The sequence below is a fragment of the Plectropomus leopardus genome, chromosome 10 (genome assembly GCF_026936395.1).
Source record: "Plectropomus leopardus strain MGB_pleo_1.0 chromosome 10, ASM2693639v1, whole genome shotgun sequence".
In the NCBI taxonomy this organism is placed as follows: domain Eukaryota; kingdom Metazoa; phylum Chordata; class Actinopteri; order Perciformes; family Serranidae; genus Plectropomus; species Plectropomus leopardus.
The window spans coordinates 35,805,710-35,949,888 of NC_142185.1; the positions used below are offsets into that span (position 1 = coordinate 35,805,710).

Sequence of the window (144,179 nt, forward strand, 5' to 3'; positions counted from 1 at the left end):
GACAATTCGTCCTTTAAACAAAAATACGGTTTATTTTTCCAACTCTAGTCAATCAATTTTTTGATGACAGCATTTGCAAATTTTTCTGTGTTTGCAACTGATAATATTTTTAAAAATCACAATTCATAATTAAAGTTAAGGTGCAATAGAAAAGCATTAAAATAGAGCTCATTCGTCTACAAAGAGGACCCCCTCTGCAGCCCTCATTGTGCCCAGATCCTAAAAACGCCCCTGCATGTAGAGAAAAAGTGATGTGTGTGTGCAGGTCGGTGTCACCTCCTCATAATCCTCCCTGTCCACACGGCAGTGCTGCTCTACTATCGGTGGGCGGAGTCTGCAGGGAGGGGGCCTGCCCGCCGCTTTTAATACAGATGCGCTCCTCCGTGCGCCCTGCGTTCAGCGGCAGAGCGGCGGAGAGACACGGACCGGACTGCACCATGACTGCACCCAGCAACACCTACGATGTCATAGTGGTCGGCGGAGGAATATCAGGTAGGTGGAACATCAGTAAAACTTTATCTTTGTGCGCGCACGGATGGAGACAGAGCGGATTATAAATCCACCTCCTGCTGGCTGCGCGTCGTGTGCGGTGACCAGACAACTGTTGCACAAAATCTGCTCGTGTGTTTGCGGCAAACAAGTGGAGCCGCCGCCGTCCGGAGCTCCATATCACAAACAGAGACTTTTATTTTGGCACAATGCGTGTTTTTTTTTCTCCTTGACATCCATTTTTTCTCCGTCTCTTCCGCGAGGCTTCCTCTCCGCCTGTGCACCGCTGTCTCACCGCAGCAGCCTGTTAAGTAACAGCTAATCAGCCACAGCATACTTTGTATTGCATAAGAGGAGGGCGGGGGCGAGGAGGAGGAGGGGGGTCTCAGAAATTAGTCCTCGTCTGTCAGACTGACATGACATCAACTTGTTTGATTTAAACATCTTTAAAGCTTCATACTTGTTTTTATTTGAGCCAATCAGAGGCCGGGGTGTGATGCTGGGGATGGGTCCAGCAGCGTGCACGTGAATTGCATCTGTTTGAGCATCATTTGTTTTACTATCAGCATCTGATTTGTGTGATGTGAGCTGCTGCTGATGCACTTTGCCTCCCACTTCCTGCAGCACATGTTCATTTCCAGCTCATTATGAGGATGTCTGCATTCTCCTTAAAAACATCAGTGTTTGCGCATCAGAGGAAAACAAGAAAGTCCATGCCCAAAAAAGACTCGTGTGTCCTGCAGCTTCATTTCAAAGTACACTGTTCTGATAAGAAGCGCTTGATTTCCTGTGCAGAAGGGGTGTGTGTATTTCCTGGAATGAGAATATCCCCAAGCAAAAATGTTGTAGTTTGTTGGTCACTGTTGCATTAACCCCTTGAAACCCGAGCAAACTGGCTTGATGTCTTTCCAAATCACAGTGAAAAGGCAATGGGCGTTTAACAAGACATTATTCAAAATGAGCAAATGATTTGTTTTAAACAAAGAAAAAAATGACATGAAAATTAGCACAAAAAAGGTAAAGAATGTTAAATACAAAAGGTGGCCTGAAATCTAGCAAAGCAGAAATAATTTAAACAGCAAGAAAATGATTCAAAATTTTGCATAAAAGAAATAAAAACAATGGGAAAATTACCCAAAAATTAGCAAAAAATGGATAACGAATTCAAAAACTACAACAAGAAAAATACCTGAAAATTGGCAATAAAATAAAGACAACAAGAAAATGACTTAAAAAATGACAAAAAAGAAAAGGATACTAAAAAAAACAATTTTCTTGTCATCTTTCTTGCTGTTTGGGGAGCATCTCATGCCACGTCGCGTACTGCCTTTTTTTTTAAGTATTTAAATGAAACCAAACAAGCTTTCTCTTTTTTCAGAGGTTTTAAGGATTGTGAAGGATCGGTCCAAGAAGGCCGATGTCATCACAGATTCATCTCATGAGTCCAATAAATACAAAAAAGAAATGAATTAGATTGTTCCCATTGTTCAGATTTCATTGTCATACAGCTCAGGAGATAAATATCATTTGCATTCTTCAATTAATTTCCAGTTTCATGCTTTTGTTTTCCCTGGGCTGCGTTTTGTCTCCGTCTGTCTCATGCCTGTCTCTGACTCATAAAAAAGGGACATGAGAGCTGGATTCCTTGTTGATAAAAACAATCTGTTATTCTGCAGCTGGAACATAATAATTAGTTTAAGTGTTGGAGACGCAGAAATATCTGTGTGCAGGATTAGAGTTGCAGAATCACTAAATCTTGTTGTTTCTGCAGTTACGCACAATTTAAAGTTGACGGTTGTGCAGATGAGCCGTCCTTTTGTTTTAGGGTCAAAGTGCAGCTTGAGGTCTTCAGGAAGCATTGTGTGTGATTTTGTGGCTTTTAGCGGTGAGGAACTCAGATTTCTTCCAGCTGAAACTTCTCCTGGTTACTTCAGTGTTGATTGTTCAGGAGGTTTTTACTGGGAGCCGAATTATCCACAGAGATCTCGTCCTCTCCAAAACAAACACACCAGCTGAATTAAACCTATAAAACACTGAATAAAGCAGTTTCATCGTAGAAATCAGTGTTTTTTATATGCTGTTTGGCATGTTGCAGATTGTTTAAGGTCAGAAGAGCATTTATGATACGATCTGATACGACTCTCTGTTTGTTATTGAAATGACCCCCCCCCCCCCCCCCCCCCAGCTAAGACTCTAATATCCTAAAATCCTCAAAAGGTCTTAAAGTCTGAGAATGATCCTCAAATCTGAGAAATATCCTAAAATCCTAGAAATTTGGTGAAATCCTAGAAATCCTGTTCCTGTCTAGATCCAGTGTTTGGTTTGTCCTTTCAGGGCTACCGTAAAAACAAGGCAATCTCTGTAGACAAGGACCTGCTCCTTACCTAGATACAAACAGCTGACTATACACTAAAGAAACCAGACTTTCTATATTTTATTCAATTTCTGAGAAAATATTTCCCTAAATCCGACACACTGGACCTCAAATCTGTTGTGTTGAACTGATGAAAGTGACTGAGCCTCTGCCGTCCTCTCGGTTCCTCCTGCTGGACCGCAGTCCTCTTTCAGTCACACCGACGGGTCCACTGACTGCTTGCCTGTCTGCACGTCGGTCCGTCTCACAGACTGTGGAGAATTTAGGTCAGTGTCAGTTCACATCCCAGTCAAACAGGCAAAACAAATGCAACAGAAACAAGTTAATTTGATCAAATTGGCGCTCAGCCCCCCGCTGGCTTCCTGCGGCCGGCCTCCCTTCCCTTGTGTCACATTAGGATCTTGTAATTACACCGTTTGTTTATACCGCTGCCCTTTACTGGCTGGCAATGAGCTCCACATATAACAATCACTGTCCAATCAAAGGACAGATGAAAGACGGGGGGAGGCAGAGCTCCGTCCTCCCCTCGCTGCTGTCTGGATCGCCCTCTCTCCTGAGATGTGTGTTTCTCCGTTCAAATGCAATTGTCATTTTGCTGCCTGCCAGCCGCCCACCGGCAGGAGCGCGGCCCTCGAGGGGCAGCCAGCACTTTCTGAGAAAACATTAAGCACTTGTGACAGGCTGTTATCAAACCAGCGGCAGAGAGAGGATGCAGAGGAAGACGGGGGAGGAGGAAGGGGGAGGAGAGAACAGGGAGGGAGCGGAAAACAGAAATAATGGGGAAGAGAAAGGAGGAAACCACTTGTGACTGTTTGGGCCCAGCAGCTGCGAATGTGGGAAATCAAACTGGGAAACTGAGAAATGAGGAAGGAGACGGAAGGATGAGCATCTGAGAGCTGACGGCAGAAACACAAACGTGTCTGCGGGGAGAGAAAAGAGGGAACTAGGGAAAGTAGAGCCCCTGACAGAGGTCCTAGCTTAGACCCTGATGTCCTAAAATCCTAGAAAATGTTCTGAAATCATAGAAAATGTCCAAAAAAACCCTAGAAATGTTCTGAAACCACAGTAATGTCCTAAAATCTGTGAAACAACCTAAAATCCTAGAAATGTCCTAAAATCCTGGAATTGTCCTGAAATCCAAGAAACATCCTAAAATCCCAGAAACGCCTGAAATCCCTGAAACATGTACGGGGCCTCATGTCATTTTGCTGAAGTGGCCCCTGAGCAAAGCCAGCTGCGTATCAGTAGATGATTTAGAGAACTTGGCTGCACCTGCTGGACTGCAGGTCTATAAACTCTGCTGGATTCCTGGTCTGCACAGACCTTCAGCAGGAGAAGTCGGCCATAAAGTTAAACGACTATAAAATTACAACATGCTTAATAGAGATCACGGGTCAGTTCTCCTGAGGACGTTTTCTATGTCTGCAGAGCCAAATTACATTTGTGAACTAAATCTATTACAAGAAGACGAGGTTTGTTTTCGACTCGGGGAAGGACAAACGGTTTAAACGCTCAGCGTTTGTGTGCACCTGCTCTGTTATACTCGCATGGATAGACTCACTCTGTAAGATGTTTATACGCTGCGTTTGCTCGTATAAGTTGCCTGAAAGGTGATTTTATTTCCAATCATATTCTTCTACTGCCGGCCTGCAGTGCAGCAAGTTGCCAGATTATCAGGACAAGTATCAATAAATATCTTTCTGTCAGTATTCATAAAAAAAACCAACCTTTTATTGCAGAAAACGCACAAACGTAGGCCTCACACCAAAGTGCTTAAGACCTGCATGTATACACATAAAGACACAACAGTGCATACATGAGTTAAACAAGATTGATATAGAACATGTTTTAAATTTCGTTTTTGCAGACATTACAGAGTTATGCATCAGCAATAGGTGACGCCGCAGCGTCTGCATTAAGGAAAAAAAGAGAAAATGCCAACAAAAATGCTGCTAACCCAGTAACACACACACAGCCAACTGCATTTTTAAGGTTGTTTTAAAACCATCAATAAGGTCAGAAGGATCTGATTCACGCGCCGTTCTCATCCTGAGCTTGTAAAATATCGCCACTTTGATGGTACTTCTGACGTGAGTTTGTGACGCCTAAAGGCGTGTGCATGAAACACGACTCAGCAGAACCTGTCGAGGTGATATTACATGCAGGCGGACTGTTTGTGCCTGCTGCAGCAGCAGGTTAAAACGCTGTCTGCAGTTATGTAATAAAGGGAGTGCGAGGGCGTGTGTAGGTCATGGGGGGGGGATACATGAGCGACCACAGCAGAGACCCCGCCTCCTGTAGAAAACTTTTGTGCGATTTTTAGATCTTATGAATCTTACACAGATTCATTGATGTCGGTAGCTAACGGAGACAGGAGACGGCTCGGAGGCCGCAGGCCTTCATTCAAACACAAATCAACTGAATGCAGATGCCACCATAGCACGTTTCACAACACAAACACACCATGTGGGACAATGAAATGCAGCATAAGATGCAGATGGATTGTAAAAACTGGGACCAGATCTGGATTCCCATCCTTGGTATTTAAGGAAGACTGCTGTTTGTTCCCATCAGTCGTCCTATCGTCTAATGGGACGACTTCCTGAAACCTGGTAGTCTGATCACTGAAACTACTGCACCCATAATGTTGCAAATAAACAAGTAATTGCACAGAAAAACTATAAGTACACACAGACACAGGAAGTTGTTGCAGTGCAAGAGCAGGCGTGTGTGTGTGTGTGTGTGTGTGTGTGTGTGTGTGTGTGTGTGTGTGGGTTTGTGTGTGTGTGTGTGTGTGTGTGTGTGTGTGTGTGTGTGTGTGTGTGTGTGTGTGTGTGAGAGAGAGAGAGATAAAACTGCTGCTTTTTGGAGATTTTATGCTTATCAGCGCCGGGACAAAGTTCAGTTCATATTGTGACGAACAGTAAAGGAGCTTCGAGGCGCCGCCTGCACTGCTGCTGCGCTCTGCTCCTTTCTTTGTGTTTGTGCATAAAAAGACGGATTCACACACAGTATATAAAGTCACGTTTGACTGGAGTGATGTGTGTACGTATGTAGGTGCTTTGTAAGTGCTTTTTAATTAAATTATTTTTATTAATTATTTTTTTAATTAAATTAATTATAAGTGTGCGTGTAGGCTGCTCTTCTTTTGGATGTTTCTTTTTTAAGATGGGTCTGTTGGAATAGTGGTTTGGTTTAGCTTAAACTTGTGAGCAGATGTTTCTGGCTCTTTTTTCTTTTTTCTTTTTTTTACCAAAAAGATGAGGTGAATCTGCTTTGTGTGTGTGTGTGTGTGTGTGTGTGTGTGTGTGTGTGTGTGTGTGTGTGTGTGTGTGTGTCTCTACAAAAACTGAATTATTTCATTTCTTTTGTGTTTTTGTTTTTGTCTTTTCTTGTAACTTTGTTTTTTTTTGTGTGTTAATTTCTTGCTAATTGTTGGGTCACGTCTTATAGTTGCTCACTGCCTCCTCCCCATGTTTTTGCCAGAAATTAAACCAGTTTGCTTGTGTTTTAAAGGGTTAATCATGTAGTAAACTGTGTTTTTGTGCATGTGCATGTCCATGTCGTAGTGCCAGTTTGTTCTGTTGCTCTTGTTATAAACAGAGCTGTTATGTAGAGATGTGGCTGAGAGCCAGACTGCAGCTCTGCAGACAGACAATAGAGCCAACACACACAAACACACAGATGTGATGTGTGTGAGAGGCGTCTCTCCTGTATCCTGGGTCATAACTTCTCTCTTTAGGTCTTTGTTCACTTTTTCTTTGTGTGTGAAAGTTGCAGAGTCTGCAGGGCACTTCTGTTATGAGGTGACACTGTGCTCTTTGCTCAGTCTCACTGCAGCTCTTCAGGACGTTAAGGTGCACCTGCTGAGTCTGCACCGTGAACCGTCGGCGCTTTCAGTTAAGCTGAACTCGTGTCATAAAACAGCTTCTCCGTCTAATTACTATCAACACGTCTGCAATCGTGGAACTCCACTTTCTCCGTCCAGCTGTGCAAACACCAGGAGCTGTTGGCGGAGCTGTGGGATATGATGGTTAGACGGGCGGCTCTGTAATTGTCTGCGTGCCTGAGCCTCCGTGTTTGCCTGGTGTGCAGCAGGTAAAGAAGCCATGAGAACTGTGCAGCTGTAATCTCAGCTGTGTTAATCTCATCAATGATGACACTGATTGTGGAAAAAAAGAACATGTAGCTGATGGATGTTTGCTCAACACAAAGTCCTCGTCTCTCTGTGGGAAATGTTCACATTTTCCTTTCAGGCTGAGTGATTTTTCGGCTGTTATCTCAGTGCACGGCCTCTGAGAGCCGTATGTAATATTTGCATGAAGGTGGTTTAATGCAGCTGATGGTGGTGACACCCTTCAGAGTTCATGCAGTCCTGAGATTAACAGTTTACGTAGGGCTGGTTTATATGGCTTAAAAAATAGTATTGCAATATTTTAAGGCTGTACCTTGATACACGATATGTATCTTAATATTTTAAAATCTTTAGACTAATAAAAATAAAAAAATATTTAATGAACTGCAGTTACAGTAAGGTTAAATAAAGCAGCAACTGGCATAATTTAATTGAATAAAATACTGTTATAATAAAGTTCAATAAAGTACTGTTATAATGACGTTAATAAAAGTGGGAAGTGTCATAGTGAAGTTCAGTAAAGTACTGTCATTATAAAGTTAATATTCTGTGAAAAACTCAAATTGTTCCACGTGGTTCTGCTTTGCGTCGCCACACAGAGGAAACAGTTTCTCATGTTTCTCTGCAGCCTGCACTCTGTCACATCCGTCTGTCTGCATTTCAAGCTGTCGTGTAATTGTCGTCAGTATTGCTCCTCAGTTTGTTGCCCGAAAACAGCCAATCAGTGTCTCCGTGCCGAGAACACGAGACAGGCAAAATGTGATTGCTGCGTGTCTCGTAAATGTCTCCCCCCCTCGGATCAATACGGAGCCTTTCAGGGCTCTGATTCAAGTGGCTCACTTGTCACTCAGCTGGTATTGAATTTTTTTGTTTGTGTTCCTGTGAAAAGAACATTAAGCTACACACACACACACACACACACACACACACACACACAGATGTTTTCAAAGACCATAAAATGTCACACACTGGCAGTATTTAGCATCTTGGCATGTTTTATTTAACACTTTCCCGTCACGGTGAGCAAAATGTGACTCCTCTCAGAGGAACACGCTCACAAAAATCCAGTTTTCATTTAAAGATTCAGGCCTCAGAAGGCAGCGAAGGTTGTGAATTTGGGTAAGAAATAATATCCAAGGAGAAAAAAAAGCAAAAATTGGGGGAAGTTTTATAACAAACATCTCTCAGTGGAATCGCAGACATCTCGCAGCTGCATTTTCTCCAAAAATTGTAAAAATATTGCTCCGTTTTGCTCAAATCTGTAATGGAGACCTGCCTACTGTCACATCAGATAAACCTTTGCACTTCTGTAAAACTGAAGGTTTAACAACCATAAATCGATTCATTTATTTGAACTAAAATTAAAATCCTTTCAAACAACAACACAAACAACAACACACGTGACACGTTAAAACCAAAAAACAATATAACGTTATGTCCCAAGGACTTTTTTTTTTTTTTTTTTAAGTCTGGCATAATTAGGGACTTTTGTGCAGCAGTGAGTCAACTCTCTTTGGCCTCCGACTATATATACAGTTTATATATCGATATATACATAATCACGAGTGGTGTATATGGAGGATGGCAGCCAAAGGTTTTCCTCAATACTAAAATCAATAGAACAGATAATTGTATTGATAAATATTTGTGCTTGGATGCCTTTGTGTTTGTGTCTGAGATTTTTGTGACTATATTTGTATTGAAATTGAATTATTGTCAAAGATAGCACAGATTTAGTCCACACACACACACACACACACACACATTACAGTTTGTTCCTGCCAAGTGGCTCCATCTTAACAATTACTGTTGTCAAGGAAACCGTGTCTGCCCCTATCTCTTTTTCCAGCACAGAGGGCAGAAGATGAAAAGGTGTGTGTGTGTGTGTGTGTGTGTGTGTGTGTGTGTGTGTGTGTGTGTGTGTGTGTGTGTGTGTGTGTGTGTGTGTTTGTGTTTGTGTTTGTGTGTGTGTGTTAGTGTGTGCACTGCATAGCATTGGGAATCTATAAAAAAAAGCGTCCAGAAACTCACTCCTGACTGTCGAGCACTTTCAGGTCAAACACATAAATGAATAAGTGTTTCTGAAACTTTAATTCAAGACTACAAGCTATAAAAAAATAAACACAGTCAGTATTATTTTCTTTTCCTGTCAAACATCTCAGAGAGAGACTAGACAATTAGGTCAACCGGAGCCCCAAGGTGCTGCTGTGGTGGAGAGGAGGGGTGCAGCGGTGGGGGAGCAGGAGAAATAAAGAAACAGTTAACTGATAAGAAATAGGAGCAGCGAGATGGAAGGAAAGATGCGACTGTACTAAAATCAGAGAGACAAATTCTCCTACATTACAGCACTGAACACTTTTGCATTGCCAAATTCTGACATTAACAATTCTGCAGTGTCAGTTCTCTTATATTATTGCACCAGATAACTTTGCACGGTCGAATTGTTCTACATTGCTGCACCAAACAATGTTGCACTTCCAAATTATCCTTCATTATTGCAGAAAACAGATTTATTCTGCCATAGTCTCTTATATTATTTCACCAAACAAATAAGATGTGCCAACTTCTACATTATTGCGCCACACAATTTTTGATCTGACAACTAATCGTACATAATTGCACCAAACAATTTTTCAACACCAAATTCTCCTGTTTTGCAACACACAATTTTGCATCACCAATTCTCCTACATTATTGCACCAAACAGTTTTGCTGTGCCTTTACGCATCCAGTTTGTTCTTGTTCTTTGTGTGTTTTTAGTTTCAGATATTGTACATTATGCAGCAGTCTTATATCAAGCAATTAGCAACAAGGAATACCTTAAAAAAGTACAGCTGCTGAAATAGAAATATGTATTTTTTAAGGTCCAACATGTACAAATATGCAATAACTTAACTCCACCTGAGAGAAACATATGTGTATTATGTGTATTATTTATCAAGTAATAATAATCTTACTTGCAGAAAGGTTTGTAAAAATGAAAGCAGTTAAAATTCATCAAACACACTTCTACGGAAATGAAAAAGAGATGGACAGATATAAACAGACACACAAAAGCTGGATTATTAGCAGCTCAGTGAACTTGATGTTTAATGAGCACAAAGCCTCAACTCGCTCTCCGCTTCCTGCTTGTTGCCATACAATTGTCACATTTTGTGTTTTGCTGAAATTTACTCTCATTCTGTGTGCACACACTTTATGCTGGTCATGCAACAAGTCAATATTCAATATAACTGCACAAATTGGCACCAGGCTTTGTGTCTCGTTCACACTGTGTGACCTATAGATGTGCAGCCCAATCAACCTCCCCTATCATATCTCCTCCCTGCTCTCGTCTGATCTCTCCTTAAATGCATATGCACAAACGAGGGAGATGCACACCAGCTGCGCCTCAGATGACAAGAAGACACGCTTCAAGGCGGCCATATCTGTTTCATAAATATCAAGCATGTCTTTAGGTGCAAAACGCCCCCAACAACACAGGAGATCTGGCCCAGAGTGAGGAGAGCAGGAGGGGAAATCTCTCTTTGATTCTCCATGGTTTCCACCAAACACTGGCTGACCTTTTTCCTCCGTTTGTAATCCCTTCAGGCACATGTCACTGCTGGGAGTGAGATGGAAACATTTAAGATGAATGAAATGTATCATTTAATGTTCCTGATTATCTGATAACAGGGTGCAGCAAAGTCCACTTGAAGACGCAGACGCCTCCGCTGCACCTGGCAAATGTTAGTGTGGACGGCTGGACGTGTGCAGTTTTCTTTCAGCGGCTTGACAGTGTAACTACGGAGACACGCAGGACTGCACATGTTTAGCCCGTGTTTTTTCTCTCTACATTGACAAACTTCAACATTATTTCACCAAACAATGTTGCCTTGCTAAATTCTCCTACGTTATTTTGCCAAAACAATTTTAACTGCCAAATTCTCCTACGTCATTGCAGCGAACGCGTTTGCATGGCTTAATTCTCCTACATTATTTCACATAACAGTGTTGCATTGCTAAATGCTCCTGCATTAGTCCACCAAACAATTTTGTGCTGCCAAAATCTTCTACATTATTGCAAATAATGCACCAAATTCTTCTACATTATTGCACCAAACAGTTTTGCATTGCTAATTTCTCCTACATTTGTTCGCCAAACAGTTTCCTACTACCAAATTCTCCTACATTATATCATATTATAAGAATTTTGCACTGCTAAATTTGCCTAGATTATTGCAATAAACATTTTTTGCTGCCAAATTCTCCTACATTATTGCACCAAACATGTCTGTGTTTATGTGGTTTCTCTTTCAGCTGCTTGGCAGTGCAGCTGACACGCAGGACTTCAGGTGTCTGCTCAGTGTTTTGCTCGCTGTATATGGAAACACAGATAAAGCATTGGCTTTGACAGTTTGTTTCTCACCAGTGCTTTTTTTTATTTCCATTACAAAAAATCCTGGAGTCCAAGCGCACTATCACATTTTTCTTTCTTTTTCTTTTGGTCTGTCTGTTTCCCTGCCGCATGAGCTGAATTTCAATCCGCCGCTGAGTCTCTCCTCTCAGCTAAAGTTCAGTTCAGGAACAGTCTTAGCATGTTGATTTTTCCAGCCGTGCGGCTCATTCCTCCTCTTCACTTCATGGTGGGGGGATGGAGATAAACAAAAAGGGGAACGCTCAGCCTGAATCCTTTGAAGCGATGAAAGCTTCATGCTGATCTATTAGTCGTATTTACACAAGGCTTTTTTCTATAGGGAAAATTATGTCTCCATTAGGACAAACAAGCTCTCTGATCAAAGCGATATCTCAGCAGGATGCTACTGTTTGCAGTGATTGCTGTAGGCATAAACAAGAGATGCGGACAGACACTCTTTGTTTTCCAAGACAGAGACTGACCTTTTGGGCTGAGCGCAGGTAATAACATCAATTTAACGGGCTGAGATTTGTGAGCCTCCTCTGGTCAGGGCTAATGCTTTCTCCAAAGCCTGGCAGGGTGGGCGTGTTTGTCGGGGAGGGAGGACTGAAGTTGGGTAATTCGGGACAAACTCTGTTTAAACTCACGTAAAGCTCACTCGCTTCAGAGCTTGGCAGGATTTGGAAGGAGAGAGTAAGATGGGACAGTAAGACGGGAGATTTAGGAAAACATTTGCACAGATGTGGGAGCCTGCTGAGAGAGGAGCTCTGAGCTGTTGATGCACACTGGCCAGAAATATATGGACATCCACAAACTTTTGTGAACTTTTGACTCGGGGCTGTTTTTCATGGTTTTAAAGGAGGGCTTTTATCATATAATTGTGTTTTGATAACATTATTATGATAACAGTGTGCAGAAAACTGAGTATATAAATTAAACTCAGTTTTGTTTTGCAGAAGTTTACGTGCCTGCACAGAGCACCAAACTCAGCTCTATCCAACATCTTTGGATGAAAAGTGTAATGCAATGTGCTGTTTGGGGACAGACAGTGTTAGGTGACTCAGAGTTGTGACACTTTTATTGCTTGGATTGGCTTAAACTCGTTCTGTTAATGATTATCAACTGTTTCAGCAAATATCTGATTCTTTGATTAAAGACATTTATGAGGATAAAACCATAAAGTGGAGAGTCACGTACATTTCTCAAATCTATTTCCTAACACAGCGACCCATTTGCCAGAATAAATGTTGTCACTGTACATTTCTGCAAATATCAAATATCTTAAAATTGTATGCTGTTATGTAACAGATACATTAATACTTAACCCTTTTTTAATGTTTCAACAGTGCTGTGAATAATAAAACAACCCTTGGTTAGGGTTAGGCTCGGGTTAGTGGGTTAGGGTTAAGGAACTGGGAAAAGGAAATGCAGTGACAGTTCACAAAAGTAACCCCATGTTTGGTGGCACAAATTCCATTGGAAACAGAGCGCTGGGTAACGAAAAGACATCAACATTTCCTGGCACAAACACTGCCTGAAATACAGCCATTGTTCACCACAAAAACAGCTGGTGTTGGCACTTATTGATCGGGGAACAGTGGTCTGCAGTTTGGCCGCTGTTGCTTAAAATCTGTAACGTTTGGTTGCATAAATGTTGCTGGAAATGCAGAGAAGGTCACTGAAAAATCCCCATATGTGTTGGCACAGAAATCACTAAAATCTTTGCAATTGATTGTCAAAAATCAACCATGTCTTGCACAGAGTTTCACTGAGGTGACACACCATCCACCATCCCCTCCTGCAGACAAAGCTCATATACTATGTCACTTTAGAAATGTTAATATGATTTTTGTGAAATGTACATTGTAACATCCCAATGCAATGTCATGTGCAACAGCAGGTGGTTTCTAAAGATTACACTGTTGGTACAATCGGCAGTTAAAAACCAGTGAACTCTTGGATTCTGTGTATATTTAGAGTGAATTCAGCTACCATCTCACTTCTGACTTGCTTCTTTTCCTGAGCAAGACCAAAGCTCATGAATATTGCAGTATGAACCCTCTGAAACCTGCATTGACATCAAGTATTTAAATCTTTGGAGACCATGTGGGAAAAGTTGGTAACGCGGCAAGAAATTTGTAGATTTAGAAAAAAATAGAGAGAGAGAGAAAGCTCTGGGAAAATGTTCATTTAATTATATATATTTATTATAGTATATATTTGACTTTATAATTAGCATAATCATGTTTTTAGAATTATGTTATAGAATTAATATTTTTATCGTCAGCACTTTTTCAGGTAATTTAAATTTTTTAAAAAGCATTTTATTTTGTCATTTTTTGTAATTTTCTTGTTTTATTTTTTAATTAATTTTTTTTTTTTTTAAATTTAAAATGCAAATTTATGTACTTTTTTGTGCAATTTTTGCTGTTGCTCATTGCCTTTTTTTCCCTAAAATTAATCATACCAATTTGCTCAGGTTTCAAAGGGTTAGGAGCCATCTGCCATGCCAATCTGTTAAATTAGAAATGAAAGCCATATCATAAACCTAAATGGCTGTTGCGTTTATATTTTAAGCAACATTGCAGATATCATTACAAGAAAAAAGCAAACAGTTCCTCCCACTTGGCAACTCTGTCGGATCTCCGACTGCGCGCCAAGTTTTATCGTCCAACATCAGTGTTTGACCTCAGTTGCGCTTTCGTGGCTGAATGGGATCAAACCGCTGCAGCAGAAAACTTTCCAAGAAAAGTGGAGCCTGTTTGAAGCCCATGCTTTTGAAATTGAAACGTTTAGGTGTCCACATACTTTTGTCCATGTGTTTTATCAGCAGTGAGTGGTATCTTGTAAGTAACCACTCATCTCTATCTTATAGAAAGCGCTCTTTGTGGGTTTGAAACGTCTGCTGCTCAGTGCCATGGATCCGTATGCTGCACGTTAAGCCTCTGCATGTGTGTGTGCATGCCTAAGTGCATTTACGTTATGTCTTATTGAATTACAGTTATGGCAGGGATCGCTGGAGGTCAGTGTGTGAAAAGCTGTTTTTCTGTGGTCGGTCAGTCAGGAAGTCAGCCGGCGTATGTGGAAGTCATGCTCTACTCTTTGCTCTGCCCTCTGTTTGCGCTCACATGACCAGCAGGTCAGCTGGTTTGTGAATTGTTGTGGAAGTGTTTCCCTCCCTCTTTCTCTCTGCAAAAATCCTCCCCTCCCCCCCTCCGTGCTCCCATCTTTCCCATGGCTTTCTCAATATTCAGCCAAGTCATTCGAAAGGCAAGTGTTAGGTACTTAATCCTTCACTTAATCCTTTTTCAACAAAGACCTGTTGTACAAGAAAAAAATAACATGCAATATAGAAGAATAAAGGAACAATCCAAACAGACATAAATATAACTGTGTGCTGATTTACAGAAGAAAAACACTTGTTTCTTATTAGTTTTTAAACTCGTCTTTTGTCAGATTTTCTAAATAATCCTCTCTCATCCATCTCTTCTGTGAGAAAGTTACCTAACCAAGAAAGCCTCACAAAAGACCGAGTGAAAGGTTTCTTTACGTAAGGTGTGGCACGGAGCCTTTCTGTCACCGAGCCTGACAGACCGTCTCCGCTCTGCAGCTTTCCTGTGAGAACACCACAATTTCACCCAGAAACAATGTCACATTTTATGTTTCTGCAAAGCACAGATACATTACAGATTTGTACATTATTATGTAGCAGATTCACTGAAACTTCACATTTCTTCACCTTTCAACACAACATATTCTAATAGAACGGTTTGTATCATATCTTATGAAAATGAATGCACAACTGTTCATGTTAAATCCTACAAATTAGCGCCCCAAAAACGACGATACAACCTTAACGCACAGTTAGAGAAGGGAGGTACAGGCATGGAGGTTAGGTTTAGGCAATTATAATTGCTATGGTTAGGTTTCAGGAAAGAAGCTCAGGGTTGGGGGGGTGAAAAGGATATCTGTCATTCTGTATTTGCACTCCTGTTGATCTTGCTCAATAGATTATATGGAGGAAAAAACAAAGAAAAGAAGCACAGTTGTGCATCTTTAAGTTAGTAAAATCATTGTGGTTATGATTAGGAAAGGAAACATGGTGAGGACGTACCTCAAAATAGCTCAGAGTTAACTGAAAGTTCACAAGGTTCCCAACACGTCTCCGTGAGAAAGTGGGTGTGTTACTTTTCGCAGAAAACGCATTAACCATCTGTGTGAATACTGTTCAACAATGCTGTAGTTAAGGTGTGGTTAGGTTTAGACATAAAAACTACTTTGTGATGGTTAAAATACAGCTATTTGTAGTGTCACTATCACTACAGGAAATGCAGTGACAAGGTTCTAAAAAAATATCGATGTTTGGTACCTAAAAAGCTGCTGGAAACACAGCAACGACCTGCAAAAAGACCAACTGCTTTTGTTGTTTATTGCTCTCCAAACAGCGTTGACAGTCAGCCCGTAGCTCATATATCATGCAACTATAGAAACGTTGATATAAGGATGCAGAATGAAACATGCAAAGGTAACATATTCATGGTTTGCAGAAATGTACAATACCAACAATTTCTGAACTGAGGAGTTGATATAAAAGAAAGGAGTGGCACCTCACCAACATTCACACATTTCAAACAGACATCATGATACACCAGCACACGACAGTCATGCATGATCAGTATACAAGTGTGTTCTTGCCTTTGTGTAGTGCAGAAAGTGTATTTCATGCGTCCTCACTGACCTCTCTGTTTCTCTCTGTGTGTCTGCAGGTTTGAGTGCAGCAAAGCTGTTGAAAGCCAACGGGCTGAGCCCTGTAGTCCTGGAGGCCAGGGATCGCGTCGGCGGTCGCACCTTCACTGTGCGGGTAAGACCAGGACAACTAACAGATGCTGCTATGAAAAAGGGACTTTTTGTGCAGCAGAATTCAGTTGTGCTACAAGTTTTATTATTAATAATAACAGTGATCATAATGAAAAACTTACATCACAACCCCTCCTCCTAACATCGCCAAAACACTCCCACCATGCACTGCCTGACTGCCTCTCCTGCTCTCCATAGACAATAAAAAGCATTGAGATGCCGTCCGTCACCAGACTTGATGCAATTGCACCGTAATAGTAATAGTAATAGTATGTACTTTACCTGGTGAGCTCACAGAGGCGCCCCTTTACTTTCAAACTGTTGTTAAACTGCATTTGCATAAAGTATACTAGATTCAACTTAATGCCAATGAGTCCGTCCACAGTGATGCACTCGGCTCAGTAAATTTGGATGAGGCTGTAAAGTGAAGCAATTTTGTTCTAAAATAAAACACGAGTCAGCAGTGGCGTTACCAATTTCGTGTCTCAAATATTTTCAGAAACACATTTTAGTGGATAGTTTAGACAGAATAATAGAAGTTTTATAAACAGGCTGCCATATTATTTCCTGTTTGAAATGGCGAGCAGAGAACCAGAGACAGCCCGTTTATCCAATCAAGTGCATTCTCCAACAGGGTTTGTCACCAGTTTGAACCCCATCAAGCAGGTGGTTGAGTGGAGCAGCACATCCCCAAGCATCCTTGCAGGATCTGGTGGAAATGTATCGTTATACCTTACTGCAACGGCCCGGGTCTGAGTCCAGACTGGGACCTTCGCTTCATCTTGTCCCCTCTCTCCGCTGCCTTTCCTTTCTCTCAGAATAACTCAAAAATGAATAAAAATGCCAGATAATATTATCTTCAAACAAATAATTGAAACTAACATGTATAAACTATAATTTATTTATAAAAATTTTGGGGAGATATTTTGCATGAAACAGTGCATTGCAATTGTTGAGCCTATTTTTAATAAATGCATGCACAAATCCTCTATATATCCTGGAAAAAGAAAAGACATTGGCAATATTGTTCAGTAAATAAAAAAACGTTTTTTTAGTGATGTTGCTTAAATTTCCTGGAAAGTTAAATCAGAGTCCATCAAAACCAGATTTTCAAGATTTATGTGCTGTAAGGTGCTGACATAGTGTAATAAGATAGTTAATCCTATCCTTAGCTGCAGGTTCAATATTTATTTTAGATCTTTTTAACAACAAAAAAAACATTGTTTTGATTCAGCTCGAGGAATATTTGGGTCATCCACAAACTGGAGTCGAGGGAGTCGATCTATTACGATCAACAGCTATGTAGAGTTGGGTGTCATCTGCATAACAGTGAAATCAGTAACGTGAATATCAGTAACTATCCCGTGTGTCAACATATGAAGACTGAAAACAAGTGGACCCAGGACAGAGCCTTGTGGTACTCCATGTGTAATTTTTCTAACGAAAGGCTTTATAATGATATCATGGGATGGACTGAAACTTTCTCAAACCTATCACTGAGACTTTTGTGATAAACAGCATACTTCCCAGTATTATCTGAAACATGAATGCTTTTTCTTATTCGTCTGTTTATGTTTTCTTTTTCTCTTTTTTTCAGAATAAGGAGACAAAGTGGGTCGACCTGGGCGGGGCTTACATCGGCCCAACTCAGAACCGCATCCTCCGATTGGCCAAAGAGTACGGCATTCAGACCTACAAAGTCAACGAGCAGGAGAGCCTGGTGCATTACGTCAATGTGAGTACTATGAACCCAGACCACTATGAACTATAAGGAGTGTGGCGGAGGAAGTTGAGAGAAAATCAAGATTCTCATTTAAAAAAATCGTCCTAAACCACGAATTTGCATTGCTTGATAAAATTGATTTATCGCTCAGTCCTGCCAAGAAAGGAATTTGTCTATCAAATAAATCTCGTAGCTCAAAGCTGTTACACAAACTGAATGATAGTTATTAGAGGAGTCAGCTGAGTTTAATGGCAGCAGCTGGAAGGTGACAGATGAGATGATTCAAACTTCAGCGGCCACTGAAAACGCGTACTGTCTTATATCAGCATTAGACCAAGGTACTGCTCAGAGGAAAAACCACACATTTTGTCCTTCCTGTGTCTCCCCACATGTCTGCCGAGCAGCCAGCACCCCTCTCCTCTGCAGCATTAGTGACTGGAGATGCTAATCTTTGCCGGAGGGATTTCTCTAATGCAGTTTCTCTTTTCTCTGAGTGCTTGAATGGACAGTGAAGGCAAACAAAGAAGGACGGAAGAAGGAGACACTGAGGCCATCTTTGTGCTTTTCAGTCTTTGCTCCATATCTCATTAGTGCGGACGCACCGCTGTCCTTAACACAGTCGTGTTCCTCTACCTGATTTGATTTACCGTCGCTGCCGTGTACCCTGCTCAAACTACCCTTACTGTAAATCACGGTGTGTGTGTGTGTGTGTGTGTGTGTGTGTGTGTGTGTGTGTGTGTGTGTGTGTGTGTGTGTGTGTGTGTGTGTGTGTGTGTGTGTGATAGAGAGAGCTTATCTCAAAATGCACTGTGTTCGTATCATTAAATCATAACTTTGCAGATGGACTTTGACCCGAGGGTGTGGACACAAACACACTTTCACTCCACGTCTCTAATGTCGCCCGCCAGCTTTCATTTACACACACGAGGAAAATTAACAAACGACTCTCAGTGTAATAACAACTACACACAAAATACGACCTCATAAATCACCATCAATTAAAATCTTTGTCGCTCTGTAAAAACAAACTATTTGTTCCAACTTTAACTAGAAAAAATGTGTCCTGCCTTAATTTGAGAAGTTGAATCATCACAAAATTATCTCAACTTTTCTTTTCAAATTTTAAGGCAGGACGGACATTAACTTATTTAACCCTGCGAAAACCTGGAGCAACATAATTTTTCTTGCCACGATTTCTTTTAAAAATATGGAATTAATCAATCGCCGCACTCTATTCATCGAGTTATCAGGGCGCCTAAAGTGATCTTTTTGATTCATAAAAATAATTTTCAGTTAATTTTTTATCAGGAAAAGTTTTCTCAGAATTCTGAGATCATAATCTGGTAAATTCAGGTAATCTCGGGCCGTGTTTGTCTCCTTTGGACACCAGATCATAACTGAGCAGACCTGTGTGATCTGATCACGTTAGGAGACGCATATTTCATAATAACACAGTATGTTTTTGTTTAATATTTCCTCTGTCACTTTAAACATGCTGTGTGGGCTGTCGTATGCTTTAAAGCCCTCTGAGGAACGCTGTGATGTTGGATTTTATAAATTAAATGATCAGACTTGCTATAAGGATGAATCTATGTGAAGCAGGATTTCATAGTGAGCGTCTTCAGCACTGATGCTCTATTGACTTGACCTACTTCAGCAGTGCTGTGAAATGTCACCAGCGTGACATTTGGCTCCGACAGCAGTTAGAGAATAAATCTGTGGTTCAGTGAAGGACTCGGCTGGACGGCTGCGGCGATGTGCAGCGTTGCTGCGTGCGCCGCGCTCGCGCTCCTATGTGAGTGTGTCTCCTTAGCTACTATCTCTGTAAGATCCACTCAAAGACCCAGACTCACGCGCCACTCGTAGCTTCCTGGCTGGTTTCCATGGCAGCGCGCTTCATCAAAAGCTGCTCACCTCTATCAGTGTCAGACACAGTGTGTATCTGTGTGTGTTTGTGCAATCATGCATTTGTGCATGCATGTGTGTGGAGGCGTGAGAGCAGCTCTGTTTCTGGTGTCGCTGATCTCACAGCTGACTCTGCAAAAATCTCCACTCCAACAACGAGGCTGGAGTCATTTTATATTTTGTCTGTTTGGCTTCATGTTAGGCTAACGAGCAGGTCTGTTAGTGCATCACAGGACAAGAGGTTACAGTTATCTGTCTTTTCCTGGCTGGTGGTCTCACAGTGGAGCTGTCAGGGAGCTGGAGACGTCTCTCAGGGGACAGAAACGGTCCTCATCTGCTTGGAGGGAGCTGATTACAGCATGAACCCTTTGAAAGCTGAGCGAATTGGTTTCAAAAACATGGAGAGAAGACGAGTAAATTAACCAGACATGGCCCAAAAATTAGCAAAAAAAAAAAGTTATATAAATATAAATGAAGTAAGTTGAACTTTTTATGTAATTTTAAATATAAAACCATTGTGTGTGTGTGTGTGTGTGTGTGTGTGTGTGTGTGTATATATATATATATAAATTCATCGCATATATCTTTTTTTTTTCTCCAATTTTTGGTGAATTTTCTAACAATATTCCCTTCTTTTTTAAGATTAAATTTTAGGTAATTTTCCTTTAACTTTTTTACTTCTTTATTTTACACATTTCTTGCCAAGCTGGTCATTTCCTTTTCCCCATGTTTTAGAAACAAATCAAACAAATTCACAAAGGCGAAGGCATCTCAACGCAGCACCAGAAAGCAGCTGTCAGTCCAGGTTTCAAAGGGTTAACATTACAGACAGTGTGCCACAGGAATCAGTTAAATGTTATTAACAGTGCAAAGAAAATTGTGCGTCCAAACAGCTTCACCAGAAGCAATGTTGGCATTGTTTTCTTCCACTCACATTACGGTTGCATGTTTAATGTGTTATATTTTTACACCGCAGATATGTTGAAACTTTAGGAGGTTTAACGTTTGGTTAGATTTAAACACAAAAACACTTTGGTATGTTTGGGGTTTGGCTTATTTCCAGACCACACCCACATCAAACCACCTAAAACACTTTAAGATTGAACAGCTTCACCTCTTAAAACCTGTCAGACTCAACTGTGCATCATCTCCACCAATGCAAACTTTTACTGAAGATAAAACATTTCCAAACGTGCTAAAAATGTTGAGCTGGATTCTGGAGAAATTTGCATAAAAATTGACAAATTATTGAGAATACCATATATATTCAAGTGCAAAGAGCCAAAGAGCCATTAAATGCAATAGTTAAACACAGTTTAAAAGATGCGGACATTTCAAACTGTAGAGAAATGAGATTTTCAAGTGGAAAGTTAAGAGTTTTAGAGGTTTAAGTAGAAATACGATGCATGTCAATTATAAATTCAAACTCTCCACTGATTCAGCATCTTCCTATCACTGATATCACATCAAACCATGCCAGAGTAAAATCTTTAAAAGGCCCGAGAAAAGCACTGAAGCAGGCGACTGTAGTTGTATAAAAATAACAGGGGGCACAGATTTACTGTCAGCGCTGTGACTCTGTCTGTGTTTCAAAGTGTAGAAAAACTCCAGCAATCAGCTGATCTGTGAATCTGTTTGTAGCTGATTCAGGGGAGCAAATAATGCACCGTAATAAACTGTATTTCTGCTATTTTACGTCTTAGATTCAGATTTTGATTTTACATATATAATTTTTTACGCTGCCTCGCTGTTGTGTTTAAACGGTATAATCGAAGGGTCGGGGCCAGAGTTGTGTTGCCTTCAGGTCAGAACTGGTGTTAAGAACAGCAGCAAAAACATTTATAAACCAGGACAGCCAACAGGACGGATCATGATGCAGCTGTGATGTTTTAACGGCCTGTTATTCACGTGACCCACTTTACAATTAATTACAAGACAATATTTAATTGTTGTGGTAAATCCACCCAGTGTTTACGTCCAAAAGTGAAGTTCTGCTGCCAGTGCAAACAGTTTGTTTTGGATTTCTGGAAAAATAAAATCATGCACTGACTTCAAAGCAAATGTAACAAGTAATGAGAGCTTTTATAGGAAAGTATTGAAGTCAGAAGGACAATATTTGTCTTTCAGAGGTAGTGGAATCAAAGAGTTAGGTTAAAAATGATAATAATAATAATAATAATACTCAAGTGAAGTACAGATACTTAAAAAACTGTACCAAAGTAAATGTACTTCATTGCTGTCCAAGGCTGAACAAAACTGAAATCACAGACACACACACACACACACACACACAGAAACGATGAAGCGTCCCATAACGGACAGCATCGCTGCTGTGCTCAGAACTGTTGCCGTGTAACAACAGGTCTGTCGCCATGGTGATGCCGTGAGTACAGGAGGAGGAGGTGTGTGGAGAAAACACAGCAGCGTCTGTCTCAGAGGGGACAAACCTGAGACACAGGTGACTGTATGCGGGACAGGGAGTCTTCCTGCAGCTCCATATGCTCTGCTCTGAGTCAGAAACAAACATCTATATGTAGTATTTTTTACTGCATTATCGTGTACTGTGTTGACCTGTAGCTGCGGACTGTGGCTCCGAGGGGCGATATCGTGGTCTGTTTAACGTCTGCTGGATGTGCAGCTTCACTCAATACTATTTCAAGGACTGTATCTCTCTTTAGTAAATTAGGCACAAAAACATAGGGGAATAGGGTCCAGGCTGAAAAATAATCAAGTTACCTTTTAGTTGAACACAATAATAAAGAGATAGAAAGTATTTTCTGTGACTGTTTGAGTTCAAAGATTATATTCGATATGTTTTATATTTTGAAGTTGTGTTTGCTCCACTTTAGAAATATTTTTAAATATATAGAGCCAGCCCTCCAATGAGGATACTGATAAATCTAATCTTTTTTTGTTTTTAGGTGACAGGCAGCATGGGAACAGATAAGAGAACTGTACGACACAATCAATAAAAAAGCTAAGAATTACTGTCGTAAAGAAACTTGCACAACCATCAGCCGTTTCTCTGCGTGACGCGGTGAGCGTGCAAACATCCAGCAGCGACGGGACAATCCCGCGCTCTTTCTCAATCTCTGATAACCAGGGACAGTATTTAATCAAAGTCTGTTTCCCCATCTCTGATACTGATATCTCATTAATAAATCCAGTGCTGAGAGCTGCAGCAGCCTGTAAGGCAGTAGTTTGCTGATAAGGGAAACCAGCGCTGGCCTTTTGGATTACAATCTGCCACAGAAAAGCTGATTAACCACACAGCTCGCCTGAAAGCTAGCCCTAATTACACAATGGCTCGGCACACATGCTGCTTCACGACCGCTCCGGCTGCTGTCCTGTGAAGTAATGCAGACGCTGTCGTATAAGTTACATGAGAGCAAATTTAATCCAGCGTCTTCTCTCGTGTCATTACGTTCAGATTTGTGCAGCGATCGTGAAACTTCTACCTGCTGCGTCTGTTTAGAGCTTATTCATCTGAATATCTCCTCTGCTAATCCAAAGCTACTTACAATCAAAAGACGGTGCAGTGATACTCACAACAGCAACTTTCATGTTTAAAATCTCATGAAGTAAACAAAACTGTTTGATTCAGTCTGTGATGCTGAAGAGGGCGAAATGCAGGAACCAAAGCTTGTAACTAGAGATGATACTGCAGAAAGATAGAGCGCTGTGCAATTTATTTTCATTTTATTTATTTTATTAATATATATATATATATATATATATATATATATATATATATATATATATATATATATATATATATATATATAATATTAATAGGCCTTGTTTGTGGCAACCAAACTGGATATTTCAAACCAAATCATGATATATATATATATATATATTTTTTTTTAAAACTGTGTCAGTATAATGGCATTAAGACTTCGAAACCTGAACATCATGGTTTAATTTTTCTCAAAAACACGAGGAAGGTAACATCAGGTTAAGAAGACATGGCCAAAAAATTATCCAAACAAAAGGTAGAAAAAAAGAGAAATGTAAAAATAACAAACAAAGTGCTGAAAAAAATATACATACAATATTTTTTTCATTAACATAATTTGAAATATAAAATTGCTATAATTATGAATAAAGTTGTTTTTTTTTTATAATTTCTTAATAATCATCCCCTCTTTTTTAACACTCATTTTTAGGTAATTTTCTTGTCATCTTTTACCATTTTTTTTGTTGCCATTTTTGAGACATTTCTTGCAAATTTTCTTTTTTTCCCACATTTTTTAAAAGAAATCAAACCAGTTTGCAGAGGTTTCAAAGGGTTAAAAGGCGTCTGAGCGCAAAGGGTTTCAAAGGGTTAAAATGATCCCATAAGGCCGAGCTCTGGACCTGCAGCGGAGACGCTTCATATCTATCGGGGGCAGCTGAAGTTTAATGGGTTTTGAAACAAATTTACTTGTCAAGCAAAATGTTCTGCTGGAGAGCACGTGCACGTGCACGGTCTCGTCCTCACACACACTCTTCACACACGCAGCTCAGAGGAAAATTACTAGAAAGCAACACGTGTTCTCTAACACACTAACGTGTTCGTAGAAACACGCCTGTGACACAGAGCTCAGCAGGTGATGTGCACGTCAGCGTCGCTGTGAGCGACATCGGTCTCCTCCTCTTTTTTTGCTCTGCGTTTGTAAATCAGTCGTGTGGTTGAGAAATAGAGCAATAGTCCAAACAGACGAGCGGCACATCGAGGACACTCTTATCACGCTGAATGACTCCGAATCTGAATCTGTCGTAAAATGTTGCATCACGCCGAGCGGTTTCTGCACGGCTCTGCGAATGCTCCTCGCTGTCACTGTGACTAAGCACATTACAGGTCAACTAGAGGTCAACAAATGTGAAAAAGTCCTATTTTCACTTTGAAATTTTATTTAATTTCTTTAAAATTTGGGTTTTCCTCAAAATGCTTCCTCAGCAGGGTAAGAAACATCTCTATGACCAAAAAACATTTGAAACAGTTTAGTTTCAGAGTCAGCAGCTCTGGAAGGCCGGATGGTCACACGAGGCGACTGGAAAAAGCCATATTTGGCAAAACTGCAGTGGAAACTCTTTTTAGTCTTTTCTAGGTCACATGACGCTGTGAGGTCACATGACGCTGTAGGAACTGGCTCCTTCATGATGCAGCAGGAGCTACAAGAGCTGTTATTGCATCACATAACTCTGAGAAAGTTTTGAATCCACAATTCCTCTGAAATCGTGGACTACATCTCCCAGAAATCCCTCATACGTGGCCGCTCCCACGTATAAGGGGCTCGCCTTTCCATCATGGCTCCATAACACGCCTACGTGGCCTTAGATTGGAAATTATGACGGCTAGTTTGGTGGCTGCAATAGAAATAAAGCTGCTGATGTTTTGAACATCCATCGCCATGGTTACTGGATGTTATCACCAGAAGTCGCAGAGCATCACTAAGTGGATCTGAGTGATGCTCTGAATCTGTCAGGCAGAGTTTTAAATGTGACATGTGAACACAATGTGAGAAAATGTTATTTTTCTATATTTAGGCAACTGATGATCATAAAAATGTTTTTTAAATGATGATGATGATGATGATGATGATGATTTGTATCCAACAGGGAAAGTCTTACCCGTTCAAAGGCTCCTTCCCTCCCATGTGGAACCCCATCGTCTTGTTGGACTTCAACAACCTGTGGAGGACGATGGACGAGATGGGAAAGGAGGTAAAGAAACAATCGCCCTTGTTTTGATTTTCATTTTACTTGCCACACTTTGTGACATGTCCTCTAAATGTCCTCCTCCTCCTCCTCCTCCTCCTCCTCCTCCTCTTCCTCCTCCTGTTGGTGTGTTTCAGATTCCCAGGGAGGCTCCCTGGAGAGCTCCCCATGCTGAGGAGTGGGACAAGATGTCCATGCAGCAGCTCTTTGAAAAGATCTGCTGGACAAGGTAACAGAGGAAAGAGGGATTTAACAAGATTTACACCATCTGTGCAAACCTTTTTATGTGTCTGAATTTATTTTTTTTTTTTCAAGATAATTTTCACCTTTTTTGCGTTGTTGAAGATGAGAAGATGACATGCAATAAAGGTGGTTATATACAATATATTCCCTAACATTTTGGCCACCATTTTTTAAATACATATATCTAGTCAGTTGTAAGGAAACACAACACTGAGAGTTTAATACTTAGTTCTTGTGTCAACTCTTTAAAAACCTGGGCACATTGGCTTGATTTCTTTCAAAATCATGGGAAAAAGCAACGAGTAACCTAAAAATGAGCAGAAAATCTGTATAAAGTCCAAGAAAATAACCTGAAAATTAGCACACAAAAAAGGACACAAAAAGAGAAAGTAAACAAACAAATAAACAAAAACAAGGATTTGGCCTAAAAAACTTTACAACAGACTTAAAAATTACAATAAATCTGTAAAACAAATTTAAATTCATAATTATGCTAGAAGTATAGTTGTCTGGACATTTTTCCTTAAAATATGGATATATGGTTAAAAACACCAATAAAAAAAACAACACAAAATGTGAATTATTTTTAATATACTACATGCTAATTATTTGTTTTAGCTGCTGACAGTCTGGGATATGTCAGTGTGTGAGTGTAGCTGCTGACAGTCTGGGATATGTCAGTGTGTGAGTGTAGCTGCTGACAGTCTGGGATATGTCAGTGATCAGCAGCTACATTGACTGTGACAGGTCACCTAGTGGAAATAGCATGTATTTCCTCCAAATGCCAAATATGGTCAAAATGACCTCATCAGGTGGAAAATAGTCAAAATGACAAATTCAGAGTCAAAAGCCCAGAATGACACCCAGAAATAATACAAGTCCTGTTTTTCTGCTCTGATGGCTGTGGGATCAAAAATGTCAGTTTGAATGGGTTTCAATGGAGCATTTTTGGACCTGAACAGTCTGAATGTAACTATTTAGTTTCCACAGTGTATTTTAGACTTATTGTAGGAGCTGAGCTGCAAATTCACTGATTACACTCAAATACACAATCTGGACTACATTTAGGACACATGCATCAACACACACACAGTTATCACAAAAATGAAGCATGAACTGCACCAAACAGTCGCTGAGAGCGAAGACATTGACACACGCTCACTGAGCTGTGATTGTTTCCTGTCGGGTTTTTCCAGTACTGTTCGTCGCTTCGCCACTCTGTTCGTCAACGTGAACGTGACCTCTGAACCCCACGAGGTGTCGGCTCTGTGGTTCCTCTGGTACGTGAAGCAGTGCGGAGGAACCATGAGGATCTTCTCCACCACGAACGGAGGACAGGTACGTCTGCACTGACGTGTGTGTGTGTGTGTGTGTGTGTGTGTGTGTGTGTGTGTGTGTGTGTGTGTGTGTGTGTGTGTGTGTGTGTGTGTGTGTGTGTGTGTGTGTGTGTTTGTACATGTGAACCTGCACACGAGGGCAAAGTCCAGCCACACGTCTGAAAGTGCGTCCATATCAAAGATAAATGCTTTTGAATACATCTGAATAACAAAATAATGATTCTAAAGTGCTACGTGCCGAGCGCTCTGGTGTTTGCACTTTGTGGGAAATCTCGGTTAAAAGCAGCCTGTGGGAGCGAGGACGTGCACGCAACGTTCGCCAAGAAGTCACTCAGGACTTGAGCTCACAGAGACGCGTCCACCTCAGTTTGCTGCTGATCAGCTGAGCATAATCATGAGCCTGACAAAAGCTGTTTTCTTGGAGTGCTGTGGGAAACACGCTCTGCTGCCGTACTGTCCAAAGCCCTGTTGCCATGGCCACGGAGGAAGGGGATTGTGTTTAGGTAAACAGAGGATGTTGCGGCCAGCTCTGCTGTCACTCCCCCTCTGCTGGACCTCCCCGTTCAAATACTTGTTTACAGCAGAGGCGGAGAGTAACCGAGTACTTTTAATAATAATAATAAAGTTTATTTATATAGCACTTACCAAAATCAACATCATAAAGTGCTGTACGCTTAAAATCACAAAAAACACACAGGAAACATTTTTACACAACACTAAAGAAAAAATATAAGAACAACACAAAGGAAACTTGTCAAAAATTTAAAATCAGTGCCAAATCAAAACAGTGAATTTCAAGACTTAAGTACAATTTCATGTGCGATATATTAATAAAACAATCTGTTAATGGAGATTATAGGAATGCCTTTCGATAAAAATAAGTTTTTAAAAGTGATTTCAAAGAAGATATAAGATGGAGATTTATTCAAGTATTTGAGCACAGTTTTGAGGTACTTGAGTATTTTCATTTTCTAACACATAATACTTTTACTTCATTTCATTTTAGAGACAAATATTATATTTGTCACTGCATTTATTTGCTCACTTTAGTTACTTTGCAGATGGAGAATATTAAATGCTTAATGATCCCTGAGGGGAAATTGTGGTTCATTACAGTCGCTCTGATGCCAAGTGTTTCTAGGATTTTATAACGTTTCTTAGAGTTCAGGACATTTTTTATGACTTTGGGACATTCTCAGATTTTGGGATGTTACTTGAGTTTTAGGACAGGTCTCAGAGTTTAGGACATTTCTCGGATTTTAAGTCATTTCTAGGTTATTAAGACATTTCTCAGAGTTTAGGACATTTTTAGGAGTTAAGGACATTTCTCGGATTTTAGCACATCTGCCAGATTTCAGGACATTTCTCCAATTTTAGGACATTTCTTGTAGTTGAGGAAATTTTTAGGATTTTAGGACATTAACGTCTTAACCTCTGTCGGGGGTGTGGGGGATCCTCCTCTGGCACTTTTTTTGAGAAACAAGCTCTATTTTGATGCTGTTTTATTCACTCTGACACCTTATGGAGACTAAAAGTACAAAAAAAATCCTCGGTGTGAATCACTTTATTTTTATCGAGTCAGAAAATGGTTTGGGGGGTCACATATACACAAACAGTATTTTGAGCTGATATTCTGTCTGAAGGAAAGACTCGTGTAAGACTGAAAGTATAGCACGTAGTGGCAGATTCGGTATTCTTCATTTTCAGAGTGACTTTCTCTGAAACTGAAAAAATAAACCCTATAATCTGATGAGACGAACACAGACTCAGCTGGTTTCCCTGCCAGGATCGATTTCGGTTCAGCTCTGAGTTTTCCGTCGACTGGCGGGCGAAATCATCCGAGTGCCACAGTGGAATGCACACAGTGTGTTTCTCATCAGGGAGGGCGGAGAGATGTTGACACTAACCATATGGAAAAGGTCACCCTCTATTTAATTTTTGTGTGTCCGAGCTTTGGCAGCGCTTCATCTCTCTCCACCGTTAAACAGCTGCAGGCCCGAGTTTTGCAATCACATTTTTTCCTTTCGGTTTACGAAATTTGTAGTGAAGGATGGAGGGTGGCTCGAGGATAACTGGTATGTAACACCCGGATAACTCGACAGATTTCATCAGCTCGTCTCCTAAATGTAGTTTTTATTACCTCTGCAGAGTCGTACTCGCGGCAGGATCAGACTGGATAGAAGCAATTTTACCCGATGAAATACGAGACTGTCTTCCAAGTCTCCTGTCCTGCTGCATCTGCACGCTGTGGTTGTGGTGATAATGGTGACTGACCCCGCTCTCTCTCCGTCCGCCTCTGCAGGAGAGGAAGTTCTCAGGCGGCTCCAGTCAGATCAGCGAGTGCATGGCCAAAGAGCTGGGAGACCGAGTGAAGCTGCAGTCTCCGGTCTACAGGATCGACCAGAGCGGAGACGTGGTGGCGGTGGAGACGCTGGACAAAAAGACCTACAAAGTAAAGGACCCCATTTTCCCTTTTAAACTTTAATCTTATGATGAAAAAAAAGTCTTCGTCCTCTCAGAAACGTTTCTCCTGCCTGACGCTAATCCTCTTCTGTAGCTGTAGGACACAAACAATATAAAATAACTGCATTACTCTAATTACCAGCTCACACGTGGTCTTAAGCTGCTGGGAAAGACATTTTCTCAACGTATTCAGTAAAAGGCGTCCATGTGCGACTTCCTTAATGTAAATGCAGTTTACGTTTAGGAAAAGAAACATAAAAATATGTACATAAAGTTCACACCGTTATAAAACCTGCCAGTCTCTTGGGGAAAGTCCTTTTATTCGGGACCCGTCCAACACCTCAACCTATCTCCTGATCTGACTGCTGGAGGCGCACGATTAGTGACGTCTTTTAAATCACTTCTTAAAACTCACCTTTACGGACTTGCTTTTATGTAATGGCACCTTTATTTATTTTTTTCTTTTTTCTTTTTAAAAATCTCTTTCTTTATTGATTTTGCTGCTCTTACTTTATCTCTACCCTATCCTTCTTATGTCCTGTTCTTACCATCTCTTCACATTTTGTTCATCCGTCTTATTTATCTTCGTTTTCTGTTTCTGTCATCTTTGTTTTATCCCACTGATGTGATGTTGTCTTGTTATATTACTTCTTATATTATTTTTATTGTCTTTTATTGCATTTTATTCTTGTATTCTTTAGAACTTGTGTTCATTTAGAGCACTTTTAACTTCCTTTTGTGATCTGCTTGTTTTTTACTCCTTTTATTTGCTTTATTCTTATGGACCTTCTTCTGTTGTAGACCTTTCTCTGTTTGGCTGTTTTTATGTTGTTTTTTTCATTCCCTGAGTTCCTGCCTTTGCTTCGTCTGTCAGAGCACTTTGTTTTTAAAGGTGCTATATAAAGAGGGTTTTTTTTGCATTATTATTAATATTATAATTATTATCATCATCATCATTATTATTATTATTATTATTATTATTATTATTACCTCTGTTGTAAATAATTAATCAGTTATAGGGGCATTTTTTTCTGCGGAGTTCATGCAATTTCTGTACACTGCTTAATTATGTATTCTCTAGAGGAAAAAAAACGGATTAAATTTTGTAGTCTGAATCACAGCGTGCAGCTGGCAATATCGTTCTCTGCTGCCATCTTCTGGTTGCTTGGCAACCTGCAGCCATGTGTCGTGATGCAGCTCACACTCTCTTGTCCTCGATGTGTTTGTGTCCCTTTTTCTCTTTTCATGTGTGTCTCTGTCTCAGGCCAAGTACGTGATCGTGGCCACCCCTCCCGGTCTGAACCTGAAGATGCACTTTAACCCCGAGCTGCCGCCGCTGAGGAACCAGCTGATCCACCGCGTCCCCATGGGCTCCGTCATCAAGTGCATGGTCTACTACAAAGAGAACTTCTGGAGGAAAAAGGGTACAAGCAGAGAGGAGGAAAGCTGTGGAGAATATGTCTCATTTCATCTTTTACACTCTCTGTTTTGTGTGTGTGTTCATGTGTGTGTGTGTGTTCGTGTGTGTGTTCGTGTGTGTGTGTGTGTGTGTGTGTGACTCCAGGTTACTGTGGCAGTATGGTGATTGAGGAGGAAGGCGCTCCCATTGGTCTGACGCTGGATGACACAAAGCCTGATGGGAGTGTACCGGCCATCATGGGGTAAATAAAGAGCTCCATCTGTCTCTCTCTAAGTGACAGAGACAATAGTATGATAACTGTGCACTACATGGCCAAAAGTATGTGGACAGATGAACATCCACGTGTCGTTGTTTCATTCTAAAATGTTTCATGGGCATTAAAGAGATACTTAGGTCACAAAGTGTCCAGTTGTTTATCAGTAAGTTTTGTCATCTTATCTTGAATTTGTTACAAAAAGTTTGTTTTTCTTGCACGCTTTCATGGAAAATGGCATAATAATTTATTGATTAATTGGGGATCACGTTTAACCCTTTAAAAATGGACCTCCAGTGTTGTTGTTCGCTAGAGCATTCATTCATTCTGCAGCACATCATCACCTTACGTTACTTTACCTTAAATTCTGTGCACACGTGGTATTTTGCAGGAGTCATCCTATTTATCAGTCTATAATGATCTTTTGGATCGATATTTTTATTTTTTGGTTTTGATTTTTGGTTTGTAAAATCTGAACAGAAAACATGTCCATTTAATACACAATTATTATTTTTTAATGACACAATTTCAATACTTATATAAGCTATTATGGCTTATTGACTTATATAACCTTTTAGATCAGGCTGTACAGATTTTAGGGATATTGAGTATTTGAAGATACTCCTGCAAAATGATATTAAAACATAATTTACAAGCTCTCACACATCTTGTGCATTAAAATTCAAGTCACATTTATCCAGTGTTATGCTCAGTGCTTCACAAACAAATCCGTTTTCACAGCACGCACACATGCAAAATACAAAAATTCAGCGAGGTGAAACTTTTACTGACAGTACTGTTTACACAAAGAAGCCAACAATTCCTGCATTTTATAAATCTAAGTTCTCCTTTGATGGAAAGAAAAGAGAAGAAAATAGACCCGGCTCTGCAGTGCACACACTGTGTATCTGGATTGCCTTTTGATTTGTGCAGTGTCATTTTTTGGGATAATATTTCTTTTTTCTCTCTCCTTCAGATTCATCCTCGCCCGCAAGTGCAGAAAGCTAACGACGCTGACCAAAGAGGAGAGGTGGGAGCTCGGAGGAGACGCAGCAGGTTGATGCACTCTCACAGGCTGCAGGAGACGTTTAATCCAAACTGTCCGCTTTTTTGTGTTTTAGGCTGAAGAAGATCTGTGAGATCTACTCCAGAGTGCTGGGCTCCGAAGAGGCTCTGCATGTGAGTTTGGACACAGACTAAAAACACAAAATCACACAGCTGCAGAGACGAAAACTGCGTCATTAATTCAACCGTTCATGTGTCCTCTCGTGTCCGTCAGCCGGTGCACTACGAGGAGAAGAACTGGTGTGAAGAGGAGTACTCCGGAGGCTGCTACACGGCCTACTTTCCCCCGGGAATCCTCACCCAGTATGGAAGGTAAGTCTCTCACACACACACACACACAGACACACACACACACACACACACACACACACGGATTAAAGTGTGTACATATTGTAACCTGGTTCTCAAAATCTTTACATTACTCCAAATTTATGCTTTTTTTTTTTTTTTGCTTTTTTTATCAAATATTTGTTGTTATCAGGGTGAAAAAACAACACACATTTGCTAAATTTCTTTCTTCTTCTTTCTTTCTGATTTCAACTTTCCCCAAAATTTGCAAGAAATTAGTAAAAAAAAGTACCAGAAAATTACCGAAAATTAAGTTAAATTGTTTTAAAACTTAAAATTAATTTGTAAAATTAATTTTAGATAGATAGATAGATAGGTAGGTAGATAGATAGATAGATAGATAGATAGTTTATTGTTATTGTATTAAAAAATACATTTTGTTTGGTAGTTTCACTCCAGTAGCAGCAATAAAACAGTCTATTAATATACATATTTACACAGAAGTAATAATTATGTAAATATGATAATTGTAAATATAATTTTCTCCAGCTTTTTTCTTTTTTCCCTTGACTTTTTCCCCAAGCTTTCTGAAAAGAAGAGGAAGATTTCTCACCAAGCTGCTCATTGCCTTTTCTTCCTATTTTTTTATATAAAAGAAATCACATATTTTTTTTACAAAGGATTTCAAAGGTTAAAGGTTTTGTCATAAAAGAATTTCATTTATCTTAAAAAGTTGTTTTTATAGCTGCTATTAAATCTGTTAATGATTAAAATACAGAAATAACTTGAGCTTCATAAATCAGCTGATCTATTATTGCATCTGTCCAAAGGGCGGAAAATTCCAACTTTATTTAAATGATTTATTTACACAAAACAGTGTGATTCAATAATAAAATGTATTTGTGGCTGTTTTTTTTTTACGTAGTAGTTTTGGTCTTTGAGATTTCTTGGCAGTAAATTTAGGAAAAGGTCTGTTTTAAACTGTAATATCCAGTTAATTTTCGGTAACCTGTGATGTTTTCTGTGTTTTCGGTGTGCAGGGTGCTGAGGGAGCCGGTCGGCAGGTTGTACTTTGCGGGCACAGAGACGGCCACAGAGTGGAGCGGCTACATGGAGGGAGCAGTGCAGGCCGGAGAGAGAGCAGCCAGAGAGGTCAGAGGTCATCTCAGAAACACATAAACCAGCAGGCGAACTGATATTTAGAACATTTGAGAGCAGAGTCAGACATGTTTGCTTTCACTTTATAACGTCATCAGAAACAGGTGAATATTATTGTATTTGGATATTTCTTCATACTGGGGTCCTTAAATATTTAAACGTTAAATAAAAAGTGAATTCACTGTATAAAATGACCTATAGTGACCTCTGTGATAATCACAGCCTCATGAAACTTAAAAAACTTTTAGAGGATTTTTGGCTTTAGTAGGCACATTAACGACTCTGCAGTCTGCAGAAGCGCTCACCATCCGGAAAAAAATGCAATTCTTACAGAAATCTCCAAATGTTAAAAGTTTTTGGAACTTAGATTTAGAAATCCTTATTGTAAATGCACATGATGCAATAAAATTTGGAGCTCTGCTTCTGATCACTGCAGTTAAAATAAATATTAAAAAAAACATCTGCGACCTATCACTCACACAGTAACCTGTTTCCCCACATAATACACACTCAAAGTAAAACACTGCAAATATAAAACAATAAAAGTTCCAAGATTAAAAAGTAAAGAATTACACTGATGGCTTATTGCACCAATACATAGATAATTACATATTGATATTAAATCACAGCATAGAGTTTTCCGTTGTGCTCCTCAGTTCTTGAGTAACAAAACAGGCTTCAAGTGTAACAAATATCAACCCAAAATTTGCTGCAACAACTCATGAGACACAATCGATCATGTGAATGGCTGTGATATGCACTTCCATCATAAGTCCAAAATATACTCTACATGTTCAAAATGTGAGTACTAACAAAAAAAAAAACAATGTTTATCACAGATCTATGAGTAGAAAAATTTGGTTGGAGAGGTTTAAGTAATATGTTACATTTTTTAAATATACCTATGTATAATTTGCATTCTTGCCAAAAAGTTAGACTGATACCACTTTCATATTTGATCTGAGGTTACAACCAGCAGCCTCTGAAATAACAAATATTCCCGTGTGCTGCAATATAACTTAATATATGTCAAAGTCTGTGCATACAGCATTGGTTATCCTTCCTGTATCTGTGGCGCCGCTGAAGCTGCACACAGACACAGAGGTAATCAACGCTCCTGCTCACAAATGAACTCCCTCTGCTTCCTCCAGCACTGGTTTAGTTTCATGCAGATTTTTTGTGGGAGTCTGCAGATGTGTTGCAGGGAAATATCACTAAATTCAATGCTGGAATATAAAAATCTTGATGTGAGTGTCCTGACTGCTGTGTTCTGCTGCAGGTCCTGTGTGCAATGAATAAAATCCCCCCGAGTCAGATCTGGCAGACGGAGCCCGAGTCGATGGTGAGGAAACTCCTTCCGAATATTCACCCTTTGAAACGTGGATCAACATAACTTCTCTTGTGCTGCATTCACACACATTTCACAAGTATTTAAAACTTTTAACCCCCGAGCAAAGTGGTTTAATTTCTTTCATAATTAAAGGAAAAAAACACAATGTGTAACTTGGCAGCACCATTCCAAAACTGAAATGTCTTCAAATTACAAAAAATAAGTCGATTTGGAAAATTATTTTTTAAATAGCATAGTGGAAAATGTCCATAGAACTATATTAATAGTAATCATAATGAAATATTAAAAAGAAAAATAGAATTAGCATTTATAAGCACCTTTTTAAGGTTATTTCCTTGTTGATGTTTTATTTTTATAAACTTTACCATGTATTATTATTATTATTATTATTGTTGTTGTTGTTATTATTTTTAACTTATTTATTTATTTTTAGCCAATTTTGAGATCATTTTCTTGTGCATTTTACTAATTTCTTGTTGATTTCTGTGTCATTTTTCAAATAAATGTAATCTCTCTGTCTCTTCTGTCGCCTCCAACAGGAAGTCCCAGCGCACCCCTTTGTCATCAGCTTCTGGGAGAGAAACCTGCCTTCAGTCGGCGGTCTCTTCAAGTTCGTGGGAATCTCCGCCTTCCTGTCCGTGGCCGCCGCGGCCGGCCTGGTGGCCTACAAGAAGGGCCTCCTGCCGCGGAGTTAAACCGCCCGCAGCTGCCGTCTCACTCCTCTGCATCTCAAGGGGGCACATCTCAATAGACACTACACTCCTTTACTTTTAGTGCACTACTTTATGGCCCAAACTGCAAAGTAGTGAACTACTTCGGGTATAGGATGATAAAAGAGAGACTGTTGAGCTCACACTATCGCACCGTCGCTCCGTGCACTAAAGAAAGAGAGAGTGAGACAAAGTCACGCGCTGATTACGTTTGAGGGGAGTGAAGGAGTTCAAACCTACTAAAAATCTGAGATTCAGATTGTGAAACCAATGAAGGAAAAAAAGAACAGAATTGATTCTTAAAAAAGGAAAATATATATAAATATAGTAAATCACTATTAATATTCCACACATTGCCAATGACATTTACATTCTTGATCACATCTGAGTTTCTGAACTCATCAAGCTTTCTGTGTGTGTTCGAGCTCTTGTCTGTATGCATGCGCACACGCTTCGGTGAGCATGCATCAGTGAGTGTGAGACGGTCAAAACGTGTGTGTGTGTGTGTGTGTGTGTGTGTGTGTGTGTGTGTGTGTGTGTGTGTGTGTGTGTGTGTGTGTGTGTGTGTGTGTGTGTGTGTGTGCGCGTGTCCAGTGTGTCTAATTACCTCTGCTGATTTTAGGTGCTAATTTATTCTCATCAAGCAGCTGTAGCTGTTTGATGAGATCCAGTAACATCAGAATAAAAATCGAGTTGTGCCATCGCCCGCGACAAACTCACAGAGGAGCTTTAAGGATGAGACTGCTGAGATTCTGTATTTTTATTATTGTCAACAAATCCCATGAAAAGACTAATCCATATTTTTATCTTTTCACCTTTATTAAATGCTGATTTAATTTATTCCTTTGTGCCATACACGTAGCTGTTGTCCCCAAAAAAAGGTTTAAAATACATGATGAACTTGGGCACTATTTTATTATTTTTTTGTTAAATTTAATCGTGCTTTGTCGATGAAGACGGAAGTTTTCCCACATCATTGAATCCCCTTTTAATGAAACGACATTCAAACTGCTTTATTAAAGGCAGTGTGTCTTCGTAACACAACACGGTGTGCAATGCACCACCGCTTCTGTTTAAAGATATTTTCTGCAGCATCTTATTACGGCTGAATGCATCCTGGGTGTTTTTTGTGCAGTTTTATGTTAATTTACTCCAACTTGACGGCGCAAACATTAACAAGCAGCTGGTGACATGCACCGTGTGTGAACGGCGTGGCTCTGTTTATATTTTATTTGAAAGCTCACACTCAGACTGATCTCAAAAACTCACCGGAAACTTTTTCTGTGTGCAGTTTTTTTCTCCTTTTCGCCTGTTTAACCTGTAAGAACCGGAGTCATTTCGCCTCAAATCTTTTGTTGAAACATTTTCTACTCCTGTGGATGCATCAGGACGATTTTATTTATTAATGCAAGAATCATAAATTTGCCTCAAAAGGTTTTACAATGTGCACAGCTTATAAGAACCTGCTGTTTATGTCAGATGTTACTCACCAACGCACCAAATCCACCGCTGAAAATAGTCCCCAACAAAAGCTCCTGTTTGATCGACTTTTGCTTAAAAGCAACAGTGCCAGCTGTTAAAGAATATAGCTTTAAAAAAAACATTACTATATATCTGTTACCTGTTTTAAAGATTTAAATCCTGAACAGGAACAAACAGACGAGGAGCTGACAGCTTCGGGAAGTTTTGAGACAGAATAATTCATTGTTAGTTCACATGGGATTTGTTGACAGTGAGATAAAAGAAGAGAAATACATAAATAGCTTTCTCCCTTCATTCAGTCTTGTGTTTCGGGGTGATGTAGTGCCACTAAGCTGCTCTTTTATCTTTTGGTAAATGTAATGGAAGCATTCGAATGTATTTTCTTCAGACAAGATAACATAAACATAATGATTCAAAGATTTTTGACGGATTTATATTCAATTTTTCTCAAGCATAATTACAATTAACACAAAAGGGGAGTTCTGTAGCTGACCGAATCCAAGCTCAGTCGCCAGAAAAAAATATTGTACGTTTCTGCAAAGCGCAAATGTTATATTTGTACGTTTAATACACAACAAATCAACGTTTCTAAAGTAATATAGTATATGAGCTGATGTTGAAACAGCAGTTGTAATTCAGCAGGTTATTTGAGCGTTTCTTGTGGATTCTTAGGAAAAACAGCATTTGTTATTTAGAACGTCATTAAGGTGCTTTTTAGCGCCTTTGTAGGCACAAAAAGCGTTTGTTTTTAAATGTTACTGCTGCGTTTCTAGCACCTTTTTAGGCACAAACAGTAGTTGTGTCTTAGCAAGTTTCTAGCAGTGTTTTAGGCATTAAAAGCGCTTGTTTTTTTAAGCAACTCATCACTGTTTTTCCAGCACAGAAAAGAGTTTTCTGCAAAAAACTATTTGATTAATTTTTAGCCAGAACTTGATCTTTCTCTACCATAACCAAATGTTTTTTGTGCTTAATCATAACCACACATCAACCACAGCATTAAACGTATTTGCGACATAATAATGTGAGAATGCAATGTGTCTGCGGTTTGCACAGACGTACAATGCCAACTTTTCTTCTGGCGACTGGGCTGCAAAAATCACATACACATTAAAATGTTATCATCCCAACAATTTTTGAGCCACGTGGCCGGCCTGCAGTTCCTCTGTGAAGGCCTGCTGGTCCATTATTGTAACTATCAGATTCATTATTATGTCTGTTTACTTATAGAGAATCAAATGAGCTTAAATCACACAAAATGCTGCATATGTTTTGCAAGAAAATTTTTGATTTTGCAAAGAGCCTCCTGCTAAAAAAAACCTAAGAAAACCGATGATATGACGAGGGATTATTCCTCAGACACATTTTTAAAAAAACTAAATTTATGTCTCACTATTTGAAAAACACAGCTGACTACTTGCAGTAAACAGTTTGGCCACATTGCAGGGACTTCATCAGCGATCCATGATGAGATGCACTTCAATTTTTAGCAGTTATTTGTCGGAGAAGGAGGCGTGTTTTGTTTTCCGTGACATGATTTGGGTTTGAGGTAGATGTGAAACAATCAACACATGACTGAAGTTCTTCTGTTCGTGCATCTGTTTTGAAAGGTGTCATAGTGTGAGCGTGTGTGTGCGTGTGTGTGTGTGTGTTTGTGTATCTGTTGTGCCTTAATGGTAGTGTTTTTGTCATTTCTCTCTCAAGTGCCTGTGTGACTCTGACACTCTCTGCCCTCACACTCCTTCCTTCTACCGTCCCGCCTGCACTAGAGGTCAGAGGTCAGATGGAGCAGGCCATTGGTTTGTCATCAGTAACCATCACCACACAGGGACCAGCAGAACAACCTCACGTCCCTCTCAGCATGTCCAGAAACACGTCTTTTCGTCCCCTCCCCGTACGACCTGAGTGACGTCCTCAGAAAAACTCGACTCAGGTGTTTCGTGAATAATCGAGCTCAGACTGTTGGGTTGATCAAACTGCTTTTCTCCAGTGAAGCCGAGTCTGTGTGTGTTTTGTATTGTGATTGCAGTGCTTTACTATCTGCCCCCCCGCCCGCTGTGTGATGTCCTCTCGTCTTTTTAGCTGATTAGCTCACCCCATCATCCCAGCACATGCACTGGTTTTTAAGATCCCCCAGGCTGACGCTGGACTGTAAAATCTTAACTTTTAAAAAAAGAAAATAAAAATCCAGGCAACTAAGTGCCTTGAAAAATGTAAATAAATATAATATTAGTCTTGATTTACATATTTTTTAAGATATATAATTAAGTTTGATATTGTGAAGTTGTATGAACTTTAAAATCTCTCCACTGAAACGTATTAGTCTAATTTTTTTCTTATCAACAGACTATTAAGGTGTTATTTTTAACATATATAATATATATATATATATATATATATATATATATATAATATATATATATATATATATTTACCTTGACATGTTTCAACTGCTGTCTTCCTCAGAAGAATCACGTGATTTTGTTGTGACATTTCCTGTTAATATCATGTGACTCCTCTGAGGAAGACAGCAGTCAAAAAATGTCAAGGTTAAAAGAAAACCCAAAAAACACCTTTCGTCTGCTGAAAATAAGAAAATAATCTTTTTAAGTTTTAGCAACCTCAGTAAACTAAGTTTACTATGTCACCTATTTCTGCTGGTTGCAAATAAGTCAGTAATATTTTTTCTTTTTTCATGTTAACGAAACAGACCTTGCAAATCTCGCTCAATCACGCTCAGAAAGAACGTTGTCATTTTTAAGTTGCAGCAACTTCACAAAATTAATTAAATACAGCTAAATTTAGAAACTTAAGAATTACATATAAAGTAAACATAAATAATGACTAATGGTTATATATATATTTTTTTAAGGCAATGGGTTTCCAGGATTATTTCAAGTAAGATGAACTTGTCAGATTTTACAGTGTAGAAGTCACGATTGGACAAACGATGTCGGTCACGTTTTAGATATTTTCTCTGAAACATTTCAGCAAACGAAGCCAGCACGCTCTCTCCGTCCTTACAAACCACACAATGAGCACCACGGCCGGTCATCGGAGGAAAACGTTGACAATTTCCGCAAATCGTGGATTCTTATATTTGTACATTACACCATATTACGTCAATATTTCTGAAGTGACGTCATATGAATTTGGGAGGTTCGGGAGTTTCGGGAGGTTTAGAGGATGTTAAATGGCTAGCCGGGTCTAATTACCAAAGTGTCAAATATTTGGGCAGAGTCCCTGGCGTCGCTGTAATGACTGCAGGTGCACCGTTAGATGAATTTACATTCAGGTTGGCTTTCCGCAAACTTAACTTCCACAAAAGGCTGCCACCGGCATCGTTTTGGTCACACCTGGGGCTTCTGCCTAGGCGGCAAAATATGATGAATAGGGATCACGTTGGTACGTTGGGCCACAAACAACAAAAGTGGTTATTTTTTGGCGAGTTTCTGCTGTATTTCCCGCTGTGATTCTGCCTTCAGAAATGGTTATTTTTTAACCCAGTTTTTTTGTACCTAAACTACTAACTACACATTCACCACAGCAATGTTGAAAAGTTTCACCGTATCCACCGATGACGTAGAAACATAACTGATCTGTGGTTTGCAGAAACGTGCCAACATTTATCCTGGCGACCGGGCGGAGCGCCGTCAGCAGACACGATGCATTCACGATCTGATCCTTCTTCATTGTTTTCTGGAGACCTGAGACTTGTTTCTCCGTCCCTCGTGTCCGTCTGTGCACTCGAACCTCTTCAACTTCCTGTTCTTTGATGTCTTTGATTCCTCAAACAAAAGCTGGTGATATTTAAAAAGAAAGAAATGTGAAATAAATCTTTTACTCGTCTTAAACCGTTATCGTGTATTCTTCTGCAGATTGCAGCCAGCTGAAACTTCTCCAGGTTACAGATTGTTTAGTTCATTTGCTGAGTTCAAATTGAACTCGTGAGCTTGTAGTTATGACACGGGAGGCCGTGTGCATGTCATGCTTTGTGGTCAGGTGGTTAAGTCGTGAGAGCAACAGCAACATGGACGCTAATGATGGCGTCTAGATGCCACTTAGCTGGTGAGCGAGGCATGTAATGCAGAAATAGAAAAGAAGAATGTCAGAGGAAAAAAATGAGGCCGTTGAGAGTGCCAACACTTTTTTCAGACATATTATGAAATTACGAAGAACTCTACAAACAAACATTGCAATATATTAACTTAAATAGCCACCAAAAACGGCACCAAACATGTCACAACTTGTGAGTTTCCACATATTTTAGATTTTCCCCATGTAGACATAAATGGGTCATACTAAGGGGCTAAAAATGTAATGATTCATACTAAAATGTGACTATATACTAAAGAAAACATACTTTTTATATTTTATTTCATTCCTAAATCCTAGAGCAGCACATCATTTTTCTTGTGTTGCATTCAGCATCTTTTACAAGTATTTAAACCTTTGAACTCCAAACAAATAGGTGCAATTTCTTCAAAAAATAAATAAATAAATAGATAAATGAATATATAAACATGGGGAAAAAGGAAATTGGCAACTTGGTAAGAAATGGTCCACGAATTGCAAGAAATTAGTAGATTTTGAAAATTATTTTTATTGAAAAAAAATGGTTTGGGGAAAACAAGAAAAATCATAGTGACATTTTTAAAAATTATTTTACAGAATTAGTATACATCTGTAGGCACTTTTAGGCCCAGCTCATTTTCAGTTTCCAGGCAGCAGGAGTTTCGACAGCCACACTTGAAGGCATACATAATGTAATGTTAATAGTGAAGAAAAACTGTTAAAAAGTTGAGGTCAAAGTTCAAAAATACCTTGCTGGTCTTTAGTGGTCATGATGAACTAAATCTAATCTAACCCTCCTGGTACTGTTATTGGGATTTGTGGAAATCCACCGCACCTGGCAGAGCTCAGCCAATCAGAGCCAGGGGGAGGGCTCTACTCAGTGTCAGTCACTGCTCGTGCACACGCTGCGCAGCCTCCTTCCCTCGCGCACGCTCGGCCAAATTCACCGTCAGCTCGCGGCGTCCGGAGGAGAATTACGATACAATGACCGAAAAACAACCACCAACAACGAAAAACGGCTCATTCCTCTGCTGACAGCAGCAGACACCGCGAGGACAGAGTCTCAGAGCGAAGACCAAAAACGAGCTAAAAGGAATAAATTCAACCAGCCGAGATAAAAACACGGTGACACCTAACAGCTAACGGGAGCGGACAGGACTGCAGACAGGTGAGTCAGCCTCATTTCTGTTTCTCAGGTAAATCGTGTTTTTAGTGAAGGCGCTGAAACGCTGCAGGCTGTGTGCTGTTACGGTGCTGCTGCTGTGGCGCTAACGTTAGCACGCTTCCGATGCTAACGCCGGTTAGCACAGTGGCTAAAAACATCTGCTGAAGTTACCAAACAGTCTTGTCAGTTTGGGTTTATTACTGATATTTTTGTAATCTCTCACATTATAATGTTGTCATCATCGCTGTTCTGCTGCCTAGTTAGCTCTCTGTTTACACCCATAGTGCTAAAAGCACATGCTAACGTGTTTTTGTTTAGCCTGATAGAAACAGCTGTGCAGAAGTTTACATATTTATTACAGATTTAACCGTCTGCTGATTGTGTGTCTGTCAGTGTACAGGCTGCGATTGTTGGGTCCATATATCATCCCTTCATTCAATTATTCAATTCTGCCTGGAAAACAAAAAATAAGCAAGAATTTCGTTTATTTGTTTTTCCGTAAAACCAAATATTGGAAAAAGACGTGTTTTCTCATTATTTACCTGAAAGGAAAAATCAAATAAAAAAGGAAACGAAAACAAAATAACAAGTCAAATTTACACTGTTCTTTATTTTCATTATTTATTTTTTCATTTTCCATGGTGGAAAATGGCTTAATATCAGAGCCTGTTCTGGTCTGGGGCTCTTATAGGAGATATAGGAGGACGCCTACAGCGCCACATACTGGAGGGGCGCCGCTGGTCGCGCTCAAACCCCCCTCCCCCCCAAAAAAGACAATAATTACCTGCGTCCATTCGCGCCCTTCCTTCATGTTCTGGCTTGAGAATAACAAATGAACAAATAAAGAGAGAAATAGTCATAAACTCAGCGCCCCTGTTGTTTCTCATCATTGACCTGCTGACCAGCCTGCACCGTGACACCTGACAGCGCTGCGGACTGCGGACAAGTGTTTTCGAATGTCCACTGCGCTCTCATTCTCCGCTGGTGTCTCCGCTGGAGTCTCCGGCGGTGACCGCTGCGCTCTCATTCTCCGCTGGTGTCTCCGCTGGAGTCTCCGCTGGTGTCTCCGCTGGTGTCTCCGCTGGTGTCTCCGCTGGTGTCTGCTGCGCTCTCATCTTCCGCTGTTGTCCCTGCCTTTGTCTCAGCAAGTGTTTTCGAATGTCCACTGCGCTGTCATTCTCTGCAGGTGTCCGCTCTGCGCTCACTCTCCGCCGGTGTCCCACTTACTTCGTATTTCAGTCATCTGCCAAATAAAACTGAAACATATACGTAAAGTGTCATTGTTCATGTTTGCAGAAGCTGATCAGGTATCACAGTATTGACTGTGAATCTCAGTGCTACAGATGCAGGTTTTTATATTGTTCGTTTTATATTGTTCCCCGCCCGTCTGCTCGAGGTATCAGTCGTGGGGGTGATCTCTCTGTGAGGGACCCGCGGGCTGTTCCCTTTCAAATTTTTAAGCAAAGTCACTCCTGAATGTCACCACCTGCAGCTTTAAACCACCTACAGCTCAGCATCCAATCACCTACTCAGACCTATAAAGGTGTGTAAGCTGCGAGTCCACATTAACCCTTTTCATCCCATTATACACGACCTCGACTGACCTTTGGGTCTAGGTCATCCATCAGCAAACAAACCCATTTTCGTCCCCTCAACCCCCATCAGACCACCCTTAAAACATCTCCATCACCCTAATCCTCCAGTCCTCCTGAATAATCCAGCTTTTTAAAAATAATAATAACATGACATTGTCTTATAGTGAATTCTTTAAATATTTAGAGATGTTTGAGGTCGGCAAAGTATTCAGTCTTTAGTGATATTTAAAAACATCATGTAATGTTGGGTGAGCAAAAATGGGCTGCAGACGTTGATCGGTGTAATCAGCAGCGTGAGACACACCTGGTGTCCCCCAGCAGCTGTCAGTCTGCTGCTGACATTTCACTTTGCTTTGTGTCTTTTGTCTCTCTGTCCTTGTTTTTATAGGTAATTTTTACTCATCCACTCCTATATTACTGACTCTACAGACCTCTCCTCTCTGTGAGCTATTTCGATCCATTTTTTAACCCTCTTTGAAACCCGAGCAAACAAATAAAAAGGAAGAAAAATGACCTGAAAATTTGCAAAATAAATAAATAAAACAAGAAATGGCCTGAAACCTGGCAAAAATCACCAAACAACAAAAAAAGTTTACAAGAAAGAGGAAAAACAAAACAAAAAATGACCAGAAAATTTGCAAAATAAATCCCAACCAAACAAAATGTATCTCTTATCCTTTTATCTGTCAACTTTTTTAAAAAACAACCAAAAAAACATATAATTTTCAGATTATTTTCCTGTCACTTTTTTAAAAATTTCCTGCAGTTTTCAGAAGACCTTTTGCTAATTACCTTTTTTTACACCAATATTTTAAAAGGAGCCAAACTTATTTTCTGAGGTTTCAAAGGTTTTAAAGCATGTGAAAGGTGTCCTGAACACAGCAGGAGACAACTGATGTCCATCCAGGTTTCGAAGGGTTAATAGCCGTGCTGAGACATATATTTCAGTGTAAAGTGGCGGGCTGACATTGCCGTCCCTGGAGCTGTGTCTGGAAATCAAACGGTGCAGTTGTCGGTGACTTTATTACAGTTCTGAGCCGTGTTATCTCATTCACAGCCAGCAAACAGCTGGCACACCATCATTTGCCAGAAGTGGAAAATCTGCAGCCAAAGGTTATTAAGACAGATGGAGAAGTGATTTGCATTAAACTTACATTTAATGTAATTTTCTAAACAGCCCTCCAGCCTCACTGAGGCCCTTTTGTACAGTGTGTGTGTGTGTGTGTGTGTGTGTGTGTGAGTGTCTGTGTGTGTGTGTGTGTGGGGAGTCTATGGGCGCATATGTGCATTAACTGAAACCCATAAAGATTTCTGGCAAAACCCCAAAAAGCTTAAAATGTAAAGCGTTGCTGGCCACACACACACACACACACACACACACACACACACACACACACACACACACACACACACACACACACACCAGCAATACAGAGTTCAGTCAGTCAGTCTGAAGCAGCAGAGAACACAAACAAAACTGCGTTTACGTGTCAGAAATGTCAAACTCTAAATATATAACCTTTCATCCTGATTTACCCGATAATCTGCTCTCTGAGACAAAACACACACTCTCAGTCTAGACTCCTCTTTCTGTTTGTCTGTGTGTGTGTTTGTGTGTGTGTGTGTGTGTGCATGCTCTGCCATCCTCTACCATCCTTTCATCTCTTTTGTATTTAATTTAATCTCCCCTTGAGCTCCTCACAAGAGCGGCTTTCACAGAAATTCAACAATTGTAAAATCAATATAAATCATGACAAAAAGATATCTTTTTTTTTTTTTCCTTTCCTGAATATGTTTTGTGTCCTGTGTTCAAAATGATACTTAAGTAAAAGAAAGTAAGTATTATCAGGAACATAAACTTTTAAAAGAAAAAGTACTAAATACAAAAAAATCTTAAAAAAAAAAAAAATTAAAAAAAAAGCCGCACACCAAAAAACTCAAAAATACTAAATTATAAAGAATATTCCAAGAAGTTCAAATAAAAAACACCCAAAAATTCAAGATTAAAATTATTAAAATATTATTATTTTAAAATAAATATTTATTTAGTTTTTATATTATTAAAATAAATATTTAAAATATTTGTTTAAAAAAGAAGAGGATAATCCAAAAAGTCAAAATGATAAAAACAGGGGGAAACAAATCTAAAACTTCAAAAATAAAAAAATAGAAAAAAACCTTCAAAACCTTCAAAACTATTAAAATAAAGTAGGACAAACACTCAGAAACTCAAAATTATTTCAAAGAAAAAGAAAAGATCCAACAAAGTTTTTTGAAAAAAAGGAAAAAAAAACACCCAAAACTTTAAAACAGGAAATACAGAAAAAAAAACTCAATGATTTAAAAAGGAAGACAGAAAAACAAAAAAAAAAAAAATTCACATCAACTTAAAAAAGATGTAAATGTTAAAATAGTTGGCAATTCATTTTCCATGAATCACCTGATCATTGATTAATTAACTAACTGTTGCACTTGTACTTGTCAGATTAATGTAGTGAAGTGAAAAGCACAATATACCCCCTGAAATGTAATGCAGTAAAAGTGTTAAGAAGCATAAAAAAAATTCTAGTACGAGTGCCTTGAATTCATACTTCAGTACAGTACTTGAGTAAATGTACTTAGTTACATGAAGCACTGATTTTTCTCTCTCTCCCTCTCTCTCTCTCTCTCTCTCTCTCTCTCTCTCTCTCTCTCTCTCTCTCTCTCTCTCTCTCTGTGTGTGTGTGTGTGTGTGTGTGTGTGTGTGTGTGTGTGTGTGTGCGTGCAGCCACTAGAGGGCAGATGACCTCCATCAAACTGGACCCAGTGCAGCCTGCTCTGCAAATAACAAAATACCGTCATCCAGTGAGCACACAACACTGTGTCTTTCTCCTGATTCTCTCATTTCTTTGCTCTGATTGCTGCTCACATGCACACAAACCCACCCTGTGGTGCAGGGAGGCTCTGCTGTCACATTAATCCTGGACGGAGGTTAGTCATGTTGGCTGGTTTTGCTGGTTGACATATGGCACTTATGTTGCTCTCATCACTCCGGTCTGAGCTGTGATAGCTGCAGGCTCGAACAATCCCAGACTGACACGCCAGGCTTAGTCACTGCCACCGCTCTCCAGCAGCACGCCGCCCGCTCTGCGCAGAGGCGCCGTGAGTGCAGCAGTGGTCTTATGCTGCTCTTTTTCTTCATTTCATGCAGGTGTCACTGCAGCTACATGCAGCCGCACGCACACACACACACACACACACACACACACACACTCACTCCACCTTTCCACACACTGTCCTCTCTTTATTAGACCATAGCCCTGCTCCTGGCCCCTCTGCAGCTTGCTGCGATATGAAATCTGACACTGTCAATTTGCCTCCCAATCCTTCAGAGCGTGGATTGGATTCAGATGGCAGTGTTGTGGGGCCCGGGGACTCGGAGCTGTGGCCTAGGCAACTGCTAACCGCCATCCACTCACAGCCCCCGCAAGTTCCCTCAACGGTGAAATCGTCTGCAATCTCCCGTTAAATGTTCCCACTGCCAGACTCTGTGTTAGATTGTTTTCTCGTCCGCAGGTACAGAGGGGGTTCAGAATCCCTCCCCAGGGTGCAGAGGTGAATTTCAGCAACGAAGTTCACTAAAAAATAAGTGCCTGTGATGGAAAAAGGTTTCTGTCTTTGATTGTGGTAGTTCAAAATGAATGAATTAGTGAGGCTCTGGGACTTACTGAGTAGTTCAAAGTGACATAAATGTACATGTTTTTATTCAACTGCACAAAATCATAAGACGCACAGTTACTCTGCACAACAATCATATTTATTTATTTTTAAAATAGGGCCTTTTAAGGTTTATTATCAAGATGACAGCAGTGAGATGACAGGAAATGAAGGCAGAGAGAGATGACACAATGACATGCAACAACTAGAAACCTTGAGGCCACCAGAAGAACCAGCAGTCATTTGTTTGTCATTTGTTAAGACACAGATGCCAAAAACCACCTTTCGTGGTCTCATGATACGTCGCTGGACGGCGTCAGGTTGAAACACTGCTGGTAAAGACGTAATAGAGCGAGTTTACACGCTTTCATCCCAAATCGTCACATATTGGCACTCTGCGCTTCATGTTCACGTATTACACTCTACATATTCGTCTGCAACTGCAACTGATGTTCTGGGATGGTGTTACTGTGAACACAAGCACATGGTGGGATGATGCTGCACATGGTTATGTTTAGGCAAGGTGCACACATAGATACCAACGCAGACTGTCAGCAAATGCACATGCTGGCACGGATGTTTAGGATTAGGCATAAGAGCCAAATGGTGTAGAAAAAAACCCCATCACATTCAGACGGGAAGCGAACACCAGACTCCTGCATGAAAATCTGTTGTTTGTTTGACCCGCCCACCCTAGAAGCACACTTTTGCTCCTTATATTATGTCGTTACTGGCAATGTTTCGATGCTGTCCTTCTGTGTTTCATACGCACACTACCACTTACGTCGAGCTGTATTTTCAAGTGATGCCGCCCGTGTGCATATCTGGTGGATGCATCTGGTGCTATCCAGCCATCCGTTGACGTACAGTAACAATGTAACCGGTCCTGTCCGGCTGTGTTTTCAGCTGACGCCATCCAGCTGCATATCATGTGGACACTAAAGGTGACTTTTGGTTTTAGTATCTTACGCCAAAAGCACAGCAAAAGTGGCGGTATTTGACGACTTTGGAACGAGAACGGACTGAAAGACACGAAGATCTTTATGGATGTGCAGGTGAGGCGGGGGATGAGTCCAACAAAACCCAGACTTTCAACCCCGCCGTTTGCTTACCCCTTGAATGTAGAGCCCAACCATGATGTCTCTTCCTAAACCTTCTCATCTGTCCCTTTGGAGCTTATCTGTGCACTTTTTTTTTTTTGACGTCCTGGCTTTGGTTGCGGCATTTCGGGACGTCAGCAGCAGACGCAGAAGGCCAGTGGCGTAATATGTAGATGCAGAAGTCCATGACAAAATGGCAACATCTGAAGACTTGGGATGAGAATGTTTGGTTACGGCAGCCCAGAGGATGTTTTTAAGGCCACGTTTTTAGATGAGAACGGCCCAACTAAAAGTCCACATCGGTATAACATTGCGAAAATGATCCTTACGTCCACGGATCCACAGAAACAACCTAAAACGCTGTAGTTTGCATGCCAGGCCAGTAGTTGGTGGTGTAACTTTGTAATGACACGCCATAGAAGAACACCACACGCATGTGCATGACCATGATGTTACCGTACTCACAGAATCCCATGTTGCCAGTTTTACAGCGACAGAGGGGGCGGCATTTTCAAAAGATTAAATTCGGGAACATAGTTTAAAAAGTTTGCATTTTCAGGCCCCCAAAACGCCGTTGTCATATAAACGAAAGGCCAAACCACAACAAAAGTTGAACATTTCATGGAAGAACTGTTGCCGTGTAAACGACCCCCAAGGTGTTGGTTTGTTATAGATCTATAAGTGTTCAGTGAAGGCTTCATCAAACATTAAAGAAGTTATAACCTATAGGAAGAGGTACTTTTTTTTTTTTTTATTACCGGCGACTTTATTTCAGTCACTGTCATTATCTTCTAAGACTCAGATGTCACAGGTGGAGTCTTGCAGGTAATACAGCCATCACTGTAGCAGCAGGTCCTCCGTGAATCGCGGGTCAGGACGGAGCGATCCGAGCCGGAGCTGAGCCCCGGGCGTTCTCGCTCTGCTATAGGCTCTCTAACTTATTGTTGTGGGCTGGTGGGACCTCTGCAAGATTTACTGCCAGATCCTCCACAGATTACAGCGTCTCCTCGTGTAAAAACATTTCACTTTGGCCAGAAGAGGAGGAATAAGCTCTCCAATCATCCACACTCATGATTTATGGAATATGTTGGCACAGATGTGAAAGAAAAGATATTCAGGATGGATAAGACACTTTGAAACCCCAGCAAATTGGCTTGATTTCTTAAAAAAAAAAAAAAAAATCAGCAATAGATTGGAAAATAATAAAAAAAGAAAAAGAACAGCAAAAGAACAAAAACAGAAAAAAATACCTGAAAAGAAATTGCTAAAATGAAATCAGATGTATAAAAATAATGATATATATATTTTTTACTGACCTAATTTTAAACATATTATGATAAATATATATTTTTTTACATTTTCCCTAGTTTTTTGAGGAATTTGTAATGACTCTCACTATCATTTGAAAGCAAATTTTAATTTCATTTTTTAAAATCTTTTTTTGCATTTTGCGAGATATCTTATGCCAAGTTGTCTTTCTTTCCTGTGTTTGAAAAAAATCAAACCAATTTGCTCACGTTTCAAATGTTTAAATGCTTGTGAGAGGTGTCTGAAAGCAACACAAGGAAGCTGATGTTGATCCAGGTTTCTAAGGGTTAAATTTTGGGATGTTTCGCTTATTAGTTTTCCTGCTGAGAGTCAGATGAGCAGACTGAAAACACTCAAGTCTGTGCAGTAAATCTTAGGTTACAACACAACCCCTAACAAAAGTGTCACTTTTAAAAGTACCTTTTTGTTTCGTTTCATGCAATAATATGAAATCCCAGCCTCAGATTTTAATCATTTCCTGTGATATAGATTGAACACAGTTTAATTTCTTTTAGCTAAATTGTTTTGTGAGTTGTTAGGATGAAGTTTAACTACTTTTCACTCAGTACTCTGGTAAACTACAGTTAGTTTCTCCAGCACTCTCTCTTCCTGTAATCTTGATAAATATTGTGTTGATAACGGCCAGTATAACGTAGTCTTTTGGTTATTTTTAGTCTGAACTTCTACAAAAGATCCGGCGCTGGAGTTGGACCATTAGCCTCAGAATGGCTTCCTGGTGACATTGACAGAGCGCTGGGGAGGATTTCGTCTGATACTGAGCCATCAGAGCCTCGTAATGATCAACATCACTCACTCTGTCAAAGCACACAGACAAAAGAAAGTGAGCTCGGCGAGAAAAGTTCGAGAGAGGTAAGATCTTTGGAGAGGGCGAAGCAGGTGATGGTGTAGAAACATCAAGAGGGAAGTGGAATGAGAGCTGAGGGGAAGATACGGACAGACAGGGGAGCAAATGAGGCAATTTGCTCTGTTTCCCTGAAAACAAAAAGTCTGTCCTGATCCTCGGGTTTTACTTCAGGGGAGTGATACTCAACTGAAGGCCTGCAGGAAAAATCTGGTCCCCAAGAGGGTGCTGGGTGGCCCCTCATAATAAAAATAAAGCGATTCACACTGGGAATTATTTGTATACTTTTAGTATCTGTAAGGTGCCATAAAACAGTATCAAAATAGAGCGTGCTGATCCCAAAAAAAAGTGCCAGTGGAGGATTCCCTGCACCCCCGACAGGTCCTAGGTAAGCTCCTAATGTCCTACATTTTCTAGAAACATCGTAAGATCTGAGAAATGTTTTAAAATCCTAGGAACCTCTTAAAATCCAAGAAACGTCTTGAAATTTGAGAATTGTCCTAAATTCCTAGAAATGTCCTCAAATCCTAAAAAGGTTCTATAATCAAAAAACGTCCTGAATTCCTAGACATGTCTGAAAATCCGAGAAACATCCAAAAATCCTAGAAACGTCCTTAATTTCAAGAAACATCCTAAAATCCTAGAAACATCCCAAAATCCCAGACATATCCTAAAGTCTGAGAAATATGTTCTAAAATCACAAAAATGCCATGAAATCCTAAAAAATGTCCTTAAATCCAAGAAATATCCTAAAATCCTAGAAACGTCAGAAAATCCAAAAAATGTCGGAAAATCCGAAAAATGTCGGAAAATCAGAGAAATATCCTAAAATCTGAGATACATCCTAAAATCCTAGAAATGTCCTAAAATCCTAGGACATGTATGGGGCTCCTGCGACTGGCCCCTGGTCTCTTGACATTTTGCAGAAGTGGCCCCCGAGAAAAGCAAGCTGAGTCTCCGTGCTTTGGGGGGTCCAGTGGGGTCCTGCAGGACAGGTTTTGACTTTAGAGTAAAAGTAAATGACCCGGCACCTTTAATGTCCCTCTGAATAAACGATCCCGGCAGGACACGAGAATAACATCAACCTACAACACTCGGGGCCCCTCGTCCCCCTGCGGGACACCAGGAGCAGAGAGAGGACAGGCTTCCTGTAATGGTGGATGTGATCAAATGAAATTACACGAGGCTGAGAGTCTTAATTTTAGCTCTGGCAGTGTTGTTCTCTGTCGACCTGCAGGCCTCTCCATCACGGCTCCGGAGCGATAAATAACCGGGGTAAAGAGTAAATCCACCTCGGGCTGCAGCGGCGAGGAGCAGAGGAGGGAGGGAGAGTCGAGGCTTTTCTGAGTCTTAATCCCTCGAGTGAAATGACTGCAGTACAAGTCAAGCCCCGCACCCAAAATAGCCCTTTTTCTCTCGCGCTCGCTCTCATTTTCTCTCCCGAAACAATAAAGGCTCTCCTCTGCTGTCTCTGCCCGTGTAGGTAAATGGTCCATTACAGTGAAAGCAGAGAAATAAACACTCGAGTGCAGCACTTAGGGGAATCAGCTGCCACTGTCATATTCCCAGCTGGTTAAAATGTCTTCCATTTAAATGCATAATGCCTCAGAGGGTGGAAATAGCTAATCACAACTCATTCTAAATTAGTCTCCACAAATGGCAACCTGGCTTAATCATATTGGAAAGCTAACTGCGTGGAGTGTTATTTGATTATTCCGCCTCACTGAAGACCCAGCAGGAGAGCTCACTTCTGCAGGGGAAGTTAGCCGGTAATGTGTGCGCGCATACAAATGCATCATAGTGCAAGAAAGTCATCAGATCCCATCTGCTCACCTGTAGAGCCGGCAGCGACGTCACCGGAGGTCTCGCATACAGTTTCAGTGTTGTTGATTTGCAACCCTAGAGGGCATAGTCGAAGAATTTATTAAAAAAGCATTTATATTATTGATATTTTTGAAATTCCAGGCATATATGTAAGCATTAAATAGCTTTAATATATTTGAAATAAAGATAATATATACACACATTTATCATGTGTAACAGAAACGTTGTATAACACTGAATGACAAAACATTACACTGGGTGGGTTTCCATCACACGTAAAAGTTAAGCAATATTTTCAAAATGTGGATAAAACAACTGCGAGATGACGTTCTGCAGCTTCTCCTCTGGTGATAACATCCCAGTAACCATGGCGATGGATGTTCAAAACATCAGCAGCTTTATTTCTATTGCAGCCACAAACTAGCCGTCATTATTTCCAATCCGAGGCCACGTAGGCGTGTTATGGAGCCGTGATGGAAAGGCGAGCCCCTTATACGTGGGAGCGGCCACGTATGAGGGATTTCTGGGAGATGTAGTCCACGATTTCACAGAGGAATTGTGGATTCAAAACTTTCTCAGTTATGTGATGCAGTAACAGCTCTTGTAGCTCCTGCTGCTTCATGAGGGAGCCTGTTCCTACTGACAAGCACACAGACATGACATAGATGGCAGGATGCTGTCTGTTTAGTATAATATAGCTCATCAGAAGATGCCAAGAAAACAATGGTACTTTAACTTGCTATTTTACATGTTTACTGAAAGAAGTAATAGTAAAACTGAATTACACTGGATGACAACTTTTCAGGTGTTAGCATTATCTCAGCCATGTTTTGACATTCTATCCTCCAAAAAGTTATCTAAAACAATAATGCAGATACAGTAGAGTGAATTATTATATTATTTTTAAGAATTTTGTGTTCAGTTTATTTGATGCAAACACGTCTCTGCATTTGATGAGTTTCACAACAAAACTAATATCGCCGTGTGTATTTTGCGTTCAGTGAACATTTTACAGGTTTACGAGCTGAAATATCTCACAGAGGCTGCAGTTTGCAGTGAATAATGTGAGTATTTCGTGTAGTGGGAGTGAGCAGCAGCGTGTGGAGGGGCTGTTGTGATGGATCAAACTTTCCCCATAAGAACAGCATCCGAAGGAATCAATTCTGGTCACACTCGGTTTGGCAGGATGTTGCTCTTAATTCAAACTCACTAAACCGTACAAAGAGACAGGGAGGGCGCTGCGAAAAATGTCCATCTTCTCAAAGTCATTTAGGGCCATATTCAGTTTTTAAGTACAACTCCAGAAATGTAGTATTGCTCTGGCATCAAGGTGGAGAAGTCTTCAGTCTTAGTGGAAGCTGCCTGACAATAATTAACAAAAATAAAATAAAATACCTGCACACTGTTAGCACGTCTTTCTCAGTACATTTACCAAACTACTGTAATTAGGTACAAAATTGAAGGCATACTTCAAACCCTAAAAGACCATTTTTATATCAGTTACTTTTTCTGACAAAAAAAGGGCTTTAAATTCTAAGGGTGTTCTCACAAACTGTTCATCATCACGATTTCACAGATTTTTAAAGAGTTATGCGATGCAATAACACTTTTTGTAGCGACTCTTTGACTCTTTGCTGTGTATCATGTGACCTGTAAACACCAAAAAAAATCTTTCAGTTGCAATTTTTCCCAGTATGGCTTTTTCAAATCGCCTGTGTGAGCATAAAATGTTTTTGCAATAAATGGGTTTCAGGAAAATTATTATTATTATTATTATTATTATTATTATTATTATTATTATTATTATCATTAGAAATTGTTTAGCACTTTTTTAAATTTTCTTTAATTTCTTTACAAATTTCTTTATAATTTTGGGATCATTTTTAGGTTGCACATTCCCTGTTTTCTGTTTTTGAAAAAAAATCAAATTAGCTCAGGGCTGCATCATGCCTGAGGGAGCCAGTTCCGACAGACAAGTCACCTAAAAAGCTAAAAAAGTGTTTCCATTGCAGTTTTGCAAAATGTGGCTTTTTTGAATCGCTTGACATACCACATCATACAAATGTAAATACTTTTTTGTGATAAATGGGAGTTTTTTTCCAATTTGACACGTTTTTATGAGATGTATTTTATATTTTTGAATTTCATTTTCCACAATTGATGACCCCTTTGTACCGGCAATCCTTCTGCGTCAAGACACAACACACCTCAACACAGAAGGCTAATTCATTTCGGTAACACCTGAGGTTTCTGCCCCAATGCAAGACACCTTCCATGCCACTGCAGACTAACAAATAACTATTGAAATTGTGAAGACATAATATGCCAAATGGAAACATGTCATTTTCAAAAAAATCCCATTTATTGCAAAAAAGTTTTTACACTCGCACGAGGTGGTAATTCAGGCGATCAGAAAAAAGCCACATTTCAAACAACTGCAATGGAAATGCTTTCTTTATAACTCATATGATGTGTAACACCGTGTGGCAGTATTGTGACTTTACAGATGCCAACCGCCATTAAACCCAAAAAGAAGAAGTACAACAAATTCACGACATTCTACAAAACATGACTCGGTATGTGCGGACGGAGGAAGAGGCCGAGAACGAGACAAAGATTTTACAGCGATATTGGATCGGCTTTATTGAGTGGCTGCCATAGAAATAAATGCACCAATATTTTGGACATCCATTGCCGTGCGAGGGGAAAGTCGCGTAACATCGCAAAAGAAGTTGCATGATATCACTCAATTGCAATTTTGTTTTAACGATATTTTGAAAGTACCGCTCAAGTTTTGCACAAATCTGTAATGTAAACCGAGCTATAGAGGAACAGTTTCATTCATCTCAGTCCGATCACTCGCTCACAAACCCCTGACCTGCCGCCATATGTGCCTCCATCACACCTGTGTGCACCTCACACCACTTCATCCTCCGCGTCCTTTCTCCTCCACATCACCACACAGTCTGAGTCACGAAACAGCACCTCAGCAGGCTCAGGCTCAGGTCTCAGCCAAACTGTCTCTCACGGTCGTGTGTGTGAGAATGCAACCCTCTGTGTGTGTGTGTGTGTGTGTGTGTGTGTGTGTGTGTGTGTGTGTGTGTGTGAGTGTGTGTGTGTGTGTGTGTGTGTGTGTGTGTGTGTGTGTGTGTGTGTGTGTGTGTGTGTGTGTCCATTGTTTTGTGATTGCCATCCATTAGCGTTTAACTTGATTCAGCAGTGAAATGATTCTGTGAAATTATGTGCTTACATTTTCTCCGTATCATATGCAGAGACATTGTTTATGATAATTTGATTCCTCCCATGAGTGCTTTCAGGGCGCTGCCGTCGCTCGCCATCAAAATTACTAATAAACTAAATGGGACAATGCACTATTTTTTGCCGCACAATCTACGTGACAATCTGAGTGAGATATAGCTCACAGTGGCAGATTACTCAGAGTGATTGGGAGGTTTTAGTCAGCAGATTAAAAACAGGGAGCTGTGGTCTCACTGAAAAACCACCGACTGCAGCACGGAAACAGAGAAGCGCTTCAGCTATTTTGGGGAGCACTTGATGGTGAAATATGATGAGAAATCTTCATTTGAGTGTTACAGGCGACTTTTTCTCATCACCAAAATGGATTAATTTAAATCAGAGCCCTCGAGGTGACAAGTGAGGGGAGAATGTAAAATGAAAAAAGATCTTAAAATATCTGTATGGTTATTTAAGCATTTCCTGCAAGTAGAAGAGAGAACATGTATGTTTTATGTGGCTCATTTATCACTTAGGACATTTACACACAACTTACAGCCCGCGGGCCAAATCTGGCCCCTGACCATTTCCTAATTTACAATTAAAATGAAGTGATTCACACCGGGAATTGTTTTTGTACTTTTAATATACATAAGATGCCAGAGTGCATAAAACAGCATCAAAATAGAGCTTCTACATAAAAAATAGAAAGTGCGGTCAAGAGTCCAAGCTAAGCCCCTAATGTCTTAAAATCCTAAACCTGCTAAAATCCTAGAAATGTCCTAAAATCCTGAAATTGTGCTAAAATCCTGGAAATATCCAAAAATCCAAGAAATGTCCTAAAATCCTGGAAACGTCCTAAACTTCGAGAATGGTCCTAAAATCCTACATGCCAACATCCTTAAATCCAAGAAATATCTTAAAATCTGAGAGATGTCCCAAAATCACAGAAATGTCCTTAATCCAAAAAAGGTCCTAAAAATCCTACAAATATCCTAAAATCATCATAGATGTCCTAAAATCTGAGAAATTTCCTTAAATCCTGGAACCATCCTAAAATCCGAGAAGGGTCATAAAATCCTAGAAACCTTCTTATATACAAGTTTCGTCTAAAATCCTAGAGATGTCCTAAAATTCAATGTCCAAAAATCCTTCAAAAATTCCAAAATCCAAGACACCCTATAATCTGAGAGTAGTCCTAAAATCCTAGAAATGTCCTAAAGTGATTCAAACGTTCTAAAATCCTAGAAATGTCTTAGAAAGTCCCAGAAACACGTGTGGGGCTGCTGCCGTCCCCTGGTCTTCTGTCCCTTTGCCCTACAGCAGAGCACGTTGAGTATTTTAGGAGAATAAATACGAGGCTGTCATAGCGGCAACCAGCTCTTCATATTTTTGCAGTTTTTCTGTTGTCAGACTGCTTATCAGTAACTCTCTGTCATGTCACAGCCTGTTTCTCCCCTGAAGCCCTGCAGCAGTCTTCACCTCACGCCCCCCTGCAAACCTGCTCCCAATTCCCTAATCAGCTCCCCGGCACACATATATACCTGCTCCTCTCACTGTGTCCTCTTTGCTTTGTTTGCCTGCTCTGACCTTTCAACAATCCTCCCTCGGAGCCGTCGACACAGTAAACCTCTCAAACTTTAACCTGCCTGTCTGTCAGTCTCACCTCACTGAGCCTTCACAGACATGAAGGAGTCGAATTGTGTTGTCACAGTCTCTGTCGTGCACACAGTTTACCGTGATCGTCATCTCAGCTGAGCATATAAGCATGGTAACATTAGCACTAAACATATGGTGCAGCTGAGGCTGAAGGGAATGTCGTTAGTTTGGCTTGTGTTTGCCAAAAAAATGACCTGTTGATGGTGGATGGATCACTAAAGTTCACCAGTTTATCTTGAGAGAAACATGACTGTCTGAACCAGGTTTCATCTGTTGGTTTAATTAAAGTGTTAAATTGACCAGCAGACATTACCATCTTCCCAGTGTTTCCCACACATTTCATTTATTTTTGGACGGCTGCCACAAATAGATTTTTTGGAACATGACTTGTTATTAGGAGCTCTATTGGAATATATATATATCGTTCAGTTATTTATAGCACATTTGGGGCAGGGATGGTGCAGCAAAACGTCATTTAAAGCGAAACTTATCTGTTCATTCTTCTCTAAAAGTTTATTTCAGCTTACAAACAGCTGCTCCTCTCATCCACTGATGTGATCAGATCAGCTGTAAATACATCGACAGATCAATTATTGCCCCTGTGAGTGACAAACTGCTGCTGAGGAAGAAAAAAAAAGGACTCAGAGAGCTCCACCTGCTATGCTGCCTTCACAAACCTGCAAAAAAAAAACAAAACATAGAAACAAAGGGACACACATGCATTAAAAAAAATGCCAAAATACGAACCCAACATGTCAACAGCACGCCGACAGCTACAGCCGCACACAGACTGCATTCCTGCAGCCATGCTGCCAGAGTGGCAAAAACAAACACAAATTTATTTCAAAAGTCAAACCTCAAGGAGACTACAAATTCGAGTTATTTTAAGGTTCACTGTCACAGTGTTTCTTTTCCTTGTACTCCTCTAAGTAACTTTACCTGCTTAAATATTTAATATTGTGTATGAAACCTGACAGCGCCATTCTCAGGGCACTAATTTGTTAGATATCATATGAGCTGTTGCATGTGCGTTTTCATAAGATATCATACAAAGAGTTTTATGATAATATATTGCACCCTACCACAAAGTTTCATTAAAATTGGCTCAGTGGTTTTAATGTGATCCTGTTGACACTTAAACAAAATATAATCTCCTTGGCAGAGATACTACTATCAAAAATACAACACAATACTGAGTTAAAAGCTTCATCATATAAGCAACCTAACTTCACTGGCCCTAAAATAAACCTGTGTATCTTTCCATTAAATACTTAACTTTACGTTATGTACATAACATGCCTTCTTCGGGGCACTGATTTGTTAGATATCAAATGTGCATTTTCGTAAGATATCTTACAAACAGGTGCACCCTTTCAATAAATTTCATGAAAATTTTCCCTGTAGTTTTACAAGGACCCTGACAGTTGATTTTTTTAGAAAATAAATGAAAGGATCACCTCTTTTATAATATAATAACATCAAAAATTCACAAATGGGATAAAAAAACAAACTGGCATTTTTTCTTTTGCACTCTTGTAACATAGTTTTGTTCGTTCGAACCCTGAAGCACAACACACACACACACACACACACACACACACACACACACACACACACAGAGAAGAAAAATCTCAGGGACCCCCTGGAGACGTGTCCCATCCCCCCCGAGGCCAACAGCTTCATTTGCACTCAATTATAAAGCCAATTGAAGTTTTTAATTCAGAACCTGTGAGGAGGGTGAATGCATCCATTACCCCGTTAATTGAATTCAAGCGGAGGAAAGCAGTTGAGTGAATATGAAATTTTTTCCTCATATCTAGTTTATGGTGCTTCTCAACCTGAGACGCTGATAAGAGACTTCTATTTACATACAAAATGAAGCGGAGGAGCGCTGATGGCGAGTTCACAGTTCACTGAGTCATACTCTGGGGAACGCAAGAATCATTATTACAATCGGAAATAAACCAAACATCTCATCTCTCAGTGCCATTTAAAAGAATAACGATGTTAAAAATTTAGACGGCAGCACAAGTTGTGCCGTCGTATTTTATTCAGAGCACACACAGCAGCGGAGACAAAGAACCGCCGCCGTCGTCAGAGCACACTGTCTCCCTTCGAGCATCTGGAAACAATTGAGAGGCAGACCACACTACGGGCCCTCAGATATTGCTAATGCAGAGGAGACGGCCTCGGGAATCGTTATCCCTCTCTTCCCTGTTCACGGATGACGGCTTCACTCTCCGTCTCCCGTCTCCCAGGCATGACCCCATTCACACGCTCTGCTGGCCACTTGCATTGTGGGCAGCATGGCTGATAGCTGCGGCTGAGGAGCCTGTTGAGAGGCTGACCTCACCTCTATCTGTGATACGCAGGTGGGAGAGCGGGAGGGACGGCTGTCAGCGGAAAAGAGAAGGAAGAAGGAGGCCGTCGGGGGAAAAGAGTCAGAGAGGAGCAAACCTGAGACCCTCGGGGAGGTTTGGAGCAGACGTCAAGTGTTTTACACGAATATTAAAGAAGAAAGAACACAAAAACCAACAATCCTTTCAGTCTGTTTCCCGTGTCTGTTGCACCAACTTATCCCAAGTCATCACATGTTGCCGCTTTGCAGTAGACATCTGCGTCTACATATTACGCTCGCCGTAGACTTCTGCGGCAGCTGTTGACGTTCATTGTTTCCGCCACACAAGCACACAGGAAGACGCTGCACGTGGTTATGTTTAGACAAAGGCACATGGCAACCAACGCCAGGACATCAACACACAAGGGAAGGAGGCACATGGTAAAGTGTACAGAAAACATCACATTCAGACATGACGTGAACACTAGACTCCAACATGAAAGTGTGAGTTTATCCTCCGGCCCACCCTATAGGAACTTTTGTGCTCTTTATATTACGTAGTTACCATCAACATTTCAACCTGATGCCGTCCAGCGGCGCATCATGCTGCCACAGCAGGTGCCATCCTGCCATCCAGCCGTTTGGCCATCCGGCGTCTCAAGTGGACAGGAAAAGTGGCTTTTGGGCTCAGGATCTGGCGCCGAAATCACTGCGAAAGCAATGGTATTTGACAACTTTGGAATGAAAACAGGCTGTAAAAGATCAGGTTTTAGCTTGAAATACTAGATTCTTGTGGCACCATCCCTGGTGAAAAAGTCAGTAGAAAAATAGTGGTAAGTCACTAAAGCACAACTAGCACCACAACCTGGTCGCCATTCGAACATGTTGGCATTGTACATTTCTGCAAACCATGAATCTGTTTATTTGCAGGTTTTATAGCTGTCATATTAATGTTTTTGGGATGTGGAGGGGTTGGTTAATGGTATGTCACCTGTGTGAGATGCCTGCCAAGCTTTAGACCACTGTTCAAGACCAACAAACATCAAAATGGATTGTTTTTTAGCAAGTCAGGGCTGTATTTTCGACAGAGATTGTGCCAGCAAAACCGGTATTTTAAGCCCAAACATGACGTTTTCACCATAACCAAGTGGTTTTTGTGCCAAAACTGAACCACACATTTACCACAACGCTGTTGAAACGTGAAGCTTCAACATATCTGTTACATGATAACTTATCAATGTAACATATCCACTGTGTGCAGAAACGTGCAATGCCAACATTTATTCTGGTGTTTGCGTTGGCAGCGGTCCATTTGCAGCCATTCTTCCAACAGTTTGTTGGCACATCTGAAGTTTTGTCACCAAGTGGGAGATCAGTGTCAGAAATTAAAAGTCAGATCTATCTGACTTTTAATTCCAAGTCGACAGCTGACGTTAATGTTTTTCCTTCCAGTCGCCTGCTCTTAATTATGTTTTAAACTCTATGAAACTTGACACTTTAACTTGGCTCGTCTCTCTTATTATCACCTGCTGTGAGCCAGCCTGTGACGCAGTGTTGTGGCTCATTTATGCGGTTTTCTGTATAACAGTGGAGCTCTACGGCACAGACCAATAAGATATTCTTACATCAGGCTTTGGCTGCACAGGAAGTAATTGTTGGCGGATCAGATTATTTTGGGGTTTGATCTTTTCATTGTGACAAGAATAATATAGAACGTCGCCAACCTTTTTCTTTTGATGTCTTAAAAACATTATTTGAGAGTAAAACAAAAGTGTCGGAACAAGAAAAAGCGACTGCACCAACTGAAAACCAAAAGCATTAGAGCCTCTCTCCGACAGTCACACACACACACACACACACACACTCGACTGCCCTCTCTCAGTGTGTGAATCAGGGAAAAGCTTCACATCTGAAAAACCAGGAGCGCCACAGGTTTCAAACCCGCTGCAGAGATGCCAAAAGAACCGAGCAGAAGGAAGAAAAGAGAGAAGTGAGGAGGACTTCAGTGCTTCAGAAATGAGGTCACTTGCATAACATGAGTGTTTAAGAATTATTAACACTTCTGACATGAAAGTATCAGAAAATCCAAACTGTGCGTGAAGAAATGGCATTTATCGTTGTGATAAAAAAAAGGGGGGGAAACTTTGATCTCACAGAAACAGCACGGAGGCATCACACCCACACGGTTAAAAAAGTACTCCTTTAAAAGGCTTTTTAATCCTCGATTCTCTTTTAAATGTGTTTTTAAGTCCTCTTTAAAAGAGAGATGAAAACAGGTGAGGAGCAGGAGTTAATTGTAAACATCAGAAGATTTACTTTATGGTGAAACTTGGATCCAATCAAGAGGGAATCTTTTTCACTGCATGGCGACTCAGCAGTTATTAAATCTGAATTCAAGTTTATTTAATGAACATTTTGCAGACTTGAGAAAAAAAGGAACATTGAGTTCTGAAAATGTCAAACAGCTCAGTCTCCGGAGGAAACGTTTGGCATAGTACATTTTTTGCAAACCATAGATTTGTTATATTTGTATGGTTCAGTGTGTGCTCAGCTTTTTCTCTGATAACTTAAGATCCAAATGTTTAGGAGGATTTTACCAGGAGCTGAAGTACACAGAGGTCTTTTCAGTGACAAAGAACCGGGTGATTTAACCCTTTGAAATCTGAGCAAATTGGTTTGGATTCTTTCAAAAACATAGAAAGAAGGCAACCAGCAAAGAAAGAATAATCCAGTCGTTAGCAATGATTTAGTAAAAATGTAGAAGAAAATTCAAATAAAAAATAAATAAATAAAATTAAAAAAATACACCGATAAATAAAAAACAAACAAGGAGATGACCTGGAAAAGAGTACTTAAAATTAATAATTGTATTACATAATTTTGAATATGTAATTTTGAAAATTATGAATATAGTTTTTTCTTTTTTTAAAAAAACTATTTTCTAAATCTACTAATTTCTTGCAGTTTGTGGAACATTTCATACTAACTTGCTCATTGCCTTTTTTCCCCACATATAAAATACCTAAAATACATAAATACTCACAAAAAGCATCTGAAATCAGCACAAGAAAAGTGACGTTTTTTGTGTTGTATTTTCATTGTGATGCACTTTGAGCTGCATCTCTAGTATAAAAAATGCTCTATAATGTATTTATTCTCTTTTTATTTTATTTGTTCATGGTGCAGAGGAAAGCCTTGCTTCAGCCTTTATTTCCTTTAACAGCAGCCAGCTCAGTTTGTGTGTGACTGAAGACTGTAAGTTGATCGAGATTATCGGCCGAAGCTGTTTTCTCTGGTCAGCTGCACTGTCTCCTTCTCCTCTCTGTCTCACTCCCGCTGTCTCCTCACCCCCCTCTGTCTCTGTCTCTCCTTTCATTTCTGCTCCTCCATCTGCCTCCCGTACGGTTTCTCTCAGCGCCAGCTCAGACCTGACATTTGGTTTCATGCTGCAAGCAGCAGGACAGATAGAAAGTCAGATAGAGGGAGCGACGTGGAGAGCCGAGGGAAGAGGAAGGACAGAAGAAAGAAAAAGAAAAAGAAGTGGTGCTGGTGAAAAGGGTCGGTGGAGAGGAGAGGTGATAACGGAGGTGACAGGTGTTAATGAAGAGATAACGAAGAACAAGATGAATGGAGGTGAAGAGAGGAGGATGCAGGAGACAGACCAGGAGGAGGGGAGGGATGGAAAGTGGGAGGGTGGGAAGTAGTTTCCATAGTAACCTGTAGTTATGTGAGTCTGGGATGAGGTAGGAGGAGAGAGAGAGAGAGAGAGAGATGGAGAGTTGTGTGGTGGTTTAATTGCTGCTCTCCAGCCTAATCTCCTGTAGGCCCCGTGAATCCTGAACAGCCATGAACAGATCCAGACTCTCCCCAAAAAACCTTTCACTGTGTTCAGCTGCTGTCGGAGGACAGACTTCATGAAGCTCATAAGCCTGCAAGGCCGACCTGCAGCTCAATAGGCGAGTTTCCATCACAAATTTACGTAAAACATAAGCAATATTTTCCAAATGTCGATAAAACACAATTTCTGAATTTCCAATGAGTGCTGTTATGCAACTTTTGGCTCTAATTTTTGGTTCTAAAAACATTCTGAGAATGTTCCAATGCTTTCAGCGAAAAATTTTCTTTAAGTTCCCAGAACGTCCTTTTTAAATTTAGGGTAACATTCTCTAAAAATGTTTTCTACACGGTACAGGGTAGATGTATAAGTCATCTTTTAAACAAAGTTTTAAATAGAAGGCTTGGTAGAGGAACAGCTCTCGGTCCAAATCGGGTCAGCCTTGCCCTGATGCCAGCTCTCCTCCCCCTCCTTGTCTGGCACTTTGTTTCTCCCCTCTGGTCTGACTGGCAGCTCGGTGTTTGCTGCTGGTGGAGATCCTCTTGCGTTCTGCTGCATTCAGTCCACATCCGTCATAACTTTTCCAGATGTTGATAAGTGCTTCTCTATCGTAGAACAGTCGTGCTTCAGCAGAAGGGGCCATGGAGGTGAAAAAATAGAAAAATAAAGCAAAAAAAAAAAAAAGCAAAAACGCAGCAAGGATTTTAGGAGCTGTAAGCTACTGCAACTACATGCGCCACATTGCCTAACCACATTTTTTCCAATGCCTAAACATAAGGAAGTGAACCTAAAAATGTAATATGTAATTTTTATTTTTTACCATCAATTGTTGACACTGTTTCCATGCTTTCTGTCATTTCTGCTGCCCTGAAACGTCACATAACTGTCACAACTCTGCAAGTCAGGTTATCATCAGAATTTCCCAATATCCCACTTGTAATTATGACTGCAAAGGGCCGTTCATGTGCTCGTAACTTGTAAATACGATATTTCCGAGGAGCACATAAAGGCAGCATTCATCCTCCTGCAGACCCGTGCTCTGCTCTGCTGTGGTGAATAAAGCCAGGTGCACGCTGTGAGGCTGGATGATGGTTTTCTCTGTACTATAATCAGCTGCACGGTGAGAATAATGACAGACTGATGGAGTTTTGGCACCTTTTTCTTCCTGCCTCTACATGCGTTGAGGGCCCATTTGTATTGGTTTGGAACCTAATGGCGTGGGGCCCCCTGTGGATTTCCACCCAGAGGGCATGTTGGACTCTGCGTGCTCGCTCTAAATGCGCCACGTTTTTGGCCGTGGTTTGAATGTGTGCAAGCATGTGTGTGAGTCCAGTGTGCCCGACTGTGTGTGCACGCATGTGTGTGGTTTTTAATAGCCTAATTCCCTTCAGAGGGGGGTAGAGAGGCAGTTGCCCAGGCAGTGGAGGAGATAAAGCGCTCTGAGATGGTTTTACTGCGACACACACCAACAGCACCCAAATCCCATCCTGAGACACCGCCTCGCTCCTCTTTGAAGAGTCGAGAATATTCCAGTGTGGGAATCTCCTTAGCTGCTCTGTTTTCACTGGTGACCTGAATCCCCAGTTTGTTTATGTCTTCAGCTCTGTGATTGACCACAATGACTGTGTGTGTGTGTGTGTGTGTGTGTTATGTGAGGGATTACTGTGTGTGTCCTGAGACTCAGAATGTCTCACACACAGACCACTTTAAAGCCTCTGGGAACACAAATCAACAAAAACTATTTTTAATATGTAATTTAGAGTCTTACATTCATAATAAAAAGCTTGAAAAATAGTCAGATATTCGCCTCAATCTAAGTTTGAAACATTTTATTTTTTTCATAGTTTCCTGAAGCTGGGTTGATTTGGGCGTAGTTGTCCCCAATTCATATCACGTGATATGGATAAAGATGGATAAATAAAAAATTCAAAGTCAGCTTTTAAAGTATAAGAAGAAAAAAGATCACAAATATTTTTTTTAAATTGCCATTTTATAAACAAAACTATTGATTTGAAAATCAAAGCACCTTTTTCTTTAAAAATCACCCAAAAAATTGAAGAAAAAAAGTCAATTTGCAATCTTCAAAAAAATCTGCCAATTAAAAAAAATCACCAATCACCGGAGCGCTCTGGCACAAACTGGAGTGTTGGTGAATTTGGGGTGCTCTAGGAACAAAACGCTCGGTTATCCAGAGCAGTGCATTCTGGGAGTGTCAGAGCGACTCTGGGCGCTCTGTGTGGGGAGACGGAGCAGCGAAGCGCCAAACAGAGTGAATGTGTGAAGAACTTAACTGTTGGTTAAATCATGGAGGAACAGAGCGCTCCGCGGCTTCAAACAGCAGCTCTCTCATTTTAATGCAGAGCGTCAGACCGGAGCCAGAGGGCTGGAACAGATAGAGCTGCACCACGCCGACTCTGCTTTGCTCCATGGCTGTCGTCAGACGAGAGAAAGTTGACAAAGTTGGGATCCAAGGAGGCGTCAAAACCTGTTCAGCCACGCCCACACAGTCTGTAGAAATGCTGTTATCCCCAAAATGAGCAAATGTTCATTTTCAGTCAGATTTTTCTCGACTTTGATAAAATATTTGCATTCTTACTATTTCAGATCTCCTTTCCAGAGACTTTAAAGGGTCAATTTTGGTGTGTTTTCCATGTTTTTGTGTCTAAGTGACTGATGGGAACAACAGTTTTTGAGAGGTTTGACACTGAGTGACAGCGCTAAAGAACGAAAGCACTTAAGGAATTTACGGACGTATATGATGAGGAAGGCCTCCGTTATGGAAAGCTTTTCCACCTGACGCCATCTAGCAGCGCATCATGTGGCCGTAACTGGTTCCGTCCGGCTGCGTCATCGGCTGTCACACTGCGGCGCCAGGTGCCGCCCAGCTGACCGGCGGCGTATCATGACACAAAAAATGCTTCCGTCTGGCTGTGTTACAAACTAACGCCGCCAAACTGCAAACTGTACAAAAAACTGCACTGTACTGTACAAAAGATCTTTTTGGCATCGGCGTCTGACACTGAAATCGCTGACAAAGCGGTGGTGGTGTTTGAGTTAAAACTGAGCAAACACTCAACAAAACGGCCTAAAACAGATACTTTTTTAGGACCCGGGAGGTAGCAGAACTCGAGATAAAATAATACAGCTGCATTTGTTTGGTCTCCTTGTCTCCCTGAAATGTTTTTTATGATAAAATACCTTAATATATATATATATATATTTCACGCAGGGTGCTGAGCAGACGGAGGAGGGAGGAAGTGCTACAGATGGAAAGCAGCGAGAGGAAAAGCAAAGAGAAGGTGGAGAGCAGCAGGAGACAACCTGAGGCTGAGATCACGGGGGATGAAAGTGATGAGCTCATCTCCAGCAGCAGAGGAGTGTGTGCAGCTCAAGGTTACCACCGAGCTTCTGCGTGACACATCGCAGAGACGTCAGCGCTAATGAGGATCCTCTGCACTCTTTATCATGATGTAATGCACCGCAGGTATGATCTGAAGACATTAATCCATCACAGGGACACCACAGGGCCGTCCAAACACGTAGCAACACATACATATATATATACAGCGTATATTTATCTGCAGCTGTGCTGCGGGCAGGAAGGTTGTCCTCAGTTAATCCGGCGCTCACAGAGCCGAGCACAGCAGAGAGATGCAGAGAGGCTTCAGCGAGCCTCAGACACATTATCCTGATGGATGGCTTTCAGAGAGTCCAGCTACACACAACAGCTGCTGCTTTATTGACACTTTGTTATATTGTTTTTTAATTATGACAATCAGACTTCCACTGGATAGAAGCAACAGACACTCCCTCACACACTCTGCCACCTCCTCTGAAACTCAAAATGTAGTTTTTTTTACATATAACCTCACATATTAGTTGTTTTTTTTTCTTTTAAGGAATATGTCACCCCCAAGATTACACTTTGTTTATTAATTATTCACCCTGTGTTATGGTGAATTCCTGTAACTTTTCTAATATTGCCATATTGTCATTGGACTTTCGTGTCTAGATAATATGATGTAGGTATCTTTTGCCAATTTAAAGAAAATAAATGTACAAATAGAAAATTGACAAAAAAATGTAAAGAAAAAAAAAAACTCAACCAAAAATGTTTTTTTTAAGTCAGGGAAAAAAAGGACGACAAATTGTTTTCTTTAAAAATCATCAGCAATTTTTAGTACAAAAAAATCAGCCAATTAAAAAAAATCACCAATAATTTTTTAAAGAAATAAAGATTGCCAAAATTGACCAAATTTTTTTAAAGAAAAAAGAATACTAGAATTTTTTCACTTAAAAACTCACCAAAATCTTTAAAGATTAAAAAAAATAGGCCAAATTTTAACAATATATTTTTATTTTATTTCTTTCTTTATCTGTTCATCTTTTTCTTCAATTTATTTATTTATTTTTACATTTTACATGATTAAAAGATTTATTAGTTTACGCAAATGTAAAAAAAAAATATGTATTTTTTTACATTTGCATAAACTAATAAGAGCAACAACAACAAAAAAATCCATGGAAAGAAAGCGGTGCGTGCAGACGTACGTGCCGGCTGCAGTCACTCAGAAAGCTCCAGGACTTTCCGTGTGATGAGTGTGATCCCAGAGGCACATTACCATTTCACAGGCTGCGTCCCAAAGATGCAACAAGGGCACGTCTCAGTCTGTCGTCCTCCTCGGCGCCGCAAACTTTCATCCTCTCGCTGTGTACTCTCTCACCTTCATCATGAGAGGAATGTCACCACTCACACTGTTTGTTCTTTCTGGTTTGAACTCGTCTGTCTGTCTGTCTGTCTGTCTGTCTCCGTACGTATCTGTTTCGGTATCTGCTGGAGTTTATGTCCTCGACTCTGTTTATCCTTTAATCGCCGTTGCCATTAAGTTTTCTGCATGAATCATTACACATGTGCGCGCCTAAAAATAACAGCATTAATGAAAACCAACATTAGCTCAGACTTGGTGCGTGACGATTAGGACAAATTAAGTGAGTGTGTTTATCTCTGTGTGTATGCGCCTAATGTTACTGCTACAAATTGTGAGACACGGCTGACTTCTTCTTGAGACTTTACATAAACTAGTTTTCACAAGTTTTCTGCAGCAGCAACATTAGTGGTAAAAATAAAATCATCTGTAAAAGTGAAATAAACTTGAATCATTTGCTCGTTTTCCGGCAGCGTCAGTGTGTCTCTGTCTCTGGTCGTGTTGTTGTGTTGGCAGGTTGTTTCATTACGTCGCAGATGTTTGTGTCAAATTGGCGAATATGTGAGTCCCCCCGTCAGGATTTTCTCTTTTCTTCTCTTTTAGCTCGTGTTTTGTGTATGTGTGTGTTTGGTTTAGCAGTGTGTTTAGCTCTCAAGGCCTCTGTAGATTTTACTCAAATGAAAAATGCACTTAGTAACGATGTGGGTAAGTGAATAGGGATCGGTTTTCGTGGAGCCAGTGATCTGATTTTTAGGGGTGTAACGATCCATCGATCTGCATCGATATGTCGCTTAAATGCACTGATGCTGTACCTCCGGCTCGCCTCGATCGTGGTCTTGGTCCTGTCTGAGGCTGCGCCTGTGTCGTGATACTGCTTGACGCGACCTTTTACTGCCATTATTATACGTCACGCCTCCACTATTAACAATTAACATACACACGGGACTCTTATCAACAACGATATTTGCACGTAACATCGCACACTATCATAGAGTGCGTTTAGTAATTTTCTGTCTGTCACTATTGTTATATCATATGCTATTGTTACCATTATTGTTATTGTTATTTCTTTTTCAGGTAAATTTCTTGTTTGTTTGTTTGTTTGTTTCTGGGTTTTTTTTTGTGTTTTGTTTTTTCACCTTTTTGTTTTTATTTTCAGGTAATTTTCTTGTACCTTTTTACTAATTTCTTGTTTCTGTTTGTTGTTTTGTTTCTTTTGGCCATGTGTTATGAAGTTGCTCGTCCTATATTGGGAAATATATAAAAGTAATTGGAGTTAAAATTTAAAAAAATTAAAATTTGGCTGCAGTTTTGCCCCTTGCAGCTCTGCCTGCGGGTTGTTTGAGGTACGTTGCCTGCAGGTCATTCCAGGATCCAGTTTAACTGTGCAGAGCCTCTATTTCAGTCTGCTGGCTACAAACTTTAGCACAGCGGCAGTAATTAATACGTCACGTGTCAGGTGGAGTTTCTGCCTCGGGCACGGTGTTAAAAACGACGGCCTGCAGGTTTAACTTGTGTCTTTATCAGCAGACAGAGATCTGCGATCATGGAGAAACAAAAATGCCTGTTAACCATGTTTAAAGCCTTGAAGCTGCATGTTTTAATCATGACTACTGGAAAAATATTAACCCTTAAACACGAGTAAGTACATGGTGTGATTTCTTTCAAAACCATGGGAGGAAGGCAATGAGCAACTTAGAAAAAAAAATGACCCGAAAATTAGGAAGAAATTTAGTAAAAAATACTGAAAGAATTACTTGAAAATAAGCAAAAAATAATTTAGAACCTCAAATACATAAACAAACAATTTGAAAAAAAGTAAAAAAAAAACCTCCAACAACACAAAAACATGAAATATCCCTGAAAAAGTGCTTAAATTGATATTAATTGTGTAAAAATAATTTTAAAATATATAATTTTGATAATTTAATCTAATTTAGTTAAATCAATAAAAAAAAAATCAATCGTTTATCTATTCTATCTTTGCTTTTCCTACTATGATGAGCCCAAATGTCTGCTCTGAATAAAGTCAATTGCAGCTTTAAAATTGTCGGATTTTGTGTTGTTAAAGAAGCGCTCACTCAGATTTGGGAGCAGCTCGCCGTTTGTTGACTTGTGTGCAAAGGCAGCTATTTGCACACAAGACTCCATCAAACCTTTGTGTGATTATGTTTGCTTGTGTTGCCAGGAAACACAATAATTGGCCCCCATTAAGAACCCTTTCAGCACAAAGCACACTTAACTGAAGGTGCAGGGAGAACAAGAAAAATACCACCGATGAAATGCAGCACACGTTTGTGTGAGCGGACCGCTCTGATAAACCTGCACATAAATTACATCTAATTAATTGGCTCTTTTTCTTCTTCTTTTTGTTTGTTTGTTTCATTTTTATATGTTTGAACTGTTTTCTGGGGTTTGACGTGTTTGGGTGTTAGGAAAAGGTGATGTTTTGATTTTCTACCACAAAGAGGGTGGGGGAAAAAAACGGCGACACTGGAACATGTATTTGTACTTTGTTTTTGATATTTCTGCAATATTGGCTCCCGATAAAAAAATAAATAAAATTTAAAATAAATAAGAAAGAAATATCCTAATTTATTCTTTTTCATGGTGTTTCCTCGCTGTAGGCAGAAATTTGTGTGTGTGCGTGGACGACCGTAAAGACTGAGTGAACTAACAGGACTGGATTGCTTCTTCTCCTAAATCCACCACGGTGAGTTTGATTCCTTTTCTTTTCTTAAACTCTTTGAAACCTGAGAAAACTGGCTTGATTTCTTCGTGAACAGGGGAAGAAGACAATGAGCGATTTAAGAAGAAATAAATTAAAATTGACAAGAAATTAGTCAAAAAGTACAAGAAAATTACTTGAAATTTGCAACAAGGAACCTGAGAAACTGATTATAAATTAATTCTGTAATATCATGTTAAATATGCAATAATGATATTTGAAATAGTTTTAATGTAGCCTCAAAGGTTTAAATAATTTTTGAAACACATTTAAAAAGCAGCACAAGAAAAGTGATGTTGATCCAGGCTTCGAAGGGTTAATCTACCATCTTGTGGCAAATGGTAAACAAAGCAACATTAATACAAACACTAATATTACTCCACTATTCTAGATAACTGTATGAAATCAACAGGATGACGCCATGTGTCAGAGCTGCTGAATATTCTCCTAACGGCCTCCTGCAGACGCCCGTCTTCATGGGAGAACAGACAGAGTGAGTAATTGTGTTTCCCCTCCTTCCTCTCGCCACGGAGCAACAATCCATTAAAAATGTGTCCATTACATTCCTTCGGCGTGTCTTTCAACTCACCTGTCTGGGGACAGAGTACCACGGGGCAGATGAAATTGAGCAAACACCAAAAGAGCTATTTTTCAAGGCACCATATTCATTTTCAGAGTGCTGTGCAGCACACTGGCACATGAAACACACACACACAAACACACACACACACACACACACACACACACACACACACACACACACACACACACACACATAAACTCAGACCAATGCAGAGGAATTTTAATATTGGAAATTTGATTTTAGGACTAGTGGGAGCGTGCAGCCAAGTCAACAGAAGTGAGTTTATGCAAACCACAAATAAGTATCATTTGCATGTTTTATATGCATCATATCAACGTTTCTGAGGTGAAATATATGAGCCGACTGTCATCAGGAGGTGGAGCAGATGGTGAGACGGCTCAGCAGACTTTGTTCCAGATCAAACGACAACAATGATGGTTGTGTTTCAGCGAGTCATTACTGTTTTTTAGCGTCTTTTTAGGCATGAAAAACCAACGAGTTCTCATCCCAAGTTGTCACATGTCACAGTGGATTTTCACGTCTACATATTACGCTTTAGGTATCCCTCTGCGTCTGCTGCTAACATGATGTCAACAAATGCACATGGGGGGATGACGGTGCACGTGATTGCGTTTAGGCAACAAAAGCATGTGGAAACTAACGCCTGGACATAAACAAAGCACATGTTAGTGTCGAGATGTCGAGAACGTGCTCAGACAGAGCCAGAGGCGTTATCATAATACGGACAGCAGCGATGCGTCCACATGCAAGGCACACGAGCAGCGTCACTTGAAAACGCAGCCGGACAGGACGGGTTGTGTGAATGTTAGAGGCTTGAGTTTACTTTCTGTGTGGATGTGAGGTTTTTTCTACACTTAACCGTGTGCCTCTTTGGCCTAAACCTAACCGTGACAGTCCACGTTGGTTGCCATGTGCTGTTGTGTAAACATAAGGACCGTGCTGCTTCACCCCTCCATGTGCATTTGTTGACATCATGGCAACGGCGTCCTGCAGCGTAAACAGCTGACGCAGAAGGATGCTTACGCTCACTGACAGAGCGCCACCATGTGACGAGTTGGGATGAGAACGTGTTGGACTCTCGCATTAAAGTTTGGGGTTTGTTAGACCTTTGTGCTCCCTATATTACATCGTTACTAGCAGCATTTCAGCCTTACGCTGTCTAGAGGCGTATCATGTAGACACATGTGTATCATGCAGATGTGAAAGGTAACGTTTGGCATTGGGATTGTACGCCAAAAGCACCTTCAAAGTGGCAGTATTTTATGAGTCCAGAATAAGAGCGGGCAGGGACGCTTCAGTGACTGTCTGTCTGCGAGTCTGTGAGTCAGATTCAGCCCTCGCTCCTCCACAGCTCCTCCCTTTTATCCCCATTCCACAAACCCACCGGTGACGTCACGGATATGTCCATGATTTCTACAGTCTGGGAGGGGGATGCATATAAATTAATATAGATGCACAAACACGAGTGCAGGCGAACGTGCATGCCCAGACAAAAAGACAAACAAAACACAAAGCGTTGTTTTGTGTCTCTGCTCTCTCGAGCAGATCACCTTTGCTCAGGTTGCTCTGGTGTGTCGGCGCCCAGCAGGCAGGACATGAGGGGGTGCACAGCTGCACTGTGCCGGCTGCACAGTTTACGCTGGGTTTACTTTAGCCAACTATCCAGACACACAGTCAGAGGACACTCGCTGTTTGGGAGTGTAATGTATAGGGGTAGAGTGAGGTGAAGATTATTCGTAAACTATCACAAAAAAGAAAAACGTGTTCATTCTGCCCCGGGCTCCAGACTGCTCCAGAGTCGAGCTGATGATGGATGGCAGTGAGCAGAGGAAAGACAAAAAACGTAACCACATGCAGTTCTCCGAGCCGTCCAGTCCCCTCGCTCTCTTTGTGACAGTGTCATCAGACACGTGGGGTCTTTGGGGGGACAGAAGACAGAAAATGTTTTTCTTGTGGACTCGGTTGAACTTTGTGCGATTGCATCCCAAAGACGCAGCTTTTCTAAACTCAGACACCGTTTGTCATTCATCTCATACCTCCTTCTCCTCCTCCTCTCCTCCACCCCCTCTCCTCATCTCACCTCCTCCTCCCCGCTGCTCACCGTGTCCCTGATAAGCACTCTGCAGACAGCGCCTCTGCTGCAGCCCGACAGACTGATGAGCTTCCTCTTTGTCTTTCTTGCACTCTTGTATTTAACCCTCATGCAACTCTAGTTTTTTGGATCATTTTGGCTGTGTTAATGCACATTGCATACATTTTGTCAAAGGTGTTTGTTTTGTTTTTCGTCTTTAGATTTCAGCCTCAGTTCATATAATACGTCTATAATGCACTGTATACATGAAAAACTCCCTTTGGTACTTTTTTTATACCATTGAAACCCATTAAAACTACTTTTTTTAATCCCACTGTTTTTCCAGGATAAAAGCATACATCCCATAATATCAGGCTTTCATTATGTGGTCAGTTTTTGTCAACAATTTTAACTTCTACAAGGACTTATTTTATTTATTTTATGGCTGAGTTTAACAGAATCGCCAGGAAAAAATAGTTGGCATTGTACGTTTCTGCAAATACGGATACATAACATGTTATTATGTTGCAGTTATGTTGACAATGAACATTTCAGCTTAAATTTCAACATGCTGCCGTTAGAGAGGGATTTGATTTTGGCACAAAAACCACTTGGTCATGGTTTGAAAAAGATCATGTTTTAGCTTAAAATACCCTGTTTTTGGGGGCTCACAGCTGGAAAGCAGGGATTTCTTTGGAGAAACAACTGCTTTTTGGGGCCTTATTTCCACCAAAAAAACAACAGGTCACTCTCATCGTGGCCGTAGGTGACACGCCATCCACCATCCCCTAAACCTCCAACATGGCGACGTCAGCTCATGAACTGCATCACATGAGAAACATTGATATGATATGCATGAACAAACATATGTGACGTGTTTGTGGTGTGCAGAGACTGGACTTGTTTTACCATATTGTCATCAGTCTCTAGTTATGAGAGCTGTAGCGTTTACATTATGTTGCGCTATAAACCAAGTATTAAATATTTATATGCAGTTTATAAAGGGTGGCCCGTTCGTTGTGTCAGCGCCACTGGTAACCAGATTATTCATCCGTCCAGCGGGCCGCGGAGTCCATTGATCCAGCTGGTGTTAACCAGCATCGATTTCTGCTTTGTTAATAACATTAGAGGAGACACCGTTCAGCGGAGGACAGGTCTCTTCTTTGCTTATAATGATCACCGTCAGTGTGTTCCTGTTGGCCCCAGAGACCGAACGCAATTAGTCTCAACTACACTGAAGAACATCGACTTGCTGATAACCGCAGTCAGGCTGTGAGTCAGGACAAGAATAACATCTGTTGACATTTGAGATGTGAGAAAGCACAGAGTCGCGTCTGTTATGCAGCCTTAGGTGCTCCTTGGGAATTTTGTATTTACGAATTATGAGCACATGAATGAAGTTGTTATTACGAGTGGGAAACTTTTGATGATACCAAAGTTGTGGAGTTGTGATGTTTGTGCGACGTTTCAGGGCAGCAGAAATGTCAGAAAGCATAGAAACAGTGTCAACAACTGATGGTAAAAAATTATATTTCCTAGTCGCTATCATTTACTTTTAATAATTGCACATTTTAGCATATGTGTTTATTAGCTTTAGCAAGCAAGCTAACTTTAAAGCATGCCAGGTGATAGGGCTGGTGATATTTCTTAAACTTTCCAGCATTATATAAAAATAAAAAAAGCTCCATCTGAAACAAACTTCAGGTAAATTGAAGCACATTGTGCTGATAATAGGCCAACCTCTCCTGACTGCAGGACTCTGACTTCAGCTTCTGTCAAACTTCTGTGCTGTTAATCATTTTACTCAGGAATTAAAAACTTTTGAGTCGGCCTACTTCTCCTATAGCTGCCGACAGCCTGCCGACATTCACAGTTAGAGAAAGGCTGAAAATAAGCTCATGTGCTTGTGGCCCCGGGCCCCCAAAACATTACATCTGCCCCTGGTAATAATAATGAGAGCTCAGCGCGAGCGGCTGGATGAGACACGGAGCGATGGGCTGGCGTGGGGATGTGTGATATTTACGCGGGGCATGTGAAGGCAGCATTATTTTTATTTGCATGTTGTAATCAAACAAACAAACAAACACATAGTTCGCACCGGAGCGAATAAAACTATTTATTCTTCCAGGCGTGTCAGAGTGTTACAGGTTCCTGCTGCAGAGGGATGATGCATTCAACAGACAACTCTTCTCCTAAAGCCACCTAGTGAGCGAGTTGAGTTTACTCTGCTCTTTAAAAATGGAACAGGCTTTGCTTTAGACTCAGCCAGGGGCGAGACCTAATACTCCAAACCCAGAACCAGCAGAGGATATCATTAAGCAGCGGTGTCATGATCTGCCTCTGTGATGCGAACCAGCATGCTTCTCCAGGCTGGACGCAGTAAATCACACATCAGACGCTCCCCGCCGCCGCGCCGCTTAAAGAGAAAATACTGTTTTTTCTAAAGCAAGAAAACTACACCGGCACAAGTAATGACTTCGCATGTTGCCTGAATCCAGCCAACCCGTGTTACAGTTTCAAACTGTTAGATCACATATAATATTTACCGAATGGCACCCCGTGCTCCTTGTATTACGTCATTACCAGCAGCGTTTCAATCTGACGCCGCCCATGTGTGCATAATGCGGATGTGGCGCCTCGGTCTGTTCTGTCTGGTTGTATTCTCACCTAACACCGTCCAGTCATGCATATAAAAAAGGTGGCTTTCATCGCAATCTTACGCCAAAAGCAATGCCAAAGTTTCAGTATTTTACGTTCAGAATGAGAACGAGCAGGTGAGAAAGGAGAGATGGCGGATGAGTCAAACAAATCGGAACTTTCATCCAGGAGACCAAAACTCGTGTCTCGTGTAAAGCCAAAAGTAAGTGCTGTTTTTTGTAACCTTACATAGCTTAAGTATATATATATCATAATTTTACATAACCTCTGTACCTACGTCCTGTGTGAAACCAAAACCTGGCATATTGTCTTTATTCCTTCCAAAAACATGAGGAGAAGGCAATGAGCGATTTTAGAGAAAGAAAGAAAGTCCAAAAAACAAACAGCAAAACAGACAAAAAAACTATTTTCTAATTTCTTGCAATTTGTGGGACATCTCTTGCCAAGTTTCTGATTGCCTTTTTTTCCCCAAGTTTCTGAAAGAAATCAAGCCAATATGCCAAGGTTTTAAAGGGTTAACGACTTGTAAAAGATTTCTGAAAACATTACAAAGAAGTGATTTCAGTCCAGGATTCAAAGGCTTTAAGTAACTTAATGTGATTTTCGTTACGTTTATGTTTTACAAAAGGCCTTAAAAAAAAGCTCAGTTGTTAGATTTACTCAAGTACGTGCTGACGAGGTCTCAGTCTGAGGCGTGAGTTATGCTCGCCAGAAAATGACGTCATCGCCCTTTTTGCATCAAGCTGAGGCTCCGAAAGTTGTAACAGCTGTTGGTCTTACACTGATTTTTTTCTAACTAGATTCCCACTGTGCGTGCTGCACTGAGACGGAGGGCCTGCACAGACATCTCGTCATCTCGTCATCGGCCACTTGGACGACCAAATGCCGTGAACACAAAAGAACAAGCAACACTTAGAGTTGCAGAATGCAAATGTGGTGTTTGGCGTAGCAGCAAAGCAGCTGTTGAACATAGTGGAGCTTTTAGCAGCTGAGGAGAGACTCGATACTGCACTGAAATTCACGGCCAGAAACTTGACTTCTAATGAAAATGTCTTTGTTGTGTTTGTAGCTTGTGTTGCCCTGAAGTGTCCCCAAAATCCATTAATGCACGTCTGTGTTAAAGTGCAGAATTATTTGCAGAGACTTTTAATAAAACAGAGTTAAAAAGTCATTCAGAAGAATGCTTCCTCTCACTGTGACATTATTTTTGCATTAGCCCTGACTTGTGAAAAGCAGGATTGACCTCAGTGTTGGACCTCTGAACAGGGGAAAGAATGTAAATGGACAATTGATGTTTTTTAGACAGAACTCGGACCTTCAGTCAAATAACTGAAAGAGTAAGAAGCTTCCACATTTTCATTACACGACCCATCGAGGAATGATCATACAAAGTACAAAATAAGCACGTGATGTAATGTCCAAAAAACCTGTCAGTGGCTGCACAATTTGCATCAATTATATGGAATTATTAGGAATAAAAGATCATGAAAATTACTGTTAAACTCCAAAACAGCAGAGGAAAAAGAGAGAAGCACAGTTAGAGAATGAAATCTCATGTCTGATGAAGGGCTGATGCCCGACACGTCACACGTGTGGACGTAATCGAATTAATTTTTATGGGAGCATGCACTAGTGTGCGGACTTTATTTGTCCTTTCACAGAGTATGAAAGGGAGACTCAACCTGCTTTGATGTGGGGCAACTTTTGCAAAATGACAGAAGACTAGAGGCCAGTAGCAGCAGCACCAGACATGTTTCTCGGATTTTAGGATGTTTCTCGGATTTTAGGTTGTTTCAAGGATTTTAGGTTGTTTCAAGGATTTTAAGAAATTTCTAAAATTTTCGGAAATTTTTAGGACTTTACAACATTTGTAGGACTTCAGGCTGTTTCCAGTATTTTAAGGATGTTTCTGAGTTTATAGAATATTTGTAGGATTTTGGGATATTTCTTGGACTTTAGGACATTTCTCGGATTTTAGGATGTTGCCAGGGTTTAAGGACGTTTCTATGATTTTAGGATGTTTCAAGGATTTTAGTGCATATGATATTTCTAGGATTTTAGGATATTTGTGTCTTAGCTAGGACCTCTTTCATACTAAAAGTACAAAAACAACTCCCAGTGTGAATTATTTTATTTTTATTGTGAATTAGAAAATGGCTGGGGGAGCAGATTTGTAAGTAGAGTATATACTCACTGTAGTGTACTTCTCATGCGTATAATGTAAAATATCCTGTCAGCAGATATTTAGGAGCGTGCCACCTATGCACACAGTACATATTTTGCACTTCCCAACTGAAAACTCCCTAAATCGCGGAGAGGAGGAGATGCAGAAGTGAGAGAAAGCAGAATGTCAGCAGAGTTGAATGAGATCGTGTCGCCCTTCAGCAGACGCTCCAGGGTAGCTGATGACTTCCATGAGATCACAGAGACGCTGAAGTCTTGTACACACTCTGTGATCTTCCTCCTCCTGCATCAAAGGAGGCACATCATCACACACTGCAACACACACCGTATTCTTCATCAAACTCTCGTCGCTTCGTTGAGCTCCGGTGCCTCAGAAGTCAACTACTGGGAGATTTCCTCCCGAAAAGTCTTTTAGTGACACGACTTAAGTCAATAATACAACAGTCACAGCTCCTGTTGCACCGTGACACTTGTGGCTCTCCGCCGCAGAGACGTTAACGCCTTTTGAAACAGAGGAGTGAAATAATAACGAGTGTGTCTGTGATTGCTGATTATGTTGTAAAAGAAACTGACACCATTTTTCTGGAGACTGAAGGTGTAACTGCCTCCTTTGATCTGACTGTGAAATGTCAAAGGCACTTTTTCTGTGTATGATAATCACAACCAACCCTGCAGCATTACCTGCTCCCCGAGGCACAAGTCTGTAGTTATTCTGCGCTCTGCCTTTGACACACAGATTACCAGATTACCTCTGACCAGGGTGGATTTGACTTTCCCCTGTTGAACAGAGGAAGGTCCGCACACTTCAGTTTCCTTTACATTTTTTTATTGAGATATTCATAAACCCAGCGCCATGAAAAAGTATGAAATGTAAAGAAATATCTGCTGCCTAATAATGTCCAAATGTAACATATGTATGGTTTGCAGAAAAGCACAATGCCAACATTTATTCCAGGGATCGGGTTGGTTTTGGGGGAAAATGTTTTTTTTTAAAAATGCATGTCACAAAATGCTGATATTAGCATTGTCATAAAAAGTTCAGTGGCAACACATTTAATTTCTTTTCAAACATCAGCTAATGGTAACTACACTTTTACACAGTTATATTTAGGCACTCGCAGCTCTTGGTTTGAGTTGGGGAAATATTGTATTGCAGATGAATGCAGGAGCTGCAAATCTTTTAAAGAAGGAAAAATGTGTCAACATATAATTTTAAATGAGTTATTGTGGTGCTGCAGAGACGTCCTACAAATCATGTTCAAGATGCAAGAGAACATGCTTGTTTGACACAGATCTGAGCAAAAATGATCTTTTTTGAAATGAAAATGAATTCCAACTAAAATTACGACTCATAATTGCAATATCTGTCAAAAATATTCACGATATGATGCATATCGTACAGCTTTTATACAGAAAAGTCTACAGCAGTTTAAAAGAAAAGATGCAACATGTTAACACTTAACTGAAACTACAATCTTTCACTGACTCTAACCAAAGTTTACCCAAACACTAACCACACAGAGGACACAGGATGCAAACTCAAGTCTCCGGTGCCAAAGTCCTTCGCTTTATAATCAGTCACCCTCACGTCACCCTAACGTTCAGTGCTGAAAGTTGTCACAAAAAAAAACAAAAAACGAAGTCAGTTACAAAAATGTGGTGCTTCATTTCCCCCCAAAAATGTTGCGATTAGATTTCCCAACACAACAAACTGCAACTTCAAAACATTGAAATCTTAACGTTAAAGGGGCGCTCCACTGATTTTATACATATGTGACGGTTTTCCATCATAAAGACTAATTCTGAATGTCTGCAGATATAAGTAAACAGACCACATGTGAAACAATATTATTAGAGGATCCAGTTTCTTTAAAAAGCAGCTCAACGTTATATTTGAAATCTGCACAGTATGTAGTCTAACAAACACCGGTGACCCTCGTGCACTTTGACCTATATGCAGCCTGGAGAAGCACGTTCAGGCCTGAGAAAACAGCTGTATGACGTCTTCTGTGGCTTTGGAGAAGCTTTCTAAGCCCCGATTACGTGGTTATGGTTATCTGGACTTGACCTTTTGACTTCACATTTATAACACGAGGTCCGCGTTATGAACTGAAGGCGTGGCGGAGCTTGACATACGTGTACATGTACCGAGTATTAATGAAAGAAATATTAAGCCGTATTACGGAGAGCGTAAATCCAGCATTTTTTGGAGCAGGAGTGCAGAACTTTTTTTCTGCCTCCTCTGGCAGGGAGAGTAATAACAGGTCCTTCCAGGATTTCAAGGGCTTTTTGGGGATTGTTGCAATTATATTGCTTGTTTTTAGGCTTTTTTTGACAAAAAAATTGAGGGAGCATGGAAAAATTGCAAAAATAGTTCTTTTTTGTAGAATTCATTCAAAGTTTAGTACATTGCATGCAGTGAAAAAAAAATAGTTTACACCAGCTTTTGTGCAAAACATCAGCCTTGCGCTGTCTTTTTCAGTCATTTTTTGTCAGTAAATGTGAGACTTTTGTGTCACACATATTTGCATCTTAACAACCAGAATCAAGTCAGTGAATTCAGTAAAGTTGTGCGAGGAACTACTATGATTGCTGAAGCTTACAGAAAACTATGAATTCACAGGGATTTGTTGAATTTGTGTGAACTGTTGCGATCACAACATAAAATCACCTTGATTTTCACGATCGCAGAGGCGTACTTATGATATCTGCCTGCAGTTGAGCTCGCCGCATTTTCTCATCCACATGAAGTGCTGTCTTCAGGTTTTCCTGTGCAAATATTTTGACTTTAATCTCTTGTCTGATTTTATTTCATGTTAGCATCCACTCCAGAAACTTTTCTTAGACACTTCTTAGAAAAGCCTGCATGCTGCTGCTCCGTTGCTATGGTTTTTCCTCCCTTTGTGCTCTCTTTCACTCTGGCTGGTTGGCTTAAAACACATCGGCTCTGGTGCATCAGTGCGGGAAAGACGACTCTACGGTGACCGTGAGAGTCAAAACAAATTTCAGAAAACACTACAACATTTCCCGAAACAATATTTCCCAAGACAAAACATTCCCCAAAAGCCAGCAGCATTCCTAAAACATTACAACATTAAAAAAATCCTAAACATTACGAGAAAACAAAACAAAATACCAAAACACTGCAACATTTCCCCGAACCCTATTTTTCCCAGATCAGTGCAACAACTGAAATGTTGTTTTGTTTTGGGAGATGTTGTAGTGTTTTGACCACCATACACCTCTAATATACTGCAAAATACAGACAGCCTCAGAAAACACTATGACATTTCCGGAAACATTTCCCAAAACACTTAAAAAACACTACAGCATTTGAAATAATGTTTTAGTTTGAGAAATGTTGTTTTGTGAAATGTTCTCTTGTTTTCTGGCATGTTTTGTTCTGGAAAATGTAGTGTTTCAGGAAATGTTATTTTATATTCTAAAATGCTGAAGTGTTTTCTAAAATGTAGTATTTTGGGAAATGTCGTGTTTGTTTTAGGAAATGCAGTGTTTTCTTAAATGTTGAAGTGTTTCCTGAATTGTTGTAGTATTTTGACCCTCAGGGCCACCGTACAACTCTGATATACTGCAGATGCACTGAGCTTTCCCTGACGGGCCGAATCAGCGAACTTGTTTGATGAGGGCTTGAACGTAACGTTTATTCATTTAAATGTAAAAGCGTCACACTCCAGCTTTAAGCACGCTCTTTACAGAGCTACAATACTAAACTGCTGGAGTGCCTCTTTAATGGTGGAGTGTTTTTGGCAAACATTAACCAGCCAACAAGGTCAGTAAGGGCAATGTGTTTTAATGTGTGTGCTGAATTTAATGAAATCTTTCATTTTCTGCACATTTATACACGTCAGTTTTCTGCTGCACTGAGGACAGGGGAGTGAAGAATACACACACACACACACACACACACACACACATAACGCGGCCCCACCGGCTGAGTCTAGAAGGGTGTGTTGGTTAGAGATAAGATTTTCTCTGATGTCCTGATTTCTCTTTTTCCTAAGCCAAATTGCCGCCTGCTCATCACCTCACAACACGTCTTCACACGCACACACGATCAGCGAGGGCGCACGTTTCACGTTTCAAACGGCCCACATGGAAGAAGGTTTTTGTGCTACATAAGCAGCCGTGTATCCGGGGAGAAAAACAATACCTACAGTAGCTGCTCTGGGGCTGATTTAATTACATCAAATCCTTTTTGTTGAAAAAGTCATAAATAAAAGAACAAGCTCATCATCTTGGGTTTACTAACTCTGCTTAATTATTCACCCGGCATTAATTAGGCAATCAGCTGGCGATGTATTTAGCCCACCAGAGCCCATAAAATATGAATAGACGGCGCTTGTCTGTGTGTTGCGCTCACATGTCGACACTAGCTCGGTGTTGTAGCGGCGTAGTTTGTAAAAGGTGTGAATGTTGTTACTTCAGACCACCCGTCTCTGTCTATAAAACAGCTATTAGTGTTTACAATTAGAAACTTTGACTCTGTATGAATGTGGTTTACATCAGGTAGTTATTCAGGCTCAGCTGTCTCGTGTTACAGCAGCACGGTTTCAGTGGCAGAGCTTCCTGTGGACGACATTGGCAGTCGCCTGGGAAACCGAGCAAAGGGGAGGCGTCGAAGTTGCCGAATTTTTTTTATGACATTTAATCTCAATGTCATGTACATTTTACTACTGCTTATATGCGTTTAAAATTTTTATATTCTTTTCCAGTCTTTAAATTGCATGGATTTTTTAAAATCTAATTTAATTGAATTTAATTGAATTTAACTGAATTTTGTCTTGTTTTGTTTTGTTTGTTGACAAGAATGTGAGAGATGCAAGGTCACAGTGACCTTGACCTATGAACCCCAAAAGCGTAGCAGTTCATTCTTGAGTCCAAATGAACGTCTGTGCCAAAACAATCCTTTAAGGTGTTCTTTAGATAACATGCTCTTGAGAATGAGACAGACAAGGTGTCAGTGACCTTGACCTTTGACCTATGACCACTAAAATCTAATCAGTTCATCCTTGAGTCCAAGTGGATGTTTATGCTAAATTTTAAGTAATTCCCTTCAGATTTTCTTGAGATACTAAAGGAGTCACACAGTGTTTTAGGCTTTAAAGGTTAGGTTTGGTTCTTTTAATTTGATTTTCGGCCCCAAAGTGACTTTGAACAAAGAGACAGACTGTGCGTAAAAGCCACCTCTCCATGTTATCAAAAAAGGATGCCAGCATGTTTTTAGGGCTGTGTACTCTGCATCGTCCTCCTCAGTTGTTGTTTCTGGGAATCAGAGGATTTTAACAATCTAAGGAGGCGTTTACATCCTACAATTGCAGATAAATGACTTCTTCTGGGATGATATTCTTTTGAGTGAATATCTTTAAATGCGGCTGTAGTGAGCAAATAATTATGTTGAAGTAAAACACATTACACGCAAATCCCTCTCAAGAAAATAATTCTGTTGTTTCTCCACTGGGATTATGTTTCTGGCAGTGTGGATACAATTTAGACATCAGAGAGACATCAGTCACAGAAAGTATTAATTAACAGTTCAATGAATAAATATAAGGCTTTTTTTCTGTGTGGAGTTTTTTTAGGACATGTGGGGCTTCACCAGGGTAATTTGGACCAATGTATCTAAACCTGGGCGGACTGTAAGACAATGGGCCTCTGGGCACAGATGCAAAGGGCCCCACCACCTCTCCAACATAGGAGCAAGACATGCAGACTTTTGTGTTTTTTTGTGCTTGTTTGGGTACCTCTGGGATAATTTTGTGTCTGAAAAAAAGAAGAAAAAAAGACCTAAAAAGTGCTAACATGATTTTTAAATATATAATAACATTTCAAGATATAATTGAATTAATATAATATAATTAGATATATAGATATAATTAATGAAAACCCCCCTGCTAGAAAAAGTAAAAAAAAAAACCCTGAAAGTAATCAAATAATAGTAAAGAACAAATTTAAAAAGAAAAAGAAAAAAACCTTTACAAAAATGTGCTCATTTTTTGTAACATGACTTTAAATAAATAATAATATTTAAATATTTAATTAAATTAATATAAGTGGTTTGTATTGGACCAGTATTTCTAAAATGCTGCAACAAAATTTAGTTTAGTAGTTTAAACCTTTGAAACCTTCTTTCAAAAACACTGGAGGAGGGCAACAAGTATTGGCCCAAATATTAGCAAGAAATTTACAAAAAGTAAATGAATGGGAGCATCTGTAACTAAAGGCAATTTCCCCTCAGGGATCAATAAAGTATTTCTGATTCTGATTCTGATACATATATATATATATATATATGTCTTTGTTGTTGGTTTGTTTTACTTGAAATATATATAGGCCCATGTCTATGTGTGTGTGTGTTTGTGTAATTCTATATCATGATGCAAAATAAATAAACAAATTTTAATAATACAATAAAATAAATAATTAAATTAATATAATTAAATATATAATTGATAAAAAAAATATCCTTGTTTGTTGATCATATCTAATAATCCCATCCAGCTAATTTTGACATTAATATTCTTGTGACTTTTAGGTCGTAGTTGCAGATTTAGGGACACGCTTCATTCATACTGCTTCTGGCTTCCGGGTGGGAACTCCTCTTCATGTCTCTCCATTGAAGGAAACTGCGGTTTGAGAAAAGCCTTCATGGCGCCGCCGCGCCGCCATGTTGGCTCAAAGCCTACAGGCCTGAAAGGAGAATCCTGGGTAACGGCTTGGCGCCAAAATGGAGGAGAGCGGAGCAGTTTCATAACCCCCGTGTGGGAGGAGCCTGCTTTTCTGGAAGCTCCGCGGAGCTGAACGTCGGTCGGTCCGGGCTCGCGGGGCGACAGCGGCGGGGGAGAAAAGCACCAACCAACGGCTGGAAAGTGTTTGAAACGGAGAGCGGAGCTCGTGGCGAGGACTTGAACCGCGAGTTAACGGCTACCGGAGGACTGTGCGTGTGCGTGCGCGTGTTTGTGTGTGTGTGAGTGTGAGTGAGTGTGTGTGTGCATCCCGGCAGAGTAACCCGCGGCTGCCTCGGGGACTGAGGATCACTGTAACCCACCTGGATCAGCGCCGCGAGCCGCCGGATGCACACCGTGCACCGGGCTGTTCCCCCGCTCTGAAGTCCGTCACCGGGAGCACGAGCGCACACACACCGGCGGAGGAGTTTACTATAATGTTTGTTTGACAAACCACGTATGGTTTCGAGATACCGGGAAGCTGTGGGAAAGGCGGGGCCGAACCGGTGGACTCCCAAACTGGATTACTGAGCTCCCCCAGTACCGACTCACCCACAGCGACGCAGCGTTTTTTTGGAGCCGGGGGGCGGGGGGTCGACGAAGGAGGCAACAACTGGAATTTAGCAGCCTTTCTTTGGGAACTCTTTACCGACCGCCGCCGCTGCGGACTTCAGTTATTTCTGTCAAACGGTCAGCGGCTCGTGGCCTCAGGAGCACCTCCAGGTTTTGGGACGCATTATTATTATTTTTTTTGGGGGGGTGGGGGGGTAATTTTTCCCCAGCCGGGGTCGGACTATGGCGGACGACGACATCCTCTTTGAAGATGTGTACGAGCTCTGCGAGGTCATCGGCAAGTAAGTGTTGCATTTGCTCTGTTAGCCCTTTCTGTGTGTTTTTAACGTTTGCAATCAGCTGCTCGTGATAGCTTAAACGGTTTGGCACGCGCAAGATGCACGCTCACACGCACACTCAAAAAGGCGTGCATATTTGTGCAGCAACTGTGGTCATCATAATTAAATGTATAGTGACCTTAACCCTTTAAAAACCTGGACTGACATCATTTTACTTGTGAGCTTTCACACACCTTTCACGTGCATATAAGCCCGTGAGCAAATTAGTGCTTTTTTGAAAAACATGGGGGGTGAAGGCAATAAGCTACCTGGTGAGAAATGTTCTCCAAGAAAAATGAGAAAATTATTATTTTTGGTTATTGCCTTTATTTTAAAATGTTATGTTGTTGCTCATTGTCTCCCTCCCATGTTTTTGAAAGAAATCGAGCCAGTTTTCCCAGGTGTCAAAGGGTTAATGGTAGTTTACAGCAATGGTTCCCAACTGGTCCAGACACTGGATCTAGATTTCTCTCTGCTGACTTGTGGTTTTGGAAGGCGTGTTAGAAAAGACTGCCGCTTTTAATTTTTAAAAAAAAATTTTTGAGGGGGAAAAAAACTTTTGCATTTAAAAAAAAAAAATTTGGCCAATTTGTTTTTATTTTAAAAATAATATAATTAAAGTGGTATTTTCCTTTTGTTTATTGTTTTCCCATTCAAATTTTTTGATAATCAAAAAAAAAAAAAAACCCAGAAGAAACATGCCTACCAAATTGCAGGCCCACTGAAATAATTTGCCAAAATTAAACAGTTTATCAGAAAAAAACAGAAATTATCATTAAAGTTTTTATTTTTCCGACTGTCCTTTAACGTATCATGTCGGACATTTCCCCAAATCACTCACTTGCGGTCCATTCAGGATGGACCTGCGACCCACTTTAGGACCGCGACCCACCAGTTGGGAACCACTACGCTATCTTACACCCCTCAGGAACACTACATTATAAATACACACAGGCGTGTCCCAAAACAATTTAATCCGCATGCATTATTGCCTTTTTATGGGCGCCGTGGACGTGTTACCATTCCCAGTTTTATTGCTTTATTCAAACATGAAGATAAGCTTGACTGTGGTAGTATTCGTCAGCTTCCTGCACGGTGTGTGTGTGTGTGTGTGTGTGTGTGTGTGTGTGTGTGTAGCCTTACATTGTGCATGATAGTGTGTGCTTTGACCCAGTGGCAGTGTTGGCAACTCGCTGCAGAGATTAAAGGGCAGGGCACCAGACCATAATGAGTCATGCACGCTGCACATCTGGTCATCGTTAGTGACTGAAGGTCTCATCCAGGCTACTTTGTGTAGTATTCACTGCAAAGGGAAGAAAAGGGATAGCAGCTTCAGATTTTTGGGAATGTTTTTACAGAGAGAGGTGTCTGCATTGTGTCTCGGTTTGCAGAGTAAGATGCTACATTATTAACCCAATTGTTAAGCGAGGATGTGTGTATCACAAATGCATTTCATCCTGTGTTAAAACCCTTTCAAACCTGGATTGACATACACTTTCTTGTGCTGTGTTCAGATGCCTTTTACCAACTATTTAACCCTTTGAAACCTGAGCGGATTGGTTTAACTTCTTTCTAAAACATGGGGACCAACTTGGCAAGAAATGTCCTAAAATTGCAAGAAACTAGTTAAAGGTGACAAGAAAAATCCCTAGCATTATTAGAAAATGATTTTAAAAAATAGGCAAAAATGTCCAAAAAATGATATAGTTATAATACGTTTATAATTAAAATTATGTTACAGGGTAAAAAAACAATAATGTATGAAATAAATACATATATATTTGATGTCAAATAACAATATTAGTAAGGCAGGATTATGCTGATTATTTTCCCATAAAACACGTAATTTCATTCTATAGAGTAGAGAAAACATTAAAAGCATGTTGCCAAGTACTGTAAAAATGTTTTAGACATTTTGCAGCTTAAATCACATTGCAACGTTAAAATATGGATAATGAACTTAAATATTTGTGCAAGTTGTATTTTGGGAACTTCTATTATCGGTTACTGTCTCACTGAATATGTTAAATACTAATGATTTAAAAATGTTAGTATGGTAATAATATAAACGTTCATTTATGTTATTTTTGTCATAAAATTCTCAAAACACTTAAAAGCACATTGAAAATAAGATTTTCGTAGTAAGCACATGGCATTTTCATGAAGGTAAAAACTACTTTCATATGCAGTTTTAACCCATTTTAATTTTTAGGCAACTTGAAAATTTTTTTTTTTTTTTTTTTTAGCACACTTTCATCTTTTTAAAAAATATTATTGGTGCTTATTTTCAAATAATTTTCTTGTAACTTTTTTTAAAAAATTTTTTGCTCATTTTTGGGCCATGTCCGGGTTAGTAACTTGTTGCCGTCTCCCGATTCTTTTTAAATAAATGAAACCAGTTTGGCTGCAACAGAAACACATAGAAAAGCAGCAAAACTCCCTTTAGAATCATAGTTGGTGTTTCCGAACGATTGCTGTGATTCGTACTGCGGTTGCTACAATTACTTTCCCTTTTGTGATCCTGCTTTAGAAGCAACAAAGCTTGGTGTGTCATTATCTTTTATCTGTGTAATTATAATCTTTTGCAGAGAGGTAGAGAGTTGTGACAGTGTGTGAAAGTAAATGTTCCCATGGTGCTCGTGGGATGACAAATAACCAAAACCGGTTAAAAAATGGCAGTAAGACGTGTCCATTGTGGCCTCTTGGGTCATTCCTTTACGCTTTGTTGAGCTGCAGTACCTGCACCACACCTGGGACTTTCCAGCTTGATATGGCACAAAGGAGCTGGGTAAGAGGAGAGGCTGTGAGAGCTGAAGGGAGACAGTCACTTTGTTTTGATATTCAGCCCAGACAGCTGAATGAGAGGAGAAGATCTGTTGGAGGGAAAACTGTTTCTGCTTTGACCGACGCATGAATAACTGACTGTGTCATCCAAGCTGCTGGTCTTGAATGAAGCACTTCATTGGGCGTTACAAACAGAAGCTCCATGTGAATCAGGAGCTTGGCAGGCCTGACAGACGCAGTCAGTCAGTCAGAGCGGGCCGACTGGTTCTGGGACTTCTGCGGTGTCACAGAGATGGTTGACTGTTTGACAGGGTGATAAGACCTGCGCCGCACTGTACGTGTTTAGGCAAGCCTGAAAACTGAGTGAGTGCGCTGTTTTACCCCGAACAGTCACAATCGGTTTCTCTTTCTCTCACTCATACAAACGTGCTCCCAAAGGACTCCGCCAGCTGTTTCCAGGGTTCACACGGTCAGGAAAACCCCCGAAATGTCATGGAATTTGCAGATAGCAATATCTTAGCTTGGAAAATTTAATATACATTGAAAGTTTTGGAAAAATCATGGAATATTGTTTCACAAGCCTGCATTATAATGCGCGATATGTACCGGACTGCCAGAAATTTGAAAATCGCATGATAATGTCTGATTTTGCAGTTTGTAGCTGTGATAAATTGTGTAATTTTGGGTGTTTTTTTTTAAAGAAAAAAGTTAGCAAAATGTTTAAAGAAAATAAGAATCACATTTTTTTCCCTTTAAAAATCACAGACAATCTGTAGGAAAAAAAAATAAAACTCAATAAAACGTTTAGAGAAAAAAATCTCCCAAATATTTTAAAGAATTTGAAAAAAAACTTTTAAATTTGCCCATTTTTTTTTTTAGAAAAAGAAAGATATCGCCAAAATATTTTCTTCAAAAATAAAAAATAAAAAATAAATAAGTGAATAATAAAAAAATGTCAAAATGTTTTCTTTACAAATTGATACATTTTAAAAAATAAAAACAAAATACAGCCATTTAAAGTTGTTTGGCCCTCTCCTTCAGCCAAAATACATAAACACAGGTCCCTCCCCGGTGCTTAAAAATAATTTGACATGCACCCCCTGCCATAAATAACCAGCAGTCCCTAAAGTATATTAAATGCGCAACTCTAATCCTGCTCTGAATTAATGATTTAAAAACATTTTTTTTTAAAAAGCTATTATAATGAAAAAAGAGAGAATGGTCCTTAAATTTGCCTCAAAGTCCTGGAAAAGTCCTGGATATTTATTAATAAAAATGTGTATGCACTCTGTCTATGAGCCACGTGCCTTCATGTATAATATAAAAATACAGTGATCAGCATTTTAAATATGTGTTCAGGCGAAGATCTCGTGCGACAGGAGGAACACCTTTTAAAGCCAAACACTGAGTCACACAAACACACTCTGTGAATCACAGCCGCACTCGGTACACCGGACAGATTGTCTGTGATTTACAGTTTGCAGAAGAAGAGAGCGGCCTTTTATCAGCCGACCTGCTGCTCTCTGCTGCTGCAGCCTCGGCTTCCTTTTACGGCCGCACTGAAGCACTAATTGTGGTTTCTGATCCTAAAAGAGACTGGATTAACCGCAGGGAAACCCGACCAAATGACAACACGGCAGTCAGGGAGGGCATTACTTTAAAAGCCCAACGCCCTGAATCGTGCAGTGCGTGTGTGTTGGTGCGTGTGTGTGTGTGTGTGTGTGTGTGTGTGTGTATACAGATCCATATGTAGGTCATCCTGAACTGTGCTTGGAAAGCAGTGTTGTGATCCCGGCTCTGTGTGTGTCCGCTGGATTTAGGTGTGTGGCTCTGTGGAAAGAAAGGATCCACCCTGCAGATGTGTTTATATTTTTGCATCAGTTGACGATGCAAACATAAGATTTTTTGCCCCGTGCACGTACTTTCAGAGCATCGACCTCGGACAAAAGCTTGTCTGTCACCCACGTGAGTGTGTCGTGTACATCTGTCATGCTGTCAGATTGATCCTGCCCGTTGTGCTGCTGTGTCCCGAGGCACAAAAACAAGAGGACGGGGGTGATGGTGGGAGACGTTAGGACCAAGAAGACAAGGAGAGTGAATCTGGGATGAGAGTGAAAGAGAGGTTGGATGAGTGAGGGAGCAGAAGAGGTCAGGGGCGCAGTGGAGGGAAGCAGTCCATTAGTTTGACTCACACATTAAGAGACATCCTGTGCCTTCGGGACACGCTCTTTTCTAGTTCATCCTCAAAAAAAAAGAAAGTGCCAGTGTTTCTCACAGTGGGGGACGTAACGCAGCGCTCTGCATAAAGAAAGGGACGGCAAAGAAAAGATGTTGTTTGCTTTTGTTTTTCCTCGCAGCTCGAAAACTGCACTGCAGTTAATACTCGGTGACAACAGCAAATGCTAATTTCGGTGCATCAGAGCAAAACTGCACAGTGTCCCAGGTTTGGTTATGATGTCATGGTTGCAACATCCGAATGCAGTTTACACAGCGTGCATGCTGCAGTCACAGGCCGGTGAGAGGTTACGCAGACCCTCATTCCCCCTGTTAAAGGGACACTTCACCAATTTTAAAGTATAGCTTTATGTAAAAACAGTCTGTATGTTTAAATGCGTCAGTTTTTTTTTGTGTGCGTTCCGATGCCTTTCACAAGCTATTTGACCCTGAGAAACATGAGCATATTGGTTAAATTTCTTTCACAAAAAAAATCCCACAAACTGCAAAACATCAAGTAAAAATTGTTAGAAGGTAATAAGAAAAATAGTTTAAAAAATAGGGAAAATGTCCCAAAAACTATTTTTGTATTTACAATAATTTATATCTAAAATTATGTCACAGAAAAAATATAATAACATACAAAAAATAAATACATGTTTTTCAGCACATTTCAGGTCATGTTTTTTTTTCTTTTTTACTTTTAATTTATTTTATATATTCTTTGCTTGTTTTCAGGTATTTGTCTTGTAGCCTTCTTCAATAAAAGTTTCTCATGTCTTGTTTAGTTGACCCAGTAATGTCCAGATGTTTTTGGCCTTATTAGATAATGTGAAAGTATCCACTGACCAGCTGCTTTTCCCCATCATATGGGTAACTTAGAAATAAACCAGTTATAAATAAGACAAACCAACCCATTCTCACTCCGAAGTCGTCACATGGTGATGGTCGGCCATCTCCTCTGTGATATATACGGTTTCTGGATAAGTACCTCATACAAATCCACTTCAGAAAATCAGAAATATGTCTTTAATGGAGCCAAAAAAATGAGAGTTAATATTAGCTGAACGAGTCAGTGACCTACCTGCTCTGAATATTTGGACTCACAGTGGATTTAAAAGTGGATTTTGTACTAAAACATACATCTCTGCAGAGCTGATCTGCTCCACTGTGAATAAAACGAATTATCCACCATTTGCATACCTCATGGCCTGGGAGGACACTCGGGGGTGCTGTACAAAGCCTGAATGTCATTATAACTCTCGGCCTTAGGAGGTGTGTGTTAATGTGTGTGTGTGGTGCATGTGTCAGCTCCTGCAGTTGTGTGGCCTGGCGTGTCCCTTTCCAGGAGGTGACAGGGAATATAAGCCCGAGGCACAGCTCTATCGACTACGCATGTGTCCCATTCACCTCCTGCGGTGAACTGACATCACCCTGTAATCCGCAGGGAACCAAATACTAGTTCACTGTTCCTCCGCCGCCTTTTTCAGCTCGCTGTGGAAGAAATTATGGTAATAATGAGGAAGGTTTGTGTGTCTCCCTCATCCTTTCCCTCAGGAAGAGTAGAGTGCTTTCTTGTGCCAAGGTGCAACCAGCCAGTTTAGTTAATTATGAGTTTTAAAGGCTCCGCTCAGGTTTTTGTGTATTTATATGTGTGTGTGTGTGTGTGTGTGTGTGTGTGTGTGTGTAGGTGTTTGCACACACTCGTGCCCGGTGTGAAACACTGACCTACATCAGGGCAGGCAGCTCCGCTACCGGAGCCGTGTCTCTGACGGAGGCGGCCACAGGGCTCAGGTTGTCTGAGCATTGACGAATCGGCCGGAAGTTTCCTACAAATAACCCGACGAGGCCGCGGCTCCAGCAGCCCCAGAGGCCAGAGGTCAGGGGTTAAACACGGATATGTTTACAGCAGGGAGACGCAACTTGCTTTGTTTGGACAGCAGCCCCAAAATGTTTGACAGGTTTTAAGACATTTATAGGATTTTAGGACATTTCTAAGTTTCTAGGATGTTTTTTAAGTTTTAGGACATAGGAGGTTTCTGGGATTTAAGGACATTTTTAAGAATTTTAAGACATGTCTTGAATTGTAGGACGATTCTAGGATTTTAGCACAGTTATAGGATTTTAGGACATTTTTAGGACTTTAGGACATTTCAAGGATTTTAAGGACGTTTCTCCGATTGTAGGAAATTTCTTGTATTTTAGGAAAATTCAAGGATTTTAGGACATTTATACGATTTTAGGCCATACGATTGATTTCAGCATATTTCAAGAATTTTAGGATGTTTCTAGGATTTTAGCTTGTTAACAGGATTTTAGGACATTTATTAGGATTTTTCAAGATTTTAGGATGTGTCTTGGATTTAAAGATTTAAGATTTTAGGACTTTTGCAAAATGACAGGAGGCCAGGGTGCTGCTGTGGTCAGGGGCCAGTTGCAGCAGCACCATAAATGTTTCTAGGATTTTAGGACGTTTACAGGATTGTAGTACATTTCTGAGATTGTAGGACATTTGAAGGATTTTAGGACAGTAAAACTGGCACTTTTTTGATCAACAAGCTCTGTTTTGATGCTGTTTTATGCACTTTGGCACCTTATGTACTAAGAGCACAAAAGCAATTCCCAGTGTAATTCAATTTGTTTTTATTGTGAATAAGAAAATGGTTGGGGGGCCAGATTTGGCCTGCAGGTTGAGTATCACTTGTTCACATTGTCAGACCTCAGAGTGTTTTTAAACGCAGCCTGCATGGCTCTGAACTTAATGACAGTTTTTTTTTTTTTTTACCACAGAGGCTCCTCTCCTAGAAAAAGATATTATACTGGGGGTCAATTTGAATAAGAGCATCTGCCAAGTGGTGGAGTTTTCTGTCCCTTTTCAGTGGTTAAGATAACAGCTTGGCAGAGATGGCCAGGATGTTCCTTCTCTAACAAGTTCTCTTTAGCTCCGTTCTAATAAATCCATTTTAATTGGGAGTCTAAAGTAGGTGCTCAACAATACCCAATTAAGAAATGCGAGTTCTTGAAGTCATAATGCGATGCGGATGTGACTGAATGGGGTCCGTGGCCTCGAGGGAATCCACTCGTGGAGTTGTCTCCAGGGCCTCCGCCTGCACCATGTGTATAATTGTGTGCAGGCAGCTCGTATTAGACGATGTTGGCCTCTCTGTTGGGGTTTGGAGGAGAAAATCTGCTGAAAGGCTGGTTCCCTGCACGCACAATTACACATAGATGATATAGCAGAGAGATCTCGCACTCAACCACTGAAATATTTATTCACCCTCATCAAGCTGGAGAAAACACCCTCAGCAGGCCGCAGCAGCTCTCCGTGTGCAGCGCTAAGTGAAAGAGCTACGTTTTGTGAACAGGCTCTGTTCATTTCACACAATAGCTACCTGCTGAAGTCCCTTCCGTGTTTTTACATGTATGCTTTTTGTGGCTTTTAAGCTGTTAGGATTCAAAATTTCTCTAAAGTGAAACTCTTTTGTGTCATGATATTGGTTCAAAAGCCTTAAAATGTGTTGTGTTTAAACCTGCCAATTGGGTGCAGCGGAAACTGATACGGTGAATTTGTCACTAAACAGTTTTTTATGGAGCCTGCAGTTAGCAGGATCTCTTTTTAGGAGTCATGTTTGTGTCACCTGATGCATGTCGGGTCAGTGTTCTCTCACTTTTTGCTCTGTTTTTGTCTCCACCAACTATTAAGGGAAATATCCGTCTCTTTAGCTGCTAAATGCTCTGCTTTATGTTCACCAGCTGGTGTGTTTTTTCAACTACAGTTTTTTCTCTGACAGCGACGCTGTGAAGTGAACCAGGACATGAAGCTACGGGCCGGACAGTTTAACAATAAGGCTTAGGAATGTTTTGTTTCTTATTTTTATTTTTATTTTCTTTATTTTTTAACATTCAAATCAACTATCTTCAATGAATGAATAAAAATTATGATGCTATTAGATTGCTGCTATTGAACTTATATATCAAAACATATTTATGTTGTATACAAACATAAACATTTTTATCAAGTATAAAATATGTGATTAAGTGACTCTTACTGCCTGCGTGGCCTTGGATTAGAAATCTGACGGCTAGTGTGGCGGCTGCAGTAGAAATTAAAGCTGCAAGCAGTGATGAACAGGCCCCCGCAGGCTGGGGGTACTGGAGGTACTGGCGCCATGAGACTTTGTACGGTTTTGCTTGTTATATTTGCCTGCCAATTATCGCCTGTGTAGGTGAAAACAGCTTTGGGGGCTACTTTGTTGAAATTTTGTGGTGGGGCGCTACTGAGCCATTTTCTTGCACCCAAGCATGAGACACAAAATACAGAAAATTATCAACAGTCTGCAAAGTTTCAAGAGTTTTTGAACACGATAAAGCCCTCAAAAGGGCAATCTATTTACGTGAATAATAATTCCATCAGTCTCAACATTGGGCCTTAGGTCGGCGCTCAAACCCTAATAAAGCTGCTAATATTTTTTTAAACATCCGTCGCCATGCTTATTGGACTGTTATCGCCAGAGGAGAAGTTGCATAACATCACTCAATGGATACACAATTACAGTGCCTTGCGAAAGTATTCGGCCCCCTTGAACCTTGCAACCTTTCGCCACATTTCAGGCTTCAAACATAAAGATATCAAATTTAAATTTTTTGTCAAGAAACAACAACAAGTGGGACACAATCGTGAAGTGGAATGAAATTTATTGAGTAATTTAAACTTTTTTAACAAATAAAAAACTGAAAAGTGGGGCGTGCAATATTATTTGGCCTCATGCGTTAATACTTTGTAGCGCCACCTTTTGCTCCAATTACAGCTGCAAGTCGCTTGGGGTATGTTTCTATCAGTTTTGCACATCGAGAGACTGAAATTCTTGCCCATTCTTCCTTGCAAAACAGCTCGAGCTCAGTGAGGTTGGATGGAGAGCGTTTGTGAACAGCAGTCTTCAGCTCTTTCCACAGATTCTCGATTGGATTCAGGTCTGGACTTTGACTTGGCCATTCTAACACCTGGATACGTTTATTTGTGAACCATTCCATTGTAGATTTGGCTTTATGTTTTGGATCATTGTCCTGTTGGAAGATAAATCTCCGTCCCAGTCTCAGGTCTTGTGCAGACTCCAACAGGTTTTCTTCCAGAATGGTCCTGTATTTGGCTCCATCCATCTTCCCGTCAATTTTAACCATCTTCCCTGTCCCTGCTGAAGAAAAGCAGGCCCAAACCATGATGCTGCCACCACCATGTTTGACAGTGGGGATGGTGTGTTCAGGGTGATGAGCTGTATTGCTTTTTACGCCAAATATATCGTTTTTGCATTGTGGCCAAAAAGTTCGATTTTGGTTTCATCTGACCAGAGCACCTTCTTCCACATGTTTGGTGTGTCTCCCAGGTGGCTTGTGGCAAACTTTAAACGAGACTTTTATGGATATCTTTGAGAAATGGCTTTCTTCTTGCCACTCTTCCATAAAGGCCAGATTTGTGCAGTGTACGACTGATTGTTGTCCAATGGACAGACTCTCCTACCTCAGCTGTAGATCTCTGCAGTTCATCCAGAGTGATCATGGGCCTCTTGGCTGCATCTCTGATCAGTTTTCTCCTTGTTTGAGATGAAAGTTTGGAGGGACGGCCGGGTCTTGGTAGATTTGCAGTGGTCTGATACTCCTTCCATTTCAATATGATTGCTTGCACAGTGCTCCTTGAGATGTTTAAAGCTTGGGAAATCTTTTTGTATCCAAATCCGGCTTTAAACTTCTCCACAACAGTATCTCGGACCTGCCTGGTGTGTTCCTTGGTCTTCATGATGCTCTCTGCGCTTTAAACAGAACCCTGAGACTATCACAGAGCAGGTGCATTTATACGGAGACTTGATTACACACAGGTGGATTCTATTTATCATCATCAGTCATTTAGGACAACATTGGATCATTCAGAGATCCTCACTGAACTTCTGGAGTGAGTTTGCTGCATTGAAAGTAAAGGGGCCGAATAATATTGCACGCCCCACTTTTCAGTTTTTTATTTGTTAAAAAAGTTTAAATTATCCAATAAATTTCGTTCCACTTCACGATTGTGTCCCACTTGTTGTTGATTCTTGACAAAAAATTAAAATTTTATTTCTTTATGTTTGAAGCCTGAAATGTGGTGAAAGGTTGAAAGGTTCAAGGGGGCCGAATACTTTCGCAAGGCACTGTATCTCACAATTGTATTTGTGCAAATCTGCAATAGAAACCCACCTACTGTGTATTTTAGTTTGAGCGATCAGCCAAGATAACTTCCTAAACTGGCCGCTGTCGAGGTGGACGATATGGTTATGAACTGTCCTCCTCTGAAACAATGTGTATCTGTATTAAAGCAGTGCAGCGATCTGCAGCGTCTCCTCCAAACACACAGTCCTTAAGATATTTATAGAGAGTGCCAGTCAGTGGTTCACTTTAAACCAAGTGTAGACGTGATTTCCACCTCCCGAGGCTGTTGTGTATGCAAGGCAGCATCGCAGGAAGAGCGGCGCAATCAGAGCTGTTATCCGGGGACCTCTTCTCACTTTCTTCATTTCCACTTTATGTTCCTATAGAGGGGGAGAAAAAGCAAACGTGACACCTGACCTTTTTACTAATGCAGTCATCAGTCATGTTCTCCAGATGACGAGGCCTGTTTGATACAATGCGTCTCGTTGTTGTCAGATTGTTTAAGCAGGCGGAGGATTTCAGTTATCTGTGCAGCAGCAGCTTCTTCCAGGACGCTGACCCAAACAGCCCCGTCACTGATAACTTTTCTGCAGGCTCGTCTCGCTGGTATGGCTGGAATTTGGTGTGAAAAGTTTCCTCCAGATCTGGGCTGCCGGAGCACATTACAAGTGACGGAAATGTGTGCTGTCTGGAAATGGTTCTCATCAGGAAACTGAACTCGCTGTCTGCAGTTATTTAATTTGCTTTGCTGCAAAAGAGAGAGATCCCAGATAATTTAGACCGGAAACAGAAAGAGGCAGTCTGGGTTTATTCTGAGCCTGTGTCCAAAAGGCGTTTTTGTTATTTATGGATTAGGAATTATGGGTTTTTTGTAGTTATTTAATAGTATTTTTATATTGAGTTTGGGTCTATATCCTGCTCCTGTGTGGTTAGCAAGTCATCTAACCTTCTGTTTTTTATTGCATAATTGATATTTAGTTGTGTATGTCAAGACGGTTCTCCCTACCATGATAATGATAATACCCCGATAAAGGTCCTGTGCCAAAACATCTCAAATCTGGAACTGCTACTGATATATCTTTCATAAAGATGGATATAATCCTTATCTACTCTGATCTGGTCATAAAGACAGGGAGACTCAACCCGCTTTACCTGGGGCCATTTTTGTAAAATGACAGAAGGCCAGGGGCCAGTCATAGCAGCCTCATATACGTTTCTAGGATTTTAGGACATTTCTAGGATTTTCAGATATTTTAGGATATAAAGTAATTACTTAGTTTTTGGCAAATATTTCAGATTTTAGCATGTTTCTCTGATTTTAGGAAGTTTCTAGGATTTTAGGATAAATTCAAATTCAAATTGTTTTATTCCTAGGATTTTAGGACGCTTATAGGATTTTTGGATATTTGTAGGATTTTAGGTCATTTCTAGGACTTTGTGATGTGTCAAAGATTTTATGACATTTTTAAGATCATTTCTTGGATTTTAGGATATTTCTAGAATTTTAGGAAGTTTCTAGGTTGGGGGGCCACCTGACCCCCTGTCATGATCCAGATTGGGCCTGCGGGCAGTAACTTGATGTAAGTAAAGAAAACTCAACTCTTGGCATATAGTGTTTGTGTTCTTCATCACTTTTGAAGAAGGAAATAACGGTAGCAACAGGTGGACGAGCCTCAAACGTGAGGATGTAACAATCCATTGATCTGGATCAATATGATGAGGATATTTACTAACAGCATCTGTTATTGATCACAGACCCCTGAATTAAATCCAATCAAAATTTTATAGTCCCCTAAATCCTACGCAATGGACCTTTAAAGAAACCTTAGGTTGAAAATGGACTTTGGTGTGGTAATAGAGGGCCCATCAGCTGCCCCAAAGCAATCAACCTTTGTGAAACACTGTAAAGAATCTGAGTGTTATTTATCATTTTAAAATGATTGCACAATTAATAAGATTATAAGATATTTTGATGATTTATTTTCAGACGACTGATCAGCTGTTTGGACAGTAAAAAAGAAAGAAGAGCTTGAGGCTGTTGGGTTGTTCTAGTCTCAAGATGTTTGTCGTATCAGCCCTGAGCATCGAAGCATAGCAGACGCACACACACATGCACACACACACACGCACACACACATGCACACACAGAGTTTATTCACTGTTTTATATGTGAGCACACGGCTCTGAGTCAGGATCAGTTTGTGGTCACAGCAGGTTTCTGTTAGCTGCTGTTTTATTAATACATTATTTATGCATTATTTTGCGCCTGACCTCTCGTGTGTGTCTGACTGCTCTCCCACAGAGACGTCATGTGTGTATAATGAGTTTCAACTGTAGGTTCATAACACACAGGAACACATTTAGAGAGCTGATGAAGATCTCTGTGAAGTCACCCACAGCATACACTCAACACTTGTAGCAGCACAGAGGTTTGTGTCAGTGATACTCAACTTAGTGGCCCCCAAGCAAAGCAAGTTGAGTATCTCTGTTATATGTTCTTGATCCTTGAGATTGAATATGATATCACTGCTGAGAAAAATTACTCTATTTGATAGCAAGTGGAGGTTTTTGGGTTTGCCTGAGTCGGGGATTAGGTTGCCAAAAGTTGCCGATGACATCTCAGTGCTATTTTTGACTCCTTTCTCTTGTTTCCAGTTTATTTTCTTTTATGCGGCTGTCAATTGGGGCCTTTTCAATCTAAACCAATTTCCATGCTGCATGCCAAAGCACACGGTGTCACCTGGGTTACAGCTGGGGCCTCCTGGAAAAACAACACCCACCACACAACACACAGGGAAAAGACATTTCCCTTTCAAACCTTAAAAAATGGCTTTTGGAAGTTTTCTAGCAGCAGAGGGGACATTGTTCATACTGTCAACCCACGCAGAGCGTCCGAAATGAGTTACTTGAGCTGGGTTTTTGTTCTAAAACTCATTCTCTGCAACAGGCAAATGGAAAGTGAATGGGCTTGTATCATGCAAAAGTTTGGGCTTAATGTTGAGAATTTGCTCCAAATGACAGACATATTTGTTCAGAGGAACAACAGAGCAGAAAGTAAAAATGCTCTTGTGCTAAAGATGGTTTGCAGATGTTGAAAAGCTTTGCAGTGATTTCATCTGTTTTTGTTGCACTAAACCTTCATTGCGTTATGTTGTATATATTTCATGACATCTAACTGTATTTCAGCTTCAAGCTTAAGACCTGATGCATAATTCAGGTCAAGTTATATACTTCATTTAACTCTTTGAAACCTGGATCAACATTATTTTTCTTGTGTTCACATGCCTTTCACAAGCTATTTGACCCTTGAAACTTGACCAGATTGGTGTTATTTCTTTCTAAAACAAAAAAGAAACGTCCCACAAATTGCAAGAAATTAGTAAAAGGTGACAAGAGACTGGCCTAAAAATTAAAAAAAAAAAAAAAAGTCTTGGATTATTAACTATTGCATAAATTCTATTTTTAAAATATTTTTTAAAACATATTTTATAATTATTCTACAGAGAAAATATAATATGATTAAAATAATACACATTATTTTCTGGTAATTTTTTTAGCAACTTTTTTTGTTTTTAAAACACATTTTAGCTCATTTTTGGGCCATTTCTTCCTCGTTCCTCGTTGCCTTCTCACCATGTTTTTCAAAGATATCAACCCAATTTACTCAGGTTTCAAAGGGTTAATCTGCTTTACCACACTTAGATGGTAAAGATAAAACAACTGCTGGGTGTGCTAATAAGGCTGAGGAAGGTTAGAAGTTGCAGGGCGGTAAGAAGAGGTCTTCTGTGAGTCGTTGCCTTGTTTGGGACGAAATTGGAATCACAAGAACGCAGACTGTTTTCACGAGTTTCTGTGATTTAATGAGATCTTAGAAGGAGTCAGGTGCTTGTCTCAATGCAAAACCAGCTCCAAAAAAACTTTATGTGGCAGCAGATGATTTATTTGTGGCGGCCTGCCACAAGTAAATGAATGCGTGGCAAACCCCTCTTTGAATGTCATATACAGAACTTTTAACTAAATCATATTAAATCATACAGGGAAATTTGAAGATGCATAAGGTTGAAGGAATTCCAAGCAGAGTTAGCACTCACAACATTATTCAGTCGGTCAGTGCAATATAAAAATTGAACTCTTTTCTGTAGATAACAGCAGTAGTCACATGACTACAGAGAAGAGAAATTGGCTCCAGGATGGATCCTTGAGGAGCACCAGGCTAAACTGTAGAAAACTGTTGAACAGTAGTTATTTCCAAATGCACGTTGAATTCTTCTGTTACGTGGATAGAAGTGGGACGGTTTCCTGCCTCAAGGCCTCTCTCACAGTGGCAGGCCCATTGTTAATGACAGCAGGCGAGAAGGCCTGCAGGTATGTTGCTGTAATAGATGATATTTTTATCACTCCATTCAGACACTTTCTAAAGCCATTTCTATAGAGCTCTATCTCTGCGCTCACGGATTTCTCATTATCCACGTTAGTGAAAGATCGGCCCACTTTGCTCCCACATGCTTTCTGTCTCACGCTCGCTGATGGGTGTGGGCAAAACATGCTTTTATGTAATGAACCTCTATTTAATGAGGCAGGTCAATTAAGAACAAAATGTATATTTACAATGTTAGTGTGTCAAAGCAGCTGGAGGTAAAACACACACTCTGTGGTAGAGTGCTGCATGTGTGGCCTGGCTTTTTCTTCTTCGCTGTAGAAATGCTTTCTAATCAGTGGTTTTGCACTTGGCATGATTCTGTAGTTTTTTGCTGCAGAATTCAAAGATCCATCAGCAACGACTATAAATGACTCAAGATGAGGGTAGTGGCTAAATTACTGACTTGCTGAATTATGAATAAAGGCATTAGACAGGGTTTGTATGGCCAATGAAAGTCATGGAATTTGCAAATAGAAATTTCCAAAATAATTTCTATTAATACATTTTCTGGATGTGATAAATGGAGTCATTCATGGTTGTCAATTTTTTAGATGAAAAAAAGTCATCAAAAATGTTTAATGAAAATTTTTCACCAAGTTCTTCCATTAAAAATCACAAAAATTGTAATGAAAAAAACTCTTTTTTTTCTTTAAAAATCACATTTAAAAAAAAATCTCTAAACATTTTAAAGCCCACAACAAAAAAGACCATATATTTTCTCAAAAAAATGCCAGTTTAAGTAAATAAATAAAAGCCCTTAATAAATAAAATCCCCAAAGCTAAATGTTATTTTTGACATGCCTTGCCCGTTTTGCACCAGTATGTCCGAATCAGTTATTTTTTAAAATATAATATAAATTAAAAAAAAAAACTGTTGTAGAAAAAAAAAAACAATAAGCAGTATCGGTAGAGAATGTATGGTTTTTAAAATTAGCCTCAAAGTCATGTAAATTTATTGGTAAAAACGTGCATGAACCCTGATTATAGCGCTGCGCTGTACAGTGCTGATGCCCTGAGGCGATCAGTGGGATTGGGATCAGAGCCCATGGAGACATTTTGATGGATCTCTGTTGGCTCAACAAAACCAGATCCATTTTTTATCCTGCGTTTGTTTGCTCTGGGTTTAATGTAAGCTTCTTGTAGAGCAAACACGCACTGTGTGTGTGGATGCATTATTTCAAGAAAAAATCCATCCAAAATATAATAATCTAATATGGAGTCAAACTGGAATTGGCAGATGCTCACTCTTTAGGAGCATTAACAGAACTGAACAGGACAGAATGGAAAAGAATATATCTTTATTGTCCACCAGGGTGGAAATTTGTCTTCGGCCCACCAAAAAGTAGTCTTGGCTTTCTTCCTTGTCCTTTCTGCAAAATTTGGCTTGAGGTTGGGTTGGGCAATATAGAGTGTAGTCTTGTCATAACATATTTTTTCATATCAGTCGATATCGATATATATCAGGATATACATCAAATCACTATTTCTGCCAAGCTTCAAGGTTCCCTTTGACTCCAAAGTGAGATATGAAGATATAATAAGGTTAATTTTGGTTTAAATATTTATTTTCTGTCAACATTGAACATGATAAATATACTGTAGAACAGGCGTCACCAACTGGAGGACCTATTCTGCTGAAACAGCTCCAGTCGGAGCGGGCTGTCGGACATATCAACACTGGAGCGGGCTGTCGGACATATCAACACTGGAGCTGGCTGTCGGTCATGCCCACATTGGCGGGGGCTGCGGGATATGTCCGCACGCTGGAGAAGGCTGTTGGACATAATCCGCGCTGGAGCGGGCTGTCGGACACGTTTGCGCTCGCGCAGGCTGTCGGATATGTCCGTGCTGGAGTGAGCCTCGGACATGAGCGGGCTGTCGGACATGTCCAGTACAATGAGCAATGAAAGAAGAAATGACCCAAAAATGAGCAAGAAATTAGTAAAAACTGCAAGACCTTGAAAACGAGCTTAAAAAAATTCCAACAATTCTGTAATTTAAAAAAAAAATGTCTATGTTATTAGCTAGCTTACTAGCTAGAAGAATCACCATATAGACATTAAAAATAATTTGTAAAGCCCATAGACTGGCGCCGTATAATATCATGAGACTCTCTGTTGCCTCCAGTTTTTGTTCTCTGTTGGTCTGCCAGCCAGTTATTTACTAACCTATAAAAACTTCCAGGCTCCAACAAGGTGCTAGCTCATTAAAACTTAGTGCCTGTTAATTGGAGGGCAACACTCTACTACCTGCTTTGTCACACAGGTGTGTGTGTGTGTGTGTGTGTGTGTGTGTGTGTGTGTGTGTGTGTGTGTGTGTGTGTGTGTGTGTGTGTGTGTGTGTGTGACATTTTTTTCTCTGCTAGGTGTGCGCCTGCCCGTGTGAGTGTGTTTGTTTGTCTGAAGGTAATCTTGCAAACTACTGGATCCATCAGCCGAATGATTTTAGGCGGATTTTTCCTCTTTGTGGTGATTCACAATTGTTGGAAAAACCTGTTTCATTGAGTGTTTTATTTTCTTACTAAGTATTATTTCTTACCAAGTTGCTCATTGCCTTTATCCCCATGTTTTTGAAAGAAATTTCACTTTTTCTTTCCATGTTCAAAGGTGTAAATTCTTGTGAAAAGAATCTGAAAGCAGGTTTCAAAGGGTTAATCTAAAAATAAGGCCTTAATTAGCATTAAAATGTCTTAAATCAGTCTGTGAAATGTCGTAATGATGCTAATAGATGGGATATAGGATTATTATTATTATTGTTATTATTATTATTGTTAGTAGTATTAGTAGTGGTGTTATTTCTTCTTTTTTTTGCTTTGCACATCGGGCTGAAAATCTTTGATGCAATCTTGCTTCATCAAAGCTTCTTTTTGTTGTGTTTCGTGCGGAGGATTATCATCGTGGCACACGTGCGTACGCTGTCCTCCATGGCTCGATGTGCGCTCAGATGAGTGTGATGTATAATGATGGCGGCCTCTGGTGAAAACTGGAATAGGATTTCATTCAGTCGCTCATTATTGTTTATTGTAATAAACACTGATCGCACTGTCGCCAGCCTGCCTCCTAAACAATGCTTCGTATTGATCAGAGGAACGCCTGTGTGTTTGGGTAGTTCCATGCGTGCACACACACACACACACACACACACACACACACACACACACACACACACACACACACACACACACACACACACACACACATGGTAACCCAGTAACTGTCTGTCCTTTTTGTCCTTGAGCTTGATTTGTGATTATCTCATGGTGTTCATACACAACAGTCACACACAGGTATTTTGACAGACTCGGGCGTGAACCTGCACCCATTAAATGATTTATTTGAAAATCCTGTGGCTGCTGTAGCTTACAACTGTGTTTAAATCATTGATGGTGGCTGCAGAGGAGATGCAGTGTGCGGTGCAGAGGTAGGTCTGCGTGGGCTGGCCGGTGCACGCGCGGTCGGGACAGGGATGAAATATCTGTCATTTTTTTAATGACATCTCCGGTTGTTGAGTGTATATTTGGGAAGATGTTTAGCAGTCTGCTTGTGCATATGGATCCACCCACAGAGGAGAATGAACGGACTGGAAAAGACACAAAACAATTAAAAAAAACTGGAAGTGAAAGAGATGCAGGCAGAGGAAGACGATGTAGAGCGGGAATGCTTTGCTTCAGGCCACTTTTGCAAAATGACAGAGAGGCCAAAGGTCAGTCGCAGCAGTCCCGCAATGTTTCAAGGATTTAAGGACATTTCTGGGTTTTCAGCACGTTTCAAGGTTTTCAGGAGGTTTCTAGGACTTGGGGACATTTCTAGTATTTAAGGACATTTCTGGGATTTTAGCACATGGCTTTGATGTTATCATGTTTCTAGGATTTTAGGGCATTTCTCGGATTATAGGATATTTTTGGATTTTAGGACCTTTCTAACATTTGAGGACATTTCTTTGATTTTAGGACATCTCTAGGATTTTAGGACGTATCTCAGTAAATGTCCTAAAATCAGAAGAAAAGAATTTTGGAAATTTTGTAGGATTTTAGGATGTTTTAGGATTTCGAAACATTTGTCAGATATAAGGACATTTCCAAGATTTGGGGAAATTTCTAGCTTTTGTGACATTTCTTGGATTCTATGACTTTTCGAGGATTTAAGGATGTTTCTAGTATCTTACTACATTAGTGTCTTAGCGAGGGCCGCTGTCAGAGGGTGTGGGGGATCCTCCACAGTCACTTTTGATAAGCCAGCTCTATTTTGATGCTGTTTTATGCACTCTGGCACCTTATATATTCTTAAAGTACAAAAACAGTCACCACTGTGAATCACTTTATTTTTATTGTGAATTACAAAATGCTTGTGGGGCCACACAGCACCCTATCGGGGGCCAGATTTGGCCCGCAGGCTGTAAGTATCACATATGTAGAGATTAGGTTTGGAAGCAGTGAATATTCGGAGGAGCATCGATGCGAGGGGCCTTAACGGGCCGTAGCCACATTTAGCCGGGGTATTATGGCTGTGTTGACACATTGTCTGACAGATGGGTGACACATGCTCTGTGTCGCAGCTCCATTGTAAGTGCGACATGGGGCTCGGTGACAGAGGCGCAGAGCGGGACTCGCTGCGGTGAGCTGGGTGGAAAACCACATTGTCTTACTTCAAGCTGCCACAATCTCACAGTACAATGAACCACTTCATTCTCTCTTTATCTCCTCCACTCCCTCAGCCTCTCTCCTCTCCCTCAACTCCTGCTCAAAACGTCAGTCTTATTTATGACTGCATTAAATGTAGAGTAAATAAAATACTAATATCACACTTTATTATTTCAGTAAATCTCCCCGCTCACTGAAGTTGGAGTGAGGTCACAAAGCAACTCGTGCATTTCTGGTGTAATCGCAGTGATTTAGTTTTAAGCATTTCCTGTTTTCATCTCCTCCACAATAATGTTCTCCGGAGATTTATAGGTTGCATCAAAGGCAGAACAGTGAAATGAAAAATTAAACAATAGAGAAATATTTGTAGATTTAATTATCAGGTTGAGTTAGGCTGACATTTACAAGCATAAAGAATCAAAATCCGTCAAGTTGGCATCGACTGTCTGCTCATTTAACCCTTATGGCCCGTTTTAATATTACACACCCTCGTGTCGCTCCGTGCACACAAAACGCTTTGAAAAATATTATACATTGATATCATATCAATGTATAATATTTTTCAAAGCGTACTGCCGTACTGCTGTATCTACTTTTATTGAGTTAATTTTTTAACCAACATCAGTTCTAATGGTTAATATCAAATATTCATTACTTTTCTGAATTTTGACCCTTTAAATGCCGTGTTTTTATGTTTTGAGATGAAAATACACAAAAATGAGTAAATTAATAATAAATAATAATAGATTAATATTAATTAAATTAATTATTAATTAATTATTATTAAATTAAATATTAAATATTAAATTAATAATAAATAAATAAATAGACATGTAGACAAATAATAAAGTAAAAAAGTAAAATAAAGTAAAGTAGTAAAAAGTAAATTTTCTTTGTCATAGTCTGGGATATGGGTATGAATGTATCAGTTTAGTTCCCACTGTGTATTTTAGACTAATTGTAATTTCATGATTAATCAAGAATACACAATCTTGATAAAATTTATGCCCCATGCATGAACTCAGCTAAAATGATTAAAAATGAAGAATAAAAAGCGTGCAGAATGTGCCAAACAGTCCCTAAAGGTTAAATACGAAATATTGCCAAACAGACACTTTTGCTTTTTGCTCTGACACAAAACCTTTTTACTTCGTCTTGTCGGTCATTTCTCGTTATGTGATTAGTCAAATCTGATTCGGCTTCTCTGTGCTGCGACCCTGCTGCTGTACCGAGGAAACAGGTTCAGTTTATAACTGTATTGTCTCAGTTTTGATAAAAATGCCAGAGTTTAGGAGAAGAAGCAAGCCTAAACTCAGGCCTCCCTTTAAGGTGCAGCATGCTACGATGGTGGACAGAAAATCAGGAAATGACGCTCTTATGTCACGGCACAATGTGATGTTTCTACACGTGTTCTGACCCACGCACACACACACACGCACGCACACACACACACACACACACACACGCACACTGTGGGCTCTCTGACTCTTTTGTGTGACTCCTACTCGTGGCCTTGAACAACGTCTCTGCTCGCGTTTGTTCTCTTTCTTCCCATCTGTCAGTGGCTTACATGAAGCTGTCGTTGCTCGAGTGTCAGTGGCACTGTTTGCTCTTTGTAGAGGAGTCAGACCGACTCTCTGTAGCAACAGAGTGAATGGAAGAACGGCACCACTGTCACTTTTTGGCCTTCACTGCCCCGCCATCTGCGGCGCTACAGGGCGCTGACAGCCTTCGACTGCATATGTTCTGTGACGGTGCATGTGCGGCGAGGAAATATGCTCGAAAATATCCCCACACCTGTCGAGTGAGGACGTGCACACGAGCGGCAGCGTGACTCAGTGTCACAAACAGTTATCGCGGTCATTCACCCTCCGACAGACTGGTGGAGAGCTAATGGTGTTAAAACGCCTCCTTGTTTGTTAATTTAGTGCGGTATGGATGTGTTTGCGCTTGAATAGTCTGCTGCAGATATGATAGATTCAGCGACTTGACTGTATTGACCCACACACACTCAAATATTTACCCTGCTCTCCTCCAATCTGAGGACGCAGCCCCCGGCTGTTTGCCGCTGGGCTGGAGGAGCGGGAGCGATGAGAGGATGAGCTGAGATCAGGTGCACTCTTAAAGAATGACTCATTGATGGAAGGAGGAGGAGGAGGAGGAGGAGGAGGAGGAGGAGGGCGAGGAAGGCACGATCACACGGGCTCGAGCTCTGGGCGACTGCGGTTGAGAATGGCTGACGCGTTCCAGCTGATTTTTGCTTTTGGATCACCTGCCAGAGTGTGTGGGAATCTACTCTGAGAGGAGTCACAGCCGCTGTTTTTCTCATTTGGACGAAAAAGTGAGATCAGAATTGTAAAATATACTATGTATTCTTTTTTGCCGTGTGCCACTGAAGAGCTACAGGTCTGGTGATTTGTACCTCAGCTCTCAAAACTGTACAGTTTCTTAAATTGCAGCGTTTTCAACCACACTCTGAGGGTGTAATCCATGAAAATGACTCTTGCCTCAGCCTGCAGGGCTGTTCACAACCCTCCAGTCTGCTCAGCTTTTCAAACACTTCATGTTTTATCCAGCTGTCAGCTCCTCTATAAAATACCAAAATTCTCATGTCTTTAAAATTCAATCACTGGTCAGCAAACATCGATTTTGCATCAAATTAAACCTAAATGCAGAACCTTCGACTCACTTCTGGGTTAAAAACTCGCTCGTCATCAGCATCCACTCAAAGCAGCAGCAGTGAGCACACCCAAACTTTGTAGTCCCGTCAGTTAACAATAGTAATCCAGAGTTGAAATCTGAGTTGAAATCTTCTGGATGAGAGCTCGTTAGCTTAATAAAGGAGGCTGCGTAAGGTTTCATTGTGAAAATGACGGTTAGGCAAAGGTAAAAAAAACCCAAAACATCGTGATGTGTTCAAATGTAACATCAAGAAAAAGAAAATCTAGCTTTTGGCGAGAAACTTGAATTATACAGTTGTTTTTGTGAGTTTTTTGTTTTCTCAGCGATATAAAAAGGATAATAGAGGTGGAATTACAACCCTTTTAATGTCCGATCATGAGCTCTAATCATCTTATAATGCAAAAAGTAAACTGTTATTGATATTGATACCATTATTGAGACTGCTTAATGATCTGAGTCTTTATCGATACCAATATAGATACTTTTCTATTATTTGGTGTAAAGACGAGGCAACATTTATATTTTTAAAGTATATTTTGATGTAAATATTTACTTTGAAGGCTGCGACAGGCTCTGACGGGCGCATCAGCGGACGCAGCTCGTCCATTTTTACACATCCAGCAGTCAAACCAGCGGCGTAACATACTGCTGTGAAGGGTGGCTTTTGTTGTCAGAATCTTGTGCCGAAATCACTGACAAAACAACGGTATTTTACGACTTTTTAAAGAATTTGGGCTGGATATTCCCACATTGAAGCTGCAGTGTGAAAAGGCCGTCTGATGTAATGACCCTCTCCTTAAAAAGTCTGCATTTCAAACATCTTTAGATGATCCTGATTGGTTTGAGTCAGAGCGTTTCATATCAGTTAACAGTGACGACGGAGCGATCAAACGGAGCAGGTGGACGCTGCTGAGAATGTGCTTTTTATGATCAGTAAACACAGAAAGACTAGCTGCTCACCTGTGGAGTAATCTGTTTTATTTTGTTTCTCACTCGCAGCGTGTGAAACAAGCAAAAAGCTGTATATTTAGCCGTGTTTTGTAGAAGGAAACCTTTTTAAATCTACAGGGAGCAAGCTTTTCATGCTAAATATACACCTCAGATGGAGCATCGCTAAAAAGTGATTGAGGGCATGACAGTATGTTTTAGTCTGCTGCATTTGTAAAGGCAGGCTGATGCTGAGAGAGGAGGAGGAGGAGGAGGAGGAGGAGGAGGAGGAGGAGGAAGGGTGTGTCAGTGTTACAGAGGACAGTGATGAAATTTGAGGTTTAGTGAGGAGAGAGGAGAGCTGAAATGTGCTGGAGTCAGTGGGGTTTTTACACACCGGTATTAACTGCGTACACACATGCACACACACGCACACACACACACACACACACACACACACACACACACACACACACACACACACACTCAACCATAACAGCAGCGCTCAGCAGTTTTCCCAGGCCTTTTATGAAAGCTCTGTGTTCACCTCTGCCAAAGCATCTGACCGAGCCAGCTCACTGTACACACACACACACACACACACACACACACACACACATTGGATTATTATTATTAAGTTCAGCTCTGCCATTTTCTAATTCGCAATAAAAATAAAGTGACTTGCACTTGTTGTCTGAAAAACATCCTAAAATCCAAGGACCTAAAAAGATCTGAGAAAAATCCTAAAATCCTAGAAATGTCCTAGATTCCTATAACATATCATATTCCTATCATAGAAACTTCCCAAAGATCTTGAAACGTCCTAAAGTCTTAGAAGAGACCTAAAATCCTAGAAACTTCCGAAAATCTTAGAAATGTCCAAAAGGCAAAATGTAGTCAAATGTAAAAGAATCGCAGAAACATCCTAAAATCCTAAAACCGTGTCATGGGGCCCTGCTGTCCCTGCTGTAAAGCAGTCTGGTGGAGTCGTGCTCCCTGTCGGGGTCAAGTAAACATACAGAGAGCTGAGAGACAGGACCTTCTTCACAACTCTGTTTTGTAAACAAACAAACACACACACACACACACACACACACACACACACACACACACACACACACATACATGTATTTATTACTTTGTGTGGACCACGTAGTTTGAGTTCTTTGTGAGGACCACCACTTCCATTGTAGCTAGAATGATGCAAAAAACAGACCTACCACTGGGTGGGAGTAGAGAATTAGAATGTCACTTCAGATTGCAGAAAACTCAAAGTAAAAAAAAATATTTTTTTTCCATAGCTGTGAGGACCGGCCCCTGTTGCTAGGTAGATTTGACGACATAGGCTTTTTTTGATTGGCTACTCTAAAAGAAACTTTAAAAGCAAATAGTAGACACTGTATTGCCAGCATTTTGCAGACTCAACTCAGCAATATACAGTGCTGTTAAACTGAGCTTTTGGTGTTTATTTTTAGTTTAAAATCAGTATTAAATTTTATATATATATATATATATATATATATATATATATACAGTCTATTATAATATTATATTATAATAATATTATAATATAAACATTTCAATATTACAGACCTTTATCAAAATAATAAATTGTTCAATGAAGATTCCACAATTACTCAAGTAAGCATGGTTTTAATGTAGGTGACATCTGGAATGCAATTTCCGATTACTTTTATTATTGATTAATCTGCACAGTATTTTTTTTTAATTGATTTGGTTTTGTCTATTAAGACTTGGAAAATAGTGAAAATGCACTTTGTAATTTCCCACAGCCCAGTGTAATATCTTCAATGTCTTGTTTTGTCTTACCAAGAGTCCAAAACCAACTTCATGACTTCACGACTTCATTAAAGATTTAACATGAGATCATAGCAGAATTGCTTTATTTTAGTGGAATATAACTCAACTGAGGGCAGAGATTTTGGTCCACATTACCACAGCCACAATGAATAGAAAGCTGGATAAAGGACTCCCTTGAAAGTTATCTTAATACAGATTCAGCAACTGTTAATTGCATCAGCTCCAGCTTATTATGAAAAAAAAATACTGAACAGCCGGGCAAAGGACTTCCTTTAACAATTTTAAACAGTATCTTAATACAAATCCAGTAGCTGTTAGTCAGTCCCAGTTTATCTGTCAGTCCCAGTTTATCCTAAAAAAAAAACTACTGGACAGCTGAGTAAAGGACTTCCTTGAACACTTTTAAACAGTATCATAATACAGATCCAGCTACTATTAACTCTGTCAGATCCAGTCTCCATTCTAAAAAAAAATAGTACTGGGAATAATACTGGGAATAACAATTCATTGAACAGTTTTAAACAGTAAATTGATACAGATCCAGCTGCTTAATAACATGAAAATAAATTATACCCGTTTCCTTTTTTGGGTTGTGATGGAATTGTAGACTTGGTTCTTAACATCTCTCCAGTCACGATGGCAGAGTATCGGTTCTGCATTAAGAGTCTTGAGACAAAGCTCTTTACCAGGAACTCTATTCAGAGTGATGTACCGTCCTAGCTGTCGCCATACTGCTGCCTTTTCTTCAGAACTCCAAGGCCTACGATGGCATTTCTTTTGGGAGAGAAATGGTGGATCCGTACCTGAAACACAAATTAGACAAGGTACTAGCATCCTCACTGCTGAAAATCATGCAGTCCTGCATATGGGACTGATGGCTTTATTTTTCTACTCTGAATTTATACGCATGGAGATTATGAAGACACACTGTCACAGAACTGCTGAGAAACTACTGAAATATTTTTGTGACTGTATTATTATCATTATTATTAAAATGGATTATACCGTTTTTATACCTGCAGTACCTTGGGAAGGACAGAAGATAAACTATGCAGTCGTTCTTTCTGGTTAATACTTGGCAACTGTCTTTCATGTGAGCAGTATTGGAGCAAAACATCCATCAGTTCAGGAAGGGACAGAAGAAGAGTTTACCTCTTTTCTCAGTCCTTTTCAGCTTGTGTGATGGTCCTAGAGTTGAGGTCTTTTGAGTCAGAATGTCTGGTTCTTCTGCAAGAAAGGGACAAGAAGCATGAACTGCAGCTCATCCTACTGGCAGATACACTAATATCACAGTCATATCACAGTGCCACTGCAATTAATCTAAAGTTACGTTCATACCATCTGAATCTTGAACAGGCTCAGAAACGCTCCTTGACCTATCTTCTTTGGAGGATGCTTCAAGAGAAGACAAACAGCAAGAGAACATTAAAGCTACAAGCACCGTGGGCTGGGCCCTTGCAGCCTGCACACGTCACCATGCGCATTTGCTGCTTGGTCCCTAATTATCATCGCAGTGTGAAAATTACATAGTCCAACTTACTTTTAAGGTAATTTAGAGTGTATTAAGAATATGTAACATGATTGACAGGATTGTTACTACACATCAGTGGGAGGAAAGAAAATAAGCTGACAGAAAAAGAGTTTACCTCTGTTCTCAGTCCTTTTCAGCTTGTGTGATGGTCCTGGAGTTGAGGTCTTTTGAGTCTGAACGTCTGGTTCTTCTGCAAGAAAAGGACAAGAAGCATGAACTGCAGCTCATCCTACTGGCAGATACACTCATATGTCATATCACAGTGCCACTGCAATTAATCTAAAGTTAAGTTCATACCATCTGAATCTTGAACAGGCTCAGAAATGCTCCTTGACCTCTTTTGTTTGGAGGACACTTCAAAGGAAGGACAACAGCAACAGGACATTATTGTTAGTGTGAAATTACATTGTTTCAGTTCCTAAAATTAAATTAAGAGTGCATAAAATGTGTTTCTGAGAAACTTTTTATCTTATTTGTTGGTCCTGATAGCCGTCAATAAATACAGTTGACTGAAAGAAAAAAATCTGGTGTCTGTGTCTGTTGCAGGACTGTAATGAACTCTATCAATCAGTTAATTCAGACCTAAAGAAAGTACTGACTGATATACCTGTCTGTTACTGACCTACCTACCTGTGTGCATCCTAGCTTTAAGCACGCAGAACATGATTGGACACTGCATGACTGTTACTACATAGCAGTGGGAGGAAAGAAAAATAAGCTGACAGAAGAAGAGTTTACCTCTTTTCTCAGTCCTTTTCAGCTTGTGTGATGGTCCTGGAGTTGAGGTATTTTGAGTCAGAATTTCTGGTTCTTCTGCAAGAGAAGGACAAGAAGCATGAACTGCAGCTCATCCTACTGGCAGATACTACTACTAGATACACTCGTACAAAATAGAGAAATGGCTACACAACTATTTTGTTATTTTGTGACATTCAGAGACAACAATCATTAAATAAAAAAATCAAAAATCAAAAATCTGCACATTAATTAATGAGTTGCAGCCAAACTAACTTCATACCATCTGAGTCTTGAGCCTCACTTCCACTGACTTGTGACTCTTGCCCAGCTCCGACTTTTGAAGATGAAGGCACTGTTTAGATAGAACACACAGACACATAACAAAAATAAACAAAAAAACACCACATACTTTTTAAATATGAATTAAACTGGAATACTTTCATACTCACTCTCTAAGCCTAAATCAATTTCATCAAGAGATTTGCCTTTGTAGACCTCAGTTCCAAGTTCTATGGCCATGAGCAGCTTGCTAATCTTTGCAAGCTGAAGTGTGTTCTCTGTTAGCCGGTAATATTCACGATGAACACGAATATCATGTCCCATGAATTTAGCAAGTTGGTCTAACTCATTTTCTTTCAGGTTCATTATCTGACTCATTGTAGCCACATGTTTCCTCAGGTGGGTTGATGTGAGTGTTTCAGGCCTCCTTGCATCACATACAGCTGCATATTTCCTCAGACAGTCTGAACCTCGGAGATGGGATGCTGAATTCTGTCTTGCAAAGACATACGTGTTACTGTCCAAAATGTCATTGTCCTCACTCCTTTGCTCAATGAGAAAATCAAGGGATTTGGTCATCTCTTTGGTTAGAAGCACAGGAACTTTGTTACCCCTCTTCCCTCTGACCACCAACCTGGTAAACTCGTGACTCAAATCTTGCTCCAGTTTTGAGAGGCCCTTCATGATATCTTCATTAGGATCCTCTGTGGCTCTGTTCATGTAGGTTGACAGAGGCATTTTTCCTGCCTCACCTTGCCGTCTTCGGTTGAAAAGAATGATCTGAGAAAGAAGGCACTCACTGAGAGTCCTGTATGCTCTAGCATTAGGCCCTTCCAAAAGTTTCTGTGTTGCCGCCTCCTCTGTGGCCTTCAGGACTTTATTAAGCTTCATCACATCTTCTGTGAGAGGGATCATTTCTTTTTTGTTCCACCTGTCCTCTTCCAGGTTAGTCCGTGCACGGCCTGACACAAAGAGGCCCCACTCTGCAGATAATAAGCCCAAGAAGCTCCTTACTCTGGCTGCAGCCGCTTCATCTTCAGCCTTTACATGTTGTGCAATCACAATGTCACTCACTGCCTTCAGTGAGTGTCCTAACTTTAAAGCAAGAGATGGTGTGTTGTATCTGTACTTAGACTTGGTGAATCCAGACGCTTTTTTTGCTGCCTTAACAGCTAACTGAAAATTAGGTGGCACCAAGACATCTTGTAACAGCTTCACTTTGCCATCAATGGACTTGGCAGCAAGTACAAATCTTCCCAACTCTCTCATCCTTTGGCTGACATAACCATCTTTTGATGGGTCACTCCCGTGTTTCTCTAGGAGCCTATCACCAAATTCACAAATGAGTGGATCATTTTTAATCTCCCGAGACACCTCATCAATCATCATTCTATTAACAATGTTTGAGCACCTTTGTGATGCCTGCCCTTTGTATGGAACAAGAGATGAAGCAGAAGCCTGAACTCTTCGCTTTTTCTTGGACTGAACTTCTAGCTTACCCATTTTTTTGAGACATAGTTTCTCATGTCGCCATAGTTCAGTTTTTAGAAAGAATCCAAAACATATGTTGCATGGCAAGTATTCCTCTGGATCTGTATGTTCTGATGGCTGCCTGTAAGTTACTATCTCACCATGTCCCTTTTGCAATACTTCGATGTTATGATAGTAATTGCCTTTCCTGCGGAGTCCCTCTAACATCTGAAGACGTTTTTTGGAGGTTGGTGGAAAGCATATTGCTTGGGCCACTTCTTTTTCATCACTGTGTTGCCGCGTTAGATGCCGCGCCATTTTACTCTGTGGTTTTTTGCAGTATACACAGTAATGTCTCTTGTCCCACTTACGTTTTTCTCCCTTGACGCAATATTTCACAGTGATTTGTGGCCCCTCCTCCTCCTCTTCCTTCTCCTCCTCCTCATTGTCAGCATTGTAATCTGTGTCATAGTCATTTGCGTCTTTGTCATTGTCATCTGCTTTGCTGATTTTTTCTTCTGATTCTAATTCTTGTGTTGTAGTTGAATCAGCTCTTCTGAGTTTACTCCGTTTTTTCTCGAGAGGCAACTTTGTGTTAACCTTGTGGCAACTGGAATCTTCTGAAGAATCTGACATTGATGGCACGTAGTCACTTTCCAGATCATTGCTGGATTCAGATAGAGAACCATCTGTGACACAGTCCCTCTGAAAGAAATAGATCAAAAATTTAACTAAAGCTAATCTAACTTGTGAAATTTGAATGAAATTCAAATAAAAAACTGATGAACGGCTGATGAAACAGCAGCATCATCAACCAAAACATCCAATATCTATTATACATAAAATAAATTACACTTTCTCAATGCTAAACCAGTGGGTAAAGATATCCAACTAAAAGTATAATTTAATGGCTAATTCCCTTTAGAACTGGGATTTGTGCAATAGTAACTGTGCTGGCCAAACAAAAAAAGCTATTTAAGCCTTTCAGTACCAAGTCAAAAATGTTTTTTTATCAACTTCCATGTGGTCATCAAGTCTTTTTCTGAATATCAGGGACTGACTGAAAAACATGTGATTAGATTACTAAAATATAACCACTAAATAACAGGCAAGTATTCAGTCAACTCTGTACAGCCTCATTTCCCTATAGGGGAGAATGGGACACAACCACAAATAATGCTGACATGGTGCTTTGATCACTATAACAACATGCAATGAGAGGTTGTAACTCCGGTTGGATGATATGTTAAAATAATATGGAATGGTGTATGTCTGTGCAAGCAGCGAGTTCACTATGTTTTTATTCTAATAAATAAAACAAAACAAAAACAGAAAAATACAACTACACACCTTGTAAATTCAAGTGTCTCTGTTTCTCTGAACTAACACTGCATTGACTGTCTTATTATCTCATCATAAAACACACTTTATTCAAAGGCATTGGTTAGTTTGTCCCACTGATCAGCAACTGTTAAATGTAAAGTGACCCTAAATTTGCCAAGATAGATCCAATCAGTCAGTATTAAACAAAGACAACACATAACTGTTTTTTATTTAGGCCATCAAAATGCGGAAATATATGTAAAAAAAGAAACATCCCAGGGCAGAGCATCACAAAGCCCAATTGACACTTTGAATACTCGTTATTCATCTTTGTGGGAGCTCCTGAGCCCAAAAATAGGCATTCCAGACAGCCCTAAAGACAAGTTCACTGGTCAGACAGCAGTATTCACTTGCCACCTGCAAAGGACAAGTGCCCATGTTGCACCCCGGACAAACTGACTCAAAGCAAATTTTGTGAATGAATACTAAATGAAATACTACATGGATAGGTGTGTGCAGTAAATATAGTGAATACTTTTTTCCAGTTCCAGCAGATTATTTTGCTATTCCTGCCCACAACAAAATGAGAAACAAGTCAAAATGAATACATACCTGCTCCTCTTGTTCCTCCTCCTTTTGTCTCTTCATCCTCTGTCATGTAAAATTATAAAAAAAAATATGCAAATTTTACAGACCATCAACCAAACACATACAACTATAGCATAGTTGATGCTGTCATCACAGTAGAATACATGCAGGCATAGCACTAAAGATTGAAACAGGCTTTAATTTTTTTCTTCATTACAATCAGTAATTACAAGGAAGAATAAGACAATAAGTAGCTTGTGATCCTCTGATTATGTAGATTAAGGTGGTAGTAATTACATGTAGATAGATATAAATGCTTATAACAGGGGAGAAACATATTACTGTTGAAATTTAAGTCAGGAGAGATAAGGTGGTTGCTGATTTGTATTCAGACGTGTCAGCATGGTTTCTCTTGATAATGCACACTTTAAATCACATGCTATGTACCCATTAGTTTGCAGTAACATGAAAAAGGAAAAACCCTGTCAAATATGGTCTACATTTAGTTGCTCTAATTCCATCCAAACCTCAGAGTTATCAGGAAAATAGCAAAGACTCAGACAAAACACTGTCCTTTAAATCTGGTCTTGTTAACTATATTGGTGTTATGGTGTTCTGTACAACCAGCTCACACTGTTCCACACACCAACATTAAATGCTTCAGAAAATATTAACAACCAAGAATAAAGTAGAGCTATGCATCCTTATAGAAAAACATGATGCTCAGGATTACTGACATACTAAAATCTCTGTGGACTGACAATGATTTGTCCTTTTTTTAAACATCCAAATGTTGGTGCCAGACACATTTAAAACTTCAAAAAATTATTTACCTGCCTTACATATCAGAAATACTCACAATTCTGTTGAATAGCACTGTTTCAATAATAAATGTGCCTTCTCTGTGTGTGATGTAGAGTTTCATTCTCCTTATTTTGTGTTTTGTTCAAAAAAAGTCACTTAAAATACAAGAAAAAATTATGTTTACACATTTGAGACGTATTACTTAACATTGCTGTAAATCTGAGACCGACATAATTACACAGTTACTGAGTTTTACTCCTTTTACAAACTAAGCTAGCTTGCACTCATTCCATTATGCTAAAGTTCGCTAATTAGCAGCAGCTAAGCTAACAGCTTCACTCGGCTGGAAATGCAACGACAGATAGTAAACACTTACAATATAGTTTGACAAAATATGAAATATGTCTTACCTTGATTAGTTGTAAAGTTTTGTCGTGTTCTCTTCGGTTTTCCTGCTATTTCCTCTTCATATCGCTGTGCATGTAGCGGTCGTGGTGCTGTCTGAGCCTCCGCAGCCTCTCTACCTGTCTCTGCAGAGGCATGTTTCTGGCGATGTATTCACTTCCACAGGAAGAATCAGAACTTTGACACTTCATGTCGAAAGTGACGCATTTACAAAACTTTGTAAATGCTACTCATGAAATTCAAAACTCTTCAGTAACACAGAAAGACTTTCTGTTTAACTCTTGGTCATGAAATACTTGAGTACCCAACATCAGAGAAACTTGAACAGTCCTCCATTTTAGTATACACAAACAAAGTCAATAAGGTGTAACGCTGCTATTTCCATTTCCATTGAATGCAGCATTGGCTGCGAGTGCTTGATCGCTCCCCTTCCCTCCCCTTGACCTGCCTGTGAACTTTTGAACAGGGCACAGGACACAGCAATATGGCATGAATTCAGTTAGAGCAATTTAACACAGCTCTACACTATTTTAATTGTTGAACACAGTAATGAATCAATCATTATAAAAAACACACTGCATTGTTCTACATCATTACAGTTTATTTGATGCAAATTCATTTGTTAAACACTAAAGCTTAATTTCTAATTAAGGATTTTAATTTAACCACTGTAGTATTATTACTTGCACTGATAAATGTGATTCTTGCTTTATTTTCAACATTCTAGCCTTTAATCAGTGTGTTATTTTAACTTGAGTCTAAGTTGAGAAGTGGAGAATATAGTTTGGTCCTCTGCTGCCTTCAGCTCAGCCTCAATTAATGGCCCATCAAGGGGAGGGGTGCTCCACCCCTTGCACTTGGACTGTTGCTGCTTGCCTGTTAACTTGCTCTTCCTTCAGAAGATAATACTTCTGCTTCAGATCAACTTAACCCCTAGAATACATTTACATGAAGCGTCATGTATATTGAATTATTAATGATTAAAATATTATTGTTGTAATAACCTGGCTAGACAAAATCATGTCATATGAGCATTCAGAATGGTTTGGTTTGGTTTTGGTTTATTTATTGAGCACAATTAAACACTGTGCAAGGAGGAACGAAGTGCAGATGGACTTTGCAAAAAGTTCCTCTCCTATCCACAATACCAAGCAAAAGAAAACAAACAGACAACTGCACATAGATAAAGATAAATTTCTTGAGTAAAACTTGGTATAGCTTTCATATCATGAATTTGAAGGTTCCAGTGTAGTGTAATTTACCTTAGGGCTAATGTGATGTGCTAAAAAAAAATAACAAGATTGAATGCTAGAAACTGATTATTGAGAGCTATAATGTGTTGAGTTGACACTGATGATATTATAAGAGCACAGTGATTTGTGTTGTGTTGTGTTTAAGCAAATATGAGAACAGTTATCCAGAGTGTCTTCTTTTAACCTCACTATACCATATTTAACCTTTGTGTAATCCTAAATGCACTTATATTAAATCTCATTGTTTTTGTTTTGTTTTAAAAGGCTGCAGGAATGAACAGAGAAATAACAGTGTAAACTGCCCAGAAATTATTTAAAAAAAATAAGCAACAGGACCTCTGAATCTACTGGAGTCAAGATAAGACAGCATAATGTGCCTATGGACTGGGATTTCCCCCCAAATTGCACATTAGGCCTTATGTAATGAAATAATGAATTTGACCAATGAAACTATAATGGTGTAATCTTGGACCAATGTAAATGTATAGAAGGATGGACAATAGGCGTTGGAAAAGTGCCTTATAAAGTTAGAGCCTGAGCTGATGGAGCTCAGAGCTGTTCTGGTGTCTGAATTGTACACTAATTGTCTCACTTTTGTTGTGGGCATTTAAGTTTCTGCTGCCTTGGACTCTGCCTCCTGATGATTTTTTAAGCAGTCATTTTTCTGACTTTTGAAGCTTTATCTTGGACTCCATTGGGAAGCTTTCTGACCAAATGGACACAGCAAAAACTGCTTGACATTTGGCCCAGTGGCCTGACACCTCGGTTTAAAGACACAACACCAGAATATACAATGTAAAGGAATGCATAAGTAAAACTTAGTTCTTGGGACCTGCCCTGAACCAGTGGAAAAGAAATAGAAAACAAAGAGAAGTATTGAAGCTCTGTACACCTTTTCACTCTACAGATGTGGGCTATGATGGATAGCAGCATAGGATAACTGCACCAGTAATACAGCCAGATACATGCAAAAATGGATTATGGAAGGCAGGGAGCCCTCAAAAACAGGCAAGAGGTCATGCACACAGATAGGTTGCTCAAAAAGCTGACTAGAAGGCTGGGGAGTCTGTAGGAAGGAAGTCAGTGGGCAGAAGACTGATTGTGATGGGCAAGGGGGGGAAAAATAGGGTCTGAAATTACCAGAGATTAAGACGGCATCGTGACTGACTGGACCATGAGAAAAGGAGTAAGAAGCAGATAAATTACTCAGGAATGTTGATGAATGATTATGAAATGCACTCTAGTGAAGCAGCCTTGAAATAAATGCCACCTTTGAGAAAAATCATTGTTTCCTGATACTGTGAGACAAGTTTTATTTAACTTTGTTTTCTTTATCTATATACAGTTGAAAGTAGTGTTGAATTTCATTACATTTTACAGATGTGTGTACTGTGAGCACAGTAATACATTAATAATTATAATCCACTGATAAATGATAAAATCACACTGCATTGTTCTACATTATTTAAATTTGTTTTGATGCTTATACATTTGTATCTCACTAAGTTTAATTTTAATGAAGGACTTTTACTTTAACCATTATGGATTATTTATATTGATAAATGTGATTCGTGCTTTATTTTCAACATTCTAGCCTTTAATCAGGCCTTGTGTCCAAGTTGAGAAGTGGAGAATATAGTTTGGTCCTCTGCTGCCTTCAGCTCAGCCTCAATTAATGGCCCATCAAGGGGAGGGGTGCTCCACCCCCCTTGCACCTAGACTGCTGCTGCTGCCTGTTAACTTGCTCTTTCTTTGCCTTTCAGAGAATACTTCTGCTGCTGCTTCAGATCAGCTTTATCCCTAGAATACATTGACATATAGATTAATGTATGTCAAGTTGTTAATGACTGACATCTTACTGTTGCACTAACCTGGCAAGACAAAACCAGCTCAAAAGAACATTTATTAATATCTGTCCCCATCAAATATGCTTCCATGCTCCAAAAACACAATGTCCCAAGTTGTCCTGGCTCAGTGTAATGCAATACAGTAACAGCAGTTTCATATGGTGATAACCCTAAATAAAAAAGTGTGTGTAAAAGTGCACATCCGTTCTTATGACATCACAGATACCAAGATAAACTTAAAGGGAAATTCTGGGATTTTTCAACCTGGGTTCTATGTTTATGAATTTGGGTGTGTAAGTGAATAGTACTCACAAAAACTGAAAGTCAGTGTAGAATTACACTCACACATTACATGCCCCTATTTGTTTGAGCCGGAGTACATGGACAAAGAGCTCTAAAGAGAGGAATGGACCCAGAGGGAGGGGAGGCAACTGGCAGAGGAGGATGAACTAGCTGCTAAAAACTATCAGTTTAGCCAGCAGTAACACAGATATTGCAGTATTACTTTTTAGTGCTGGTTGGTCGTGCGAAGTTGAAAAAAGTAGTAAGATATCTATAAAGATAAAATAAAGATATTTTGAAAATATTCAAAGTAATACTAATAATACAGACTGTATGGAATGCCTCTTTGAGAAAGCTGTCAGCAGGTTGTTTTATCAGGTGACATTTGTAGTTTTCCTTAACACTACCTTACAAGTTTGCTCAACTTGGGTATAGACAAAATAATCAAATATTCATTTTATTGGTTAAATATTCAGTTCTTATTTAAATTAAAATCCCTTTATAATAAAATATACTCTAATACAATAGCCTTGAAATAAATACCATCTTTGCGAAAGGTTATTGTGTCCTGATACTGTGTGAGACAAGTTTGATTTAGTATTGTAGTATTAAGTATTTAGTATAAATATGTATATATATATATATATATATATTTTTATATATATATATATATATATATATATATATATATTTATATATATATTTTTTTTCAGCTTTCTCAAAGAGGCATTCCATACAGTCTGTATTATTAGTATTACTTTGAATATTTTCAAAATATCTTTATTTTATTCAAATACATATACTACATTATGTAGTAGTAGTATTTGAAGTACTTGCAGTAGTAAGTAGTAACAGAGAAAGCTTAAGTACCTCCAATGGTAGTACTAATAATTTTGTTTTGATTTTTTTTTGCTTTCTTTCTTTCTTCTTTATCATTCAAATTTCATATTTCAGTGTATTGAAATAGTTAAGGATCGATCAAAATGCTTTATTTGAAGTTTTTCCAATTTAAATGTACTGCCTGCTTAGGGTTTTCATTTTGTTCTACACAGCCCCACAGTCATGTTCTCACATGACCCAAGATGGCCAATCACAAAATTTCCCATCCTTAGCCAATCAGAAAATTGGCTTGCATCTTCACCCTCTAAATCAAAAATTGACTGCACTACATAAGTGTGTCCACTAGGAGCCAAGCATTGGCGAACACACACTTTTCTGAGTTTACTGAGTCAATGAGGACATTCTCTGAAATTTATACAGATCATTCATTAGGACCAAAGGGGCTCATCCAAGCATTTTCTTTGTGTGGACCAGCCAAAATGTCCTCACAAGGAAAAATGTCCTCACAGCAAAGGTTGTTTGTCAAGGGTTGGTCCACACAAGTATAGAGATACAAACGCACACACACACACACACACACACACACACACACACACACGGAGTCCATATGGTAGCCCAGACAGCATCACAGTGTTTTGTTGAGCTCTCAGTGACGCCTGGCTGCCATATGTGTGTGTTTGCAGAAGCCGTGGATGTGTGTGTTTGTAGTCTGATATGTGGGGCTAAAGCTCGGCCCGGCCGTGCCCACTGCGCCACACTGTTTACACACCACGACGACGAGCCAACATAAGTAATTGTATCCAAATAGCGTCCAGCTGTACTCTCATTTCTGGATGAAAGTGTTGACGCCTGCAGCTCTTAAACTTATGCGAAGGCCCACGCTCCGTACGCTCCGCACACTGTGACCTTCAAGGTTCTGCGTAATTATGCACATTTAAACAGAAACTCATTCTTACATCCTCACATTCACACACTCACACTGTGACATTACTTAACACAAATTATATATAAACCTGCAGGGGAATACAAGGAATCCACGCGGTCTCTCCCTCTAATCACTCCATCTTTCTTGCATTATGGTAAATACCATAATAAATGATGTAATTATGATGTAGACGTTGAAATGAAAGTGAAAGTTTTCTCCTGCTGTCGATGAAAGCAGCAGATAACCAGCGGCAGAGTTGTCCAGGCAGCCGGAGATCAAAGTTGGTTCATCTTAAGCTGCTGAGGAAACACAGAAATAACGAACTTCTCGACATCCCATTTTTTTTAAAAAAAATGCCTGAAACAATCAATTCATATTTATATCATATTTAGAATTTAAAACTAAATATACCCTGAAAGTTTAAAAAAAAAGTCCTGAAATTTTGTCTCACAGACCTGTATAATAGCACATGATGTTTTCAAGGACTGCCTGAAATATGAAAACCCAATGATGATTTTGTTTTTGCAGTTCTGGGCTGTGATAAATGGTGTTATTTTTTTTGTCATTTTATATTTACAGAAAACAGGCCTGTGGATTTAGGCATGTTTTTCTTTAAAAATCACCCAAAATATAAAAAAACTCCCCAAAAATTATAAAGAAAAAAAAAATCACAAACACTTTTCTGGCAATTTAAAAAAAAATCTCCAAGTAGTCCAAGCTGCATGTTTATACCAGGTGTAAACAGGCTCTTGCTGTCGTGTGTGTCGCAGGTGGGTGTGTTTTGACATTTTGTTTCACCCAGAGCGTCTCGTGCTGTCAGAAAATCTTCAGTGTGTGTTTGGCCTGTGGCAGACGAGCCGACACCTTTCTGTCACCAGCTCCTCATTTTAACACCTGGAAGATACTGTGAACACTACACCTGTGTGTGTGTGTGTGTGTGTGTGTGTGTGTGTGTGTGTGTGTGTGTGTGTGTGTGTGTGTGTGTGTGTGTGTGTGTGTGTGTGTGTGTGTGTGAGTGATTGCGGCAGGTTCAGGGCTTTCTTTAGGTCAACAGGTGGGACGTCACATTAACACAATTACAGTATGGGTTTGAGTCCCACTGGGTAAACTGGAAATATCCACAGTGTGTAAGGAGGTCGAACAGTGTGTGATGTAGCAGTGTGATGTGTGTGTGATGTAGTAGTGAAATGTGTGTGTGATGTAGCAGTGTGATGTGTGTGTGATGTGTAGCAGTGAAATGAGTGTGTGTGATGAGGAGCGGCAGCAGCTGCCTGACTTGTCCTCAGCCAGTTAATGAAATCCAGTGCAGGTTCATCAACTCACATTAACATTTCAAAGCTCTGTCCTAAGATCCTTGGACACCAGAAATAACCCAGAAAAGTCAAAGAATTTCCAAATAGCAATTTCCAGGCCTGGAAAAGTTTTGGAAATCTAAATATACCCTGAAAGTTACAAAAAAGTCATGAGAGTTTGTTGCTCAAACCTGTGTTATAACACCTGATCATTTCAAAATGTGGAAATCCAAAGACTATTTATGTTTTTGGAGTTTCTGGCTGTAATAAATGGTGTAATTTTGGCAAATCTGTGTTTTCTTTAAAATATCACCAAATCTTAAAAAACCAAACCAAACCAAAACAAACACACAAACAAAAAAAAAATAGCTCGCAAAAAGGCCCAATGTTTCATGATAAAATCCCAGAGAAAAAAAATCTCCTAAAATTTTTCCTTTAAGTATGCCAAACTTTTTTTTAAAGAAAAAAGGTTCAAATAAATGTAAAAAAAATAGACACAACAAAACAAAAAAACTCTAATACCTTAAAAAAATCACCAAAATATTTTCTTTAAAAAAAACACCAAAAGTTTCTTCTTTAAAAATTGTTTAAAAAACGGAAAGCTGCCTCTGAAATCTTTCTGAAATGAAAACAAAATACAGCCGTTTGAAGTTGTATGCCACTCTCTCCTGTGCTTAACACATAATTTGACATGCCTCTCCTTTTTGCACCACCACCTCCCCTCTCATAAATAATGAACAGCCCCTTAGTTATATTTAAATATTCACTTCTGATACAGACATTTACAGACACTTTATTGCGTTGGGCCAAGTTGATCTCATGTACAAATAAAAGTGTGTTTGTCATTTTCAGATTCGCTCATTAAACAGCAGTTTTTGAAAACCTGCGGTTAAAGTGAGCGGTGTTTTTAGTGGACAGAAAAGCCTAAAACTGAGGAACAGATCCGTGTTCAGTCAGAGTGAAAAAGGAAACACTTTCTGAATGAACGTTCCTCTTGAACTCTTCATATGGCCGTTGAGCTGTGTGTGTACAGTCATCCGAGCGCCCGCCCGTGTCCCCCTGACTAAGTGTTGACACCACCGGACGCCATCTACTCTTCATCACTCGGCAGCCTCCGAGAGGACGCAGAGCGGTCCTGTTTGTGTGCATGCGTCCCCGAGTGAAATCATGTGTGTGTAAGTCGGTGTCACCCTGTTTATGCAAGGCGTGTATGATCTCTTAGTTTGTATCAGTGTGTGTGAGGGGGTGTGTGACCCCGTGGTGTGTATGTGGGCTAATCTTAGCTTTAGCGCTGGCTTTAGCCAACGATGAGGATTAAGAGACATAAGCACACGACGAGTGCTGCTGGACGGAGCTCAGTACTGACAACAAACCACACGCAGACAAGGAGAGCCCCTTTCAGAAATACGGACAAACTTATTTCAGCCAAACCAGAAACCTAGATAGATTCTCCTGTTGATGCTGACTGTGGTATTGTTAAACAGCTCTTGGGTCATTTTATGGTGTTTTTTTAGGTCGTTTCTGAGATGGAATGATTGATATGTTTTGTATTAGAAGTTTTATTCATGATATTATAGTTACATTCCTGCTTAATTCTGATTTTGTAGCATATTTTGTGTTTATTTTTAAATGTTTCTAGTCTGTAAAACATTTTTTCTTGCTGTCATAATGGCTGGCATTGTTTTTGCTTTGTGTGTGTGTGTGTGTGTGTGTGTGCAATCATGGCAAAATGTGGGTGTGGTGGCACCTTTTGTAACGGGAACTACCACAGACATCGTTTTGATCGCGAAGGCAGATATTATATGAAGGGGTCGACCGATGCTGTTTATTCAGGGCCGATACTGATACTGATTATTAGTAGTTAATGAGACACATAACAAATATTTTGAACCGGTTTTGCATTTACGTTGAGAATGAAAATCTTTCTGTTAATATTGAGAATCTGACGTTTTTGTGGGTCCGTGAATGCAGCGCAGAAGGCGGAGTTCTTTTTGTGTCCTCATGAGAGGAGATATTTGCTGATTTTTGTAAGTGAAAGAGTTTTACGCTCGGCAGAATGAACGGTTTAGTTTCACTATTAATGCACCTGATGTTCTGCTGCACGTCTCTGCCTCTGCTGCGTTATAAATAACCCAAAGTTATAAATATTTTAACACAACTTGACTATGGTAGGGCAAAAAACACTATGGCCGCCCTCTGAATGGTATTTGCAAGTCGCACTGGTGCTCCATGGTCGCAAAATGTGACTAAATAGTTGTGATTGGAGCTCTGCAAAAGCCCTGCTCTGTGTGTGTGTCTGTTAGAGGTGGACATGGTAGAGAACCAATGCCAGTGGCTTATAAAAACAACGTAACAATTTATACTTGGTGTTTGCAATATATTCATTTAATATGTTGCACGTGGAGCAAGCCTTGATACCTCAAGTATATTTAATATATCACCTACTTGAAATATGAATTAAATGTCAGTGAAGAGCTGAAAACATGAGACGTGCTGTACGAAGAGGTGACCGTAACCTTCCTCACATCAGACATGAAACAAACACTTTCATCATGTTTTCTTTATCATGTTTTTTTAAACTGTTTGAGCTTTGACTGGAGCTGTTTCAGTGTCCTCATGTCCTCCTCTTCTGCGGTGGTTTAATGTCACCAGCTTAAAAAATCATTTTCACCAACAGAATCTTAACATTCATATGACAGAAGTGTTTTATCCACTTCTGTCATATGAATGAATATTCTGTCATTGCATTATGCATTATCCCATGCATTTTGCTATATTTTATGGAAATTTGGTCCAAATCTGCGCTACATTTGGATGAAAATGTGGATAATGTGGCTTTTTCTTATTAAATATTGGCTAAATAAACAAAAATATACTTACTCTGTTCACAAATGGATGCCCAGAAGGTGTGATATAAACATTATCCATTTACAATTGACCTGCTATTCGCACAAACTAGTTTAGCTCGTCGCTGTCGGCAGTATCACAGATGCAGCACAACAACAGTGTCATTTTCTCACCGTCCTCGCTGTCATTAAAATATTTTCTGCAAAACGCAGAGCACTTAGTGAAGCCTCTCCGCCGTCATGCAGCACAGTTCATGATTAATGACACAGTGGAAACAAAAGTGCTATCCACAAAAAATAAACGGCAGCTTTCAGTGATCCACGTTAGCGCGAGCATCCGTCCACACCGGCTCTGAAAGCAGGAGACAAAATAATCATTCATTTCAGATGAGCGCAGAGAGACGAGCGGAGACATTTAGTAGACAAAGCAAAAAAAAAAAAGACAGATGGCAGGTTCAGACTCCCAGCCAACGACAAGTGGAGCTCTTGCCAGAAAAACCAAAAGCTAAACGGACAGTCCAAAGTAGAAATATGGTGTTCAAACAGGAACTACTGAGCCAAAGAGATGATGTCACTTCACGCTGATGATAAACTTTAATTAAAATGTGACAAACACCATCAACGCAGGCTTCAAAGGATTCTGCTGAAAGTGGCAGAGTTGAAAATCAGTCGATCTTTATTTGTATATCACCTGTCTTCAGGTGCGCTTTAAACTGCTTTACAGGTGACTGACGCGCTGATAAAACTGCACAAATACAAACAGTGGAACCATATGAGGTTTATGGACACAAAACAGAGACATGATAGAGTGAAATTAAAATAAATTTAGTTTGTTCTTGATGGGTCTCCATGATATGCATAAGAAAAATCTGCAGTGTCATTCATTCATTTGATTAATGAGTAAATATTAAGGTGTGCAGTTTACCTATAAAGATCACGTCTTTATGCTTTAAAAGGTTCACTGCTTACTAACATTGAATAGCTGTATCTACAGAATAAAGGCATGAATTAGTTACTCCAAACGTGAATATTTTTAACGTCCACAATGTGTGAATACTGGGTTTGAATTTTATATTTGTTATTAGAAAATGCAGTAGTGAAAATTAAGAATTATCACGAGATATTTGAAATATTCAGGTTTATCACACTTTTATTGCAGCACACCTTTCAAAATTTTCGTTTTTTTAAAGTAGAAGATTATTATTAATATTATTGCTAAAGATACTGTGTAGGTATAAACATAAACTCTTAGCAAGATATATCACTTGTGTTGTCTAAGAAAGTGTGCAAAAAAAACAATAACAGGCTTTAGCATCATAATTTAGTATATTATACTGTGCAGTGAGGACAGTATGCAGGTTTGTGTGCGTGGACTTTGCAAAAGTATTTCTGATTGTGTGTGTGTGTATGTGTGTGGTTTTTGTGGTATGAAAAGGATTTTAACAATTTTCTGGTCAAAAATGAATTTCATCAAATTTTAAGTTGAGAAAAGATCATTAAGGATATTTACTATGATGTTAAAAAATAGTGGCGTCATTTTCGTCCCCTAATACAACACAAGGGTTAACTCTTTTGTAACTGCAGTTCATGTAATACTTTTTTATTTATTTTAAAGCCATATCGCGCCGCCCTTCGTGTATGTGAACAGAGCTCAGCAGCGGGCCGGCTCCAGGATGTTAGCCTGTGTTCGCTCTCATGCTTCAGCCTCCTACATTACATAGATTGCAGAGTGGGGGTGATCACCGACAGAGTAAACCTCCTCTTCTGCTTTCATCCTCTCTGCATGCTGAGCGCTGAGCTCATCATCTCGTCATTACCGCCCCGCCCTTTGACCCGACTGGGCGAGCGAGTGGGCTCATGGTCGCTCTGCAGCTTTCAGACACACAGATGCTGAGATGAGAAAGGTAAAGGTCGGAGCTTTTCCCTCCGAGGTCCTGCTGAGACGGCCGCAGGCTTCGGGCTGTTTATAGCTTCGAGTGACTTGTTAGTTCGTTTGGGGGCTTTAACCGCAGAGCACTCAGGATCAGAGACGGCCTTTACAAGCACACAGGAACCCATTGTGGGCCACAGAAAGGCTTTGCTCCGAGCTTTCTGCTGAGTATTGAGTTCCTCTCCTCTGACACACACACACACACACACACACACACACACACACACACACACACACACACACACACACACACAGAGCCTCTCTCAGGCTGCCAGACAATTGACTGTGTGGCATAGATTTAGTGTATTCAGCGTGGAGGGCTGTTTGGGGCCCGGGCCCTGGAGAAGCATCGCTGGCATGTAGATCAATGCGGACTTGCACAAGAAATCAGATACAGCCCTCTGCTGTGTGGCTTTGCCTCTGACTGTGGGGAGGAGATCAGTAATCATCGGACGTGAACATGTTGAGGTTAGGCCGTGTGTGTCAGGACGTGGATTCACCTCAGAGCTGGAAGAAAAGCACGACGAGTGAGCAAGAAATGACCACAAGCGAGGAGGGCAGGTGGTGTTAAAGGGCCGACATGTTGAAGGAGGTAAATGAGGCCTGTCAGCGTGTCTGTGTTTTCTGTGGAGCCGAGTCCGTGCACAGACGAGACACGTAAACTTGACCCCTCGCTGCCTTCGTCCTCTGATGTGGAGGCTTGAATCTGCAGCGTGTGTTTACCCTTCATGCCTTTTCTTTTTATCTCCACAAGGTTAACCTGCGTTTCTGTAGGTCCAGGGTTCATACGGTCATTAAAAAAAACTTTGGAAAAAACAATTTCCAGGTCTGAAAAAGTTTTGGAAAACTAAATATACCATGAAAAATAATCAAAAATTGTTGAAGAAAAAAATTGCCAAGATTTTTGAGAGAAAGATTTTTGTTTATTTTTTAGAAAAACACGTTGTTTTAAAAATCCCCCAAACATTTTGAAAAAAATTACCCATTTTTTAAAAAAATCACCCCAAATCACGGTTGTATTCTTTAAAAAAAATCCCCAAAAATTAAAAAAGAAAAGAAGCCTGAAAGTATTCAAGAAAACATGTTGTCTTAAAAATCTCCAAAAACATTTAAAGTAAAAAAGGCAATATCTTTCTCTATCACCAAAAATTTTAAAGAAATTTGAATTGCCAAATTTTTTTCTTCAAAAATTGCTAAAATAAAAAATAAAAAATTAAGTAAACGTTCCCTCTTAAACCGCAGCGTTTTCTTTAAAAAACAGAAATAAAGACAAAACACGGCCATTTAAAGTTTTACGCCCCTCCCCTAAAGCCAAGATAAAGGGCTTCAAAAGTTATTTGACATGCCTCCCCCTTTTTGCACCACCCCCTCCCCTCCCATAAATAAGGAACAGTCCCTAATTTTAAATATTCAGTTCTAATCCTGTTGAATAAATTACTGTCAATATAACATACATTTTAAAAAGCTGTCATATAGTGATGAAAAAGAACTGATGAGAAATTATCGAGAGATGTTTCAGAGAATGTATGGTCTTGAAAATTTGCCCCAAAGTCCTGGAAAAGTCCTGGAAATGTCTTGGTAAAACTGTGTATGCACCGTGTCGGTCACTGAGCTTGAAAACATCTCCTCTGCTTTCCTTTAATTTGCTTTCGCTCCATCCCTCTCTCCGTCTGTCACTGTTTATTTCTTCTTTTCTGTGCTGTCTTTCTCTGCTGGGCCTTCAGGCCACTGAACCTCTCCTCTTTGGTGGAAGCGAACCGAACGGCAGCTCGGTTTCTTTTGAAGACTTGGCAGAAAGCGGCAGCCTGGCTTCTCGCTCTTTGGCAGGGGCGGCTGAGTCCCGGAGAACTTGTGGAGCTGGCAGAGAGCTGCGCTCAGGAAAGGCTGATGCTGCTCCGAGTGTAATGATAATAGGGATGACTCAAGCTGAAGCCCAAAACGGAGCCAAAGCTTTCATTCTCCTGAAATACTGAAGCCATTATTTAGGTTAGGGCCCGGCTCAGTGTTCAGAAAGAGCGAGACTGATTCTCTGGTAAACTGAACTTTTCCATCCACAAAATGCAGCGAGAAAAAAACCACGTATAGTTTGATTGTTTTTGTGGCTCAGAGTAATGTGAGCGTCCTGGAAACAAGAGTCATCATAGATTTTTTTTTTAGGAATGTGGTTTAATGTGACCTCCTCTGCAACTCGATCAGATGTGAAATATCCAACCGCTCTGCCAGATGTTTTTGTGGTTTGCTGTTTGCACAAAGACTCTGCATGTAACACACACACACATACCTATTATAAGTCGAATTGAGCTCGATAAAGTGCCGCTGTGTACGTTAGCTGATAACTAAAAACGGCAGCACAGAAATGCCAAACATGTTTGAGGTCATTAGACACGCTGTTAACCCTCAGGGCTCCACTTTAATATTACACACACTGGTATTACTTAAAAAAATATTATACATTAGTATTATTTTCTACTTTTATTGAGTTGATTTTTTTTAATCAACATTCGTACTAATCAGAAATATGAAACATTACTTAATTTTCAGAATTTTAACCCTTTAAATGCCAGGGTTTTGTCATGATGCCACTTCATATAAAAATATTAAAATAAGAACCCTGAAAAATGAATTATTTTCAACATACAACATGCAAAATAGATTTTTTCACAGTCTGGGATATGTCAGTGATCAGCAGCTACATTGACTGTGACAGGTCACCTAGTGGAAATAGCATGTATTTCCTCCATATGCCAAATATGGTCAAAATGACCTCATCAGGTGGAAAATAGTCAAAATGACAAATTCAGAGTCAAAAGCCCAGAATGACACCCAGAAATAATACAAGTCCTGTTTTTCTGCTCTGATGGCATTTTTTGTCTGAATGTAACTATTTAGTTTCCACAGTGTATTTTAGACATTGTTTTGATGCAAAGCAGGTTGAAAATCAGCGGCGTATCCCTTTTAACGTGTCTTTACAAGATGTCTCTGTCCAGGTTTTTCTCTGCTTTTTATTTCAGGCTTTAGGTTTTTCTTTAAGTCTCATCCATTGCTGTCAGTCTCAAGATTGATTTTTCTTTCAGTCTTCATCCTCCCCCCAAAAAAAGATCCAAAGAACGACACCTGAAAGTATAAAGCAATGGAAAAAGGAGGATACAGAGAGGTCTGCTCATGCCTTTAACCAACCTTTCACTAGCGTGTTAATGTGTGTGGGTCTGCAGCATGTAGGCGTATTTTGGCCTCCGTTTTCTTGCCGTCCTTTCGTGTCTCCTTGTTTTTGTCTTTCGGGCAGAGCAGAGAATTAGAAGTTCAGGACAGCGACTACCGCTTAGAACAGTGATTACTGACCAGTGAAAGGGTCCCCATGGCCCGATGAATCACACACAGAAATCTCTGGCAGCGCAGCGGAAGTTCGGGAGCGGTGTTACGTAAGCCGGCTTACAACTGAAGTGTGTGTGAAATTTGAGGAGACAGGGAGGAAACCTCTCGCTCGCCCCCCCTTCCTCCTTGACCGAGCTTTAAGAGACAGGACTGCGAGGCTTTGTGGGAGGATTAATGGTACACATGTGCTCATTTACATGTCTCTGTAAACATACTGACGTGTGTAGGTGCGTCTGCGTGTGCACGGGCGCGTTGTTGCGTGCAGAATCTCAGCTCAGTGGGCTCATTAACTTTTATAGACTGCAGCCCGAGCTGGGAGGAAATGGCCGAGCCAATATGCTGACCACTGTGCAGATTCCCTTTACAGAGGACACAAAGTACACACAAACACACGCACACACACACACTCTCCATCCAGGACGACGTGATTAATCGCTCCGGAGAACAACATCGGACTCTTCATCAGTGAAAAGACAAATTCATGGTTGTTTTGTTGGTAGGAATCCAGCTGCTTTTCTGTTGCACTTACCTCGCCCCTTTCATTATTTAAATGCACTGCAGTGTTAATCAAAAGTTTGATTGATTTCATTGATCTCTGCGTGCCGACGCTCTGTAGTGAGAGCTGTGTTGAGCGCGGGGCGAGGACGCCAGGGGTTTTCAGTTTCCGCTGCTTATTCCCGACCATCCTGATGGTTTGTGGTCAGCTGAGTGCATCTGAGCGGCAGAGGCTGTCGGCTGTGGGCGGATTCCCATGAGAGGAGCTTCATTCAGGCTTTCGGGAGGTCTGGCTGCTCTGCGACGTCCCTCAGAAAGGCATATTTCTGCTCTGTGTTTGAGGCTGCGGTGCTGACCGCTGTTTGAATATAGAGCAGACGAACACAGGACACAGTGTTCAGTCCTGTCCCACATGTGAACCCAGAATATGAGCTGCTTCACCGGTGACCTCATGCAGCAGCGACCACACAGATGATTTTAAAAGCTGTGTTTTTGGTTTTTACCATGGAGAGGAAAGCTTGTTGCTGGTGCTGGCCACAGCTGCAGCCGGTGCTGAGGCATTAGGTTTTCAAGTTTTCTGTCCCCATTTTTGTGAAGGCGATGGCTCCAAAAGGCCGTAAGGGAATTTCTTAAAATTTGGCTCAAAGGTCCCCTTGGACTTGAGAATGAACTGATTAGACTTTGGTGGTCATACGTACCTTTGGCTTTGTCCATCTCATTCTTGTGAACGTAACATCTCAAGGTGGCCTTAAGGGATTTTTTTTTTTTTTTTTTTTCAAATTTGGCACAAATGTCCACTAAGAGTAAAGAATAAACTAGTTAGATTTTGGTGGTCATAGGTCAAAGGTCATTGTGACATCATCTCTCATTCTGGTGAGTGAGATATCTCAGGAATGCCTTGAAGGATTTCTTTTTAAAAATTTGGCACAAACATCCACTTTAAGTTAAGAATAAACTATTTATTTAAAATGTGCATGCTCAAGGTCACTGTGACCCCATCTGTGGCACTCTTGTGAATATGGTAATTTTGTCAAATTTGGCACAAACATCAACTTGGGCTAAAGAATAAACTGGTTAGATTTTGGTGGTCATAGGTCACAGCGATCTTGCATCCGTCTCATTTTCATGAACTAGATCTCTTTAGAACGCCTTGAGAAAATTTCTTCAAATTTGGCACAAACATCCACTTGGACTCAAGAATGAACTGATTTGAATTTGGTCATCGATGGTCAAAGGTCAAGGTCACAGTAATCCCTTTTGCTGCATTCTTGTAAATGCAATATCTCACGAACGCCTTTACATAATTTCCTTAAATTTGGCACAAATGTCCACTTGCACATAAGAATGAACTGAACAGAATTTGGTGGCAAAAGCTCAATAAAAAAATCCATATTTTTGTCTGTGGTTATTGTAGAGATGCATGTGATGTTTTCATAGTCATGGATCTAAACTGTAACTGCAACTTGACTGTTTCATGAGGCATACAATAATGTAATTCTGTTTATTTATTTATTCATTTTCTATTTTTTTTGCAACTGAGTGATTGTGATTTGAACTGTGATGACAGCTTTATAGCCCTCTTGAGCTGTTTATTATTGGCATAATTTATTCTTTCCCTCCCCCTTCGCTTTTGATGCAAAACTAGTCTGCACTGGGAATCGAGCCCGAGAGCTCCCAAATTAGACCAAATGAAAACGGCAAAGCAGATAATCAGGCCTTCTGTTTATAATTTCACAGCGCTTTATTAATGAGAAAATCCTACGTTGCATCGGCACAGTTGATTACAAAAAAAAATAATAATAATGGGATCACTTTAATTCTTTGCTCTTAAAAGTGATATGTGTAACAGTTTAAAGTCCCATTATATATAAGTGATGATCCTGATTAGTTTTAATTAGTGTGATTACCATAAACAGACGAGAACAAAGTAAAGACAACAGCTTTTAGCTCTGGGTTTATCTCTGATTTGTTCCTGCTACTGTTGTTAAGATTAAGAGCACGTTTCCTCTCTTTTCTGTAATTAAGATGCTTCTTCTTCAGCTGAGCGTTTTCTGTTTTTCTCCACTAAAGAGGGTAAATATTTTAGGAATAATATTGTCATTACTGGTACAATCGGCCATATGGAAATCTCTGAAACTTCTGCTCTGTTTGCACTGGATTTACGCTGCTGAACTCATTTATACGAAAAATTACTGAGTGGATTCTGCATAAAATTCAACTGGGTAAATTCATGTCCTGACGGGGACGCTGCTGGGTTGTTTGGTGATTTAGTGGCCACTCTGTAATATAACTTCCAGTGTGATATTTTCACTTCTGTCATATCCTATCCCACTACTGTGATTCGCTTTAAATATTAAAGAAAATGACTATTTTTCATATTAGAACTGCATGTTCATATAGAAATTTTAAGGATATTCAAGCAGTGTAAGCAGAAATAACAACCACAACAGTTTTGCACTTTTTGAGAAAAGCGTGAAATTTCTAACATAGTGAAGAGACTTTTTCAGTTTACATATGGCCACAAAGTCAATTAATCATCATCAATAATCGTCATTATTAATACAGTACTGAAATAGATTATCATCAGGGGTCTATCCTGTTAATTCACTGGTATTATTATCTCTTACTATTATCTATTAGGCTTTTGCACGGCATGAGAATTCTTTGTGAATATTTCATTTTAAATTATATCAGCTTGAATGTGTATGACTGAAACCTATCTAATATTTTTTACATGAAATGCTTTGCTGTTGTTTTATTTTCTGTTTTTATGCTCATAGGGCATGTCTTTTACATATTTTTTGTCTTTTATGGTGAAACTGAAGGCTAATTTCCACATCTGTGGACAATGAAGTTTGCATGAATTCGTAATTTTGTAGATTTGTGAGTTCGGAATAAATGGCAGAATAAAAATAAGTAGATAAAACTCGATTTCAAATCGGCCTCAGAGGTTACTTCAGGTCATGCTGTCGTGTAAATATCCGTGTCAGCGTCCTCTCTCAGCGCTAATCCCGAGCATATTTATATTTCACAGAGGGACTGTGGTTTTGTTCTTAATGCATTATGAGGTAAAGTAATTTGTACCTGGCTGTGTGTGTTGGCTGCGTGCACACACACACACACACACACACACACACACACACACACACACACACACACACACACACACACACACACACACAGGAGTCTTCAGTGGATGCTCGATTATAGCGGCTGCAGGCTACAAACACAAACATGTTGTGTTCTCCCGGGGAGCCTGCCTTTAAATGCTTTCTTAATGGGCCCCCTCTGATCCGGCAGTCGGCCCCGCAGCTTATCAATGATTTAGCAGTGGGATGATGTCATCGACCTAATGGTCCATCAGCTTCATTAATGTTGCATCAGATCTCAGATACGCACAGACGCAGCAGGATCATGACATCAGGCCGAGACGTTTTGTCGGGGGCTTAACTGTAAATCATTTTGGAGGTCATGTGGATGTTTTTTAACTCATACAAAACTGCATTTTTTAATTTTTGTCAAACGAAAAATTATCTGCAATAGTTAAATGAAAACTGGGGTCGATACCAGACTCCATTGAGAAAAATGATCATTTTACTCGAGTGAACGGCGGAGCTGCTGATCTACCGCTGCCTCCATCAGCTGCTGTGGAAGATAGTCAAATATAGTAACACTGGCACTGAGGTTAATTTATTTTTTAAGGTGGTTAAAATATGTTTTGCTTTGGCCCCGTTCACAGCAGGACAACACTTAGCTTCTGTGTGGGTGTTGTGGGACTGTACTCTATTTATCAGATGAGGGCGGTGGCTGAGGTGTGACTTTTTAAAATAAAATAAATATATAATACTACCTTCTTAAAGTTGTATGTTCCTCACCTAAGCCAAAATTAAAAACACATGTCCCTCCTCAGTGCTTAAATAAAAAAAAGCCTGACCTGTTGTGCAGCACTCCTTAAATCCTGACTGACGTGTTGACATGAGGGAATATCTCGACTTCCAGTCGATTGATCTGGATGTGCTAGTCCGATTTTGAGAAATTCGATTTAGTCTGATTAGATTTCAAAAGTCCAGTTTTAGTCGGACTAAAACAACATTTCCACTTTTTCTAACATCATGTAAGCGTACTGAGTGATTGTTCTGCATCTTTCCGTCCCAAAGGCGTCCCAGGGAAGATTTCTTTTCCCAGCTTACGTTCTGCTGCCTACAGAGAAAACCAGCCGGTACCGATGTTCAGGCGACAGGAATACCTTTGAAAATACTGATATTTGATACTGTCATCAGTCCTTGCATCCCTGACAGTAACTGTGGGAACGGTTTGGCTTTGAGCATAGTATTTCCGTCTCCTTTTCTTTACAATAAATCAAAGCGATAGTGATGTTTTGTTGCAGCTTTGTGTTGTTTTGTTCTGAGAGTAAAGCAAAAACAAAAGCAGAGAGTAATATCTCCCACCTTGGCTCTGTGCCTCCTCACAGATTCCTGCTCTCGGTCTGCCCTGTTGCTTTTGGAGGATTTGAGGAAATCTAACATTAATTATTTTCAGTATACTGTAATGAGAAGGCGTTCGTCACTGAGCTGATTGGGTTCCTACTCAAAGTTAGGCAACAAATCAGCCAGTTAATCCAGAGAGTGCCTCCTCTCCTCTCTGTCTGCAGACCGTCCTCAAACAGCATCCGGCAGCACTTCTCACACTTGGCCCGCGACCCAAAACACTCAGGGGATTGAACAGGAGGGTTTTGTTTCCTCTGACTTTTCTTTTTTTGTGCTTTTCTCCATTTTCTTCTCGCCAACTCCTCCCCGTTCATTTCCAGCGTCTTCCTCCGCCCATTTTCCCACCTCACTGTTAAACCTCCTGCTCCCCCGACGTGTGTTTTTCTGAGGCTTCATCAGAAAAAATGGGCTAAAATCCCAGAAATGTTTTAAAATCCTGGAAATTTCTTTAGATCCTAGAAAAATCCTGAAATCGTAGAAGTGTCCTAAAATCCTAGAAACACCCTAAAATCCCAGAAACATGTATTGAGCTGCTGCGGCTGGCCCCTGTCTCCCAGCTGTAAATCATACAGTCAGAATCAGGAATGCAACACATTGCCTGAGAAATGTGCAAAAAATAGAATTTTATATTATCAGTGAGATGATAATCCAAAAGATGTGTGTTCGTTGTGACAGATCAGTTGCATTATTAGAGGCCAGATTAAAAATCCAAAGACATTTAAAAAACATCAAACAGCAGAGCATTCACATTTTGATAAAATCATACAAATCCATTCAGACGGGAGTTTGCCGTTAATTCAGGCTGAATAAATGTGACGTGACTGAACGAATCATCTCGTCAGATCGGAGCGCGGTGTCGGGGCGGAGGGACGAGGGCCAGAGACGGACGTCTCTTTCCGCTCAGCCACCTGGGAAGCTGCTGCGCACTCGTTCCCCCGCAGCTGCGTGGGAGCAGGCGGGAAAGGCCCTCAGTGCACGACTCTGAGCTGTCACTCTTCATGTCTTCCCCTCCTCATCAACTGACAACTGTAAAAGCACACACACATCAGCACAGACACAAACATCAGGGCTTTTATTTTTATTTATTTATGGTTTTGTGCGGCGGTTCAGCTCCTTTATCAGCTGTCAAAAATGACTAATAGATGTGCAGTAAACATAGAGAAGAGGAAGCAGTGAAATCTTACCTCTGCAGCATGCTTAAGACACGACATTTTATTTATTTTTATCCGTTTATTTCTAAGTTACGAGAATCCCAAAGGTGCTCGGTGACAGCGTGAAACCTCCCAGGGGTTTTTGTCTCACTAGGCAGCTTCCATTAACCCTCAAAAACTGCGCAAACTGAAACTGAAACTGGATAAAACACGGCTGGCGGAAGCACGTCAGTTTAGAAATAACAAGCACACACACAAGTGCATAAGCACGTATTTAAAAACACGAGACCGTCGTTCAAACCTGAGGAAATGGGACCGTAAGGGAGGAAACTCATTCATGTTATTTTACCTGCACGTTGTCATTTCTTCTTCAGATGCTGATTGTCTTCTTCCCACGTTTTTGAAAGAAGTAAAGAAAAGTTCTGATTTTAGGACTCATGACTTCCGTCTCTGTTGGTTTCGCTCTGATGTTTCATGATGGTCGTTCTCATGACTTCATCCATACGTTCTGTAGTATCTTCAGGTAGTACTCTTTGTGTTTGTTAGTAATATAAGTACTATATATTATCCGACTCGTGTATTCGTCTGCGGGTGGCCTCGTGGCTTCAGCCCTCACCTGAGAGGAGCAGGTGGGGCGGCGGGGGACGAGGGGAGTTGAACAGGAGGGTAAAGAGGAGTCTGAGCACAGTGGGACTTCCTGTCACAACTGATCACTCTCACCCACCTCCTCCTCTCCCCTCTCCCCTCCCCTCTCCCCTCTCCTCCTCTCTTCCTCTCCCCCTCTCCTCCTGTCCTCCTCCTCCCTCTCCTCCTCTCCTCCTCCCTCTCCTCCTCTCCTCCCTCCCCTCTCCCCCTCTCCCCCTCTCCTCTCTCTCCTCCTCCCCCTCCCCCCTCTCCTCCTCCTCCTCTCCTTCTCTCCCCTCTCCTCCTCTCCCCCTCTCCCCCTCTCTTCCTCTCCTCCTCTCCCCCTCTCTCTTCTGCTGTCCTCCTTTCCTCCCCCGTGTCTTCTTCCCTGGGTCAGGGACCAGGTGATGTGTGCACTCTCATGTGCACATCTTTGGTGAATCAGTGAGAATTTAGCACATTTGTAGGATTTTAGGACTTTTATAGGATTTAAGGATATTTCTTGGATTTTGAGAGGTTTCTTGGAATTTAGGACATTTCTTGGAATTAGCACATATTTAGGATTTCAGGATGCTTTAATGACAATTCTAGGATGGTCAGACATTTCTAGAATTTTTGGACATTTCTAGGATTTAAGGTCATTTCTAGGAGTTTAGCATGTTTGTAGGATTTTGGGAGGTTCCTCAGATATTGGGACTTTTCTCAGATTTTTGGACATTTCTTGAAATTCAGGACATTTCTAGGATATAAGGATGCTTCAAGGATTGCAGGAAACTTCTAGGATTTGAGCATGTTTATAGGATTTTATAAGGTTTGGATCTTTGGATTTTAGGGTTTTTCTCAGATTTTAGGACATTTCTTAGAAATTAGGGTGTCTCTTGGATTTAAGGACATTTCTGGGATTTTAAGACATTAGGGGCGTAGCAGTTGTAGTGTAAATGGATCCTGTGTGTTGATGCTTGCGCCCTCAGTTGTTATGATGCAGCTCTCCGTCTTGTTTTTCTCCTAATTGTGAGCGTTTGTTGCTGCTTTGGCCTCGCTCCACAGGCCAGCACAGCTCCGGCCTCAGTGGGCGGCAGACAGGACCAGACCACTTTAGGCCTCACTGGGAGAAAGGCTTTCCGTTCAGAATTACAAGAGTCAGTTCAGCGGTTGTTTTTCTGAATTTCTCCTGCAGCACGGAGCTCAGTCAGGGTGGTTGAAGGGCTGGAGACGTGGGCGGCGAGGTGGAGTTCAATGTGGACTCTTTTCTCTTCCATCAGCTGTCTTCTCTGTTTCGCTCTGCGTCTGCTCCTCTGTTTCTCTGGGTAATTGTTAGACAGGTTATTAGCAGTTAAGGCAGAGCGGATGCCTAAAACCTCCTGTGTGTGTGTGTGTGTGTGTGTGTGTGTGTGTGTGTGTGTGTGTGTGTGTGTGTGTGTGTGTGTGTTTGCGCGCGCATGTGTGTGTGTGTGTGTGTGTTTGCGCGCGCGCGCGCGTGTGTGTGTGTTTGCGTGTGTGTGTGTGTGTTTGCGTGTGTGTGTTTGCGTGTGTGTGTGTGTGTGTGTGTGTGTGTGTGTGTGTGTGTGTGTGTGTGTGTGTGTGTGTGTGTTTGCGTGTGTGTGTGTGTGTGTGTGTGTGTGTGTGTGTGTGTGTGTGTGTGTGTGTGTGTGTGTGTGTGTGTGTGTGTGTGTGTGTGTGTGTGTGTGTGTGTTTGCGTGTGTGTGTGTGTGTGTGTGTGTGTGTGTGTGTGTGTGTGTGTGTGTGTGTGTGTGTGTGTGTGTGTGTGTGTGTGTGTAAAGAGGCGAGGTGAGAGTATGAGAGGAAGTGTGTGAGCCTCTTCTCTGAATGTCTCTGCTCTGTAGATAACATCTTGACTTCTGTTGCCTCTGCAAAGCCGTCTCATTTGCGGGAAAACAACCGCAACAAATCGTCTTATACACTCTAGAAAGTAATTCAGGGGATTCATCACCACCGCCCAATTAACCCTTTGAAACCTGAAGCATGGCGCATTTCACGATATTTAAACCTTTGAACCCCAAGTGATTTCTTTTAAAAACATGGGAAAAAAGGCAATGAGCAGCTGTTCTGTAGATTTGCTAGAAGGTAGATGATTTAGAAAATTATGTGAAAAAAAAAAAAATCTCACCGAATGATTGTAATTTTTTAGCACTTTTCCCAAGTCTTTAGGGCTTTTTTTGTTGCAAATTGTCACGTAACTTTTTTTTAATAAACAATTTCTCGATAAAAAATACTTTTTTTTTAATGTTGATGGGAGCAGAAACGCTGAGATACAGAAGCAGAAACAAGAAGTATCTTTTACACTATAATGTGAAAATACTCTGTTAAATGTAAAATTCATGCATTTAAAATGTATGCTTTTAAGTAAAAACTAAAAAATACAACCTATTTTTTTTTTTTACTACAGACAGGAGCAGAAACACTGATGTAAAAGCAGAGGAGCAGTTCCTCTCTGCTCTTTGAGAGTGTGTGTGTGTGTGTGTGTGTGTGTGTGTGTGTGTGTGTGTGTGTGTGTCAGCGTGATGACTCACACTGAATCCTAAAACATGTTTCAGCCCCCCCCCCCGCCTTATTTCATCTGCCACTCTCTGTGATCCCACATTAACACATCAGAGCCCAGAGGTTTCATAAACTCCTGCATCTCAATCCACCGCAGGGATCTCAGCTCTTTGAAAAATGCAATACAAAAAAAATCTGTCTAAATCAAATAGAGGTGAGCGGCGTGGGAATTAATGAGCATAAACTCTGGTTTTGATTGGCAGCCGGTGATGACAATTACATCATCGGTTTAAATCATTCGTCAATGTTCAGAGAAGTTCCTCGAGCAGGGTTCCCACAGTCATGGAAAACCCAATAAAGGCACTAGATTTCAAATTCAATACCTCTCCCTATGGAGGACTGAAACTGACAAAATCCCAAATAGATAAATGTGTCAATACATAAATGAAATTGTCAAAAATTACAATATTTATTTAATTTCCCATTAAATTTTCCTTTTTACATATTTATTTATTCATTTTTAAATTTGTTTATTTGTGTAATTATTTTTGCATTTATTTATATAGTGAAAAATATAAAATGGTAAAATTAAATAAATAGGGAGATTTATACACAATGTGAAAAATAATACATTAATAAATAAGCAAAAATTTTTGAAAATGAATACATTTATAAATAAGATTGAAAATTAAATGGGAAAATGAGTAAATTGGTAAGTAAAATGGAAAATTAAACGTGACATTAAATAAATATTGGCATTTTCATTTATTTATTGCCACATTTATTTATTTATTCACATTTAAGACACTAGAGTCACAAAAATTTGACCTGCTGCAGCTCCACTTTATACTGCAGTTGTCTTGACCTATAACAATAAATTATAATTTATACGTTAATTTATGTTTTGTACT

General features: G+C 40.2%; 3 protein-coding genes and 1 long non-coding RNA gene across 21 annotated transcripts in view; 3 read left to right on the forward strand and 1 right to left on the reverse strand.

Annotated features, from left to right (window-relative positions):
* Nucleotides 1–336: 336 nt before the first annotated feature.
* maoa (monoamine oxidase a) lies at nucleotides 337–38,755 on the forward strand. Its single transcript, XM_088083751.1, has 15 exons — nucleotides 337–492; nucleotides 16,161–16,255; nucleotides 17,849–17,986; nucleotides 25,484–25,588; nucleotides 25,720–25,811; nucleotides 27,022–27,163; nucleotides 29,465–29,614; nucleotides 30,890–31,049; nucleotides 31,190–31,286; nucleotides 32,275–32,328; nucleotides 32,420–32,477; nucleotides 32,578–32,675; nucleotides 33,692–33,803; nucleotides 35,089–35,151; nucleotides 35,700–38,755. The coding sequence occupies exons 1-15, from the start codon at nucleotides 372–374 to the stop codon at nucleotides 35,853–35,855; spliced, it is 1,641 nt and encodes a 546-aa protein (XP_087939877.1). The 5' UTR covers nucleotides 337–371; the 3' UTR covers nucleotides 35,856–38,755.
* Nucleotides 38,756–42,205: 3,450 nt separating this feature from the next.
* On the forward strand, nucleotides 42,206–71,966 carry LOC148188602 (uncharacterized). The gene is made up of 5 exons (XR_015777590.1): nucleotides 42,206–42,591; nucleotides 50,962–51,157; nucleotides 67,269–67,523; nucleotides 71,373–71,458; nucleotides 71,865–71,966. It is a non-coding gene; the product is annotated as an uncharacterized LOC148188602 (long non-coding RNA).
* A 13,805-nt stretch (nucleotides 71,967–85,771) lies between these two features.
* Nucleotides 85,772–144,179, forward strand: part of caska (calcium/calmodulin-dependent serine protein kinase a) — a 163,865-nt gene continuing 105,457 nt past the window's right edge. For 8 of the 17 annotated variants that reach the window (XM_088083760.1, XM_088083766.1, XM_088083768.1 and 5 more), the window contains exon 1: nucleotides 85,776–86,587. In XM_088083760.1, coding sequence (XP_087939886.1) covers nucleotides 86,529–86,587 — 59 coding nt within the window. In that variant the 5' untranslated portion in view covers nucleotides 85,776–86,528. Of the gene's footprint in view, nucleotides 86,588–144,179 lie in introns of all 17 variants that reach the window. The other 9 variants (XM_088083761.1, XM_088083767.1, XM_088083763.1 and 6 more) reach the window with 4 other exon arrangements.
* On the reverse strand, nucleotides 112,040–119,236 carry LOC148188603 (uncharacterized). 2 transcript variants are annotated; one of them, XM_088083754.1, is made up of 9 exons: nucleotides 118,241–119,236; nucleotides 115,006–117,010; nucleotides 114,837–114,908; nucleotides 114,557–114,631; nucleotides 114,116–114,172; nucleotides 113,934–114,005; nucleotides 113,626–113,682; nucleotides 113,440–113,514; nucleotides 112,040–113,090 (listed from the first exon to the last, which is right to left on the reverse strand). In XM_088083754.1, exons 1-9 carry the CDS (start codon nucleotides 118,274–118,276, stop codon nucleotides 112,855–112,857), a joined length of 2,685 nt encoding a protein of 894 aa, XP_087939880.1. In that variant the 5' UTR covers nucleotides 118,277–119,236; the 3' UTR covers nucleotides 112,040–112,854. The 2 variants fall into 2 exon arrangements, with proteins under 2 accessions (XP_087939880.1, XP_087939878.1); XM_088083752.1 differs by having other exon boundaries at nucleotides 113,934–114,008.

Bases quoted from the DNA above. Each gene is read 5' to 3' on its own strand.
- maoa (XM_088083751.1), top strand. From the start codon at position 372: ATGCGCTCCTCCGTGCGCCCTGCGTTCAGCGGCAGAGCGGCGGAGAGA. The intron at 17,987-25,483 runs GTGAGTACTATG...TGTATCCAACAG, and splicing joins GCCTGGTGCATTACGTCAAT to GGAAAGTCTTACCCGTTCAA. The intron at 25,589-25,719 runs GTAAAGAAACAA...GGTGTGTTTCAG, and splicing joins TGGACGAGATGGGAAAGGAG to ATTCCCAGGGAGGCTCCCTG.
- LOC148188603 (XM_088083752.1), bottom strand. From the start codon at position 118,276: ATGAAGAGACAAAAGGAGGAGGAACAAGAGGAGCAG. The intron at 114,009-114,115 runs GTATGAACTTAA...CTTTTCTTGCAG, and splicing joins GCCTGTTCAAGATTCAGATG to AAGAACCAGACGTTCAGACT. The intron at 113,091-113,439 runs GTAAACTCTTCT...TTTGTGTTTCAG, and splicing joins GAAAAGGACTGAGAAAAGAG to GTACGGATCCACCATTTCTC.